This window comes from Pieris napi, chromosome 11 (genome assembly GCF_905475465.1).
Source record: "Pieris napi chromosome 11, ilPieNapi1.2, whole genome shotgun sequence".
Classification (NCBI taxonomy): domain Eukaryota; kingdom Metazoa; phylum Arthropoda; class Insecta; order Lepidoptera; family Pieridae; genus Pieris; species Pieris napi.
Window position 1 is genome coordinate 3825061 of NC_062244.1, and position 144179 is coordinate 3969239.

Sequence of the window (144179 nt, forward strand, 5' to 3'; positions counted from 1 at the left end):
TGCAGCATATCATTGATATGCAGAACATACAGGGTCGGGGATAGGACACAGCCTTGTGGCAAAATCTAGCGACTGGATCAATCTCAAAAGGCCTTTCTTCTACACTTTCTAGAAGGCTGTCTTCCTTATTATCTCCTTAATAAATTTAATTTCATATGAATGCAACAAGACTTTTAGCTTGTAGGCCTACAGGCAAGTAGTAAAGTAAAAAAAGGCCTAGACGATACCAAAATAGCAATAAGAACAGGTGGACAACAAGGCTGATAAAAAGCTTACGTAATCAGATCGTGGGATGTATGAATCAGTTACTACCTGAGAACTATATTCTAAGCTCCTTAATTATATGTAAATTTTGATATTTAGATCATTATCCCGCGATCGATTTAGAACGTCTTCCATTTAAATGGCTTTCCCATTTTGGTAGAGATGAATGTTTGGAATTTTCGATTTTTTTTAGTAAAAAAAAACCATTTTTGGTCGTCCCGCAAGCTCGTTATTATATTAAAATGAAATATCACCACAAACCTATGCTAGACCTACTATTGCATCTATTATTATTATAGCCTCAATTATTCACTAATTAAATAAAATATATTGCAAAGTATGCAAATAATGTAATGTAATTTAGTAGTTGTGTTTTTTTTTTTATATATTATCTACCTATATTTACATAATAACCTACGAATTAATAATATTTTTTTAAAGGCCAACAAATATACGTCTGGAACATAGAGAAATACGCCAATTTTTTTTCAACGATTAATAAAAAAATACAATTGAGTACGGTAAAACCTACTAAATATAGCATTTTTAGAAAATTACATCATAATTTAGTTTGATGCTCATTTGCTTCTTCTACCACCATATTTAAATTTTAAAGAACAAACTATCTAGCAACTAATCGTAAACTTCTATTAGAATAAATTTAAAATCAACAGTCGTAAGATCCGTGTCGAAAATTATTCATGGATATAGATCAAAATTCAAATGATTGCAATAAATTAAATATTATGTCAAATTTTGGCGGGAAGTGGTGATGCGATTTTTTTTGCGTGGGCGCTTTTAAGTATAAGGATAGGAGACATATTATGTTGAATCGCGTTGTGTTCTCCTTCATTGCAACACGGACAAACCGATGTAAGTGATCAGTGAGGTTTTATACGACAAAAAATTATTTAAATTTTGGTATCAGATAAGTGAAGTGACTTTTTACAATTATTTTCATGAAGTTTGAAAGTAATTAAATTTAGACAGTAGTTATTACGGTAGTACTTTTTAATTGCTACATAATATTTCTTTAATTTAAATAAAAGGCCAGATATTAAAATTGTATGAGTTCATTATATAGTTAAAATAATGGTTTGCCAATTTTATAAAATAAGTATTATTTCATAACTCGATGCAATCACTTGACCGATCATCTTACCGTTACCCTTGACCTAAAGATGAAATTTTACGAACCTATAAAATAAAATACACACTAGAGTAACAATATATCACAAGTTGATTAGGTTTGGAATTAATTAGTATATTTACACTAACTATTTATTTATTGTGATATTTAATATGCAAACATTATATCAATATAAATATAATGGATGACCCACGCAGTCTAATATTTTTAATTGTATGTGGATTTAGGAAAATTTAATGATATTTTTCCTCGTCTGTGTTTTTTTCAGATGATAAGAAAAGGTTTATTTATAGCACCTTTGGTGCTTTTAGCCTTCACCTGGGGAGTTGAAGGTAAGTAGATTTAATTATGTTTTTGACATACACGGGAGTCAGAATTCCGCTCTGAATCTTACGTTAGGATAAGAAACGAGACTTAGCGCTTAAGTCAAACCCTGGTATGTGAAAACTGTATTGCATTCTGACATACGAAGGTTCGGGTTACTGTCGTTTCTGAATCTCACCTTAAGGTAAGATCCTCGTCACAGTATCCATAAAGAGCGAAATAATTAAATAATATGATATAAACTTTAAGATAAAAGCGCCATAAAAGTATATTGTTAATATTTGCTTTTTCTGATGGCATTCGTACAATAATGTAAACGCCTAGAATTTGCAATTAATTATACATTCACGTAGGCCGATTCCGCGTGGTTATGCGATAAGTCAGTTTAACAAAAACATGTTTTTCATACAATTTCATAGCAATGCAGATGACGAAATTAATCTAATAAGTGTATGGTAGTTACAGAATAAGAATAATAATTTTTTATACGTTGTCTCTTCACTGAGACATCATTTGAACATTACGATCTAGCCTAACTTGGGACAAATGAGTAATTTAAGTATTACCTACCTAATTAACCAAAAAAATAAAATAATTTTAATTAAAAAATAGCATGTAGGTACAATACCTATCCGATATAAAAAAATATGATTTAGTCATTCCGTCTACACACTATGACACTGCGAATTATGATTTTGTAGAAACATTAGCTATTCTATTAGCATTTAAATTCTAAAAATATTATCATAAAATAAACAAAATAATTAAAACATGTTATTAATCCATTAATTAAACTTGAGCTTTTAACTTCAGAAGGACAGAAGGTCCTATGTGGGCGAGTCATATATGGTCTGCAAGGTCCAAGCCTGTTTTGTTAACCGATGATGTATTCTGATTATGTAAATACGAACTATAAGATTTTTTATATGATTCATTGTTTTCAAGGCGTTGAAAACAATGAATGTTTCTTTTTCTCTCTTATTAGGAAGAGAGAAAAAGAAATATTCTTAATTATTTTTTCTTCTAGTAAAATTCTTTCATATTAAAATCATCACTGCAACCAAAGAAATTACTGATTTATAAAAACGTTAAGGAATTAGGAAGGTTTTGTAAGATAAGGCAGATTTTCGAGTCCTATTACTCTCTATTATATTTTCTACATTAGAGGGATTGACTAATTCTATCCTATCCTCTTATGTAGAAAATGAATAATAAAATGCGGAAACTAGAAAACAGCAGTCTACATCAGTATAATACGTAAGTTTCTAAAAACTTTAAATAATCTATTAAGATCCGCGTTATATACCTTCCACGGGCCACATTGTCCGTGTTCATGGGCGGCGGAACATTAGATGAACCTCCTGCCCGTTTGCCTCCTATTACATTAAAAAAAAAAAAATTAAAGTATTAAAATTTTTCTTATTATATAATGCAAAAAAAATCATTTTTCCCCATACTGTGATGACCTGTAACACAGGTACCTTTAGCAGGCATAATTTAATATTCCCTAATAAATTTTCCCTAAATAGAAAAAAGACAATTATTTATTTATACTAATATATAACTGTCACTTGTTTATGTATGAAGTTTTTGTGAGAAAATGAATAAAGATTATTATTATTTAAAAAAACACCTAGCAATATCGCGAAAGATACTAATATGCATCACAACACGACAGACAAATTTAAATCCACCCTAAGTAGCGTCAGCTAAACTATGTTTCTAATTGTTTTATAGCCCAACGGTACTCCAACTACTACCCTCGGGGCTATACTGGCCGCAATCTATATGAACATGGCAGGTCCATATCAGACGACTTAGTACGTTGCGGACCAAACACATGCGGTGTGGGCGCACATTGCACGCACGGAAGTGTGCGGCCCGTGTGCGCTTGCCTCCCAGGCTACTCAGGAGACCCATTGTCACAGTGTGTCAAGATTGAGTGCGTTGGTAAGTTTATTTATGTAATCACAAAACATACATCCTTACTGTAAAGATAATGTCGAAAAAATTAAATACAAAATTAAAGAGCAGTGTTGGCCTAGTAGTTTTAGCGTGCGACTCTCATCCCTGAGGTCGTAGGTTCGATCCCCGGCTGTGCAATGGACTTTCTTTCTATGTGCGCATTTAACATTCGCTCGAACGGTGAAGGAAAATATCGTGAGGAAACCGACATGTCTTAGACCCAAAAAATCGACGGCGTGTGTCAGCGTGATCACCTACTTGCCTATTAGATTAAAAAATGATCATGAAGCAGGTTCAGAAATCTGAGGCCCAGACCTAAAGAGGTGGTAGCGCCACTGATTTATTTGTTTAACAAAATTAAACACATAAGATACACAATATCCCTATTGTTAACTCACTCTGCGAATATACAAAGATGTCGATAGCTGTCGACAGCAGTCAGTAGGCGCAACGTCTTTATTTGGGGATCTGTGCAACAGGCTAGTTCTGGCCCTTGGTCGGTAAGTAACTAATGAACTGATTAAACATATATCGAAAACGCATACAGGAATTCATAACATTTTACATAACTCGACAATTCGAGTACCTTACAGTAGTCGTGGTTTTGTGAATGAATGTAATGGAAAATCCTCGGCCAGTTGGATACTAACTGGCCACTACTTAGCTAACTAAGCTAGTGACTGATGTCGAGATATTGCATATATACTCTGCGATTTAGGGCCGATTTACATTATCTTAGTGTTTAGGAGAGTGCTTTAGTACAACTTGAAAGGCAAGTTCTTTAGCGTAGCGTTTACTAAAGCAAGTAGCGTTTACATGTTTCAACTAAAGTACTATCCTAAAGCACTCTCCTAAACACTAAGATAATGTAAATCGGCCTTTAAATAGATGCAATGTCGCTAGTTTTAATAAAATTAAACAACGCTGAAACTTGCTTTGATTTACAGACAATAGTGAATGTCGCGGTCACCAATCGTGTGTCAACCAACACTGTATTAATCCTTGCGATGGAGCGTGTGGTACTCATGCTAACTGTGAGGTAAGCTTTATACTTACTCCTTAAATACCTCATGTATTGAATGTATATTTAATGTGTATTCTTGTTCTAGAATAAGAATTTAATACTTTGTTTAATATTCATTAAAACTAAATCTGTTCAATTATACTGTTTTAAATAAAAGCTGTCAAAAAACTAGCTCTCTTTCCATCATAGAGTCACCACAGTTTGACAGAAAGAGACGAGAGAATTTAGCGATATAAGACCGAGTATGATTTTGATGCTTATTATAATAATATTAATTATCATTTATTCGAATTAGATAACACAGATCCATTTTAGTTAGTACAACTTAAAGACTAATTTTATTACCAACATCAACTGAAACAAAAAAGAATGAGACAAATGAAATAAAAAAATAAATAAACAGCTTACGAGTACACTTGTCTCCTAGGGCCAACAAACAACAACAACAATTTGTTGCTGCCTTGCGATTCTGTAACTCACATTTTTAACTCTCACAGCGGATAAGGAGGGAGCTTGTAGTTTATTGTTTATCAGAATGCCAAATCGTAAAATGATTGCTTTACGACTGATTTGAGCGCGACCGCGAGTTACAGAATCGCAAGGCTGCACTGCAAAAGCGTGGCATTAACAACGGCATTCTAAAGGCGTTATTATATTGAACGTGCAAGACACTTAGACGTCCCAAAACACGACAAATCCCTAAATAAATCGATCAAATTTGTTTATATGTATGATACTTTAGTTGTTGTTAACGTAAATGAAAAATAATGAATCCAATTTTTTAAGGTGTTTTCTTTTCGAAGGTTCGTCAACACGTGCCAGTATGCTCCTGTCCTGCTGCTTACACTGGAAACCCCTTCACAGCCTGCAGAATCGCTGATCCCGGTATTAATCTGTTATATAATAATCACATAGTGTAGGAGCGCGTGATTCTTAACCGTGGTTTTATGTTCGAATGTTTTATATAGAGGAGGAAAATATCGTGAAAAATGTCTTAAAAAAATCTACTTGTGCCTAGCACTTAAGGTTGATGAAATATTTCAATTAAGATCAGACAAAGGCCGGCAACGCACTTGCGAGCCTTCTGGAAATGTGAGAGTCTATGTATCACTTAACATCAGGTGAGCCTCCTGCCCATTTGCTCAGTTATATAAATAGTGTGTGCACAAAGTACACATGTCAGAATTGAAACTTCTTTGGCAAACTAATTTTTAACTCTTGTTCATATTTATACAAATCTAAAACTATAGATTTCCGAGACTTAGAGGGAGAGAAAAAGGAAGTTATGTTAGAAATTTAATTGTCATTTAAATATTAAAAGTGTCGAAAATTAATTCAATTAATAAATTTAATTTTTTTAAATTTATTTCTTTGATAATGAAAACACGTGGCATTTTAATTCACAATTCCTTACAATTTCAATAAATTATTTTGCATAAAATATAAAATACTAATATTTCGTAAATTCTCTCTACGAAATTATAATTTTATAAGGTAATTCACCGTTCTCACTCTCTCTCTTTTCTTCGACAAAAACACTGCACAACTTCGTGACGCTTTTTAAAAAAATTACCCTCATGCGTCTAAAGAAGTTTCACTTCAAAAATAAAACAGCGTAATATAGCTTTTGTAATTACAATGACCTGGACATGACCTTTATGACTCCCTGAATCCGCCCTTACCTTGTGCATCTGAGGTCAAAGGTAGCTCTACTGATTTTTTTATCGTAATTAACATTTTCAGAGGAGGCCTGCCACCCATCTCCGTGCGGTTCCAACACCAAATGCCACGTGGCCAATAACCAGGCCATATGTACCTGCCTTCCTGGATACCTCGTATGTAACTTCTTAAATTAAATTTAAAATTTAATATTTAGTTGACATAATATAGCCTCAAGGAGAGTGTTGGCCTAAAGGCTTCAGCGTGCGACTCTCATACCTGAGGTCGTAGGTTCGATCCCCGGCTGTGCACCAATGGACTTTCTTACTATGTGCGCTTTTAACATTTGCTCGAACGGTGAAGGAAAACATCGTGAGGAAACCGACATGACATTAGACCCAAAAAGTCGACGGCGTGTGTTAGGCACTGGAGGCTGATCACCTACTTGCCTATTACACTTAAAAATGATCATGAAACAGATTTAGAAATCTGAGGCCAAGACCTAAAGACGTTGTTGCGCCACTGACTTATTTTATTTTTATGAACGCCTCAACGCGTTCGAACTTGTTTAAAATGCAATTTAACAGCCCCACTCAGAGTCCATTTATCTCTAGTTGTAGATTCGTAATTATGTTATACTTAACATTAAACTTATTGTATTTATTTCCTACACAGATATGTATTATATATTTGTGTAGGAAATAAATACTATATTATATACTTATGTTATATAATAATCATTAAAAATTGATAAATGGAAAATTAAAACAAATTTAATAAGTTTGGTTTTGTGGCAGTGTACCTTGCTGGCAGAATTTCCTCGTTGTAATGCGTATAAAATACTTATTCGTTGAGCGAGGAAAGCATCTGCTCAGCGTCATCGGTACTATATACCAGGCGCGAACATATAACTTATTATTATTTATTATTATTATTTATTAGCCTTATATCAGAATACAAAATATATACATTATAACTGTTATTTCCTTAATCTATGATAACGATTCTGTGTGCCTACGGGCAAAGGCCTCCCCCATTGTCCTCCATTCTTTCTTATTGTAAACCAATCTTGTCCAGGTCTTAGATTTTCCTGCCATTTCCACGATTTCATCGGCCCACCTCTTAAATTGCCTACCTTTGTTTCTTTTATGGCCTCTTGGTTGCCATAGTGTAACGATTTTGCTCCATTTTTCCGCTCCTCTTATGGTATGTCCAGCCCATTTCCATTTTAGTAATTTTGTTTTATACACAACGTCAGCAAACCCTGTTTTATCTCTTAATTTTTTGTTACTAATTTTATCAATTCTTCTTTTCTTTATTATGCTTCTTTCCATGGCTCTCTGGGTTACACTTAATCTTTCGCATTGTGCTTTGGTAAGTGCCCATGTTTGACAGCCGTATGTAAGAATTGGTAGGATGCATATGTTGAAAAGTTTTCTCTTGATGTGCATGCTTGTTTGACTATTTTTCATAACTTCTTTTAGGGACCAATATCTCTTCCATGCATTTCCAATTCTTCTGTCTATTTCCTTTGTAGTTGAGTCATGGTTGGATATCAGTTGACCTAAATAAAGATATTCTGATACATAATCTATTGTGTTGTCATCTATTTTTATTACTCTGTCATTCCTGCCATTGGTCATTGCTTTAGTTTTTTGGACGTTCATTAAGAGTCCAACTTCTTTGCTAGCTGTATTCAGTTCTATGAGCATATTTTGTAATTCTTCTGCCGTATTTGCAAATACCACTATGTCGTCCGCGAATCTCAGATGGGTCAGTTTCTCGCCATTTATATTTAAGCCATATTCTGTCCAATCTAACTTTCGGAATATTTCCTCTAGAACAGCTGTAAACAGTTTGGGCGATAGTGGGTCGCCCTGTCTTACTCCTCTGAGGATATTTATGTCGCAGCCTTCCTTTTCCATTTTGATCTTTGCTGTGGTACCTGTGTAGATGTTCTTAATTATCCTTATGTATTTGTGCTCCACACCCTGCTTTCGCAAAGCTTCCCAAATTTTTGAGTGATCCAGTGAATCAAATGCCTTGCAGTAGTCTACAAAGCAACAGTAAAATTGGATGTTATATTCTTTGCACTTTTCAGCTATCTGTCTAGCAACGTGCATGTGATCCACTGTCGAGTAGTCGTTTCTGAAGCCTGCCTGCTCCCTGGGTTGATTTTCGTCCAAAGTTTTACTGATACGGCTTAAAATAATTTTTGAAAATACTTTATATAAGTTGGACATTAGGCTTATGGGCCTATAATTGCCAATGTCATCTCTGTTACCTTTTTTATGCAGTAGTTTAATAGACGATACAGTCCAGTGTTTTGGAATACTTTCCGTTTCCAGGATAGTATTGAAGAGTTTAGTCAGGAATGGTGTAATTATATGCTTTGTTTCAAGTAGCACTTCATTTGAAATATTATCAGGACCTTGTGCTTTGTCTCTCTTCAGTGCGCTGATTGCTTTTTCGACTTCGCGTATCATAATGGATGGTACTTTATCTGAGTCAAGTAGTTCAATGTGTTCAATTGTTGATCTTTTTGAGTACAGTTCTCTGTAATAATCTGTGGCAATACTTATAATATCTGGTCTTTTAGTTTTGTCTTTACCAGATAAATCTTTGAATTTGGGTATCCATTGCACCTTTTCTTGTAGTAGTTTTATGGCTTTTTTAGTTCCTCCAGTTTTTTCAATTAGGTTTTCCAAAGTTCGTAGTCTATATAATTTCCTGTCCTTTCGCATACTCATTCTTAGATCTTTGCTTAGTTGAGCAATGACTTTTCTAACTTCTACTGTTTTAGGGGAAGTTTGTATAATTTTTTCCCTTTTTTCCATTATTCGTTTTGTCTTTTCTGACAGTATATCTTTTCCTTTTCCATGTACTTCTTTTTTCGTACTAAATTTACCAAGAATATCTGAGAATTTGCTGTAGATTTTCAGTGTATTCAGCTCTGATAGATCTCCTTCTATGTTCTTCAATTCTACTTCCAGTTGTTTGGCTGTTAGTTGTGGTCCTTTATTTTTCGTTGTTTCTTTTTGGTGGTTAGTGAATTTTCTAGTACATTTTATTGTTGTAGATTTAAGCTGGGTTCGCACCATTCGATGGTTAGTGTTAAAATTTAAATTTGAAATGACTTGACAATCTTCGAATGATCTGGCACGATTGGTAAGTATATAGTCAATCTCATTTTTATAGCGCCCGTCAGGGGATGACCATGTCCATCTTCTGTTTTGTTTTTTCTTGTATAGTGAATTTAAAATGACTAAGTGTTGTTCGAAAGCTAAATCTATTAGTTTCTGTCCATTTCTTGATCTTTTTCCTTGGTAGTGAGGTCCCATTATGATTTCTTCGCCGTCTTTCCTAGTCCCTATTTGAGCATTAAAATCTCCCATCAGGATTAAATTTGTTGAACCTAATTCGGTTAAAGTGTTGTTTAGTTTTTTATAGAAGGATTCAATGGTGCTGTCAGAAGATTGCTCTGTAGGCGAGTATACTTGTACTATGGTCCATTCCTTTTTAAATAAAGGTAGCATGATTTTTAGGACTGCTATACGCTCTGAAACCCCTTGAAACTCAAGGATATTGTTTTCTAATTCTTTATGTATCATGAAACCGACGCCATATTGTCCTGGTGTCTCTCCCTTAGAACATAGGACAAAATCGCCATAGTCTTCTATTTTATCGCCCATGCGTCTAACTTCACTGATTCCTATTATACTCCACTTTATTCTCTCCAGTGCCATTGTCAATTCTAGCAGACTATCTTCTGTTCTCAGTGTGCGTACATTAAAGGTTGCTATATAAATCTGGTTCTTTTGTTGGTATTCTTTTGGGGGGGTGTGGTCTAATTCCCCACGGGGACCAGCCGGGTTGGGGAATGCTTCTTTTGTTTGATTTTGTTTATTTGATTGATTTTGTTTATTTGTTTGATTTTGTTTATTTGTTTGATTTTGTTTATTTGTTTGGTTTTGTTTATTTGTTTGATTTTGTTTATTTGTTTGATTTTGTCTATTTGTTTGATTTTGTTTATTTGTTATGTAAATATTGTTGTTATTTTTGTTTTGATTTTCTATTGTTGGGTTGGGTCTCCTGTTGTTGTCGGCGTCTGTTGAGCGTTTTTTGATGCTGAAGGTGAAGGTAGTGACAGTGATCTGCCACGTGCTACGTAATCTAGCATGCAAGTTTTATTAATCTTCTTTGGGCCCGCAGTACGTGTGTAAGTTGGAGATTTGCTTGGGGAGTTAGTGGAGTCTCTTTTTCTCTTATCTCTTTTGTCCTCTTTCGGTTCTTTCACGACTATTTTATCCTTGAAAAAGTAACAAATTTTTCCCATTGCTCGTTCCTCCTTTAGTTGAGGCAGAAGTTGTTTCCTCTTTTCCAAGGTTTCCTTGCTAAGGTCCTCCTTAATATAGATATCAGAATCTAATTTCTTTTTGTTCCTAAGTACTTCGTTTCTTCTCCAGTTTGTTGTAAACATTACAAGGATAGGACGCGGTTTGTTGCCTTTTTTTTCTCCTAGTCGATAAGCTTTATTTATTTCATTCGAGTTAAGATGAAGGTTCATGTTTTCTTCAAGTACTTTTTTTATGACTTCGATTGGAGACTCCATGCGCTGTTCCTCTTTTATACCAAAGAAGATTATGTTGTTTCCCTTCCTGTATTCTTCCATGGACTTAATTTTGTCATGTAAGATTTTTACTTCAGTCTTCAGGCTTTTGTTTTCTTCCACCAGAGCAGTCAATTTCTCGTTAACATTCTCTGACACGTTTCTAGTGACAGCTTCGGTTATTGCCTTTGTTTGCGCAGCCATCTCCTCCTTCAATCTGTGCCAAAAAATATCCATCTCCTTTTCCATTATTTAGTTGGAATACTTGTTAAGGGTTGGCAACACTAGATTCCGGTTTCGGTGTCAGCCAGTAAACATCTGTTATCGTTAACTCGTCCGAAAATAATTACAATTCGCTTCGAGCTCGGGAGCGGCGACGGCGATTTAATTCCTTACAGAATTATTTTTCCTTTTATATTATATCTGTTAGAAATAAATTAGATATCTTCGTAAAAAATTATAAAACAAAAATTAAAAATATTTGATCTTTCAATATCCCGAGTGTAGGTTTGAACTCAGGCCGATAGAAATGTTCGATTCAGGACACACAGCTTATCTGCGACGCCGAGGCACTGTATGACGAGGAGGACGAATTACTCGAACAGTTTCTTTCTTGAGTGACGTTTACAAACAGTGACTAATGCAATATTAGGTCGTCACGTTCACACGTTTATCATCACAAATACAAAGTCATAGTTTTTCTTCTTCTTGTAGTAATATCAACAATAACTGACTGATCTTTGTTATAAGTCACTTGCACTTGGTTTTTACACGCACTTTTGATTGTTTTAGTCAAAACGATAAGTCACCGAAATCGAAGCCACGATAACACAAATTAAAACGTGATATTTTTATATTTTTTACACTAATAATGAGGCAGATACGTTTGCCTGTGGTATATCTTCTCCTGGTTCAGTTCAATATTTGCTTTTTATTGTGTATTCTCACTTATTTCTATTTTTAATTGGTTATTTTGTGAGGACTCGATATTCAACTTGCGCCTACCCGCAACAAATTTCTATATATAACTTATTATTTACTAGTAAATATGTTTTAACCGACTTATAAAAAGCAGAGGAAGTCATTAATGCGACCTTTTTACTAATAAAAAATTATCACATACAGGGTAGCCCCTTAACAGGCTGCCGACACGAGTGCGACTCGGACAGCGACTGTAACGCGCAACAATCGTGTCGCGACTTCAAATGTGTCAGCCCATGCAGCGATTGTGGAGTCAACGCCGACTGTGAGACTGTTTCCGCCCATCGCGCTATCTGCAAGTGTCCAAGAGTGAGTTTATATGTTTCTTTTTAATGTATCAAAGACAAGGTAAACAACGAACAAGTACGAAGTTTCAGCAAGCCAAAGACAAATTTGAATAACGATAAAAAAAATTACGTTAACATTTAGGATTTTTATATCTTAACGTTTAATTTACTAGTATAATATATAAAACTTGTTTCCGTTTGCACGGCTGGGAATTTATAAATAAATATAGTTATCCTAAATTACTTAGGAATAATGTAGCATCTCATAAATTATTTTTAATTGAAATCGTTATAAACATACCTTTCCCCTTTATAATATAAAAATAAATTAATACTTATGTTAAAAAACAATTCCTTGTAATATGGTAATTACTAATTACATGTCATTTTATTTAATTATGCAGTTCTTGCACTTTCCCTTTAGTAATTCTTATTCCGTACTATGCCTGGAGGCTTTGTCTAATCATTTAAACTACCTGATTTTATATATTGTATGATGTGCTACGTAGTGTTTTTAAATAAATAATTCATCCAGGGCTACCATGGTGACCCGTATAGAATCTGCTCAGCGGAATGTACATCAGACAGCGAATGTCCCAGTTACAAACCCGCCTGTGTTTACAACGCATGCGTCAACCCGTGCACGAACGCTTGCGGTGTGAACGCAGATTGTAACTTACGCGGTTTGACGCCCGTATGTTCATGCCCTAAGACTATGACTGGAGATCCTTTCACATTCTGCAGGCCCTTCGAAGCACGTAAGTATATAACTATATTTTTCTGTAATTGTTTGGTAATGCATAATACATTATGAGATGTAATAAAAAGTCTAGTAAGATTAGATTAATAATCATTCAAATAGTAAAATCTACGGTAATTCTAGGCGATCTTTGCGAGCCCAACCCTTGCGGTGCAAACGCCAAATGTACACCAGGCCACGACCGTACGGGCGCTGAACGGCCCGTCTGTACTTGCCCTACTGGATACCGTGGAAACGCGCTTGTCTCTTGTGAAAAGGTAAATATTTCAAAAAACACACTACCAATACCTACTTGACAGTATGAAAATTGTGTTATTAAGAGTTATCTGTATAAAACATAGCTATAAAAAGCTTTAAGCAGTAAAATAACCTATAGATGATAATTAATTTATCAAAAAAGCCGTTAATAAAAATATTGGTTTTTATACGTTATTCACGTGACACAAAACGGCCGCAGATTAGACGAATCAATTGTAAATAACATCTGAATGACAATTAACGCAATAAAAACGTATAAATATTTAATTTGAATTTTGAAGCAATGCTTAACAGAATTAAAAATGTATAATTGTATAAGTTACAGTCACTAATGAAAAATCGGAAAGGGTTTTAAAATAATTTCAAATAGCTCTATGACAATTGCACTTGAATGCTAAATATAAATGTAATAAGAATGATCACGGCTTGCTTTACTCTATCAAATTATTTCTATATGACATAGGTATATATTTTGAGGCTCTTTTATATATACCGTTATTATATAAGCCAGAGCCTAAAAATATTACCTACAAGTTTCCATTAAAATTTGTTGTACAGTGAATTTCGTTTACTACATTTACCACCTTGGTTGTAGCGACCATTTAGCTAAGGCGACGTTAAATCTAAATCCCTCGAATTGACTTACGTAGAAAATTCATATATAGCGACTTTGTAGCGCCGAGTATAGCGATTGCTTTTATTGAATCATTTGAAAAAATTCTATTCCCATTGCGACCAGAGTCGGCCGTCAAAGACACATATCTTTTGCATTGACTTACATAGAGTCAGCAAATTAAAAGACTTTTGCCTTTTGTTTATAGATATTGGCTTATTAAGAAGCGCTTATGTCTCGGATTTTAATGTATGGTTCAGTTACAAAGTTAAATTCTGAGCAGGAACTGTGTACTCACTTCTATTACGTCATTTAGGTTTGCAGTGGCCGGTCGATGTAATTATTTTGTTTTCAGGGTGAATGCGAGTTAGACTCGCAATGTGCCGACCACTTGGCGTGTGTGGGCTACGAGTGTGTCGACCCGTGCCTTGGCAATACGCAGTGCGGCTCTGGTGCCGTTTGTATGGCCAGACGTCACATTGCTGTCTGCACTTGCCCGGGAGGTGAGATGGTTATAATGAACCAAAAACTAAAACTAAAACCGTCAACAAATAATTGCGGTGCGTCGCCGCACCACACCGTTACCGCATCGTGTGGTCGCGCTCTAACGTTATTTAATCTCCAATAATCTGTAGTTCAAAGGGGGAACGCTGCCAGTATCTTTGGAACCTTGCCTAAAGGGACTCCTTTTAATGATATATTTTAGTTTATGTTAAGTTTCGTTATTTATTTCAATGTATATTATTTTATTATTATTAGTTTATCTGTAATTTAAGTGACACAAAAATTATATCCAGAGTAGGTACTAATCCAATACGATCATGAACTATTATATTTATATTTCTTCATCAACAGATCATCACGGCGATGCCCTAGTGAACTGTTACCAAAGTCACTCCGAAGCTGTGTCAACCCGTTACTACAGATACAAGCGTAATGGAAACTTCACTGAAGAGTTGCCTCAAGTGCCAACGCTAGCTGCTGACTTAACTGAAGCGAAACTCGAAGCATCCCCAGAAAAACTGGAAACCGAGAAACAAAACTAATCTTGCCCATAACTGCCTTTTTATTCAATAATCCTTTTGATGGTGTATTATAGATCGACTTCTCTTTAATGCAGGATCAAATAAATGAATTTTATCAGAACTTGTTTTTATTATTTATTCATTGTGAATGTGTTTTTTTCTTCGTTAATTGAGAATGTTAGATTCAATAGTTATAACAATGCACGTCTAAACCTTGACTGACCTCTTCCTCGGCGATGACTTGCATATTAATATTATTACGTAAGGCACCTGCTAGGCACTCTATGGGTAATAAGAAAAGAACTTAGGTACAAAATATTACAAAAAAAAACTACGGGTTGCACTCCGGGGGCAGAAGTGAAAACTTGAATATTAACGTTGTGCATTTTTGATATTTTGGAATGGTTAAGGAATAATTTTGCACGAATTGCTTTAATTATCAGTATAAAAGTACTATCATTTATGTGGTAGAATACAATATTTATTTATTGCGCTATCGTACACAAACATGACAATTTATATTACATTAAATACGCCGCGCCAGCTCCAGCCGTCTTATGAATTTTCGATCAGGTCACCTGACGCGACCCATACCGAAAAAAGTGTACAACGCCGCTAAAGAAGTTTTCACTTCAAAAAGTTATATTTTCAAAACTACAAAAAAGGTTAAAAAAAATATTGGTTGTTTGTAAAGTAGGTTTACGATCGAGATGTTTATGTGATAACGTCATATTGGTGATATAAGTTTTTGGGAAGTAAGGAATTAATGAAGATAAAAAATTTTTCAAATTTTAAATTACATCTATCGCTTTATTCACACTTTTGATGATAAATTTCGGGTGTAAAATGACAAGTTTACTTATTCGACTATGATATACATTTTTCTTCATACATTCACGGAATGACTGGCAGCGCTCGAGATGAGACGGGAGATCGGTCCGTCTCTCTCTCGTTATACCTGCGATCGCGCTCGTGAGGTTTTGGTGTGACACAAGTTTCTGAACATGTCACCCGACTGAAACGATTTTAAAGACGTTATCACGTCAAAAAGTTATCAAATACGAATCAAAAGCGAACGATGAAAATTATGTCGGTAAATTCAGAAACGAAAGTTTACCAGAATTACGAAAATGTACTACATTTAGACATTCCTACTAAGTCAAGTTTCTGAAGCTCACGCTTACTGCTTACGTTTATTTATTTAACGAACAAAATGAGTCTATGCCAGATCCAGTGGCGTAACAATAGGGTAGTGCTGGCAAGATGCCACGGGGCCCCGACCCAAGAGGGCCCCTGCCCAAGTGATATTATGTTCTATGGATGAATGTGAACTGTGAAGTCTGCAATACGCTTGTGGGAACTACAGTCCATTCCTTCTCGCCTAAGAGAGGAGGCCTATGGCCATTAGTGGGACATAAATGTCCCACTAAAGGCTTATGGTTCATAACATTTGACATAAATGTCATATTATACCACATGTACGTTATTTATCGTACGATCGGAAACCGTGTATCCTAATGAATATTCTTTGTCTACATATGGCTGTATAATAGTGTATAACTGTAATAATGTCAGTGTATACCTAACTGTTCTTATCTCAGCATTGTACAATACCTGTGCCTACTTACTTACCTTTTCTCTCACTACGCTACAATTTACAGTAGGTAAGTAAGCGTGTCGAATTGTGATGTTATGAAAATGTTAATGCGACAAAGTAGAAATATAATTACTAATTTAGGTAGGTAACTATTGTAGTCAGTAAATATACCACTTCGCAAAGGCAACAAAAAATGAACTAGGAAGGTATTCTCTTCCACCCTTTCTACTTTAGTTAGTACTTTAGTTGAAACATGTAAACGCTACTGGCTTTAGTAAACGCTACGCTAAAGAACTTGCCTTTCAAGTTGTACTAAAGCACTCTCCTAAACACTAAGATAATGTAAATCAGCCTTCCGATAATCAAGGAAAGGCAAGTTCTTTAGTGCTTTAGTGCGTTGCGAGTGAACGTTTACATTTCTTCCAGTAGAGTAAGAGTATCATTACAGCGCCACAATGAACGCGCGACGACGTCGGCAAATACGCTCTATTCTACGCAAAATACTAACTGTAGTTATGGAACAAATAGAAGACGAGATTTTATTCGAAATAAATAAACTAAATATAAATAATAAACAAAATAGCTTCTTTTAAGGCACCGAATGCCTAGCCGGTTTGTTTTTGTATAAATTGTTTTTAACGTTCCACAAACATTCGTGAACAACATATTCAGACACAAATTTGATAGTTGTATCTTCCGACCATTTAGCCCTCTTTAAAAATCAAAAAACACGCACGCGTTTCACGGCACTTATGCACTCTCCTAAAGATTTGACTAAATTACGTGTTTACACACAACGAGGGAAGATCTCGGGGGGTGCGCGGGTGCGGGAGGGGTATCACTTGAAACAAAAATAAAAAGCGATTCTATTTTGATTCAACTTGAAAGTCAAGTAGAACCGTACTAAAGCAAGTAGCGTTTACATGTTTCAACTAAAGTACTATCCTAAAGCACTCTCCTAAACACTAAGATAATGTAAATCGGCCTTAACAGCCAACAGCTAAAAACATGATGCAAAGCAAGCAAAAAGCAATGTCGTTAAATGTCTTTTATAATTATAATTGTATTTTGAAATGACACTTCTTTTTATTGAGTAACATGTAAATGAAATTATTTAAAGAAATGAGGTTCAATTTCATGAGTATCTATTATACCTGTTGGTTGTCTATTATATTTTAAGAATTTCGGATCGGATCGAGTAGTATTCTTCGGAAAGACGAGAGAGAGTAATCTGAAATATTTTGGATGGTTAGTGGTTCAATATGTTAGTGTGAATTTATATTTGTTTGTCGGATTACTAATAATTTGTTTTTATTCGGATTTAAGTCGGATTACTAATATTACTCAGTCAATATTACTTATATCAAATATAAATTTATTTAGTCTGTGGCCACTTTTGATGTATAAATTTATCTAGCTAGTCTGTGGATTTATTATTCATATTATTTTATATATAGTATCTACGTCCTGTCGTTCGATATCAACGAATGATGAGAGAAATAGTCCTTTTTAGATAAAACTGATCGAAAAATCTAATATTTATGTGAAACCATGGCAGACATTAATATGGAGAATTTTGCAGTGCCCGATTTTGTGCCTGAACGTTATGTGAAAGAATTAGCTAGATCATGTGTAGGAGGGGAGGAGCTGCAACAGCAAAAGGTGAAAATTGAAGGTTTAGCTGAAGAAACAGCCAATGCACTTAAGAGAAATGTATACGAAAACTACATGCAGTTTATTGAAACTGCCACCGAGATATCCCACCTAGAAGCCGAAATGTATAAACTGTCACATTTATTAAGTGACCAAAGAACTGTTCTCACAAATCTCTCACAAGCGTCAATTTTAGGAAACGATAACACTCTATCTCCAGAATCGATAGATAATCATGATTTAGAGGCCGAGAGAGCAGAGGAGGAACGTAAAAATAAACTTAATCTAATTACAGAAAAAGTTGAAGGCTGTATGAATTTATTAGATATATCTGATAGAATCTTGCTTCATGAAGGTGATTTATTGGAAATTGACGCGGAGGAAAACACTGCCTTGCAAAGAATGCATGTCTACTTGTTTAACGATTGCCTAATGTTGACGTGTTGGATTTCCAACCGTCGTGGACCTATGAGGTACAAATTCCTCACAAGTTATCCCATTAGTACCATAGCGGTAGTCAATGTTCGAGATTTAGGCACTGTAAAACAAGCTTTTAAAGTCCTTGCCTTTCCTGATACTAGAGTATTTCAGTGTAATAGTTTAGCAATTAAAAAAGACTGGCTGGATAAGTTTGAATCAGCAAAAAAGATGCACATAGAAAAAGAAACATCAAATCAAAAGAAGAAAGAAAGCCAAGAGAAGGTAAAAGCAGAGATGTTGGAGTCCCCTAGTCTCTCAGTTGAGGAATTGCCATCACCTCAAATAGCGACATTACCAGATTGGCTGGCTGATGTAATAGAGGAGTTAGATGTTCTTATTGTTGAAAGACATTTTCAAAAAACCTATGATCTTATGACATCAGCACAGAAGACATTAACCACTGAAGACTTTATAAAGCATCCCCAAAGAACTGACATTTTAAAGAAAATTGATCAAAAACAAAAAGCTCTGACAGAAATTCTCTTAAAGGAATTAGATGTTACTCAAAATTGGAGTCCAAGAGGAGGGCTAAGGTCTTCTCGATATCCTATACAGATACTAAATAAGTTTAATATGACCAGTCAAGCCTGTGAATTATTCTTAGATATCTGTAGTCAGACAGTTAAAGCTCATGTAAAAGGAGTCCAACTTGAAGGCTCTATACTTAGTTATGTAAAGCAAGTGGGTGATGTTTTCTTTTGCTCTCTTAGTGATGCCTTAACAGAGTTTACAATGTTATTTCCTAAAAATAAAATTAGCAGTTTTGTTGTTTGGAGTAGTTTGCAGCTTCGGATTTTAATGAGTCAAATAGTCAAACAAATTTTTACACCACAATGTGCTTTGGAGACTTTATTAAACTGTGTTCAGAGTTTAAGAGATCAGTGTACCCTATTTTGTGAATTTGGCCTTGATTTTAGATTCCAATTAAATAGCTATTTACGAACTCCAATTAAAAGAGCTTTACAAGAGTATAAGGACAAAATTGTGGATTCAATGAAAACTAAGGTGGCAGAAGACAAGTGGACACCAGTGAATATGCATACTAAAGCAGGTACCAACAGATTTTTAATTCAAATGACAGACATGGGAATAAATTTAACTAAATATGTGATAAATGAGACTTGGATTGATCTGTCCAGCAGCACAATATGGTTCACGCAGTCAGTAATGACTGTTCAGAATATTGGCATTAAAATTGTAACAGAGGAGATGATGGATGTAGTTGATATATGTATATTTGCTATTTTTAATGCAAGACTGGAGTTATCAGCGGGAAGTGACTCAAGTTACTCACAGAAAAATTATACATTTTTATTAGAAGTATTAATACCGCTAATGCTTAGACTGTATAAGGAAGAAGTTGGATATGATAATGAAACATTGCTTGGTTTGGCTAAGGAATATGGTGTCAGTGTTGCACCACCAAAAAAATCTAACATCACAAAGTACACAAGTAATGAATATTTATGAGATTAGAATGAACATATTGTTATCAATGTAAAAATTATATGCTGAAGCTTTAATAATGTAATATATAGTTGTTAAGCGTGCAGAATTTTGTAAGGTTATTTAAACTGATCAAATTAAAATTTATATTCTATGAAAGTTGAATTATGTGAAATTTTAATAAACCACCATGGTTTATATGGTTTCCTTTAATTGACCCCAAAGATAATTTAATGTTTGAGTAAATAAATCCATTTTGATAATGAAATGTTTTAATTACATGGGGATACATTTAAATAGTAATTAGAGTAGATAAGTAGTTACATTTTAATATAAATATTTGGTCTTATTCTGATTCCATTAAGGATTCAATAAAAGTATTTCCATTAATTAGTTTCGTAGTTAAAATAACAAATTCGACATTGGAATCTTCTTGTTGACTTATTGACCTCAGAGCCGAGATCTCGTGGAAGGTGCAACCTCCGATAAAAAATACAAGGACAACTTTAGGGTTGTCAACTGATGAATTTTCGCTGGAAATGGAGTTTCGTCGTACCATACGAGGCTGTAGAGTTTGTAGTTGGTCTAAGGTCGGTCCAGGGAGGGCTCCGATCACGTCGACTATACCTATAAAATATGATTATTGTATTAATTTCGAATATAATTAATTCAAATATGAAAGGTTAAGTATGCAGAATTAATGCTCTATCCATTTCTATAAATAAATATAATAAATGCTACATAAAAACTCATTTTCGCATAAGGTTTTTAAAAGAAAACTGAATTGTAAGTTAATATTCGTTTGGCAGCAGAGGCTTACTAAATATGAGCAGTGTTATTGATGATTACAGGAAAAATTAAAAAAATTAGCAGCATTTATCACATACAATTACAAATCGGTAATTGAATAGCTGAAAAACAATATGAAATTATCTATAGCATGCTATAATTTGTATGGTTATCTTTATATAACAAGCAAACATGATTCATATTTTATTTAGGTACATTGATTGCACTGTTCGTACTTGATTAATTTATTTTGGTGGTGTTAAATATTTTTTACTAATCCAAATGTATTTCTTTGCTGTAGTTTTGACCAATCTGTTTTTAAACATCCGCAATTAAAACAATACTCAAATTAATTCTGATATAATATGTTCTAAAAATTGAAAGATGAAAAATCGAGTGGCGTCTATAATTGGAGTATACTTAAACTTTTGAACTTTTTTTTTTAAATTTATCCCAACTCTATGTATTTGATATTTAGCACATATATTTTATTTAATATAGCTATAATTTGATATAAGCACATATCATATTTTAGTCTTTTGAGGGTTGGAGCGCTAAGTTTCGAAGCAAGCATTATTCAAGTATCGCATCTGTGGCAAAGGGCAAGATCAGAGTCGAAATTAATTTTTCAAAATTTAATAGGATTTGACCTTACCCAAGTGTAACTCGGCGGGTGTAATTTGAAATAATAGTTATTTGGTTGGCTCACTCTAACTAAAAATTATTAAAAAACAGACGCAAAATAAGTATACCAAAAGCTTTATTGGGGGTTAAAACAACAGTCACCCTATAAAAGTTTACGTCTTCAGCGCGTAGTTCCAATCAATTTTGAGTATAGTCATTTTCTATTACGCATGTCATATTAAATTATGCAAAAGTAATAAAAATTATAAACCGGAGAAGCAAATAGTATGTTGTTTATTTGCAGTATAGATTGTTTTAATAAAATTAAACAAATCCGGAAGCAAGTAGTAAAATAAACCGAAATAGTTATTAAGATATTAAAAAAAACAAGCCGAAAAACATTCAACTATGTTATATATTTATGTTTATATATTTATATATGACACTAGTGGACCCCACAGACGTTGTCCTGCATGATATTTCAAGCGATTAGAATATTAAACAAAGTATGAAAGTACCGACTGCAGCGCCATCTGCCGGGCTGATTTGTGAATCTAAACCATTCCCAGATCGGATTTGATTTCCCCTTGAACACACACAAAAAATTTCATCAAAATCGGTCCAGTCGTTTGAGAGAAGTTCAGTGACATACACACTCACAGAAGAATTATATATATGATATATATTTTCTTACCGGCCCATCCTTTATTTTTGGCAATATGTTCACTCAATCTTACAGTTAATGGTACATATTTGCTTGATAGGAAACTTTTGTCTTTTGGGTCCAACTCCGATTCCTCAATTGTTAGGTGTAGGGCCTTTAAACATTTTAAAAACAGTTTAATTAGTTTAGTGAGGATATGAAAAATATAGGCAGTGTATAAATTATGACAGACACAAGAAATTCTTACATATGATAACAGAACAACCAGCATTAGGTTAAACAGTTTTTAATCCTTTTTTAAGGCTTTTGTGGGTATGGTAAAAACATCGTAATTTTACATCGAAAACCGTCATATTACAATCGAAAGTTGACGTATGTCGGGCTGTGTTAGGGCGAAGCCCCACTGCTGCGTTGAGTCGTCGCGCGCAACGCAGGGGGGAGGGTGATCACAATTTCTTAATGCTATCAGAGGAGATATCCAGAATCTTCTATGGTTTCTAACTTTAATTCAGCGGTGGCATAATAAAATCATCAAAAGAACACGTTTGTGTATGTCCATTGTGAAGGCTGAGACGCAGATGCGATTGCATGTATTCCCCTTTTGAGTCATGCGTCAGTCGTGCGTCAACGCAACGCAGATGAGGCATACAATACGTCGATTCAGCAGCGGGGCCTCGCCTTTGGTCTAACAATCTACTCGTACATGTGTAAAGAAAAATTATCAATCAAATAGATGTAAAGTTGCCTACCCCATTACTATACAAAAATTATATTACTATATTTAAATCATTTTGTAGCGATAATATTAAATACCTGTTAAAATAAATTAGGTTGTTTTCAACAACAAAAAAATACCTTTCTCAAAATCGAATACTGCCTGGATCCAGTCTGAGGTTTTAATAGCCCGCACTTATCAAGGTTGCACAATGTCAGCCATGTTTTTAGTCCATAAACTTGGACCAATTCTCTTTTGTAATACTCCAGTACTTTGAGTTTTAAGCCCGACCCGGTTACACATTGAAGACAGATAAGTCGTAAAACCTGTAAAAAGATACTTCTGTAGAATAAATGACAAAACATAACGCGGGAAGGTATTTTGACAATTGATACATTCCAGCCATAGACAATAAAAAAATGTGGTAAAAATATTAAGTATATTTGAAGGTTAAATTTCAATATCTAAGCGGTTTTACTTATACCTAACATCGAAATGCGCTTAAAAAAATATAATTGCACCAAGTAATCACTTTATCTATTCAACAATTATGGTGAATTTTACATTATTTTTATAAATTAGAACGTAAATGTGAGTGAAAGTGAAATTTCGACTCTTATTAATTTGTGTTAAGGTTTATTATACCATTTTAGAATTTGCAGTGTTTATCAACGTCACTGCTTATTCTATAAATAATTTAATTAGATTTCCGTGTCGTGTCTCTTAAATAATAATATATGTACTGTTTTTTATGTCTTACTTAAATTTTACCTTAGTCAAAGGCACCTTCTGAGCGATGAGATCTTCAATAAACGGACAAATGCGTTCATTATCCACGCACGTCAAGAAGTCCTCTTCACACTGTATCTTGTCATGGAAATCAAATGAATCTGTTGTCTGAAAGAAATTACGGATATATTAAAAAAAATAGCACATTGAGACGGTGCGTTTTATAAATTTTCGACCAAAGGCGGATAGCGTTAGTTAGTTAAACGGCACCGTTTAGTTAAAAGGCTAGGCTGTTAATTGAACGGTTAATTAAGCTAGTTAGCGACATATACATTACGTTAATTTGCATATAAAATATATTCAATATGTTTCTTTTTGTACCTGAATGGGGCCTTTTTCCCACCCCATTAAAATATATGAATTAACTGTTCTCAGTAATTTTTTAATTGATTTATTACACGTGTGGCTTAATTTACTCACCTCTTTGATATATTCAGCAATGGCCGTATGTGTTGCCAGCGACTGTTTATTTGCCAACATTTGTGGAAGTCGCGACACAAATTGCTTGATCTCCTGTACCGATTTGTCATTATGTCGCTCGTCCAGTTGGGTCTTTATAATTCTGGCTTTTCTTGATAAAACTGTTCCTACCTGTAATTGGAATTTAGTTCATAACAAAGTTTGTACTCTGAACGCAATAGCGCTGAATAAACATAGAAAATGTAAAATTTCGTAAGTAAATAACTATTTATATCACATACACTACCCATTGATAGCTAAATAAGTAGCTACTATATGCAAATAGGCGGTTACCGGTTAACTTGCTTAGAACTATTTCTTGTAAAACATAATTATATAATTTTTTTCCTTTTTTCCATCTATTTTAAACATTCATTAGGAATAATATAGGAAATTTTGCAAGTGCGAAATTAAGTAATTAAATATTAATTGTACCGTTGTAAAACTGCAGTCCCTCAACTCGGTGAATAATTCCTCTCCACTGTTAAGTATTATTCGTTTCCGCTCTCGGGCCGTCACTTCCGGATTTGTATCGTCAGCACTAACAAATTTGTGTCCGGGAAATGTGGCTGTCGTGCTTTTTATACCATAGAGTTCATCTGCAAGAAGTTTATCTGTTTAGTCTTTCGAAACAGTAATACTACAGTGTATTAGTAAAAAACCAGATTAGCTCATTATGGTATTAAATTGTTATTTATTACCAAATTATTGTATTTTAAGTAAATTAGAGATATATACGCAGACGCTCTTTCTTTCAATGGAGCTCTTTCAACAAATTACACATCATTAATTTACAACCAACATGGACGCAAGGTATCCAACTATAGGGTTCCACGAGCAAAAGTGACGTTTAAACTATATAAAGATATCCAAAAAAGCTACTCCAAAACAGTAAATACTCCCATTAACCCACATTGTCGTCATCCTAACACAGAAAGTGTTGGCAAAAAAATTGAAAACCTATCAAAGCCCACCAACAGGAATCTTCACAGCGTGAATGTCGAGGCTGCGCAGTTTTTTGATACTACGGGGCTAGTAGACGCAGAAACTATCAAGGTTTTGAGCTTGAAAGTGGAAAACTTAAGTGCCTTAATTTTTTAAATTACCAATTGTAATTGTGTTATTGCTCAAATAGTTATGTTATTGCACATAAGACTCTTTAAAAAACATTACGAGTGTAATGGGGAGCCGTACCACAACTAATGGCCCTCTTAAATAAAACTATAAAAAATTGGAAGAAGTGCAAGGGTACGAAACTTATTTTATAATATATATTATATTGGTTATTACCTATAAGCCCTTCATATGTCAATTGTGTAGTCATGACACTTGTGAAGTCTATACCTCTGTCGAGCAGCAGTAACTGATCTATACATGATGTGGTCGCACCCTTTGGTCCTAATCCTTGTTCCTCTTTATTAAGTCGACAAAGGAGGTCCCAAACCTATTACAAAATACAGATTTTGTTAAGATCAAATGAAAATTATACACATAATCAATGGAATATTTTATATTGAGTACTATAGTATAGTAGTGGAAAACAACAACTTTTAGAACTTCCTTTTACAGATATAAATGCAAATGGTAAATGTGTTTTTTATTGTGGTACATTAAAGGTGGATTATATAAATATAAGTAATTAACATCAACATAGTTTTTCCAATAATACAATCTATCACTCTTTGATACCCGGCTCTGCACAATTCTTTTTGTTTTCTCTATGAATTGCTCATATTTCAAAAGAAAACATTTAAAAAAAACTGGCATATCTTAGAGGCATCAATGAATGATGTCAAGCAAAGAAGGCTACAAAAATTGATTAATAAAACAGATACGAAAATTAATTTTTTTGACTTCATGACACAAACATGGCACTCAGCAGTTTATGTGAATATAATTTACAAGTTTTTTTCTCATAATACTTAAAAATAATACCTGTTTTGCAGCTTGTCCTTTTCCGTACACATGAGGCACTATACCATATACTTGTTGAATAGTTCTTAGTGCTTGAGCTGCATTGTACAGACAAGTTGGATCACCCTCTAAATAATTTTCTCTGAAATCCAAACAAAATTCTATTTAATACTGTATGTTTACAGTGTTCAAATTGTTTTACACACTAGGGAATAATAATAAAAACTTTATTAATGACAGAAGGGTTTGTGACAGAAATCATAAATCGCTAGTCCCACTAGGGAGGCCCTGTGTTGTGGGTAACTAAAATAGCAACAGATATTTCTTTTACCTGAAATCATTTTGCAGTTCCAGTGACATTAAATCACTATCAAATGGAAATATATCACAAATAAATTCTTGTATAGTGAGATTAGCATACACTCCCCTATTTTTTAAATGCTTTTCACATAGTTCACTTCTACGAGGCACAAAGAATAGGTGGAATTCAACAGGTGTGTTTTGTTTACTTCTGAAAAAAATTGTAAATGCATTATAAAGGAAGATAATTTATAAAATATTTTTTTTACTCTTTACTAAATATGCACATCCTATAATTCTTGCTTTAAGGATTAAGAATAACATATAATACAGATAAATCAAACATACCTTAGTGATAGAATATAATCAGCAACAAGATCCATCAGAAATATTTTTGGTCTTGCAATAAATATTATATGCTTCACCGAAATTGTAGGTAAGCTGCCGGGTCGAAGGGGAAACATGTCAGCTACTTCATGTTCTTTCAGCAAAGAGTATTGGGCTACCAGACCTATTGGGCCAGCTAACCATTCATCCCATATTGTTACCTAACACAAGAAATATTTATTTGTTGTATGTTAAAATATAAAAACGTTCAATATAAAACTACTAATTATACATTGTTTTGGCTTTAATATAGAAATATTATTTTTATTTCTATAAATGTATGTAGAATAATATATATTTTAGCAAAATTAAATGAGTAAAATAACGTGCGGTAAATTAAACCTTTTAAACGTTTGCATTTAAGGGGCGTACTTACTTTGGGTCCTTCGCATAGCTGTAAGAGATTTAATAACTCTTTTCTCATAGTTTCCTGAATAATCGCTACATTTAATCGTCCACCAGATAAATGTGTACACATTGTAGATTCTTTCATAACTTCTTGTAAAACTTCTTTAGGAGACGCTTTTCATTATGAAATTATAACTAAAACGAACACGTAGTGTACTCTTTGGTTTTATAATATAATTAGATTTTAATCTAAATATATTTTTTCTGTTTTTCACTTTTGTAACTAACAATTCTGCTTACTAAATTACATTTCATGTTATTGTCGATTTGACTAATAGAGGACAAGATCTCAAAAGTCAGACGTCATATTTAACAATTGTCAAAATCAGTAAATTGTCAAATGCTAGGAAATTATTAATGTCCTCTGTCAATTAGAATGAGAATTCATTCTTGATTATTGACTTATAAAATTGCACGTTTAGGAACGGCGCGGAAGTAAAAGCGGGAAATTTAAGTTTTTATTGTTTTAATTGAATGTAGTAACTTTTAGAATCGCTTTTAAATGCCGCAAAATATATTATAACTTTAAATACTTAAATTTATATCTTAAAATTCCGATGCAGTATTTCAGGAATAACGGTTGGTAAGGAAATTGTTGATTGCTATTAATCAAAATATTTACCTTTTCTATTAATTCGTTATTTCCTGAATATAAACAATAGTTAATACTAGAAAAGCTTGTTGGACCTAATATAGTTAAGTTTTCAGTTTGTCGAGATGAATTATACTTGATTGTTCTTACGAAGTACACTTCAATGATCTTCAATCCATTTTTTTTAGAATTTAATAATTTTGCTTATTTACATACTAAAACTAACTATTAAAATGGATAAGAAATAGACTGTAACAAATATATTTGTATAATACACTTATAGCAAAGATTTCTAGAATCAAGGGGAAACATAACAAGGGGACACGTAGGCGGTGATGTAATAAACAAAACAATCAGTCAATCAGCCATTTTACGTAGCCGGTACGTGCCAAAAATGTATTATGTATGTTATCTATACCTACTCCTATGTACACGATTTTCAGGGCTTATCACTAGCGGGTCGTTGCCTGAAGGCTGCCTGTAGAATGCGCGCGGCGCAGGATCGATTTTTCCACTAAACAAGCCATTTTCAACCGTCAGTGACATTGTAAACACGTTCTCCACGTTACTTTACGCTATCTGGCACAACAAAACATGTGAAATTGTTTCGCAAATGATGCGCCAACATTCCCGAACAGATGACGATGGCCGCACAAAATAAAGGTAGGTAAAACCAAGAGTCAATTTTAAATTTGGAATAGTTTTTATGTTAATGGACTTACAAAGAGGTCTCGCTGTTTTTATGGGACATTCTACTTGTTGGAGTGCACTTAACTTTGACATGAGATGATAACGAAAATTGCGTAGGCGAATAAGGCCATGTGATGTTTATATACGTTTTTTGCTTAAATAAATTAGGTTTGCATCTTGTTTGGTGTAATAGAAGAATAAACACAAAACTCAGTTTTTTTTAACGTGATTTTTTGCTTTTACGAGAATGTCTCGGTTTGATAAGTTGTGTACTTTTATAATAAAAAGCTTTTGTATTATATTGTAATACCAAAGCACAATAAAATAATAATTATTTAATATATATTAGAGACTAAAATCTCCACCCGTTATAATTATAAATATAAGGTATATTTAACTATTGTAAATCCACTCGATAAATAGTAAAAGAATATTACAAGTTTTATCGACCTTCTACCCGAGTTTTTCAGGGAGATGACGTGTCGGCTATTAATCTTATTTTTTTCGCACAACGGGTTACATACAAATTACTAGTTGGCGTGACTATTACATAGTAAATATTTTGGAAATAAATATTGCCTATCACACTCAAGGGTAATGTCGCATTATTACGGTGTAAGTTTCTAAATCGGTCCAGTACTTTTCAGTATACTTGTAGATTTTTTTTTATCTATAACATTAGTATCGATAAATATTAATTTACAATTTTCGTAGTTAAAGAGATAGTCTAGCAGAAGTGTTAGAATATAAAATTCTTCGATTTTTTCCACTATTTTTATGGAGAATTTAATATTGCGTCGCAGATATTGCGCATTTAAGATAATCTAATAGAGTATAATAATATAGTGGTAGAATAAATTTATACAAGTGAATTGTTTACTATACAATTAGGCACTGGTAATTTAACATCGCAATGTTATATATATCTTAATATATATAAATTACGCGTCACGTTGTTTTTTCGCTATGGACTCCTAAACTACTTAACCGATTTCAATCAAATTTGCACACCGTGTGCAGTTTGATCTAACTTAAAAGATAGGATAGCTTACATGTATATATAATTCTACTGTACTGTGTATGTCACTGATCTCCTCTTAAACGGCTGGACCGATTTGAATGATTTTTTTTGTATGCGTTTGGGTGGAGCCCTGGATGGTTTAGATTCACAAATCAGCCCGGCAGATGGCACTGCAGTCGGTACATTCATACTTTGTTTAGGTTTAAAGACTTTATTTCTCAAAAAGACAAAAAAATTCACTTACATGAGAATAATACTCTAGATTAACATAACATTGTAGTCGTTCTTAAAATAATCACAATAAAATATAGCCGTGCATGCAATAAATTTACAAATAAAAGTAAACAAAGAAATATGAATTAAAAGTAATTATAAGAAATGAATTTAAAAGTAATTTTGTTTAACATATTCACTTAGCTTCGATTTGAATGAATTGATAGAAGTAATATTTTTTATATCTGTGGGTAGTTTATTATGCAGCTTTGTTTTATATCCTAATCAACTGAAATATCATGCAGGACAACGTCTGTGGGGTCCGCTAGTTTATTTATATAATATTTAAAGCTATAGTTTAATACTACGAATCTTTTCCCATCGCAAGCATAATTTTTTTTAAAGGATGGTCTCGATGACTGCTTAAATGTCATCTGTATCAGCTTGGTATCTTCTTTGTTGATGAAATAAATTATTTCTTCTAAACGAAATAGATATTTTTCTGCTATTATATAGATCGGCATATATAATAGCAGAACAGCAGTAGCATAGTGCAGAATAATATAGAGGACTTTGAAATTTATAATATTATTAGTCTTATTTTCAAAATCTCGTTATTATATTAAATAAATAGATCTTCAGTTTTTATTTCATCATCATGGCCCATTTTTAAAGACCCAACAATACCAAAAACGTTGTACATACGATAACATGTTATTTTTTCGAAAATGATTTTCTTGTATTTTCTTTTAATTAACTTTTTAATTCCACGATGCTAAAGTTACTGACATCTTACAGTTATGAAGAAAAAAATCAAATTAAAAAAGTATAAAGTGGAAGTGTGAAGTTTAATGAAGTGGAAAACTTTTCTCTCTCGTTAAAAGAACAGCACTTTATAGAGTTCTTTTATAAGAGAATTATTGGAATGGAAATGTTTGCGTTTATCGTTATATAATTAATTGAATTCCCTAACTTTACATTCAAGATGACGTACAAATATTTTCTCCAAGTATATATGCTATACGAATAAATTAATAAATATAAATAAAAAAATAATCGGGAACATAATAAAATTCTTCTGTCTCTTTTGATCTCAGCGTAAACACAATTTGACAGAAAGAGACAAAATAATACTTTAAATGAAATAATTCAGTTGGACTAATTGTTTGTGTAAATAAGGGGATAAGGATAACTGAGATGGTAGAATAGAGATTTGGAGTAGTGTATCATATAGAATAAAAATATATTAGACATAGTAATATTTAGGTAAGTCTCGATTCTGAACGCTTTAAAGCTAAATATCCTATTTGCCTAGTATTAAAACCGGCTTTTTAATTTTAATCTAATATTATGTTAAATGTTCTTTTATTTGTTTTTAAATTATGTCTTATGCTCATAACGGCTTTATTAATTGTGAGATATACAAAATGTATTGTCTTTTATTACATAACTTTAACACATTTAAAGAAAACACTTTTTTACTGGATTGAAGTTATGTATTATTATAAATTTACGATTATTTTACATAATTTTAAATTTTTCCGACGCGTTTCGCGTGCTTACAGCGTGCGTTGTCACGGTGACTGAAGACAAAAGGTGTTGAAGTTCAAAAAGTATCACAACTGTATTATGTGTATTTATTTTAGTCCAGTCAAATTATGGCTAAAAACGGGTTAAATAAACATGAGCGAATACAGTTTGGGGATTTTGAGGATCGATAGGGGGGTGTATTATGAGCATAAATTCCAATTTGAGGGGTTGTACTGAGGTCAGCTCAAGGTCATTTCGATGGAAACGCGTTTAATTCGATATCTCGAGAATGGTTAGTGTTAGGCGAAAAATTGTAGAGACCATTTCTTTTCCTAACTAAATTTACTAACTTTTTTATTTGAAACTTTTTTTTATAACATTAATATTTTTCAACTTATTACTCCCGCAAGGCAAAAATTTTACTTTTTTTTCCATTTTTCGTCGTTTTCTCCCCAACCATTCAATTTTATTAAATTTTACCGATCATCGAAGTGTAGATCTTTTAATTATCAACAATTTTGTTCTTAAACTTTTTTCCGTAATGCCAATACCTTCGGAGTTATAGATTACTTTACCGAGCGAAATCCGCGCCACTCAGAATACACCCCCCTATCGATCCTCAAAATCCTTTGAAAAATTTTATGTTAAAGCAAACAAATGTACCTCATGTTCGTGTTATATAGAGGATTTCGTTATAACGAATGACGTTATAAAGAATTTACATTGTATTTACATCAATATAGGCATAAACACTTCCTGTTTTTGAAAAATTCATTCTGTTGTTTTCAATAGTAATAAAAATCTCTGGGTATTTTAGTAGAAATCTATAAATATTAAAAATTTACGCAAAGTTATATTTGTAGTGGTTTTATATTTTGCAATATTCCGAAAATAAATATAAAATATGACTGATTTACACTGCGTTAAAAGAAATACAGTACAATTAAAATTATTAAATAAACAGAAGGGCAACTGGCGGCTATCGCTTTCGTGTGTTCCCTTCCAGGTAACCTCTCTTTATTTGTCAAAATAAAATTTCCTACGTAATTCATACCATTCGATGTTTTTAAGACTATTTTACACTAATTTAACGCAGACATTGATCAATATACTTTACTTTATACTTTATATATATAATTTAACCAAATTAAATACCTAATTTTTAAATAGTTTAATCGATTGACCTTTTTATATTGCGACAGTGGCGCGGATTTCACTCGGTAAAGTAATCTATAACTCCGAAGGTATTGGCATTACGGAAAAAAGTTTAAGAACAAAATTGTTGATAATTAAAAGATCTACACTTCGATGATCGGTAAAATTTAATAAAATTGAATGGTTGGGGAGAAAACGACGAAAAATTGAAAAAAAAGTAAAATTTCTGCCTTGCGGGAGTAATAAGTTGAAAAATATTAATGTTATAAAAAAAAGTTTCAAATAAAAAGTTAGTAAATTTAGTTAGGAAAAGAAATGGTCTCTACAATTTTTCGCCTAACACTAACCATTCTCGAGATATCGAATTAAACACGTTTCCATCGAAATGACCTTGAGCTGACCTCAGTACAACCCCTCAAATTGGAATTTATGCTCAGAATACACCCCCCTATCGATCCTCAAAATCCCCAAACTGTGTTCGCTCATGTTTATTTATTTCGTAATTTGACTGGAGTATTTCCCCGGAGTTGGTATCGACTAAAGATGGAGGGTTCTGGCAGCAATGGCTCCCGGTGTCCTCTATGCAAAATAATTGGAAATTTATAATAATACATAACTTCTTTTCTTTAAATATACAAATTGACAAGGTTATTTTTCATTATTATGTTCACCGTTATAGCTGCACATTCTTAGTATTTTTGCCATTTAATTTGTATACTACGTGTAATGTAGCTTTCGTATAATTAATAAAAATTACATCTTCCTAAAATTACTTTAAAACATGTATTTAATCTATATCTGTGTTTATACACATCAAATTCAGTTTAACTCTAATCGATAAGGATATTATCAAGATCAAACTCTCGTCTGTCTCCTTATGGCCGATCAAATTCTATTCAATATTGTCGTTCGTCAGAACCGAGCGAAGAATGTCAATATGTTTTATTGAATTATTGAATAATAATATTCGCATGACAAATGACAATCGAAACAGCCTGAATGCAGCAAACAATATGTCTATTGCTTATTCTCTTATAAGTCCACTAAATTAAAACAGTTCTATACATGCTTGATTCTTTGGCGTTGCGTAGAGTTGTGTTGTCACTCTGAATCTTCTACCGCATGTACCACGGCGAGTGTTCAGATTAATACCTGCAGCTGAGTTTCACCAACGGACGTCCTCGCCACACGACGTCCAACGTTCCAAAACTGAGCGTTATTTAAGGCCGCGCACGACCACTATGTGGAAACCAGCTATCCACTGAAGTATTTTCGAATCGAATTCAACTTAAGGTCCTTCAAGAAAAGCGCGGTAACACATTCGCGTGCCCTCTGGCATTGGGTCTTCATAGGCGGTAGCACTTAACATCAGGTGAGCCTTCAGCCCGTTTGCCCCCAACTTTGCAATATTTTTACTTTATCTTTATCTGGGTGAAATATTAGTATGAAAAAATCATATATTCATATATTTATTATACCTACAGGAAAAACGTTAATAAACGTAATTTCACGTCTGTTTGAGTTACTCATAGTATAATATTGTCGCCCAATAGGTCCGGCCGTAAAATTATCCTTAAACAAAAGAGCGTACTAAATCTTAAAAGGATACACTCTTGAGCCTTCTGGCAAAGTGAGTGTACATAGGTATCACTTAAAAATAGGTAAGCCGCCTTCCATTTTTCCGCTGTTCTATAAAAAACACGTAGATTCAAAAAAGGTTTTAATATTGTATGGATTATTATTTCTTTTTTTAATATGTTACGAAGCATTCGGTTATTAAACAATCGACGATCGCAAATTAAACATTCGAAGAGTAAACTGGCGCAACTCATTTACCAAGCAAATCAATCTTTTCGCTATTTATTGACAATGCTCATATCTACTTCGCTAGGGATTTTGTCGTAAAACTGTATACATTGGAGCCAATTACTCGTTTTATGCCTTGTTGTTGATTCACTAATATTGTCTTTAATCGTGATTAAAATTTTAAATTTATATGAGAAACGTCTACCTATTATTTTCAATATTAAATTACAACGGCGTCGAAATTCAATTAGTTCGAAAATCGTTTTCATGAGAATCGTTTAACGTGTATTGTAAATGTTTAATATTTGTGACTTAATTACATTTACTTACACATTCGAAATTCGAACCCCATTTAGGTTTTATCTATATCACATTCTCGTGTCCCTTACACAACATATTATTGTTAAACGGCCGTGTTAGCAATTCATCACAGCGTCGAAATACTAACTAGTTTGAAAACTATTTCAATAAGAATTTACCGTGTGTTGTTAATGATTAATAATTGTGTCTTAATTAAATTAACATATACTCGTACATTCGAAATTCGAACCTCTTATAGGTTTTACCAATATTTACCAATATATTTTTGAACGTATAGCAATTCATCCATATTGTGTAAAAGATTATTCGTTCTTTCAATACTGTTATTCACTCTATATCAAACGAAATAAAATACTCATCAATATTTGAGCACCATTTACATTTTAATGACTTCTTTCTACGTGAGTAAATTGTGAGATTACGTTTTTATTTCCTGGAACGTTTTATTTTTAATGTTTTTCATTAACTTTTTACGCGGTCTTTGCTCTATGAATTATCTGCGATTTCAGTTCTCTTTCTTTAATAAATAAGACAAACATTACTTTTATCTCTAGTGCTTTCTGTATTAATAGCAATAGTAAATTAATTAAAACATTTCTAGTTGCTCCATTAATGAATTAGAGTTTAGGTTGTTTTCTTATATTCAACAGTTTAGTAACACTACCTATGCATGGCAGAAGGCTCGCGAGTACGTTACTGGCCTTTAGAAATCAATATTTTTTTATTTTCTTTAAGGGTTAAAGTTGAGTGTAAAATATAAATATTTAACTACAGCTTTTGGCTCTAATATTATTAAGGATATATAATAAAACAGAAATAAGATGGTTCATATACCTATGCGGGTTACAGTTATCCAGGTAAGAAAAGTGGACGGAAAAATCCTGGTTATACGTAGGTTGGAAGTGGAAATAAACTGATTCAGTCCGACCTTTAATAGCTATCAAGTTGATTCGTTTATCAAACGGAAACCGCTAGATTACAGAATTTTGTTGAAGTTTAGTTTTAGTTGTATGCGGGTGTGTTTATTCGTTGATAGATATTTTTTCGTACATTTTACAATAATAAATATATAATATCTGGATAAACATTGTAAATAATAACTGAAACACATGAATCTTGGCTAAAATATCATATAATATCTTTTGATGGGGCCCTATCAGTAAAACTCGTCACGTTGTACTCAGTTTAATTTTAATAAAATTCGAGATTTTCAGCGTACTCAATTACACGTTGTATAGGTACTAATGGCCAGAGGCCTCGACTCTTATGCGAGAGGGAATGGTCTGTAGTCTCCACGCTAGCCCAATGCGTATTGGAGACTTCACATTCATCCATAGAACGTTATATCTCTTGGGCAGGGGCCCTCTTCGGTCGGGGCCCGTGGCATTTTGCCAGCTCTGCCACACTATTGTTACGCTACTGTTTGTAACGTACGATTTAGTTTTTTTTAGAATTGAAGCCTATGAGGCTATGAGGCTTATTCCTTAAAAGTAAATAAATCTAATTCGACTTTTTTGTTACTGTCAAAATGTACTTAAGCTGTGATGAAATGAGACATATGATTACTTTTGCTAAAGCGGTGGAATCAGACTGATTTAATAAACAAGGAATGGTTTATCGTAAACATATGTGTTTTTATATTATTGATTAAACAGCATAAATAACATTATTTTTTTCATGTATCCTTTTTTAGTTTAGTTTGTTTTTTGTTCCTGTTTAGTTTCTTGTTTTTTGTTCTTATTAACTATATGTAGTAGGTATATGTATTTTTGCACTTCTTGCCTACCTTATGTAATTTAAAACATTTTTTTTCTTTTCTCACATTGGTTGATTGGAAGAGATCGCTCGAAAGCGATAAGGCCGCCAGTTGCCTTTCCTTTACATGTAATTATGTTAAATGTTTATATTATAACTAGCTGGCCTGGCGAACATCGTACCACCTCACAGTCGATTCTTTATTTGTTTAAAATACTTATTCTGCTATTCGGGACACCGGTCTAACTAGTAAAATAAAAAAAAGAAAATTGATAAGACAACAAACATTATGTCAAAAAATAAAAATTTACCTTCCCGGAACCCCTCCACTAACACTTGAACTTAATGCTATGGTATAAAAGTTCAAGTGTTAGTTTGACTTTTAAGTATTATTACGAATATTTTGTATGGGAATATAGAAAAGTGTTGTTTTTAGACTTTTTCACTCAATTTTTTTAAATTTTTCTCCGTAAGAACCATCCTCGTACTTCAAGGTATATTATATAAAAAAATCAGACAAATCGGTCAAGCCGTTTTCATGTGATGTCGTGACAACGGAAAACGGGTTTCATTTTTATATATATAGATAGATTATACAAATTAAAAATAAAAAGAAATAAATAGGTAACATTGCTTTTCAATAACTTTATTTCCTATGCGTAGTTGACTATTAATAGGTATAAATTATTAAGTACTTTGCAAAGTTTTAGACAAAAGCAAAAATTAATCTTGCCATTTACTACATTTGAAAGTATTTATTGGATATGTGTGAGTACGAGTGAGTCTTGGGACTTTCTTTGCAATTTATATTTACGTATAAATTAGCTTGTCCCCAAGGGTTTTGTCCAATAAAAAAACTTTTTAGTAATTCCGATTAGTATAACGTCACGTTAGTATGTTTCAAGTGTCTATAAAACCGTAGGGGAAGGATAACTTGACAGGTAAATTTATTATAAACTAGCGACCCGCCCCGGCTTCGCACGGATGCAATGCTGATACTAAATTCAAAGTGCTATAAAGCATAGGGAGAACCGCGGCCTCCGAGGCGCTGCGTCCCGCAATTTTTAAATTTGTAATATCTTCGAAATATTCATTTAAATCATATGCTGTAAAGGGCCATATAGATCTATATTAAATGAACAATGTATTCAAGGTATTTAATTGGTTAAGGATTAATGCTGTATTGGTTAAAATCGCTTCGAAAATTAGCCATTATTTGTCGTAAAAAGTAAATGACAAAAACGTTATTGTGGGTTATCCATAAGAGATAGACATATACCATCAAGGACTTTTCTGTAGACCTTTTCAATGTGTACAATACTTAGTACATTATTTTGATAAAACTCGTAGGATTCAGCCTGCGTTTGCAATGTAAGCGGAAAAAATGTAATTATTTACGATATCACATTAGAAACCTCAAAAATAACAGTACTTCTCCACTATTGAATGGATGTTATTATATGTACATATAAACGTTCCTCTTGAATCACTCTATCTTTTAAAAAAAAACCGCATCAAAATCCGTTGTGTAGTTTCAAAGATTTAAGCATACAAAGGGACATAGGGACAGAGAAAGCGACTTTGTTTTATACTATGTAGTGATGAGCATGACTTCACCGTCTGTGGACCTATCATAAGTTTCATAATACGGTAGTTGTTAGGAAAAGTAACCTGGTGTGAGGCTCATCTGACGTTAAGTAATACCGCCACTCAATGTAAGAGGGCTCGCGAGTGCGTTGCCTGCCTTTTAAGAATTGGTACACTCTTTCTTGAAGGAGTCCCCGAAGTCGAATTGGATCAGAAATAACTGGGTACTGCTTAAAAAACTAAACTAAAAATACTGCCTTAAAATCGCTCAGTTGTGGAACGACGGACGTCGAGGTGATACGGGTGGAATTTCGTATTCTGCCTCGACGTCCGACGATAAAACTTAGCTGCAGGTATTCATCCGAACAAAGTAATTTCCTCGCTGTATTACGATACTTATACGTTGTTAGGATATCAATGAAAACCTTTGATGTAAAGGCCTCCTGCTGATAGAGGACAATTCTTTGTTTTTAATTTATGTTATTATTATTTATTACTTAAGATGTCATGTTGAACATGGTGTAATGGTTGCAGCTCCTTACAAACGTTGTTTAAAAAAAAACTGGCGATTAAAAAGAGTGGCGGAGAGTTTATTGCCAGTTCTTCTTTTCCGTTCTACGCCCTTGATTTGAGAACTGGCACTAAATGTAAAGTTAGAAGCATTTCCTATACGTTTCATTTTTTGACGTTTATAAGTGTACATTGTGTTGCCTATATGATTAAATGATTTTTTACTTTACTTTAAAGTGGAAAAAATTTAAGAGCTTTTGCAATTTTTTAATGAGTAATTTGTGTCGTCATGTGGACTTATTGGAATAATTAAGTGTTAGGAGTTCTAATGTAATGAAGAATGAAAATTTTTGTACCGCAATATATATTAAATCGTGTATGTAGTCTCACCCCCTAAAATATTTATAAAAAAAAACAGTAAAACTACAATGTTTTAACCAATTTTTTATTCGTCTCCTTCTGTTTTATTGTTTCTATGAGGAAAAACGTTGAATAGATAATGTTACTGATCGAGTTGTTTTTTTTAATTATTGAACTCCATATTGAATTGAGTTTAAGAATTGATACTGAAAATAATTTCTTAAATATATTATTAAAAGCTTTACGTGAACAATTGAAATTCACGTACAGCTTTTTGACTATTGATACTTGTCGAATTTAAGTTTAAAAAAATGTTGTAGTGGAAAGTAGTTCAGGCGATATGCCGTCGACAACAGACCCAGCAGCAGAACAGAAAGACCGCCTCATCGCTGCTGTTAAGAAAGAAGTCAAGCAGTTGATGGAAGAGGTAAGGGTTTTTAATCTAACGCATAGTTTTCAAAATATCTTTAATAATAATAAATTGCTCTATAAAAACTATGCAATTCGCTTCAGGAGGATCCGGCTGCATTTAAAATGATTTTAAGATTACTATAGGTGCTATCAGCTATGTCTTTCAACATCAAAACCTGGGCTTAACAAGGCTAGCTCGGCTCTTAATTTCTTAAATGTATATTATACATACTAGCCGTTTCCCGCCCGCTTTGCCTGGCGAATTAAAATAAAATAAAATTTTATGTTTAATTATTATTATTTTTTTTCATATTTTTATTATTCTTCTTTTTAACTTCCCGCTAAGAAAATTGAAAATTTTCGAAAATCGAGTTTTTAACAGATGTTGACGTTTTGAGGTTCTAGGAAGCCTCCCCGAATGTTTCCGCGGTGAAGTCCGTATGTATAAATTTTCATAAAAAAATAAATAGCCATAAACTATAGATATAGGAAAAATTTAGCATCGAAAGGCAGTAGTTCTATGTCAATACGATCAGTGGTTTAGGCGTGAAGGAGCCTCAAACGAAGACCATTTTTCTTATATATATATATATATATATATATATATATATATATATATATATATATATATAGATATATAATTCTAATACTATGGAATCATTTACATCCCATAGCAAGTCGGATTGTAGGATATTTAATGTTTGTTCTATCATACTAATAAAGAATTATCTCTCTACATTAGGCGGTTACACGGAAATTTGTTCATGAAGAAAGCGGTGGAGTGACAGCACTATGTGGTGCTGTGGAAGCCTGCCTTGGCCAAGGATTGCGCAGACGTGCCCTTGGACTTTTCAAGACCAGCTCTACGACTGCACTTCTACATAAGATTGCTAAGGTAAGATGAGAATATCCCAAATTGTTGACCGTTACTTTGATAACGAAATAAACTATCACCTTGCGGATAAACGAAATAAATTACATCAAATTATAAAAAATAAAATACATTTTTTTTACAAATTTTGTAATACAAAGACTCGTACATACCAGCCTCCTAGGCACGCGATCAGGCAGATCTCAGATTTCCCCTTATCCAATAAAGTCCCTTTTTAGGGAATTTATTTGCTCAAGCTTAGGTCTGGTGGGCGACGGGAGACGCCAAGCCCGGGCGAAAACTACTCCGTAAATATCCTCATGATATTTATGGGCGAGACGGAACCCGCTGGCCGGTGCGCGTTACCTCTTCATCTTATTCTATACCAGTATTTTTCCAGCTGCGATCTGTGCTCAAACAAAATGTAGTATAGCCCTAATCTTGATACCCACCTGCCAATCTCGAGCTCCAGATCACTCCTGGCTCTTTCAAAAGTTGTCGACAGTCAATAAGTAAATGAACCACCATTTGGTTGGTACTTTCGTCACACTCGCACGCGGGGCTTGTCTTCAGTTTGAATCTGTGTAAATTGTGTCCTAAAGCCCCGTGGCCATTCAGGATCTTTGCTAAACAGCTTCAGTCAACAACAGTTGGGGAAACCCCCAAAGGACATATTTAACAGTATTTATTTATTTCATTGATACAACTAGTTCAGCGTATAAACAAATTTTTATTTTAATAGCCTCGGACATTGTTCTTAATTATACAGAAACAAGATGGTGGATGTTTTTTAGTCTAGAATAAACTGCGCTTAGGAATACGACTGCCCTTTTATATCTATTGTCTATTACCTGTAAAAATAATAGCAATTTTTTTTAATTAAATTATATTTTGTTCAATTAAAAGAACACTTCTGTTGAGAAGTATTATTGCACAACTTCTTTAATGTTCTTTTGCAGCGCTCGCGATAAACCACTTTTATAGGTAAAAGTTTACAAATGAAATAATCAAGGCCCTACAACTGTCATTTTCCGACATATTTATGGTTGTATATAATCAGTGGCGTAGCTATACCATCTAGGGCCCGTGGCAAATTCTTTTGATGGGGCCCTATTAGTAGAAATCGACACGTTGTACTACTTTAATTTTAATACTTCGAGATTTTCAGTGTACTCAATTACACTTTATATATGTCTCACTAATGGCCATAGGCCTCCTCTCATAGGCGAAAGGGAATGGTATGTAGTCCCCACGCTAGCCCAATGCGTATTGGAGACTTCACATTCATCCATAGAACATAGGGTTAGGGTTGCCTGGAAGAGATCGCTTATTAGCGATAAGGCCGCCCGTTGCACCCCTTATAATTTTTATGTATTGTGTTATTTGTGTTTCTTTTATTTTTATTGCAACGAAGTGTAAATAATAATATCACTTGGGCCCTCTTGAGTCGGGGGCCCGTGACATTTTGACACCCCTGCCACCCTATTGTTACGCCACTGTATATAATCTAAAACATCTTCACAGCCTCGCAAAAATTCGATATAAAAATAAATTTTTGGAACGACAAAAAAAGCTCTCCAATTATAATATCATTCTTAGCAAATAGTGCTAATGATGTGCACATTTTGTCTCCATCTTTATGAAATATAGTTTAAAAACGCACATTGTTCTAAGGAAATATGTACGTTCGAAATTCAAACTAAAAAAAGTATCTACCATTCAATTTTTTTTTAATCGAAATGTTACCAGACCTAAAATAACGTAAAAACTGCTTAAATAAACAGCGACTCATTTATATAGAATCTCTTTGTTTAAAGAAAGTTTAATACGTAACAAATGTAATACGAGTACGTCTACATGAAGTTACTTTGTGACACTGTGTAATTAAATGGTACGCTACGTGTATAGTGTGAGTTGTCTGAAGTTAGCTAATTAGCTGCGACGAGAGTTTCTCGCAATGGAGAGAAGTTTCAAATAAACACAAGTTGTATGAATGCAATAGACGGAGTGAATATCATGTTATATAAGAGGAATACAACATTAATTTTAAACCAAGATGAGAAGTTGAGAGCTAATATCTAATATATAAAATTCTCGTGTCACAACGTTCGTTCCCATCTCCTCCGAAACGGCTCGACCGATTCATATGAAAATTTTTATGCATATTCAGTAAGTCTGAGAATCGGCTACTATCTAAATTTCAAACCCCTAAGTGATAAGGGGTGTAAATCCCAAAAAAAATTTTTTTTATGATACAACAAAAATTCATACAACCCCTCTACGATGAATCCCAATTTTTTATAATTATAGATCATTATTTTTATTGAACTAAAAAAAAGTTTCCTCGAAATAATATACATGGCAAAGCAACGTTTGCCGGGTCCGCTAGTAATAAATATAAATGAATCCCAAACTGGACCACCACCACCACTGGAGTAATTTTGATCTATTGATTGAACTGGGTAAGGTATATGGAGAGAACAATTGGAAAAATTCCACGGAATATATAAACCAGTTTTGTTCTTCTGTAATTGTGAACGCAACCTCAAGTCAACGAATGTCCCATATATGGGTATGTAGTAACTAAAAAGGCAAAACCAAGCTGGGGCAACTAGTATTAGTATAAAAAGTACATTCACTACTATTACAAAAACTAAGTTGAACATTAGTAGACCATTGCAAACCCACTCATACGTCACCCGATGATGTAATAGTTTAACTCAATAATACGGAAAAAAAGGGATAACTTTGTATACTTTAGTAGCCTAGTAATAAAGGAACTTGTTTATAGATAAGACACGTCCTCATAGAGAAATTGCCGCATACAAAATAACAACAAACATTTTATAAAATCAGTCAATCCATCCATAATCAGTCAATAATTTTTTTTTGTGTGTATACTATAGCGGCACAAAAGTAATTCAAACCGTTTTTGCCCTAACTATTTCGTAGATTTAACTGGTAATTCAGTCAGGATTTTAATATTAGGTTTTTATTTTAATCACTGTGACTTTGATATTACTACACAGGCACACGTACCTAACCATTGTATAATTGGCAGTAAAATTTCGCCTTTGATGTCACAGTTACCGCACAATGTAAGTTTTGGGGCTTCGTTTGAGGTAGCTCATTAGGGAAACCTTCGAGTTCGTAGAGATTACATCAAACCATCAAAGGATACGTTTGTCTTTTCTAATCTAGTATTAGGGGTGGGATTCTCACTTGTTTCTTTAAATCCGATACATTTTTGACACACGGGATTCATACTTAGCGCTCTTGACTCTAGAAGTGTGACGACTGGTTTAAAATATCTTAATTTAAGTAGCTTCTTTTAATTATAGTGCTTTTTATATAGAACGGGGGGCAAACGGGCAGGAGGCTCACCTGATGTTAAGTGATACCGCTTTCGTTTATTGATAGGCAAGTAGTTCTGAGCCCGACACACCCCGTCGACTTTATGTGTCTAAGGCATGCCGGTTTCCTCACGATCACCACCGCACGAGCGAACATAGATAGTAAGTCCATTGTTGCACAGCCGGGGCTCAAACTTACAACCTCAGGGATGAATGTCATCGTCTAGAAAGAAGTCCTGAACTATGCAAACATTGCTCAAATATAAAGAGTTAGATCATATTATATCCTCTTCTATTTACATAATGAGATTACAAAATATATGATTTAGCTGGCTGCATACAGAGGCTTTTAGTCTGATGTCACGGCGTAGTTACAGAAAATCAATACAGGCACTGCTCACAAAATCTTGTACCTACATCATTACCCTTCGCGGCCATTCCAGTATGAACCAAAGCAAAACCTTTTAATAATATGTAGGATGTGATTAAGATTATTATATAAGATGATGTAGCCATGTAAATGTATTTCTTTTATACCAAATCTTGGAATACCAAAGTCGGTTAAAACGGAATTATAGTAAAAAAAATCTCACAGTAAAAACAATTTTGTCATAAACATATCCCACAGTTAAAGTAACGTTTATTATTCATTTCTTCTCTTCTCTTTATATCTTTCTAAAGGTTAATTAAGTAAGCATTATTAAAAAAACGGACAGTGTCGTTTGGTAAGAAAAATTATCGGTTCTTATTATTGCCTGGGGGGAGTAAGGGGAGAACGGAACTAACATCTTGCCCGGCCCAATTGTCAACCTCACCTGCACGCGCGACACTGCGGCGATACCTTGTATCGTGGTGCTCCCTGCTAGATAACGGACGAGGCTCTGGCGACCGAACAGTGGCGGTATAACCACACACCTGATCCGACAACGGATTAGTAGAGGCTACAGCGACCTTGGGAGGAAATAATCCCTTAAAAGTCTGGGGCAGAAGGCAACGGGAAACCACTGCTCAATATTTTTCCCTAGTAGTCAGTAATCATGAAAAAGTCTAATAAAACCACGGCCCCGAGTTCCTGGCGTCCCTTTGATGGGACAGGGGTGCGAAGAATCTCCAGGTGTAATAGAAAAACTCTAAGCATAGGAACATGGAATGTAAGAAGTCTGAAACAAGACGGTAAACTAACAAATTTAATAAAAGAAGTAAACCGATTACGAATCGACCTGATGGGAATCAGTGACACAAAATGGCCTGGTAAGAACAAATATACAACTTCTGACGACATGGTTCTCTATTATTCGGGAAACGAAGAACTTACGGAACCATATGGCGTTGGAATTCTTGTAACAAAGGAAGTTTCGAGGACGGTGACAGATTTTATACCATTATCTAATCGAGCTATGATGATAAAGATGAACGCCTGGCCTTTCAACATTAATGTTATTCAAATTTATGCACCAACCGAGCAAAAATCAGAGAGCGAGATAGAAGATCTATATGCAGACATAGAAACGCTTATTAACCACACAAATAAACATGATATAAACATCGTTATGGGAGATATGAATGCCAAAGTCGGCTCAAAGTTAGTTCCTGAGGTAACTGGTGCCTATGGCTTAGGGAACCGAAATGGTAGGGGCGACACCTTGATACAATTCTGTCAAGAAAAAGACATGATAATTGCCAATACATTTTTTCATTTGCCACCACGCCGTCTGTATACTTGGACTTCTCCAATGCATACATCTCAACATATTGTGCGAAATCAAATTGATTATGTATTGGTAAACAAAAGATTTAGAAATTGTATCAAGAGCGCGAAAACCTATCCGGGGGCAGATATTGGGTCTGACCACAATCCAGTGGTTATTCGCATTCATTGCAAACCCAAAAAAGTTAAATCAAAGAGCCAGCAAGTGAAATTAAATCTAAAATAAAAATAGGTAAAAAAACTTTTTAAGTTAAACGGTTTTATGTTAAACATACATTGCAATGTTTAAGATAAATGTACTAAAAACCAAAAAATAATAAAATAGATACAGTCGTGGGAATTATAAACATATGCATAGACTAGACTAAAATAAAACCGTGGGGCACGTCAATTGTCTACAAATTATCGACTTAATGTGCGATAGAAGAATCGTTTAATTCGTCGTTAAAATAGGCAGTTGGCCCGCAGACGTCCTGAAATTACTTACTATTTTCTTGCTCATGGAAATTCCAATAGTTATACACTCCATGTAAATAAAAGAGATGTTTCAACTAGTTTATCGTTGGACATTCACACTGCTGGCTGGCGAGGAATCGTTTCACTGCTCGTAGTTTGTCTTTAATCGACAAAACATATGATAAAAGTACTACTCGCTCACCACTATGAAACCCTAAAACTCGCTTATAATCGAGCTTGCTAGCTTGTTTCCACATTCTAGCCCTACTTATCACACGTCCATCGTTGTCGGTTGAACAACTGCCTAATTATAGTGTAACATTACAAAACAAACATTTTAATCAACGATTGTAGACAATTGACGTGCCCTACGGTTTTATTTTAGTCTAGTCTATGCATATGTTTATAATTCCCACGACTGTATCTATTTTATTATTTTTTGGTTTTTAGTACATTTATCTTAAACATTGCAATGTATGTTTAACATAAAACCGTTTAACTTAAAAAGTTTTTTTACCTATTTTTATTTTCTAGTTTTTAGTTTTTATTTCGCATTCTGTTTAATTCATTTAGTGCTTCATTATTGCAAGGTTCCTTGCCAGTTAGTTTATATAAATAAATCAATTCTATAATATAAATATAATATATATTTAATTAATAAAATAGATACGGTTTTTAATATAATGTTATATATATATTATATAATAAAAAAATAAATATTATATAATATTTATTTTTTTATTTTATTTATTCAGTTTATTGTATTGTCACCAAAATCCAAAGTGTATACAAAATTTCAGATTAATCGGTTGACAGGAAGAGGGTGAAATTTGAATTACTAAATTTGACCCAAGAATAAAACAAACGGGGTGAGCTAAATAAAACCGTTTAAAAAGCTTACGGATCCGAACACCAAACTCGAAGTCTCGAACGATCTGAATGATCAATTGAGTAAATTATCTCCTTCAATAACAAGTCCTGAAATATGGACCTGCCTCAAGCAAGCTATACATAATACCTGTACTAAGGTTCCTTCGACCATCGACAACAACGAAGAAGCAGGAATGGATGAGTGATTTCATTATACAGCTAATGGAAGATCGGAGATTGTGCAAGAATATTGATCCTCTGCGCTATAAGGAGCTCGATAATATTATCAGAAAAGAAATTAAGAAGGCTCGTGAGACGCATTTCAAAAATAAGTGTGAGTTCATGGAAGACCTGCACAACAAACACGATAGCTTCAATGTGCACAAAAATATTAAAGAAATGTTGGGACTTAAGTGCAGCAATTTAACTAGCTTAGCCGATTCAAACGGGCAGCTACTTTTTAGTATTGAGGCCAAGAAAGATAGATGGTTGGAATACATATCAAAAATGTTTGAAGACCCAACAAGACACCTCGCAATGTCCTTAACTGGTAATGATACTGGCCCACCCATAATAAAAGCAGAAATTTTATATGCGTTAAAATTGGCTAAATTGGGCAGAACCCCAGGTCCAGATGGCATCCCAGTAGAGGTCGTTAAACTCTTGGAAGGGGAGAACATCAACTTGCTCAAACGATTATTCAATCACATTTATGACACAGGTGACCTCCCAACCGAGTGGCTAAGATCTACGTTTATTACCCTCCCGAAAAAGAAAAACGCTAGAAAATGCGAGGAATATCGTACAATTAGTCTTATGAGCCACGTGCTAAAGTTATTTTTGACCGTCATACATAACAGGATAAGAAGCAAGTGTGACGAACAATTGGGAGATAACCAGTTTGGCTTTCGCTCTGGTGTAGGCACACGTGAGGCTCTTTTTGCTCTGAATGTCCTTGTACAGAAGTGTCAAGATATGCAGAATGACGTCTTCCTATGCTTTATAGACTATGAAAAAGCTTTTGACAAGGTAAAGCATGACGTTCTCATAAATCGTTTAATTGACACCGGTCTCGATGAAAAGGATCTAAGAGTAATCAGAAACCTGTACAAAGACCAAAAAGCAACCGTGAAAGTGCATCACGAGGAAACGGATGAGATTGGTATTTACCGTGGTGTTCGTCAAGGTTGTATATTATCTCCGTTGCTATTCAATGTATATTCCGAAGCAACTATATCAGAGGCCATTGAGGGGTTAGAGGTTGGTGTGAAAGTTAACGGAAAGATAATCAACAACATTCGCTATGCAGACGACACTGTTTTAATAGCCTCGTCAATGGATGATTTACAAATGCTTGTTAATAAAGTTCATGAAACTAGCGAAAGAGACGGTCTGACTATTAATGCAGTAAAGACGAAGGTGATGGTCATTTCCCGAAACGATACATTAGTTCCTAATTTATCCGTAGCTGGTAGAACGTTGGAACGGGTGCGGCAATACAAGTATTTGGGAACTTGGGTTACAAACGAGTGGAATCCTGATCAGGAAATTAGGTCTCGAATCGAAATTGCCCGAGGATCTTTCAACAAAATGAAGAAAGTTTTGTGCTGCCGTCACATGACCATTAAACTCCGAGTCCGACTTCTCCTTTGTTACATATGGCCAATTGTTCTGTACGGCTGTGAAGCTTGGACAATTAAAGAGATGTGGTGCTATCGTCGCATGCTTCGAATAAGCTGGATCCAGAAGGTCTCTAACGAGAAGGTTCTGAAACGAGTTGGAATGTCGAAAAAACTTTTGCAGAACATTAAACAACGGAAAGTTGCGTACCTGGGCCACGTGTTGCGTCATGACCGCTACCACCTCCTTCAATTAATTATAATGGGTAAAATCCAGGGTAAACGGCGTGTTGGTAGAAGGAAGAAATCATGGCTCCGCAACGTTAGAGAATGGACAGGTATTGCAACTGCAGAAGAGTTGCTGCATCTGGCACAGGACAAGACACGCTTCAAGATACTGACGGCCAACCTCCAGTAATGGAGAGGCACTAAAAGAAGAAGAAGATTATTGCCTGGGTTCTCAATATTTTTCTATAGAATGTAGATTTTAACTTATATCTTCATGGACGAATGGTTTTTAGATAAATAAGCCATACTTAATATTTTATTATTAAAAACCGTTTTTTTACAACCGTTTGTAGACGACTTAGTTTTCTGTATCTAACCCAATGTTTACGCATCGTTAAATTTAAGTTAATGTGGTCGAGGGCCTTCGTATTTCCAAAAACATTCTGTTGGTAGTAAAATATTGATGGGTGTAATAAACATTCGGTCTATTTTGCCAAAGACTCCCAGACTTACCCGCTACAAGTCACATACACCCTTAGCTCTAACAACACTTTAAATCAATCAATTAGTCTAATAAACAAATTTTTGTTTGGGAAACTTCAGCGGAGCTCGGTAGCCGTACTGGGGACAGGAGAAGTACTTATTTCCATTGTATTGGGTGACGAAAGCAATAGGAAGAATCAAAATCAAAGCAATTGCTGTAAAAATAAATTGTTTCTAGGTTTTTCTTGAAATAAATGGTTGCGACTATTAGATCTCGTACCAACCAAAAATGACGCCCACTTCTTATGAAGAATCTCGTATAAAATTCAAACAACAAACATACCACTCGAGAAAATGTTTAATTTAATACCTTGAAATTGCTGCTTCACCTTGTTTGTTAACGGATTATTATCGGACTGAGCTAGGCTTTATAATGGAGCCCTTCATGTTTTCACTGATCTATTCTAACGAGAAAATATTGTTGTAGGTTTATATTAGATACAAAATAAAAAGGACGGTCGTCATTCCTTCTCTAAATTCTGTGGACATGAAAATGATTCTAGATTGAGTCTAGGTCTTTTTTCTTTTTTATATAAAATTGGGCAGATGGCTTTTAAGAAAAATGCTCTGTTTTGAAGGACCCTAAGTCGAACTGGTTTGGAAATACTTCTGTAGGTAGCTGCTTCAACATAGTGATGGAGTGCAGCTAAAATTGCCTTTAAAAATAGGTCACTTATAATGTGGAATTCAGAGATATAATCTAGAAAGACAGATAATTATTATACTGCTAAGAAGCATCTAAGTAATTATTAGTTATGAACAAAGTTAACCTATGTCCGAAGTTTGGGAAAGTAATAAATTGATAGATATGTTTCGACTCGTCGAGGATTATTATTTGCATTACCTAAAGCCAGGTTTATTTCATTGAATTATGAACAGACCGCTATAGTAAAGAGACCGGATATTTCTTTTTTAATTAAAAAATAAAAGGTATTCTTTTACATTTATTTAAATTAATACTTTTAATCGAAGTGTTTTTACTACCTTAGGAAAGGATTAAGTATCGCTAATACACTTATAATAAATAAAATTTACTTTTGACTTTACGATTTAAAATGCCCAGTAGATAATTCTTCAATATCTTCAATATTGGCAGGCATCGGTTTCAATTTTACAGACGTCTGGTAGGTAGTACAGAAGACCCCAGAGCTGGTGCTTTCCTCGCTCAACGAATAAGTATCGTAATACAGCGAGGAAATTCCTTCCAGCATGAAAGGTACACTACCACAGGGACCAAACATTTTAAATTTATTTTAGTTTTCTATTTATCCATTTTTAATTAATAATATTATTACTATGTAGGTTAAGAATATTGTTAATACATAGAGTTTTAAATTTATTTACTGAATACACGCACAAATGACGCGTTCGTGGCGAGCTAGAAAATAAAACCTCTTTGTTTTTATTAATATGAAAAGTTCTAATATAGATTGGTCACATTCTATTGTTCCAATGTTTGCTTAGTGTTCCATTAGAAATAGTCCTTTAATAAATAGGTCAAGTAAATACGAGAAAGACTCGTCCTTTTTTAGCATTCCTACGCGTGGGCCATTAAAATTGATAGTTAAAGTTATTTAGACTTTCGAAAAATAGGAGGAATAAACATTCCGTTTAGAACGAATATTGAAATGTATTTTGCTGTTATCATAGGAAAAATATTTAATATCAACTGAAATATTTTTAAAACATAAATACAGCTATTTCAATATTGTGTAGTACCTAGTAAATTTGACTTTACTTTAAATACGGCCAATGACTGCATTTGTTTGAAGTATTTATTTTATTACGGTATACGATGGCGATTCAGGTATATTTTGAAATTTAGTCAAGTAACGTGTCGTGGCCTATCTATAATTTACTCATTAGTTAGTCTTTTGTCTCTGATTACGTTAAAGCTTTACTTTATCGGATCTCTTTATGTGCCATCATTTAGATATTAACTTAATCGTATAACGGCCGCTTAATTTAGATTGATCAAAATTCGATCTGTCGAGTTCAAAGATAATTATAGAAAGCATCGATCTGTCATTTTCATACAAATATCAAACCAAAAATACCGATCGGTCCTCCAAAAGATGGTTTACAAAAACAGATTGATCATCGACCCATTGATCGGTTATTGAAAAGTGGATTGAAATATCAAGATCTAGTAGTAAAAATTGGATTGGGGTCGAGTATAGAAAGCGGCCGTTAGTTCATCATAAACTGTGTAGCAAACTGATTAAATTTTGTCTTAATTTTTTAAGAACTGGCGAATATTATGTATAATAGAAGGTATTAAAGCTCATGAAATGGATAAAAGCATGCCCTATGTAGTAAAAACAAATTAACAAATCAATATTTTTTATTTCTTAATTTACATATGACAAAACAAATAAAAATGTTATACCTAACCACCCTTTATATTCTTGAATACAACCCTAAAGCTATCTATTGTCTTTGGTTTATGCACGTACTACTAACTACACATTTAATTAAAACTTCCTTGATCAATATAAATGTGACTATATGTATGTATGACACATCTAGCTGTTTGCACTTTATGGTTGCATTATAGGAGATACGATTCGTTTGCGATGTGTGTCTACCTAATATCTCGTGTTTCTTACGTACTGTTGTACATTTTCTAACTGTAATACATATAACCAACTTAATACTTTTATTAATTATAATTGACTTAATTATTTAGCATTTTTCTCATGTAATTGCTATTCTTGATGAGAAATAAATATCTTAAGCATTACAATAATTATATAAATCGACTTTTCGCGTGGTAACCAACAATTGTGGTCTGCAAAAGAGTCCAACAGGGGGCAGGGGCAGGAGGCTCACCTGATGTTAAGTGATACTATCGCCAATGGACCCTCACGTTGCCAGAAGGCTCGCAAGTACGATGCCGGCCTTTAAGAATCGGTACGCTCTTTTCTTGAAGGTATCTAAGTCGAATTGGTAAGAAATACTTCAGTGGTTCCAAATAGTGGTTGTGCTCCTATCAATTTGCATTTATGTCCGTTAAAGATTATTTTGAACCTAATGCTGGAGAACAGCTGCAAGGAAGGTGCAAACATAATAATACCGTTTTGTGTCATCTTAACATTTCCAAACACACAGTAGCCCCATTATCAACATAAACAATTCAGGAAAAATATTTCTCTACTTGTCCGTGGCTCAACGATAAAGCACTTGGGAATTCGAGGATTTCCAATAAATAAAACAGTTTCAATTGCGGACTGCTGAGCCTTAACGGTAGTATATTATGTTGTACTTATAAAATTGTAGCCATGCCGATAGATGATATTGAAAAATATCTAAGATTATTTTTCCGACCCAAATATCGGCCAATAGAATTGCACCATTCGACGTCACGTGGTACAACCTACATGGTATTATACTGGAAAATTTTTGTGAAAATTTTCTCTGGTCGTTGCTTCAAGAAAAGTATTAAGTAGTTGTTTTATTCATTATGAAATTCTTATTTGTTAACTGTACATTTCGTCTCATGGTGCAATTCTATTGGCCGACATTTGGGTCGGAAAAATAATCCCCCGAATACCACACGAGCTTCAAAATTATCGGGCATTTCCCTCAAGGTTCCCTGCAAACAAATATAGTCGTCATGACGACTATATTAATTGTTTGCAACGAACCTATCGGGAAATACCCGATAATTTTGAAGCTCTTGTGGTATTATAAGTGAGCATTTTTAGTCGAGATGTCAAAAATTATTTTTTAAATGTGTTAAAGTAAGTTGTTATTTAGACCTATCTGATTAACTTTACATGTCAAATGTTAATTTTATTTTTACACGATAGAAGTGATTAAGATACACAGATAATATCTATACACCAGGGTGGTAGATTGTGAAAATTGCGATGTGAAATCGCTTATAATTAGTAGTAATAATTTTGCAACTGCGACCAATTTTTAATATACATAACAATAATTATTTCGCTGGGAATTAAAGTTTCCCTCCTAACACTCTCTGAACTCTAACCACGGCGGTATGTCTTCATTTTACGCCATGACCCAAAACTAAAACTCATTCATAATAATTATTTTCAAAGTGGAAGAAATATGAAGTATCATTAATCTTACGTCAGCTGGAGTCGCGTAGCACAGGTAATGTCTACGAGAAAAAGCTCTACTGGATTATATGCATGACGTAGGCAAAACTTTATTTCACCTTTACAGAGGACAATGTTACTAATAATATTGTCGTTCAATGAAAAACATACCTTAAGCAATACATATAAAGATGATATTTCAAGTAATATTCAACCTGGCCCAAATGACAGTCGTACCACGCCTTGCCTCGTTCTCTCACTATTTTTATTTTGTATAACATATAAACATAATATACGGAATTATTGTTCATAAATAACTCTTACTATGTTATAGTTTTATGAATGGTTATGTTTACTACTTACAAAATGCGGAAACTAAAAAAACTAAGACGTTTTAAAAATAAAGTGACTATATTTTTGACGAGCAGTGTTGGCCTAGTGGCTTCAGCGTGCGACTCTCATACCTGAGGTCGTAGGTTCGATCCCCGGCTGTGCACCAATGGACTTTCTTTGTATGTGCGCATTTATCATTTGCTCGAACGGTGAAGGAAAACATCATGAGGAAACTGACTTGTCTTAGACCCAAAAAGTCAACGGCGTGTGTCAGGCACTGGAGGCTGATCACCTACTTGCCTATTAGATTTTTAAAAAAATGATCATGAAACAGATTCAGAAATCTGAGGCCTAGACCTAAAGAAGTTGTAGCGCCACTGATGTTTTTATATTTTTTAAATCAGCTTAAGAAATTTCCTAAAAGGAAACGCCACTAGATGCTAAAATAAAAGCTCAAACGTGCTTTTATTATAACTGTAATTATATAAGTCGTTTCTCATATGTACCCATTTACGTATTTATGTGTTTGATAATATCATACCGTAGAACAAATTAATTTCTTTGAACTGGAACTAATTTAATTACGTATAATTAAAATTATTTCTGTTTGCTGTATCGCTACGGCGCCCTCGTTTCGTTATATATAATGAAAATGGGGAATCTTTGTAGGTGGGTAATTTATGTATGTGTGTATAGGAAGGTTGTGTACATAATGGAGGCTGCGTCTGTTTTAGTTGTTTGTTGTAGTGATCTGGTTCTGTGGCTTAGAACCCGGAGCAATTATGGTTTCAACCGGTCCAAACTCGGGGGATATACACGTCAGACGTTACCAATGAAAAATAATAATTATTGTTCCTAATTGTATGTCGTTATTTATAAAAAATTAAGATTTCATAATTTTTCTTGGTACTCCTAATTATTATACAATACACTACCAAGCCTTTCCTTAATATTAAATGTATAAAAGGCAAAAATAGTTGGTAAATACGTATACTACAACTAATTTAGGCTTTTAGTACCTATATCTATTGGATTACACATTTGTGCTATATACTTAAATGCAATAAAATCTTAAAAAACGTACTATATAAAAGGGCGTTCATTTCATGAATAATTCAAATGGAAGCTTAGAAGAATGCTCAAGTTCAAATATCACTTGTGTTTAAATGGACCACAGTGAATAGCAAATGCCACATTACTCCAGGGCAAAGGAATTCCTTTGTGTTTTAAAACTCGTGAACTCTGACCGAAGTGAGTTCCTCGGTTGCCAGTTCATTTGAAATTCAGTACATTATATCATATGTAAAATATAAAATAGGTTAACAATGTAACTACTGTTACATAGTGGTCGTTACTAGATCATTTGTTGAGCGGGTATTGCAATTAAGAGCCTTTTGTTAACCAAATATATTTAATGCAGGTATAATATAATTAACAAACCTAATATCTAATGCCACTACATAACATTCCTACGCTTAAAGGATGCTGAGATTAAATTTCAAAGCTGGGGACGTGCATATGTTCCAACCTGCAGCTGAGTTTCATCATCGGTCGTCGAGGCAGAATAGGAAATTCCACCCGTATCACCTCGACGTTCGTCGTTCCACAACCGAGCGCTTTATAAGGCACTTTTTGCCGCCACTATGTGGAACCTGCCCACTAAAGCATTTCCGAACCAATTCGACTTAGGGTCCTTCAAGATAAGAGCGTACCAATTCTGGTAGTATGAGTGTCTATAGGTGGCGGTATCACTCAACATCCGATAACCATTTGCACCCTGTAGGAGTAATAAAACATTGAAGCCCCCTGACTGCGCCGTGTGCGGCGGTTAGCACTTTATTTCATTCCACTTTGCTCGTAGCACCACTTTCGGCAGAACTCAAAGTCGTACAATAAAATTACCTGTTACTTAAGAACTATTGTAAAATTCACCATAAGTACCTGCGTATAGCACTCGTGTTACAAAAAGACAAACGTGATAAAACACCCTTTAACTAATTGGAGCTCAACGAATAAGTATCGTAATAGAGGAAATGCTAACAGTGTAAAGGTACACTGCCACAGGGACCAAACTTTTTAAATTTGTTTTGGTTTCTTTTTTATAATTTTTAACATTACTTTGTTAAGAATACTGTATATACGTGATTGCAATCAATAAAATATTGGAACTACGTTTATAAATATAGTAACTAATTTGAATATGTCTATTAGCGTTTCTCCCGTTGACATTAAACTTTCAAACGTATGGGTATATCGTAAAGATGAGATTACACTGTTCTTGTAATAAAAGCTGGAAGTAAAACATTGTAGGCACTTGAGTGCCTGTTTTATTACGCCACTTTAATACGTCTCTCATTTAATTTCACTGATTACATCTAACAAAGTTGTATGAAAATGGAGTGGGGAAGCTTACCCTCAGATTCAGAGTTGAGACTTAGTACGACTTAGCTAGACATACAGAAGTCACATTTAGCGCTGAGTTTCGTCTTTAAATATCACTCTAAGTGTACGCATCAAAAATGAGAAATGAAACTTTATAGATATTAAATGGATCGCTAAGAGATGATAGTTTACGAAAACCTATCTTATTAGAGAAATTTGAGAGAGTTATTTTAACAAATAATTGTCATTCGACCCAATGGTTATAATGTGACCTACTTAATACAAAGATCCAATATTTTTATATATTGTATAATGTATGTTGTATATTTCTTTTCATACTTGTTTACAACATAATAGGTATTGTATGAATATTAGTGAATAAACTCACTAATAATATTAAATCACTAAATATTTAAATTAAAATAAATAAAAAAGTATTATAATTACACCTTAATCGGCCAATGTGTACTTAAAAGTTTTTATACTTTTATATTACCTTTGTGCCCGGTTATTATTTAGTTGTTTATTAGCCAATTGGGTTCTAAAAATAATTTAAATAATAAAAGTTAACAATTTTAATTCCATTTTAAGTTTTATAATTTTTCGAGCAGCCCAGTGATGATTTTCTTTCTTCAGCACTGCCCAGAAGCGGCTCTAGTATCAGCGAGGGTGCTGTCTGCGGAGGGTGCTCCAGCGACCCGTTCTGCCTCCGGCGTCGAACGACGACCATCAGCCCCGCGTCCACCATTACACAAGCGAGGATCGGGCTCTTTACTTGGCTCACAGCCACCACCCACGTATAGGTATGAGTAATTTCTAGAAATTAAAACTTTACAAAAAGAAAGAAAATATACTCAACGCCTCATTGTTCTACTGTTTAGTACCCCTGACTGCGAATCCATGGGTCCCGGGTTCGATCCCCGGCTGAGACGAACATCGATGTGATGAGCATTTGTTGTTGTGCTTAGGTCTTGGGTGTTTAAATATGTATTTATATGTCTATCTACCTATAATATGTATGTATATCCGTTGCCTAGTACCCATAACACAAGCTTCACCAGCTTAGCATTGGACTCGGTCAAAAAAAAAAAAACTCAAATATTTACTTACATACAAATATTTTATTCACAATTGATTAGCCAGTATTACAGTTGGCGTAGAACATAAAACCCAACAAATGCTTAGTAATAGAGAAAATTCATCCTTCCGTAAAATTGATTGGTTAAATTAAATTAGCATTGAGCCTGCGAAGAAAATTCCATTGCCTCCACGCCACGCCGAGGATGACAAATTATGCGATTAATGAAAATAAATTTAATATTGCTCTCCAGTAAATCTTGGATATGACGTAATTGTTCTACTATATTTTAATGTAAAGCTCAGGTAAACCCCCTTATTTATACACGTAGTAGCTTTAAAAAAGCTTGTGTAACTTTTTAAAAAGTGGAGGCAGAACATTGTTTCACTAATATAAGCTTCCATAGTACCAGCTAGCTACCTACTCAACTCTTGTAAGTATATTTATGAAGAGAGGGATTATTGTAGATCACAGTTTCACTTAGCTGACTAATGTTTAGGATTATTATAATCCATCGTCGATATTCTATATTATTTATTTTTGAAAATACACACTCTAGAACCAACTAGAACCAATTTGTGGCCTGGATAATAGGTGCGGACGGCGTGCACAAACAATGCTTATGACATAATTAAGAAAGATGAAAGGGAGCAAAACTAACAAAATATGATATCGAAAAAAGACGTTCTATATTCTAGATTATTTATTAATTTAAAAAAAGACATACTAGTCAAGTGCCAAGATGCCCTTCCTATAATCAAACAAAGTTTATTTATATGTTATTGCTATTTCTTGACAAATTTAGTAAAACTTTATGCTAAATTTATTTAGCTACTTTCCGTATCACCTTGATAATTTTTTAACGAACTTCTGAAATAACTTCATAGATTCTAAAGCTTAGTTGTTTACGAATTAATTAATGTTTATGCGGTAATCCCACTTTCCCAGAAAGCAGAGATAAGTAGGTACTTTATACGCCATTAACTTTAACTTTTTATATCAACACGAATCGGTATGGCGTAGTAAAGAAAATCTTGGATAAACATTAAACGTGTTCAGTAATAGTGTTCCTTTGTATAACTTTTATCTATTCAACCTTTGATAATGGCCTACGCGGACAATACACCACAACGTTTAATAACAAAGGTTTTATATATAAGAAAGCAGTGCTGTTATTGGCAAGTCTTAATAACTTTATAAAATAATTTTCACGTGCATTTAATTAAGGTGCTAAAATGTTTATTTTATTTATTTTGGCAAACCTTATATTATACAAAAAAAACAAGAAGAATATACAACAAATGTATATGGATACATTATTTTGATTTGACGATTCGGGTGTTTTTAGCATGGTCAGCGTGGGATTGAGATATCAACTTGATAAATGTTTTATTTAATTGTCGTGAAACAAAGTTGGAAGTCACACTACGTAGCTTAGTATCGTACTAAATGACTGACAGCATTCCGTGTCTTAAAAATGTAATGAATTTTGACTTATCAGAGCTATAGTAAGCGTAAATTTATACTTTGAACCTTAGACTGAAACCATTACAACACATGTTGAAAGTGTAAGGCAACTTTTAACTTGTTGTAAAGCTCGTTAGGGGACTGAAAGCTTTTCAATGTTGTGTAAAAGTTGCAGCTTGCATTTGATGTAAAATCGATAAAAACCAATACAAGTTTCCTGACCGTCACTACACTACTCTGAAAACAAGTTAATGTACTGAGTTTTCAGGGCTTACATTATAATTAATCTTCATGATAATATATTTTGTATTGAGCAAACGGACAAGAAACTCGCCTCATAAGTGATACCATAAGCCCAGAATGCTCGCGAATGCGGTACGACATTTACTCTTTTTAAAAATTTTCAAAGACCTTAAGGTATTTGATATAGTTAGCGCGACAAAAAATTCCGTAACAATGGCTCAGTTGTAGAACGATGGATATCGATGTGATATGGGTACAATATTCTATTCTACCTAGATGCTCGCTAAGTTGTCAATAAAAACAATCTTATAATAAATGGCTTCATTTAAGCCTCAAAGGGAATCCCATTGTTCTATTTTGCAATGATTTTGACAATACCAGAATTGAATTTCCACCTGTAGCACTTCGACGTCCGTCGGTCTACAACTGAGCGTTTTTAAGGCAGTTTTTGCCGCGCACCATCACTATGTTTGACCAGCTGCCCTTTGAAGTAAATCCGAAACAATTCGACTGAGGGTCATTCAAGAAAAGATCATACCAATTCTTAAAAGGCCGGCAACGCACTCGCGAGGTCTCTGGCATTAAGAGTGTCCATGGGCGGCAGTATCACTTAACATCAAGTGAGCCTCCTGCCCGTTTGACCCCTTTTATATATATAGGATGGCCAAAACTCGTGGATCATACGCAACTAGGGGTTAGATGGGGTCATCAGCTGCAAAAAATTGTTCTACGCGAGGTCCTTCAGCTGAACCCCTGCAGAGTTATAATATATTTTGCGTTTTTATAAGAAAGTTGAGTTTTTTTCCTAGTTCTTATTAAAATTCGAAAACATCTACTTCCTGTATCTTTTTCATAATATCCACTAGATTGGTACTGACGAGTCCTTGCGTTAGACATGCTATTTATGGTTGTTTAGTGGGTGTATTGAAGATAATATTGAGTTATACGATATAAAATTTTCCCAAATCATAATTTTTTGTTTACTTCGGACCGCGCTGTGAAAAAAAATACTCTACCGAAAAGTGACCCTGTATTACAAGTTTTGGCGCATTTAATAGGGATTTTGAAAAGATATTACAAATGGCCATGAGTGGCTCTAGTATAAAAGAAATAGCTAAGATCCTCCGATGACAATTCGATTAATTACCACATCCCACAGAAAGGTATTGAATTACTTAGAAGCCCTCTGAGTCTAAATTAACATTTCCTTTTACTTCTAATCCTAATTTATAGAAGGTGTCAGGATGTTATTAAGATAAAAGGCGTTTCGAGTATCAGACAGCTTCGCTTTTCTTTTACATTTACGTTTTTTTAAATTAAAGTCGGGTGTATTAGTGTGATGATACTTTACACCCAAAGTAAACGTGTTGATAGTTTTATAAATATACCGAAATCAAAATTATTTATTCATATAGGTAACACAATGTACACTTATGAACGTCAAAAAATAAATAAACATTAAATGCTTCTAATTTTACATTTACTGCCAGTTCTCAAATCAAGGGCGTAGAACGCAAGAGAAAAACTGGCAATAAACTCTCCGCCACTCTTTGTAGAACTCGATACAAATACCGTTTGAGTTTTCAGTTTTGTCTCTGGAAAATTTCTATGAGAAAAATTAGCATACTATATATTTCCTGCCAAAAAATTTGGCTGAAGCAATTGAGCAAAAACTAGCCTATTTAAAGACAGTTAAATAAATACATAAACTTGGTTAAGCAAATATGTTACCGTGCCAATGTTAGGTTTTATGTTTCTATGTAAGATTTACTCAAATAATATTTACTACTTTATCGATTATTAGTATTGTCTTTTATTAACATAACTTTTACACATTTAAAGAAAACACCTTTTTACAGGATTGAAGTTATGTATTATTATAAACTTATAATTATTGTCCGTGACCACGCACGCGAAACGTCAAAAAAATTTTAATTATGTAAAATAATTATAAGTTTATAATAATACATAACTTCAATCGGGTAAAAAAGTGTTTTCTTTAAATATCGATTATTATTTAAGAATTTACGAAACTTATAACTGAAGTAAATACTGTTAATTAGAACTACTAATACTCTGTTAAAATAACTAACTAGCAACATTCTGCAAATACTGCAAAAAATATTTAATCGATATTTATAAATATTTTAGAATGAAATCACACTTTTTTCTTGTTCATAGCCACTCGTAAGTCGAAAATGAACAATAGGAATTACATTTTATTGGATTTTTATTCGAGTGAGAGAATGTCACTGAATCCGAAGGCTTTCAGGCTTTTATTGATCCTTATTGTGCCTTTACAACATTAACTTGACGACCAGGACAATAGAAATAGAGTTGAGATAAATAACATTTTATTAAATAACAATATTATAAATTTTTGTATAGCATCTAACATCAGCTTGATTAGTAAAAAAAGTCATTTACGTAGCTCTGAACAATTGTTCCGCTTTTGTTTGGTTAAATCTAACCATAATACTTTTTACATAGTGTATGTACAGTGATTTATTATATATTTTAATATAATTAAAATATGCGTTAAGTCGTATAATTGTAGGAAGAATGGACCTGTCTGGACATTTATGTTTAATATTTAAACCTTTTAATATACGTAAATATTTTTTTTCACCACAATAAGGACTTTTCCTATATATGGAAGGAAAGAGTGGTCCCTCGTAATTCGCGGTCACGGAGCGTAAGTTGCCGCGAAGGTAGGCTATTAGGATTAGAATGTATTAATTTCCCTGATATTATAATCTTTGAATCAGGTTCCATAAGCCTTATATTTCTGAGATTATTTTTTTTCCGCAGATATCTTTGGATTCGTATCGCCCTATTTGAGCGTCAATTGGCGAAGATTATAGAGCATCTTGTGAATAATGCTACAAGATATTATGAAAGGGACGCTTTAGTTGCCGATCCTGACTATGGGAGTATCTTAAGCTCACTCCTCGTTGGACCATGCGCTTTAGAATATTCTAAGGCTAAAGCGCCAGTTTGCTTCTGGACAGACCCACCCGCTGATGAATTGGTTTGTATAACGTCTAACAAGCATTACATTATATTATTCATAATAAACGTTTGTGGGGGTTTTAAGAAAAGTTCGTTTAGAGCTTGGTGGAACTCAAAATAATACATTAATATATATCCATGGACAGGTTTAGCTTAGCCATTCCGTCTTTGGCAATATAAACTAGGCTAGGCATCATATGTAGATTTTTTTTGTTTATGCAAAAGACAAATTATTTTCATTTGATATTTCTATCAAAATAAATAGGTAATAATAAAATATGATTATTATGGAATATAAAATACAATTCCACGTCATTAAATTTGTATAGGTAGACATCCTACTCATCGGCAAAGAGGGTGATGCCGAGAGAAAAAGCCGGTGTAAAACACTCTCGGTACTCTTTTAAAGTATCAAATCATCATACAATACAAATACATAATACAATATCTCGAAAACCTATAACATATCAATTTAACGCAATAGGTTACATTATCAGTGAAGATTAGTTGATATAGGAATGTATTATAAGCCGAAAATGAGAAACTTGTTTTGGGTTAATCCCCGGAGATTTTAACATTATGAATGCAAAGATTTCCAAGGCTTTTGCGCTGTATTATGAATACATAAACCGGGGAAAAACATGTACGAAGATTAATATTGTGTGTGGATTATACCTTATGCTAGCGAGGATTACTAGAATGTTTTGATACTAGCTAACGGAATATATTTAATTATCCTAATATTTGTTAAGCCTTCCATGCGAGTCTTGTGTGTTTTATTGATAAATATTCCTCATCGATTAGTAGGTTAAACTGTCGTCTTTCGATGATAGGCTTATAGTTTTTAGTAGGGCTGTCAATTAAGCCTTGAGGGTGATAGATCACTCGAGACAATCTTTTTAATTATTGTAAAACAAAAACCCTCACCGTTGTTTTTATAATATGTATGTAAAAAGTCTTTTAAAAGTTATCATATTTATAGAAGTAGATAAGAGAACACACTTACATTAAGTAATTGAAAAGCTCAATAAAGTATCCAAGTGTACGTTATTGAAAGTAATTTGTTCATAAATGGGCTATAAAACTTCAAATCCCTGAAGCTTAGAATATTGTTTGAAACATCAATAATTATTTAACTGTCTTGGGAATGAAAGCTTTTTAACGAATTATAAATTGTTTATACTTTACGTTGTTTATTTATTAACACTTCGTTGCATTTACATAATACAAATTGAACATAATTAAATGAAAATGGCAACTGGCGGCCTTATCGCTTTCGAGCGATCTCTTCCAGGCATCCACTGTGAAAAAAATATGTATGAAATTAGCAATTTTACTTACTTATTTTTTTTATTTAATGCATTTGTCATGGGTTTTTATCACCGAGTTGTGAAGGCTTATGTTGGAATGTAGTGCTTAATAAATTAATACGCAATACCTATTAGACCTGACGAGATAACTAATTATAGTCACTTTTTCAGTTTTGTTTGTTTTTATAAATCTTAATCATTAAATTTAGGTTTTAGGTTTCAGAAAAACTTTATTTCTCATAAGAATTGCATACATAATTCACTTACTGATAAACAATATGTAAAGATTGAAAATTAAAGCGCACAGATGTAGGTACGTATATAAAATAACAAAACAAAACAGAAACAAAAATGTGGATAGACATAATAAACTTGATCAGTCAACCAAGCAAAACATAGATGTTCGAATTTGTTTTTTTTTACTAGATGTGGCATTGATGGCATAGTCTGATATAGCAAGTTTATATGAATTATGAACTTGCAATATCAGCTTGTTTATAGTTAAACTATTCAACTGTTTGCATATTTTAACTCTCGCCAGGTACAAAGACACCGTATGTCTGCTGGGACAACGACCCCTCCTTCTGTGAGAAGACCTATTCTTAACTTTAGGAGGAGTCTCAACGCTTCGTCCGATGACAATGCGTCAGTAAATGGCGGTCAGTATGAGGTTTATTTTTAATCTTTGCTTTTCATTATTTTATTATCACTTATTACTAAGGATGTCATGTGGAACATGGTGTAATGGTTGCAGCTCCTTACAAACGTTGTGTAAAACAAAAAACTTGACAATTAAAAAGAGTGGCGGAGAGTTTATTGCCAGTTCTTCTCTTCCGTTCTACGCCCCTGATTTGAGAACTGGCAGTAAATGTAAAATTAGAATCATTTAATGTATATTATTTCTTTTATGACGTTCATAAGTGTACCTTGTGTTACCTACATGAATAAATGATTTTTGACTTTTGTTTTTTTCGGTCTCTGGACACATAGGTACAATTTTTGTCTTTAAATTATTTTCTTAATATCTTACGTTGTTTCAAACATCGTTATCGAAGGCTTTTCAAATCTGTAAGATAATTGAATATAGGTTCTTAGATATTTCAATTGAAGTAAGTGTTTCTAAATACTATAGAAGTATTTTCTTTTAGGATCAGGAAATTCCACCGCATCTAGTGCCAAAGATTATGTAGAAAGTTTACATCAGAATTCGCGTGCAACATTATTGTATGGAAAAAATAATGTTCGGGTGCAACCGGTGAGTAATGTTTCTTATTGTAAAAGATAAGTATAATACGCGTTTATAGAAGTACGCTTTTTGTAAAAAAAAGCAGTTCTTAACTGAATCTTGGTAAATTTTATTGCAAAACTTAATAAAAATTAAGATTAGAACGAAACAAATGACATAAATAAATCAATCAATAATTTGAAAAGAAATATATAGAAACATTCAGATTGATTATTCATAATAAAACCGTACTATCCATATTATAATAGGCATGAAAATGTCATTAATATTCATAATAATACAGAACAGTTAAGATATACTCTTAGTTAATTGTCGTCAAACCTTATGTATCTATAAACTCTTATGATAAAGGCACCTTTAAAATCTAATTACATTCCCCTTGAAAGCATTACACGGCAGTGATCTGTAACTTCTGGGAAGGTGATTAAATAGTTTGATAGCCATGGCGTAACATTTTGTAATACATCGTAGTACTGGCACCCACAGACGTGTTGAATACTTTGGTAGATACAAGCATACATTAGACATAGGCTAATAAACATTCTTTGTTTAAACTTAAATTGAAAGCCTTAGAATGTCTACACTAAGAAAAGCTTTTAAGAAAACCCATTCATGTTAAAAGTTTTAAAACATACAGCAAGTGTTTGGCAGTATTCCAGTTTCAAATGTGCTATTTGATGTCGGTGTTTTAGAAAGACGTAGAGGAGGCTATGCCGGGATATTTAAGCCTGCATCAATCAGCTGCTGGTTTAATGATTAAATGGACGCCCAATCAACTCATGAATGGTTATGCTGAAAGCGAAGGGATTGATAAAAGGTATTCGGTTCAGTAAATAATATTTTATAGTGTAGTAGTTAGTTTTTAACATCTAATATGCAAAGATATTTTGTCTAAACTGTATTCATTCACACCTTATGCTGCCTCGTATATCAAGCGATATTGATACATAAAAATATTTTATAATTTAATTTACTTAAATGTACGCCTTTATTTATGTTCTATGTAGTACACAGTTCGTATTCTTTTTATATACCCGGCTCGAAGGACCATTTTTCTGTAGCTTGTAGTTGTGTGTGTAGCATTCGTTGTCACCTAGTGCATGTGTCGGCGTGTCAAAACAAGTGTATTCTGTGCAGTGCTGCCCCCTGTACTGTTTACAGGCGTCTATGTTCTGGACCGCTTTGCTTTGATTGGTATGATTTTATTTTTTAATTTTTGCTTACTATCTCCCCATAACTAAGAACTTTTTTAGTAAAATAGAATATATATATATTAGTGTTATAACTAGCTGTTATAATTTTTAATAAATCGTTGTTGGTCTAGTGTTTTCATCATAAGACTCTCATCCCTGAAGTCGTAGGTTTCATCCTCGGCTGTTCACTATCTCTGGTGAACTCTGTCTTTGTGAGCATGCATGCATGCAAGCACTCGATCGTATGGTGAAAGAAAACCTCGTGAGGAATCATGTTTCAAATTCAAATATCGACGATATGTGTCAGACAGAAGGCTGAACTTGGTGATCAGGTGTATTGTAAATATGATCAAAGAAACGCAATTTGAGACTCATTTAGGGTTGGCACTGGATAATTATTATTATTTGCTTATTAATGTACACCACATCATATATTTGCTATAATAATATAAGTTACAATACATGTGTTCTAAAATATATGGCAATCATGCTGAACATAAAATTACAAAAAAGTTTTAATAATATTATACTTCCAAAATAGAAAAGAAAATGATATATTACATATACTTATCCGCCTTATGCGGATTAGTATATGTAATATATCATTTCTATGTAATATATCTTTCTTATAAATCTTCCAACCTCACTAATACATAGTAAAAAGCATAAATTTATCTTTCAGTATTTACTGGGCAATGTCATTACAAGTGTGTGTGTGGGAAGTTGTATACGTACACGTACATCGTTCACAAGCAAGTGACGCTCTAATTCTAGTTGGGCAAGACGGTGTCCAACGTCCCCCAATACACTTCCCAAAAGGTGAGTAATAGTAATTAACTTTTATGTTTTAATTTTACTTGGAGTGCTTTGTTTCTACGTCAAACCACTTCACCACAGACATACTAATATATAGACTAGACTATAGGGTATCCCGGGATGGGCTATCCGACATGTTGCTTGATCGAAAAGCAGCTGGAAAAATTCTGCTGCAAGATTATCAAATATGTCACCAACATAAATAGCACGAGAGGTAATGCAGGTAGCGCCGGGCAACAAGCCCGACTCGCCCATAAATATTACAAAGGTTTTTTTTAATTTTTTTTTTAATTTTAGGTACAGAAACAGAAAACAGATTGTTTAAATACATACAGCTATTACACACTAAACATCAATTGTAAACCTGAAGTCCAATTAGATCTGTACATAGCATTTTAGTGGAATCTTCAGTGCTGGTTTACTTAATATTAACAATTACATACAGTATATAATATTTTATACCGTGAATAATCTTTTTAAATTCATAAATACTATTGTGAAAAATATCAACATGAGAACACACAGAATTATAATACATACTTGCACATTCTAGCGATCGGATCATTCTGGGATACATTGTTGTTACTTGTGGGTATCATAAATAGTTGTGGTTACGCACAGAACGCGTCAGTACCTTGATGTCAAGTTTATCCAAAAGATAGCTGTCAAGTGAGCCATTTCCTATTTTATGTAAAGTGCACAGGTCGCTCATCCATCTTCTCCTTTCAAGACTTACCATCTGAAAGTAGCCAAGACGCTTTATTTTGCGCCTAAGACCATACTTTAAGCATAAAGCTCTAACAAACTGCCTTTGTTTGGATATTTCCGGAGTAGCTGTCGCCCGGCCCGACGGGAGTCACCAACCCTTTAAGTTAATAAGTCCCATTTTAGGAAAGGGGAGATTTCGACACTCCCCTACTGCTTCGCTTCTCGGTCACACATCTGCCTGATTGCGATCGACTGTCCCCTATGATGTAGAGGTCCCTGTTAATAAAAAAAGAGATGGGATTAAAAAAAAGGGCGTGAGTGCCTTTTTTTCCTGAGGATCTCAAGTCGGGGCACACACGATCCATCGTGCAGGTCAACCTTTAAGGATTAAAACCGTAGGGGGCCGATGAAGCTGAAAATAATGTCATCATGAAATCTTAAAGATTGAAGCGGAGATACGATTCTGGGTTTATTTCATAAATGAAGTTTCGTTGTAGGTGTTCGATTTGCAAAATCTCTCGGCCATATGTTTCCGGCATCACCACGTTATGTGACATCTATTATTTTTATTAAATATATGTAGGTCCCATTTTATGACAAACTTAGTATGAAACGTATGTTTTGTTCCTGGATGTGTTCTACTTTAAAAAAATTATTATAGATTGTGATATTATTTCAGGTGGTCATCTGCTTTCCTTTTTAAGCAATTTGGAGACGGGTTTACTTCCACATGGCCAATTGGATCCACCGCTTTGGTCTCAACGTGGGACAGGCAAGGTAAAATTCAGATTTTTCATAATAAAGTTGTATTATTTATAATTCTCTGTTGTTTAAGCCTGATCCAACTTTTTCTTTATAATTTCGATCGATTTTCGATCCTATATGAGACCTCCTCCGTCCTTTGAACTTTAGTTTAAGTCACGACATACGCATAATTTCTAAATGGTAAGCCAAAAGCATAATAAGAATATTTCACGAGCTACATTGAGTTATAATTCAATCATTAATCGTCAAGTCTGGAGATGGTAACCATTTGGTAACCATCAGGCACTGAGGTCTAGGCACTGGAACACTTTCGATTTTTTTTCCTATCCACGTAACAACTCGGCGCATTCTAAGTTCGTTGAAGCCCACATAACCTATTATAAAAGTGGTATAACACACATTATTTTTTGTTCACACAATTTTCTGGGTTCGTCCCGACTGCGGTTTAACGTGGATAAGGGAGACCCTGTATACATTGGCCTATTGCGATAGAAATATAAAAGTACATATTCATTACCAAAACGTCAGTACTGAAATGTTTTTCATGTTACTTTAAGGTGTTTGGTAGAAACAAAGGCAGAAGACGTCCAATGCCGAGTCTATGTGAAAGTGGGGAAAATGAGGAATCGGAGGTTGATGAAGTTGCTGGCGATTATGTCTTTCGTATCGTCAACAACGCTATAGCAGATCGGGAAGGTATAGAAACTAAATTTTATAATAGAAAATAATTTTTCCTTAGGTGTGTGTGTGTTAGTGAACCAACGTAGTCTCTTCGGAAACCTTGCAGTGTCGAAATTTGTATGAACTAGATTTTAAAATGTTTTGTTATTGTTAAGGGCAATTAACAATTGAACAATTTTCTAGCAATGCGCCACTCTCTACTAGAGCGTGTAATTCAATCACCTCCACGCACCCCTCGTCGGACCCTGGCCTCTACATCCACTACATCATCAGATTCCAGCACCATGTCAGTTGACTGCCCACCTATTATTGGCAATTTAACTCAAACAACCATCACACAAGTGTCTCTTGAACAGGTGAATTATTTAAAGAAATCTATAAGCTTTATCGACAATATTCAATAATTCAACATTCAAATTGAACGTTAATTAATATAATTATCATTCTTAAATTGCACTAATACACGTGTATTATGGTCAAAACCAGGATATATGACAAAAATAAATCTACAGTATTAGAATAAGACAAGCGAAAACAAATTCTATCTTATCTGTGACCGTTTGTGTCACCATAAAATCAATATTTTTAATTATTTACAAGTTAGTCCATGAAGCTTTTTTAATCCTTGTTTTACACAGATTACTCTCATTATTACTTTATTTATCACACTAATAGCATTTTAAATTAAAATTAAAAAAAAATACTTTATTTGACTCAAAAACACATTGTAAGTACGTTAAAAGATTGTAAAAATACACTAGGCTACGAATCGTTGAGATACAATATTGATTGTAAGGTTTTTGTTAAAAAAGCACTGATCTGTCGAGGTTTCAATATGCGTAAATTAAGTAAGTAATTTATTAATTGTATTAATCTAATTAAATAATATAACGAAATCTTTGGCGAGGAAAGCGTTGTTGCGCGAAAGCATACAAATAATTATTGAAAATGCCATAAAGTCTCTTCTCTCTGCGATTCTTAGGCTGCTTCCATAGAGCTTGTATGCACCACAATGCGACGACAAATAATCTCTCGAGCGTTTTACGGGTGGCTGGCGTATTGCCGGCACCTTTCCACTGTCCGGACCCATCTTAGTGGCCTTGTGCATCCAAATATTGTTCCCGGAGGTAAATATTTGATTCACTAGAGTATTTACCATTACTATTGTTGTTATTATGAGAATAACGAAAAGTTTATCTAGAATATAAAAAAGGATATCCTTTACTAAAATTAATATAAGTCAAGGTCCTTGAAAACCTGAAGATAAAAATATACCTACCAGTATAATTAATAATACTTATTAAGAAAGATCAAGAAAGGTAATCAATGATAGAAATGCAGAAAGGTGTATGCGCTATGTTCGATCACGGTTTACCAGGATTAAAGCACAACAAAGATTATAATAAAATATAGTACATATAATTTTTTTTTACAGAAAATACCAATGAAGGTCTAACAGATGCAATATGGCGATCTATGATGGATGAACGAGGAGCCATCGTTGATAAGGACGAAGTGTATAGATTGGTGTACTACGGAGGAGTACAGCACGACATAAGGAAAGAAGTCTGGCCGTTTTTACTTGGATATTATGAGTAAGTAATAAAAAAATATTATAATCGTAATAAATACAAACGTATTCTCCGATACTACATTCTAGAAATTTTAGTTATTTATGTTTTCAATAATGCATTTCAAAATACTCCTATACAAGTCAAGGACTTTATACTTTCAGAACCAGATCTCTTTTTTTTAAATCGATGTCGGAAATATTACATTGATTGTTCTATGTCCGAGTTGGAGGCTTTATGTTTCTAATATGAAACATCTTTGTTTCCACCACGACCGCCACGTAGTAAGCCAAACTACAGAAGAGTTACTTTGGCATTTAAAAGCAAAGAGAGAAATAGAATTTAGTACAAGCAATATATTTTCTAAAATCTTTCTAGATTTAACACAACATTTCAAGAGCGACAAGAGCAGGACTGTACGTACCGTCGTCAGTATGAGACTACGATGTCTGAATGGCTCTGCGTTGAAGCTATTGTAAAGCAAAGGGATCGGGAGGCGACGGCGGCTTCTATTGCACGGCTGTCATCTGGAAAACCTAAACCTGAAGTTGAGCCTTGCGAAGTTAGTACTAATCAGCTGATAATGTTTCTAATATCTTTAATATTAAATGGAGATTCATCGTTTATATTGTGTATGTATAAATAACGCATTACATCGCAATTAAATCTTTTTCGTCTGAAACGTTTGTTTGTACGAAAAAATTAACTGGTATTTTTAAATTGGAATCTAATATAACTTATTTCATTATAATTAGTTTTGAGTAAGCGATACTCAGATAATTAAATTTATAAGTAATATAAACAAAAGGTGGTAAGCGCCTAAGTTTATGTAAATGTATTTTTATATCCAAATAACCTCAATATCGTTCTACTTATTTATGTTTTCTACCTGAACACAGGTCTTTGAAGACGACTGCAGTGTAATATCAGATAATCCACCAGTTGTATCACCAGAACCAAGCGAAAACGAACAGAAAAGACTAGAGGTCAAACCTGTGCTTTCTCGAGCTCCAAGCATAGACGAAGTAGATAATATAGAGTTAGATGAAGAAAAGAATGAGAACGGAGCCAAGATTAACGGAGAGACTGATACTTGTGAAGATATAACTTTCGATGATGATGACGATGATGAAGTTTGTATCAAAAGTGTTGTGGAAAATCCGGATATGAGAAGAGAGAGTATTGCAGAAATTAAAAGATTGGCAGAAGGAATCGTGCAGAAGGGAGATGGAAGAGGTTTATTATGTAGTGTTGACAGTGGAAATGCTAATTTTAATGGAAATGATAATAAGTCAATCGAAGAACCGGCACCGAATCATGCGCATAGTGTTATTGTTACAAATCCATCTGTTGATTTGGCTGTTACCGGTGGATCTCCTGCTTCAGGAGGAACTACAGGTAGGAATTTTTGGTTGTGGTTTCTAAGTACTGATAACTAATATTATTATGTATCCATATTCAACGTATTTTATAATGTGACTACTAATTTTAAAAAAATACCAGTAAGTAATATTTTCTAACTAAATCTGAAATAAAAATTGTGCTAAAACTCAAAAACTAGAACTACAGATAATTAATTGGTACATTTCTTATATATCCTACCTTTTAAGAAGAATTATTCATTTTGTTATTTAGTTCAAACAATTTGATCTTGTGTTAGCGCCAGCAAGCCCAGCCCGTAGTCCTTTGGGCGTTCTTCGTGAGGAGTCTCATTCAGCTGGTGCCTCCTTTGACACTCTAGATCCGGAATCTCGACCTGACAATCGCTCCAACTGTGTATCACCTGCCAGTTCTAATGGAGGCGTTTATTCGGTAAGTCAGAGTTTTACTATTATTTGTTATATGATACGAACGAACTGTAGATCGGCTATAAAAAGCAGCTACCACAGCCCATGATAGTGGTTGCGTTGCTGGCCTTTTAGGGAGGTGTATATCTATGAGGACTCAGAGAAGACCTCCTCTGGAAGTCGATTCCACAGAAATTAGAATTAGCTAGCACGAAAGACTGTCGAAGAAATATATCGTCGTTGCAAAACAAAAAATAGGTTTAAGGTTATGCAATATAGGCCGGGAGATAGTGACATAAAATAGTGGGTCATTTGTATATAAAGTACATATGTATGGCGGTTCTTCAGGGGTGTTAATACGAAATGAAAAAAAGAAAAATGTTGAAGAAATAAGACCCCCGAAGAACCGCCATACTGGTAAAAATGACCTACTATTTTGTGTTACTATCTTCCGGCCTAATAGTTTTGTGGTACAGGTACAATAATAGGGAGGATGCATAATACAACGCATTTCTTCCGACTCGAGCGTTTACAGAAAAGATCTGGCGTTTTTTGTCCCTCGTTTCAGAAGAACGCATTTTAGCCAACATTCATCGACTCCAAAATGAGCATTCTGAATGTTCCACTCTCACTTTGACATAATTTTTTTTCATTTAGATTTATTATTTTTAAATCGATGTTTTTCCCTACGTGATTGTTATAATCACAATGACAAATATACGGTGCAGCGACTTTCGACATATAGTAACAAAATCTTAAGAATGATATACAATTTTGAAGTTGTCTAATTAAAGCCTCATTAATATGACAGATCGGTTTATTTGGTCTCCTTTGTTCTAGAATGAACTAATAGAGAGTTTTGCATTAAATCTCCATCGGATAGAAAAGGACGTACAGAGATGCGACCGGAACTATCCCTTCTTTACGGATGAAAACTTGGATAAATTGAGGAATATTATGTGCACGTAAGTTGTTGAAATAAATCCAGTGTCACTACACTTTTTTAATATGTTTCATTGATCTGATTTATGTATAGGCAATTGGTGCTAAGACCCTTACAAAAAGCTCCTTTACCTTACACTGTTAATCACTAAATTAATTTAATAATATTATTTTGCCAAACATGTAATGGAACACCTGAGATTTAAATTTATATTATCTAAGAATAGTGTTGTAGAAAACTAAGTTTGCTGCCTAATAATAAGTATAGGACGGTAACTACTCAAAAATGTTCGTAGATATAGTAAGAAAAAATCTCTAATACTATTTTCAAAAAACAATCCCATCGAGTACACTTCTTTTTGTACGTATTTCCGTTTGACTAATCTCAATCAAACATTTTCACCCCAAGGATCATTTCCATAATGAGTTGCCAATTTTTTTAATTTTATTTTTGATTAAATGTATTTATAAAAAAACAGAATCCTATTATTCCTATTTAATAATTTAAGATACGTCTGGGAACATCTCGACATGGGCTATATGCAGGGGATGTGTGACTTAGCAGCCCCGTTGTTAGTGATAATGCGTGACGAGGCAGTTGCGCACGCGCTCTTCGCCCGACTCATGTGCAAAGCCAAAGACAACTTCCCTTCTGGACAGGCCATGGATGCCTATTTCGCTGATATGAGGTATATTTTTTTGCCCCTAAAATATTTATAGGTTTAAAGCATAATAAGGCTTCAGGATTTTGAAGTCGGTTAAACAATAAGTATTAAAAAGTAACTACATATTCTACAACTTAGTGTATACTCGTAATGTAATCTAAGTAATACACAAAAAGTTTTCTTTAAAATGTTTTTTGAAGTCGCTTAAGAAGCTTAAGCTTATCTTCAACATCTACACGTGTTATGAAACATTTAGGTTTATAATATCTATATAATATAAGGGTTTATATCAAATCATATAGTATATATATACCTATACATAATTAATACATACGAAATTGTTTAATACTGCAATCGACTATATGTAAGGATTTAAAAACCATTTCATATTGTTTATTAGTATTTATGAAACCTAAAATAATATATTAAATTATGTGTAGTAGTAGTAGGTTTTTTAAAATTCAAATCAAACATTCATAATTTCAAGAATCCGCCAAAACGACTCTAGGCAAGATGGCGTCGCACCATTCGCCTGTAAATACATAAACAAACGTTATAGAAACGTATACGTTAATTGTCATCCTTAAACACAACACAACAATATACATTAATTAAATTCCGATCAAAAGCAGTCTTAATCGAAATTAATCTCCAAGATTTTGTCACGTGACTGACGTATAGAAATCAATATAGATTTTTTGATAAAATAATGATTATTTCCAAGTCATTTTGCTCCATATATCTGTATAGCCTATTATTCAAGCTGCTCCTTCCAGGTCTCTGATCCAAATACTGGATTGTGAGTTGTATGAGTTGATGCACGCACATGGAGACTACACACACTTCTACTTCTGCTACCGCTGGTTTTTACTTGACTTCAAGCGGGAACTTCTGTATCAGGATGTAAGTTAATTTGAATAATCTTAGTAAAATATATTTAACTTTTCTATTTACTTTTATACGTTTTTGAAGTTATACTTATTTAGGCGCGTTATGAAAAATTGATGAGAGTTAAATTTTACGCTGCGCGCGCACCGTGACACAAAATTTACAGAATGAAGTTGCCCACAGACGATGCTACGGCTTTGGACATAATTTAAAAACAATATTCGAATAATAATAGAACTTATGTTACATTTAATGTAAGAGAATAAGAATAAATATTTATTTATTTAATTTTTAATTAAAATAATAAATTTAACGACTGGTTGTGTCACCTATCTCCTAATAAACGACTCTCAAAATTAATTAAATTGCTATATTCCTCGTTCTGTTAAAAGGCTACTATATTTTATTTTATTATCGGGTTTCATTTTAAGCTTTCGATTTTCAGGTATTCTCAGCGTGGGAGTTAATATGGGTAGCGCGTTATGTAGCGTCAGAGCACATGGTTCTTTTCATAGCTCTGGCATTATTAGAAACCTATCGAGATGTAATACTCGCTAACTCTATGGATTTTACAGATATCATCAAGTTTTTCAACGGTAAGTCATAGACCTTGTGTAATTCATGGTAAAAACAAGCCCTCTTATATCTTCTATTAGCTGAATATGTAGGTTGTTCGACTGAAAGTCTGAATGGTTTTATTTTTAATAGTTATCATAGTAAATTCATCCTTTAAGGCATGAAAACGATAAAAAGTTGTTGCATTTAAAAGATTAATTGGGTTGAAATAAATTCATTAAGAAATTTATTATCAGATTTACGAGAATATATCAGCTTTTAATTAAATGACATTTCTAAATCATCTATTGACATTTTAACTACTTCTATCTAACTTAATTTCCGGTCTTTGTTATGACTAAAAAAGGTCATAGAAATTATAGTTACTCTCCTCTGTCTTCCCTTTGGACCCAAAGAAAAGTATAATCACCAACAAACAAGAGTTAATACGAATTTATTTTCAGAAATGGCCGAACGCCACGACGCGTCAGCAGTTTTATCGTTAGCTAGGGACTTAGTCCTTCAAGTTCAAACGCTTATAGAGAATAAATAAAATATAAATAATGTCAAAATGTCTTTATAGCAGATATATTACTTGTATTGTAAACAATTATACTGCTATAATGATGTGTATAAGTCAAGTGACTAAAGCCTACAACAGTGATTATTTAAATTTTATTTAAAGCCTTTTTATGTGACCATTTTCTCAATAGTTTGAAATGTAACACAAACCATAATATTTAGTCTACTGAGACCTGGGAGACGGAGGCCTGATCTAACTCTCTCCGATTCCTATCCCGTGCAACTCTAGTCCACACAGCCCCGCCGTGATTTGCAGATGATCCCTCCATCGCCTGATCTATCTACCTCTTTTTCCTCATCTCGGGGCTGCCATTCAGTAGTGGACTTGCTCTTGTCACGTGCCCCAACCTTCGCCATTTTAGCCGTTTTATTTTCTGTAACATCGTCAACATTTGTAATCGTTCTGACTTTTTCTGCCCTTATGCGATCTTCTAGAATGACCCAACACGACCACGTTCTTTACTTTTATCTTTGGCATTATGTGTGTACCTTTGAAAGTGTTTGAATAATTATAAATCTTTATTAATTTAGCTTCATTTCTAACACCGTAATTTAGAGAAAGTTTAGTTTTAATCTTTAAATATATTTATAATGAATGAAAAATAACAACGATAAAAAATATACGATTCCATACACATCGCAAGTAGTTCACCATAGATACCAAACAATATTATATTCATAAAGTAGGTAACTCTTTCATTAATGTAAGATTGATAAAATATTTGACTTATAATATCTATTTCCCAAAATAAATCAGTGTAATTAGAAAAGCCATTGGACATAATCGATTTGGGCAGCACAAATGTGAGAAACCTCACGAAGTGTGATACTGATAGATATTGGTCTCTTTATTTATTATATTAGCTAATAGACCCAAAAAGAACTGACAAGAATCATGGCATTTTAAACAGTTATAAATATGTATTCTAAAGCATGTACCACAGAAATAATATAAAGATTTGTGCAAACAAAACACAACACAGAAAAAAATACAAGCAAAACCATTTAAAATATATGCCAAGAATCAATCATTTAAAAAGGGGAATCGAAGTAAAATAAATAGCAGAAAGATTATTTTCATAGATTGCATATAGGTCAGGAAAAAAGGTCTACTTCAGGCCTACATAAAAATTATTATATATTGTTAATTCAAGTATGACTATTTTCGCGTAAAAATACACGGCTCGCCACAGGCAGGTCTAAGCCACTTGACTTAAAAAATGGGTCAATAAGCAGTAAAACTTTTAGAAACACATTCTGTAGTAACAATATGGATGTTTTAATAGAAATTAATTTACAAATGGGTTTTTTAAAGTATTATTGCTCGACCCTTATGTACTTTAGTTATAGAGAAATGTATTGAATTTTAATATCAATTTGTATTAGAGCGTATATTGGTGTTTTCTATATGGTAATATACCACAGATGTTTATAAATGGATTCATAGTTAAATTAACTTATCGTTCTAAGAACAAAATATCAAATCTTATTTTATGTTTACGAAATAAAAGTTGCTTAGTCGCATTTCGAAATATCAATCATTAATCTTTTAAATAAATAACAAATGCATAAAATGCATTTAAATTAATAAGAAACCCAGTCGACGATGACGAATGATAAATAAGCAAAATATTTCAAAGGTAAAAATAAAAAAAATAGATAAAAACGTATTAAATATATAAATACGTTATTTTAAATATATTTTTTTGTAAATTATTTACATTTATGCCTTATTTTGCATTGCGCGATCTTGAAGAATTAACAAAAACGTGTGTTATGTTACATTAAAATAATATCAACTGTCATGAAAAGTAAATTTGTATGAAATATAATCGCACTAGAATTTAGTAAGTTAACTCAATTCACTATACTTGTAGAAATACTGAATTTGAATACAATTATTAAATTTAATGATGTTCTACCTCTTTCTGAAGATGACACCTCATTAGAACTGTTTCGATGTTATTTAAGTGTCGCCAGGTGCGGACGACGCGCCACATTCACAAATGCGAATTTGGCTTGTTCATTGTCACACTAAGGTTCTGGGTTCTAGTCTAGTATTTGTGGCTCCATCAGCTAATCGAAGAACTGTTATCTCAAATTATTAAAAAAAAGTAATATTCATAAATTACATTTAAAACCCCGAACAGTGGCAACACTATATTTTATTTTGCGACGCAATTTGTTGTTGCGCGTGGTCCATGTGTGGTACTTCGTCCGGATATTTAATACATATAATTATCTAATTATTTTTATGATGCAAAATAGGATAAGTGTAACTTTGTTAATTCGCTTCTAAATTTTTTTACACTAGTATTATGCATAAAACTCTACAATGTTTTGATTAACATATTTTATTGACTGCGTATTAATTTTCGTAAAACAGATGCTTTAGGGACAAAATACTCGTATTTACGTATCATGAATTGAAAACTCATTCTACGATCGTGTAATATAACAAACGAGAAATAGGATTCTTTGGATAATCAGGAATCTTCATTAATTTAAGTCGTTATTATTGGCAAAATTTAAGATGCTTTAATCCGATACCCGTTGTGTATTATGCTTATTATTAAATAATACTATGTACCTATATTATTAGCTTTAATTATATTGTGATTACGCAGATCCGCACATTCCGAACTTCAACGTAATTGAAGAAATGCTTACGAATTTTTTATCTATTTGAATGTACCTTAAAACGAAAATCTAAAACTTCTGTGTAAAGTGAGCGTATAAATTGTCTCATCATTTAATGATACTGATCGACTGTTTAATTTATATTCTGAATACTATAGTATAGTTTCTAGCTCATAGCACACTGTTGACTGGCGTCGACATATTTTCGTATCACATCATTTTTTTCAGGATTTTTCAGCAATCTTGGTCAGTCTAGAGGCGTTTATATCCGTTTAGAAAGTTTTTACTTTACAATTGGAGTGCTCGCGGAAATCGAAGACAATGTCAACCTACTCGGTTAACATTTAAGCTGGCCATAGACAGAGTAAATAGCTATAAAAAAAGAATTTGGAATTCCTAACCAAAGAGGATATTTTTGAGGTCAAAGTGGCCAGTACGAAATAACGCCAATTTCATATGATTTCAATCATATTTAAGGACCTAATATTTTTTTCTAATTCCCTGGCTATTTATTAACGTAAGTGAAAAGTTGTATGCGTTGCGTTTTTAAACGTCATAAGTCGTCCGTGTGCTATGACCCTTCTCTGTGAGCTGTCTTCTCGGTGTATATTTTGTGTGAGCTTCCATGTTACAAAATTAAGACCTTTAATTAATGTTAAACTTTAGAACAAATTAATAGGATATATAAATATTTATTAATATATATGTACCTACTTCAATGTGAATATATTTTTATTTGTCGCAAATCCTATCAACTTGAAATAAGCAGAAATTTCTTATCTATTTATACAGTTATTAGATGTTTGTAAGAAAGAATATTTTTGTGAAAATCATCTTGTCATTAAAGTATGTTTACAAGTACATGGCGTTTTATTCTTTTCTATATAGATTTAGTGTAAAAACAAATGCTTGCAATGTGGATTTCAACGCTTCCTTAACAAAACCATTTATGAAAGCTTAAGATATTTAGTACGTTTCTTAATGCGTGATGGTTCTTGAAATCCATCAAAGGCAATAAAGCATCCTAACTATTAGGGTAGATTTCTGCCACGATCAAGTAAGTGTTACAACATCCACAGTGTGTAAATTAATGATTTCTGATAGTTAAGTTGTCTGGTATGGTCATAGGTAAGGAATAAAAAAAAGAAAACAATTTTTATTTCTATTATTTATTTTCAGTTTGATTTTTTCATTAATAAGATTATATTACAATATAGTAATTATTGATAATAATTATTAAACCTACAAGTCGATTGTGTTATTTAAATATATAACAAAAAAAACAACGGTGCTAGAGGTCGAGCGCACACGTCCGTCACAATGGCCCGCACCTTGTCGCACCTAGTACTTAATATTGCTACCTACCTGTCCGTGGTCTATACAATGGTAAAATATAAAAAAATTAGTTACAATGTACATAATACGTGAACGCTAACTACAAGTTTGGTACTTCTATAATTAATTTGTCGCTCAGACAGTGATGTAGATCTAAATCTAAGACAGCAGTGGTGGGGAAGGGAATGGAGGTACGCATTTGCCTACGTGCGTTTTAAAATTACTTCGTGCACGTCTAAATGCACTCGCACGCGAAGCCGATAGCGAAAGCCTAACTACAAATACCGACCAACTATCGCGCAAGCCGACACCTCGCAAATCAATTCCGTCGTGCTTCTAACACCTCGGAGAGTACAATGATGGCCGTGAAATTCTCAAAACTACCAAAAATCACTGGACTCGATTTCGCTAATAATCATTCAAGTGGTGTTGACGTAAGGGACCACCACTGCACTCTGTAGGACTTTCCATAAGAGACAAGATGACCACAAAGTTAGGCTGATTATTGTCATTTATTGGTCAGTGGGGTTTGGGGCTACACAACATATGCACTGCGATAAACGCTTAAATACAACATGTACACAATATACCTCTCGTATAGAAATTAATACTAACAGACTCAAATAAGACATTATCACATCGTGTGATGCTTACAAATGTGATAAACATATTAACTAAATTTGGGTATTTATGACTAAAATCGGCGTTAAATTAAATAGTCGTCTATACATGACTGGTAAGCTTAGGTGTCTCTACACCTCTAGGAAATAGCACATCGTACTTTCATTGTACACAAACATACGCGCACCTTACTCTATCTAAAGTTAATTATTATATATTATTGTTCTTTATGTACAGACGCCGCCCGCGACCCGTAAGGCGAATTTCTAGTTATTTACAAAACATGTCCGAAAAGACAAAAATATGCTCGGATACTCTTTTGTAGGATAAATGGCAGTAACACAGCACCTGTGCTCGATAAAAAATTGTCTAAAAACTGAATAGGCCAAAGAAATCAGTCCGAGAATTGTACCTAAAGTAAACTAATGATATGAATTTAAAATTTTGACTATCTAGATAACGCGGGACGCGGGCGCCTAACTTATAATGCCTTTTGTCAAACTTAAGCGTACAACATTCCAAAAAGATCGTGAGACCACTGGATGTATATTGTCAGTTTTGTATGTGGCAAGTTTTTAACGATTTTCCGACTCTCTGTTTGACTATTTGTTCATTGTCATCACCCAATGTTAAATTATGCCATAATAGCCCTTTGCGAATACCATCACGTGAAAAGGCTAAAACTATGGGGCTAAACACACGATTGAGAGAACTATTACAACAATGTCAAGAGCAGAAATTGTTGAGAGACATTTGTATTAAAAATTCAGTATTTGACATTTTGATGTTAGAATATATCATAGAGTAAAGAAAATTCAATTTGTTGCTCAACGGCCGAGCAATTCCGGCTTCGTTGTTCTAGTGATTTATAGTTGGACGGTGCAATTTTGATCCGCGTGCAATATCGATGGTTCGCCATAATCCAAAATTATCATCAATTGACTATGTTATATTAAGCCTAGATCGACGAAGCCGATTTAAAATTACTAAAAGCGTCATTTTCACGTCATCCATCACACTAATATACAAAGACGTAACAGTAAACAATCCTAATTAAACTCGAAAAAAAATACAAAACATCGTCAAAAGCGACCGATCCACAAAAAAAATTCTGTTAACTTAAGAAGCCCCCGAAATTTAAATACTGACGATTTTTGGAAGACAAATAAAATTTACAAAATTATGAAGGTAGTTTCAAAATCTCAAAAAAAGAAGGGTAGGTACAATTATCTGAACTTTGGCACGCTATGGCAATGAGCAACTTGTGCTTCTAAAATTAAACATGCACTACATTTTAACGGTTATAAATCTGTGACAAGTTTTATAATAAAGAAAGTTTAGTTACACAAACTCTAGACTTTTAGATTTCTACGCGTGTAACAATTATAGATCATCTTTCTTTTAAAATTAGAGCATAGATGAGAATTATAACATATTATGACATACTACCGAGTTATTAAAATCGTTCAAAATAGTATTTAAACCACAAATAATGTTTTACTACCCTTCAATATTTGAGAAACGGGAGGGCTTATAACAAAAGCTTCCTATCCAATCAACTGAACTTACCTGCCGTAAGTTGTTAATTGGAACCGAAAATTTACCGTTGCACTTATAGTTATAGTTAATAATACCGTTATAACCCTGTATGGTTGTGTAGCAACGGAACGAAATGCGAAAGGAATTTGAGACAATTGACTCCCTTTGAATATTTAAAAACTTGAGCTGCGACTTCTACGATTGTCTTTCAAGATTCCGAATAAAGTCTAGTTTAAGCTTAAAGTTTAACTTTCGCATTTATAGGTTATCCGGTGAGTTCCCACTGTTAGGATTTGGGAATTCTGAAGCTAGAGGCAAGTATTATCTATCTAAAGGGTGTAACAGTCTCAGTTTACAGCGATCCGGCCGGGAAGCTGGCTGAAGAGTTGCTGTGCGCGAGGGAGAGCATCGAACCCGAAAGAGACTGCTCTTCTTCACCGTAACCCTCTCGGCTGCCTTCTGCTATTGCCATTGCACTGAGGAAGGGGAACATATGTTATTTTTAGTGTACTTAGGGTAAGATTAAATATCGAGACTTAGCCCTAAGTATGACTTCCGCACGTCAAAAACGTATTGAATTTTTTACATACAAACAGTCATGGTTCGCGCTAAGTCTCGATTCTTATATACGTAAAAACCAGTCTCATTTATTTTTTAAACTAAACTAAATTATAGCTACAACTGAGAAGGAACGCCAAAAAATTAGAAATGTTAACTTTTATATAACCATTACTAACTGTTATTAGAGTTTCGGTAATTTGAAAGAAACACATATTTGTTTTTAATGTAGTATTTATATCAATTAATGATGAATTTACCTGAAGCCAAGACGAGCGCTCTCGCTGTCAAACTGTTCAAGTTCCCTCTCGTGACGCTCGTGCAACATGCGCGTGCGCTCACCGCGCTCTGCTAGGAACTGCGCACACTCAGACTCCATCTAGAATAGATTTTAGATCATCAAATATTTAAAATACCGAATTAGTTAAGTGACAAGTATTGACAGAGCCATTTTGTGTTATGGTTAAAAAATATTGTCGATATTTTTTTATTAATCTGTAATGGCTTTTACAAATGAAACTAGTTTAAGAATACCACAGTTAGATTTGACCTAAAGCTGAATTAACAAAAAGTAAGTAATCATTTAGACTCAAACAGTAAGATATTCATAACAGAGGGGCCATGTTAAACCTTTTGCTCCAACAAGGCGTGTCTCACGGCGACTCTCTCTTCGAGTTCCCGTCTCTCCCTGTTGCGCTGTGCTTCTGCCTGCATCTTGCTCTTACTCTGGTAAGCACTCAACATGTCTAACTCATGCTCAAGCTGCATCTTGAGCTGCTGACACTCCATCTGACAATATAAAAATAAAGGTTTTGAATTTAAACGGAACACCCTCCACACATTCATAGCAACAAGGCCCTCTAAACAAATTTTCTTAAGGAGTTTTTTAAACTGCTTAATTTTTTTAAATAAATATCGATATATATGCGCGATTTACCATGCCTGAGCGCCTACGTTTGGCTTTATTTTCGGGGCGTTACACCGGCGATTTACGTAATCGCTTCACTTATAAAACTAAGATTACTTGCATGAGAAAAATGTACAGTATCGGCTCGTACAGAGATTATTAGATTAAATAATGGAGGCTGGAGGCTGAGCAAATTACAAAGCCGTCTTATATTAAATTTAAACTTGGCTATAGTTTCCTACAAACTTGTTCAAGTCAACCACTTGCCAAGTTACACCCAAGAAATTTATGAACATAATGTTCATATGTCTTAAAGAAAGATATTTCATAGTATTGTCTTTTATTGATAAAATTTGTTTGATCTTTTATTGATGAAAGATATTTAGGTTGAAAATCGTGAAAAGTAATTAATATAAATAAATAAAATGCTAACCATTTGGCTCTCATCGAGTCGCACAGTCTGCTTTTGCAGCATCTCACTAATACTCTGGTCGTATTGCTCTCCCAACAACACCAGCTTGCGTCGTTTCTCGTCTTTCAGGGATTTGATCACCTCTTTCTGTTGTTCCTGGAATGATAAGTTACATTTAGAGTATGCCGGGTCAATTTTACGGGACAAAAAAGATTAAACTACTATTATTTATTATTAAACAGCAAACACATTGCACTTAATTTGTTAGTTTGTGTTTGTCTGACCATTATGGAACTAGAATTAATTATTATTTCTCTGATTTGCAACAATTTTATTTCACAGTTAAAAAATCAATACAATTTAAACATTGTAAATAGACAAGTTATATACTATATAGATATAATATATACTTTTCATTGGGATTCATATTTTAGTACATACCTTGGCAAAATTTAAAAAGAACTAATAATGAAATATTCTGTCAAATGTGGATGAGTTATTTAAAATGTAATAAATATATACCTTTGGCGTCGTCTGTAATATCTGCGCCTTGAGAGCTTTGTACTGACGCGTCTGTATTTTGCATGTCTCTCGGAATTGCTTTCGGATCTGCATTTCTTTTTGCTGAAAATATAATTATTAATGTTAATATAAATTTTTTAATACTACGATACTCTAATTTTTAATTCCGTAGAATTCTGACAGCCATAATTTTTTGACATTTCAGAGTTGACAAACCTGTTTGGTCTATTTTTCAATTTCAATACGAGTCAACATCTGACAGCTCAACATGAGCACAGCACTTATAAAATAAAGTAATTAAAGTTAATTCGATATATTATTCGTGATATTGAAATATTTGTTATTTTTGTATTAGGTCACTTGAGTAAGTAAATATTAAGATTTACCAGCAACTTTTATAAAACGTCAGACATCTACGGAATTTAAAATCAGAGTATAGTTCAATTTTCTTTCAAGTTCTTCAGATTTCCTAGACGAGATCGCATTTTGGCGACAGGGCCTTCTAATAATTTAACTTTACTGATTGTTTTGTACTTCCAACAAAATGCATATAGTTTTTTTATAAATAAACAATAAAAAAATCCTACCTTAAGACTCTTGGGTTGTTGTTTGAGCTGCAGCGCATGCTTCTTGCGTAGTTCGTATTCCGCTCGCTGCATGTAATCACGCTGGTTCGCAAGTTCCGTTGCGTGTTGGTTTGATAACTGTTCCTCTCTGTAATATCACCAAATAGGGCACTAAGTTAAAGTAAATAACAAAACAACTTTTTCGGAAATTAATTAAACTATTAAAAATACACGAGAGCGTACAAAAATAAGTTTTTCAGAAAAGTAATTTAATTAAAAAACCTTATATTTCTATTGCAAATAGAACAATATTTTGATGCAAACAAAAATCTGTTCTGTATTTGTTCAAAAAAATATAAACCCATACAACACAAAATGTTGTAATTAAATTTGTTATGATATCCTCACCTCAAAGCATGAACACCCTTTTGTTGCCTATATTCCAACTCTTGCGTCTTCTCATGGTGACGTAGAAGCATTGCGTGCGCTTGCTCTAGCTGATGTTGGCGCTTATTTAGTTCCTACAAAATATAATAAATATTATTTGAATTTCTGTACATGACTGACACGTATATTTCTTTAAAAATCTAATTTGATAAATGTAGAACTAACCTCTCTGAGCAGTTCCTGCTCCTTGTGGTGCAGAGCCAGCATGCGCCGACGCTTGTACCGACGAAGCTCCAGCTCGAGGTACTCCCGCTGAGAGCGCACCATTCGGGCCTCGTCGGCAGCTTCTGCTTGCTTCATGTTATCCTTCTGCGATCTGTAATAATAAAAGTAATTGAAGAAAAAAACGTGTGTGTACTTATGTACATGCGTTAGAAGTTATACTTTTTTGGCCTAATCATTTTCTTCGAGCACTTTAGAGGGACGTTTCCCTCTTTGAATTGCATTTTTCTTGTCCATTTTAATGGTGATATAATGATATTTTACAATAAACATTATGTTTTTATCACATTCGGACGGGTTTTCTCGTATAGAAATAATTATTTTGGTTTTAATTAACACGACTCTGAAAAACTCTACGCCATGACAGACAATGCAACTTGTCGATAAAACAGAACAAGCGCCAACTAGCGGCCCAGACTGTTCTATCAACGTTTGAACAGATATTCAAGGTGTCGGTTTTTTGTGACGGTGTGCGCGCGCATCGTAAAAATTTACTCTCATAATTTTTCCCTTACGTGCGAAAAGAAGTTCAACTTCAATAATGAAATCAATTCTCAAAAATATTAAAATTGGTTCCGATGAAATTTTAAGTCTAATGCGCTTGATTGAAAAGATATAATAATATTATTACGGGTTATCTCGATATGACTTTAAGTTTTTGAGATATTTGTATTTGAAGTGATAGTTAATTTAAAATCAGGCAATATATATATATATATTTTTGAATTACCGAGAAAACTGATAAATTTTACTTGAAAGAATAGGTATTTAGAATTTAAGAATAATAATTTGCAATGAACGTATGTGTAGTAGTGCAATATTCCTTACCCTACTGTTACAGATATTACATCACACATTTATTATGAAAAACTGAATTGCCAATTCACTCATTTCCGTAGTATGAATATTTCTAGTGCCATATAATACTCACTGTAAGGTCGCATCTCGCTGTCTCTTAGGCGTCGCGTCATCCATACTGAGTTCCTTTTTCCACCTCTCCTTGTTGGCCTTGTACTCCTTCTTGCGTTGCGCTTCGAAGGCCTTCTTGTCTTGCTCCTGGCGCGCCGTGATGTCTTTTACCAATTTCTTCTCGGCAGCTGCATTCTGTTTTTGCTTACGCTCCAGTTCTTGCACGTGTTTAGTCTAAAAAGAGAGAGGTTTATAAATTTATAGAAAAAAGGTTGGCTCTAGATGGAATCGCTATGGTGGATGTGACGCACAATATTTTGTTGTGTCGTTTTGTTTATACACTATTAATATGTTTATTAGCCATGAACTTGTAACAAATATTTACATCAAATATTTGTATGATAATTTTTAGTATTAGCCCAACCAGGGAGGAGATGTAAGATTTTTAATACTTTTTTTTCTATAACACGGGGGGCAAACGGGCAGGAGGCTCACCTGATGTTAAGTGATACCGCCACCCATGGACACTCAATGCCAGAGGGCTCGCGAGTGCGTTGCCGGCCTTTTAATAATTGGTACGCTCTTTAAAGCGTTTAATACTTTTAACACTATGTCAGAGCATGGAGCTTCAGCTCTTTTAAAAAAATAACTGCATACTCGTTTACCCGACAATCGTAATTATAATCGTACATAAATACGTTAACTGTTTCTCCCATACCTGCAATCGTTCTAGATCTCTAGAGAGCTGTTGCAACAAGGCATCGTATTCCCGATCCAATTGCGCCTTGTGAGCATCTACGTCTGCCTTGCATCGCTCTTCGAGCTTCAAGAGAGCAGCTTGATGCTCACGACGCATGCGCTTGTAGCCTGACATTTGTTCATGCATCTCCTGTAATAAACATACAATATTTAATTAATTTGGGAACATAACTAAAATACGTAATGGGCTAAAAATCATTTTTGTTGAATGACATGCTTAGGATTCTTTTGATATGAATAAAATAGTAACTTATAATCTATGAAAGAGAAACGGCGAAACTCTTTGCTACCCGGCATTTTATTTTTCATATTAAGTATCAAAATTACTGTCTAATTACTATGACGTAACAGTGTTCTTAAAATAACAAAATATCATAACATTTCTCAAATCTATAATTAAAATTATAAATTATACAAAATCGTTCCTAAAGCCTTGGTAAGCTATTGTATTAATTTTTAGTGTATCCATTGTAAAGAAATAAGAGTGACAAAACATTTATTAACTATTAAAGGTATGCATGATCACGTGTAAGAGTCTAAACCAGAATATAAAACATAAATAAAGTTCAAAATGTATGATACCATTATTAGTATTCGGTAATAATTCGTATTGGGTTATTCACAACATATATACCCAAACCAGTTATTAAAAAAAATTGCTCTATTTCGAACCTCGGCCTAGGTTTTGACTATTGTTTTCTATAAAATTTGTTCAGCGTGAATTACGTTAATAACGTTTCTAAATATAACACACTTAACTCTTCCATTATGAATAAAATTACCTGATTATGTTCCTTCTGTTGTTTGGTAACAATACTGGTAGTCCGTATCGTTGCGAAGTTATTTGCGCCGTGTTCCGATATCAACGATATTGCCGCAGACACGTTATTACTAACTCCTGAATAGAAAATAATTGTCTTATTCTCCAAGGATCAAGTAAAATATAAGTTCACATAAACACAAATTTCTTTACAGTCAATATTTTTGGTACAAATATTTAGAATGGTAGGCGGTTTTGAAAGATACGATTTTAGTTCCTGATTTTAAGCAATTCTTAATATGAAACAACGTATTTCATTGAATAAATTGATATTATTGGCATTAGGTAGATTTTATGCGTGTTATTATCGTATGTAATTTTTACATAATAGCCACATCCCGTATTTCAAATCCTGTCGGAACAGTTTAGCTACTTTAGGCCTTCAACTACGTATAACATCCTTTCAATTTAAATGTCAAGTGAAAGTTGTTAGCTTATTCGATCATTATAAATATTGTATAAAACGAAATATTTAATTTTAAATCAAATCTTGCGTCTATTCGAAGATTCCTTTGGAGTTTGTTTTAATAACAAGTGTGTCCTCTCATCGTCCCCATTTCTGGAGATATAAATGGCAACCAAAGAGACACGCTAAATGCTAAAGCTAGGTGTCTTACCTATATACGTATGTATGAAGAACGAAAACACTATTTAAATCAGAATATCTAAAACCTTTGTATTTGTACATAGGCTATGTTAGTATCCGAACCAAGAGAACTTCCACTCTCATCATGAGATATCGACTCTTACCTATGCAAAATGATATATTCACCACAAGAAAAACTCACCCCTATGCGTCTGCCGCCGCTGCGTGTTGCGGTTATCATCTCCCGTGTCGTGCCACGTGGACGGCGCATTCACGTACTCCCGATACTCGTTCGCCTGCCTCTCCCTCTCCCTCTCGCGTTGGGCTTCCCTAATAGCCTCTCTATTCGCGTAGTCATCGCTATAACCCTCATCGCCGAGGGAATCGCGATTAGCGTAGTCCCGAAGCACTTCGCGATTGACGTAGTCGTCGGCCGAATCGTCTCTGCGTACACACCAACATGAATTATACCATTTACGTGCGCGTTTGCGTGCGATTGTACGTGCTCTGTAAGGAAATACGTTACTAGTGCGAGAGGTGCGGTCGCAAGCGTCTGTAGACTGGTTGACATTTAAATGTACGACAAATAATAGTAAAAAATAATGTAAGCTATCAATGCTCCGAACTTAAGACCCTAATTTCCTACGATAATTTCGTTAATTTATCTATTTTAAAATTTAATAAATACAATTTTTTAAATGCGGTAAATTATATTACATATTTTGTACAAACATTAAGAATATAATTGAAAAACTGTGTGTGATCTTGTGTTGCATTCGATCTAGTAAATTTGGTATGTTTGTCTTTAAACCATTTACGCGTAAGGTATAAAATAAAAATGTCAACTAGCCTATTAGAAGAAAAAGCTAGAGATATACATCTAGAACTACCGTATAGAGAAATAAGAAAGCAAAAAGCTGTAATACAGAATGTAAAAAGAACTTTCCAGATAATAAATGTAATTTAAAAATTCTAAATCCTCACAAAACTTTCATAAATTCTAACATTTTTAATACGTTATTAACTTCATGAGAAAATATATTTAACTGGTTTTTGTTACATACTGTATAATGGCATGCTCTTCCAAGAATAAAAAGGTACCTCGATTGATGACATGGTTGGTGATTATATTGCTGATACACAGGCTGTTGTTGATTCTGATGATTCGCGTTCATCTAAAAAATATTAATATGTAAAAATAATATTAATTTTATTTACAAAGCAAATTCTAAATAAAGAAAGAGTGTTCGGTTAGACATTTTGTCTGTCATCGTTTTGATATAGATAAAACAGGCTTGTGCAAATAAATATTTAAGACTTCCACTCTATTAGGTGTTATTTGAAGTACTTACAGCATGAGGTCTTCTCCTAAGACTACCGGAGGATGAGCTCTGGCTGGAGGCACCTGCCGCACTATGCTCCGATGTAGCAGAGTTTGACTTGGAACTATCACCACCCGATGGCTCCTCAGGCGTTTCTTCACTGTCTCCTGATAATTTTAAATATTAATTTACAAAATGGTAAAAAGCTTTGTTAAGTTAAATATACAAGGTAAAATAAATTTAAGTTTTGCTAGACATACAATAAGTCTCTTAACCAAGATTCATCCTAAATGAATTTTAAAAAAAATCAGTGGCGCTACAACCTCTTTAGGTCTTCGCCTCAGATTTCTGAATCTGTTTTATGATATTTTTTTTAATCTAATAGGTGATCAGCCTCCAGTGCCTGACACACGCCGTCGACTTTTTGGGTCTAAGACATGTCGGTTCCTTCACCGTTCGAGCGAATGTTAAATGCGCACATAGAAAGAAAGTCCATTGGTGCACAGCCGGGGATCGAACCTACGACCTCAGGGATAAGAGCCGCACGCTGAAGCCAACACTGTTCTCATGATTCCTAACTGAATTACCTTTTTATATACATTGTTTATAGACAGAAAGTATGTCTTAAAATTAAATTTATATTACACTTCCCAAACACACATAAGTTAAAATCTGTATTTGGAAATTAACAAGTGTGTGGGATGAAGACATACAATCGACGTTTTCACCAAAATGTTCATAATAAAGATTATATTTTTCTTCCACTAACTGGAGAATGTTTTAGAGTCGATAGGAAGGACTTCATCAAACTCACCTATTGCACTCTCATTATCTCCATCAACCATGAGAATCTTCTTCATCTTGCGGTAGTTCAGGTTATCTAAATCCCTTACAGCGGCTTTTGTCCTTTGAATCAAGTCAACCAGGACAGTTGGTGAACGTGGCCTCGTAATATAAGGATGCGAAAGAAGCCTGGTGGAAGATGGCCTGTCTTGAGCATTCTTTTGAAGACACGCCTCGACGAAGTAGCGGAATGTGTCCGTCCATTCCGGTGCCTGGAAAAGGGAAAAGTTTACTTAAAAAATATAGTATTTATTCGCTCACAACAAGACACCGGTACAATCATAGTATCAATGTGTTTGTAATACCTACGGAATGGCACTTTGTAATTATAAGCACAAGTAGCGACATATTTTGTATTTTGCATATATTGGATGAATTGTTTCCAGCACAAGTTTTCTTTTTAATTTCAAAAAATACTATCTTACATTTTATCTACAGAAAATTAACTTAAAAGTAAATATGTATATTTTAAAAGTACTCACATTCAGTATGATATTTTTTATTCTAACCAAAACTTTTCACTACTTTTATTTCTTTGAATATTCCTCCAATATTCATAACACTAGTCTAGTCTAAATTTTATATAAATTAATTAAAGTTCAATGACTTCAAATTAAATGAAAACAAAAATGATCTGGCGTGTCAGGTCGACATAGTTTTTAATTGTAAATTCAATTTAAATAATAATTATAATAAATAATGTTAACACTGATACCACTTTAGAAGATATGATCGTATATGAGGTCAGAAAGATTAAATATTGTCTACTCACCGACAGAGCTGGGGAGTCATTCTGCGCAATGTGATAAAGTGCTGACATCGCGTTCATATTAAAATATGGCGGTTTTCTCTCCGCCAACTCGATACATGTTATACCAAGTGACCATACATCCACCTGGAAAAATGCAAAACATTTTATCCTTCCTCAAAACTGTACCTCATCCATGAATTGGAAAGTGTATAAAATAACTAAACATTAATTGTATTGTACTACAAGCCGTAACGGATCTTAACTTGAGATCTCCGATTCCCTGATAATTTTTCCTTAAGGCGCGAAACACACAGAAAAGGCGTAAGGTGAAGGCGCGGCGCAGGCATCTTGCCGCTTCAAAACGCGTCAATACAAAATGTACGTAAGCGGCACGTTGTTACTTATACTCAAGCGGCGTGGCACAGGCACGTCGTTTCGTCGCCTGTTCCGCGTCGCTAGCAGTCGCGACTAGAGTGGAATTTTGCATCTTCGTCATCTGCAGAGGAAGACATGCTATCATGATAAAGTCAGCCTGCGTAATGACTCTTTGTGCCGTCTCTTCGCCTCTTTGATATAATTGAGGTCGCATCCGTGCCTTATCTGTTCCACGCCGGCTCTGCGCCTGCGCCGCGCCTTCACCTTACACCTTTTCGCTCAGCCAATTATATTTGTGTGTATGGGTTATATTGAGAGTGGAGATTGAGCGCTAAATATTAATATTATATAAATGGCATCTATTAAATAGAAAAAAAAAGATTGATAATGAAGATACACCTTAAAACAATAATTCAAACTCACTTTTCCATCATACTGCCCCTCATCCATGGCTAAAATAACTTCTGGGGCCATCCAGTAGGGCGTGCCTACAAAACTATTGGCCGGGCATTTAATACTGGCGCTTCCAAAGTCAGCGAGCTTAACAGTTCCATTCTCCGTAAGAAGAATATTTCCCGCTTTGATGTCACGATGTATTCGACCGAGGCTGTGTAGGTAAGATAAACCACATACTACCCCCTCACATATTGCAGCTATTTCTTCTTCGCGTAGTGGTCGCTTGTGTACCTGTAACAAAAAACTTTTGTAAAGCGTCTAGTAGACAGATTATATATTTGTAAGGTAGGTTTTGCAATTACAACTAATATTGTACATTAGGAAAATAAATTTTAAGTTGAATGTTTTGTTTGAGCATTAGGACTGATATTAGAAAAAAATTTGAGCATTGTTTGTGACTGACTAGTTTAAAATAAGTTACTAAAAATAACAAGAATAATAATAAATAATCCGTTCGGTATCCTGCGAATACTCGGATCAAAAAATAATAAAATTATATTAATTTAACATACAAACAAAATTTTACGTTGAAATCAAGTATCTTCTAACCATAAATCTCACAGTCAAAGCTGTCGCAAGCTAATGCATTATATAAGCCGAAAATTATTGTTATAGATTTATGTTTGAACAATTTAACACAAAAAACAATTAAGAGAACATTATCTTCATTAATCATAATTTTATAAGCACTGGACAATCAAAATTATTAAAAATAGTAGTGATCGCTTATTCGGGACAAGCCGGTCCGCTGTTATTCTGTTTGAATTCTGTATTATATTATACTAGCAGACCGGCCAAGCGTTGCTGTGGCTAAGGTTTTTGAGTAGCAAACTATTCAAGGGAAACGGTAGGAGAACACCAGTCATGGGGACCACCATGCTTTATAGGTGGTTATGCCATTAACTTGTAGCTTATGTGAAACGTTGGTAATTTCAACACAGCGCCATCTGTTAGAATTGTGACTATCAAATAATAAACAAATATTTTGCAATAAAATAATATTGCGGGTACAAATTGAGATGTAAGCAAACTGCACACGGTGTGCAAATTTGATTGATATCGGTTCGGTAGTTTAGGAGTCCATAGCGGACAAACAAAGTGACACGTAATTTATATATATTAATGTGAAAATTGAAATGGCTTTTACTTTACGTCTGTCAAAGGCTTTCTATAACAAATTAGCTTGTGTTAGTAGCTGTGTGGTCTGTATATATTAAGGAATTTCATTTACTTTTTTCTATAATCAAAACTTTTTCAACAGGTTTGTGACAATTCCGCAGACAATATATAGTTGATATGACAGATATAAGTCCTAAGGTTTAAGTTAGACGTTGGTAAGATCTATTTCTGTCTATATCACTGAAAACTTAAATAACAATCAAAAGATTAAATCAGAGAAAAAAGGTGATAAAACAAATATCTCAATAATGTTGCCTTGAGACATTATTACAACTAATTAAAGTAGATCGTAAACACTTGTGGCCAATTCTGTATAGGGGAACACATTTTTTCCTTTAAGTAAGCCAAACCTAATATAATTTCAATTAAAAACACAAAATTAAAAGTGTTTTGATATAAAAACAGTTTTTATTCTATTGGACCTTGTTATTCACAATGAAATCAATGTAATCTTGTGATAACTACACTACATTTAAAGTTAAGTGTGTGAAACTCTTTTATAGAGTTAATAAATACTTACATGCTTACAGTATCTCAAAAAATTAAGAGTAAAAATATTAAACTTAAATGTACCACATTATAGCTAGAGATTTGCTTATAATAGGAATTTTACTTGGGACCAATTAAACAACATTTTCTTGCTCACTTAAGGTCGTACCTTGCTGCGTTTTTAAGCTACAGGGGTTTAAATTTATATAAAAAATTTATACTAAATCATTGTGTCGTGTCTGCCTCTGAGGTAAATTGTTAATACCATTTAGATAACGCAAAAAATCTATAAGGGAGACAAATTATTAAAAATCCTATCTCTGTATTATCACAATTTAAACGTGTAAAAAAAGCTCTATTAAATCATTTAAAATCATCTCGTAGCTGAAATTCATTCAAATAAATTCATTCTCCATTCTATTAACTAGACCCCAAGATACCAAAAAAATCGGCGGACATTTTACTTACTGACTTTAACCAATTACAGTACGTTGTAGTCCGCGATTCTGAGGAAAAGCGGGTATGCGTGTGTGTATACATTATTTATTTCAATTAATATTTCGTAAACCTTATTAATTTAATATTCAGTCCAAGCTTCGATTTAAAAAAAAAATTCAGTCCTAGATGTCTGCCTTTTTGATTATATTTTTATTTTTTGATTATATTTATGATATTGACAAGGTTTCTAAACATCAGCCTTAAAGGCAGACACGAGCAAATGTTATAAGGTGCTGTCCAACGCACTGCTTCTATGGTGGAGGACGTGGTCCTTAATATTCCTTATCGTATTATTATCGCTATTAAAAAAGTCTGCCACATGAGCAAATCATATAGATATTTTCCTCATCAGCTCCCTAGCTATTATAAAACTCGTCACTGAGCTGTATCACATAATCATAGTTCATTAGTAGAAGCAATAACCAAACTGTAAATCTATATAATACGTATAGTCAAGGACCGAAAGTGATTTTGACACTAAAGAGTGTTTGCAAAGTAAGCAAATCTCCGTTTATATTTAAAAAAAGGCAGTTTACTTACTAAGACAGTTTAATATAAGGCTATACGTATTTACGAAGAAAAGTCATTATTAGTGATTATAATGGGTCAAAAAAGGTCATAGAAATATCGAAGAATTTCCCGATGACGTTAGAAAAGAAAATTGTCTCAGAATGGCACACAATAACGAAAGCACGCGGACATGTAAACTTTTTCATACTAATCAATAAAAGCTACAAAAACTTTAACAATAGTTACATTTTCTCATACATATTCTCTATGCATATCTTGTTTTGCATAAGTGATGGCGACATTTATGGTATGTTTACACAATTTTCTTCAGCTAATAACAGTGTTAAATACATGTAACATTTACTCAATATAACATTAAACTCCGCAAAACTCTCAGTTAAAGAAATTAGTCGACATTGGTTGGTTAGCTTTGTTATCCATACAATAAAATGTTTCCTTCCATATAAAGACAACTCTCTATTAAGTAAATTCGCAGTCCCGTCAGTGTAACTTATATAGAGTTTACACTCTATTGTCTTTATTTACGCAAGTATCTCAATGAGTATATCATTGATGATTGCTGTAAAGCAAACTCAAGATCAAGACTTCATGTATTAAATAAAAAAAAAAATTGTGTTAATTAAACTTAGTAGTATATTTGTCGAAGTTATTCTCGAAACATTACTTTGACGTTAATATTTTGCCGAATTTCCGTTAGAAGCCTAGCAAAGCAGTATAAAAGCCTAAAATAAGCACATTTGAAGAATACTAAGGTATACATGAATAAATGAAAATAATATACAGTTAAAATCAATAAAACCTACCTCAATAATGTCAGAAGCTGAGCCAACACAGTACTCCATCACGAGCCATGCTGTATGCTCCCTCTTGTAACAGCCCTTGTATTCAATTGTATTAGGATGCTCCAATTGCTTAAGAAATCTAAAAAATATTATTTTATTGTCAACTGGTACAAGATTTAAAACAATTACTAGTAAAATATTAAAGATATTATATTATTCATATTATGTAAGGCAAAAAACTGGAATAATCAGAATCAAAGTAAAACTCAATAGTACTGAGATAATAATGTAACATTCATATTTGAAAGTTCCTAGAACAAGCCATATTTTATTCTCAGTATTAAGTAAATGTTTATACAAAAAAATTTGTTAATACTATTATTAAAACATACTTAATCTCTTTAAGAATATCTTGCCATTTTTCTTCACTTTGTTTTCCCAAATATGACATCTTTTTAATGGCAACAATCTCTTTAGTGAGATTGCAGCGAGCATAGTACACTGCACCAAAGGATCCATGGCCAATTTCTCGTAAATCTTCAAAGATCTTCTCAGGATCATGTCTACTGAATAATTCTGCTATATCAGGGTCTTTGAGACTGCCTGGTCGAGGCATTTTTATCTGCAAGACAGATGTTTAAGATATACAGTATAAAAAAGTAGAGAAGTGTCACTCTTAAATGGAGTAAGAAACATATCAGTGTCAGTCACTGTCAAGTTTAACTGAGGTAATAATAATAATAATCCAGTTGTGCTACAACCCTAGTATTAGCATGCATTAGATTACATCCATTTCTTTGAACATTATTGTTTGTGTAGATGATGAGCCTTCTGTCTGACATATCATTAGTTTTCTATTTAGAGACATACCCCTTTCCTCAAATTGTTTTGCTTCACCATATGAGCAAGTGTTAGATGTGCACATAGAATGTCCATTTGTACATAGCTAGATATTGAACGCACAACTTCTGAGATGAGAGTGGCAGGCTGAAGCCATTAGGCCAACACTGCTTTTGCTTTTCTTTTCAACCAGAAGTACTAAACCCAATTTTTTTAAATATATATTTTTTGTCTTCCTAACAACAATGCCAAAGTTTTCTTCAGATAGGTTTTTCTATTAATATAATTTAATTCAAAATACAGATCCAATCAGTTATCAATATCACAGACAAATATAAACCTTACACCAGTGGGAATCGCGAAAACACTATTATCTCTTATCTCAGACTTGATAACATAATTTTCATAATTTTCTCATTATTACGGAAGGAAAAGAATTTCAGTTGTAACTTACAGATTGCGGCAGCTGTGAGCCGGCAGTGTCCGTCAGTTAATTAGAACGCTTTTGCCGCCTAGGGCCATCCTCGGCAACCGCTATCTGCAAGTCGGAAATGATCCCGATAACACATCGCCATGTTTTCCTTCCACTAAATCGACATTCAAAACTTGTGGGCCATTCTAATTTACATATGTCACATAGAACAATTCCCTAATTAACCGTTTAAACTAAAACTAATCCAATTAATAAAACTTCGATGATAATTTTAACATACCTCAGGACATGTAGGTTCGGTACGACTTGTCACCAAGAAGTTGTTCTGAGTCGCCGCCCACCTATTTTCTTCGTTCATTAATCAATTTTTATTTCACAAAACACTCCTTTTGCTGCCGAAATTTAAAAGATTGCGAAATACCTGGCACTTACAATACAAAAATTCGCCTCAAAATGGCGTTGGGTACTATAGAACGCGACGATTGCTTTTTGTTTCACAAGGCACACACTGTATATTCAATCATCACTTTTTTACACAATCGATAGTCACATCATCTTGTCTATAACTATAAGATTTAAAAGTTAGCTTTCTTTGATTTTTTATTATAAATCTATTTACAACTTCCAGTAAGGACACACTGAAAATTAAAAAATAATTATTGCAGTGACTTTTGCTGATTGCTTTTTGGCTTTTTTTTAATACGGGCTACGGCCTCACTTTCAGTGTTGCCCACAGACCAAGTAAAAACTTCAGTCAATTTAAAAAGTAACGTAGTGTTGCCAGTTGCCAATACCTCAGTTTATTGTTTTTCGCTTCAATGAGCGGATAAGAAGAAAGCGTGTTACTGACTATTGTCTATTCTAACTCCATACACTTTTCCCCAGACCAACGGTGCATCTATGTGTCCTACACAAGGTGCTAACGTAGTAGATTTTAAATATTTATCAATTTCAATTTGGATTACAAAAGAACGGACCACATGTTGCCCTAGTACCTGCATATTATGAGTAATCTTAACTTTTGGGCACGCAAAAGCTGGAAGTTACTTGACGCCTGTTAATAGTGATAAAAATAACCAGTGACTAATAAACTCTTTATAGTTCTTACAAAAATATCTCTTCCTATATGACCGGAGTCATTTTAGACATAAAAATAGTGATCAAATAAAGAAAATTCCGACAGAGCCAAATCTTCGTAGAGACCTTAGGTTTACCACAAGGAATAAAGTGTCAAAAGTCCCCATCAGTCCCATGTGAGCTTAGGGACTTTTTCGGGGCCCAAGGTCAAAATTTTAGGTTTTTTGGATTTTTCTCGAAAACGGTAAGTTTTTAATCGAAAAAGTACCTCGGAGCAAAGTTGTAGATCTTAAAATTCTCTATAAAAATGGTCACTATGATTTTTTCTCTAAGACCCACTATTTCCCAGATATTTCGCTTGTAAGAATCATGTTCTACATAATATGCACTCATTTCCACACCACCTGTGAGGTAGTGTACTCGGCGGGTTTTTTTTAACGTGGTATCCCCGGTAGGCCTATTCCACGAACCTTTATGACATTATTTTCAGGAACAATAATTATTTAATAGTATGAAGATTATTGATATGGGTTACTGAGTTTAACTGTCGTTCTAACTTTTTTTTATTACTTCAATCTGACTCATACTCTTCATATTCAACTTCAACAATCATGTTTTCTTCAATTTCTTCTTGTTCTTCTTCTTCTCTTTCCTGTTGATGAACGCTAAGAAATTGTTCAAATGAAGATGAATCAGTTGTCTCTTCATCAAAATCACATGAATCTTCCTCTCTTGTATTTAATTGAACATTTGAGCAAGAGACAACTTGGCAATTGGTACACGCTGGAGAACACTGCAACCCTACTACACTGCAATTGCAAAAAATAGTGTTAAGAAGTTTTTTTGGAGCAGGGGGCAGTAAAGTTCGAATCGGTTCCAAAGTATTATTTATCAATTTCCAACCCGTGTTCAGAGTTCAGTTCATTGCCTTGCCATGTCTGAACTTGATAGTATACTCGAAACAAATGTTGACTAGCAGATGCCGATATATGCCTGTATATTAATCTGCCACGCTGGAGTAAATCCCGAAATATCATGGGCTCCCCACCTATTATAAACATGGTTTGATTTAACAATAGCAACTAACGCAACTAACTCTAAATAGTATCATAACAGTCCAAGTGTCAGAAAATCCAAATTTTGATAGGTGCAAGCTGCGAGCACATTTGTGGTATAGTAATAATTGTTACATATTAAAAAGAAATATTTTTGTAAGAACTATAAAGAGTTTATTAGTCACTGGTTATTTTTATCACTATTAACAGGCGTCAAGTACCCGGTTAGACCTTGTACCCCGTTAAGTATCTCTACCAAATATGAGCTCCATATATATGGCCGCCCGTCAAGGATAAAGGATCAGATTAGTAAAAAAAAGTTAATGATCAGATTTTCTCGAGCGCATCAGGTTAAGGTAGGCTAAATTAGTTGCTAAGAAGTGTATATTTCACTAATCTGACAATTTGCAAGTAACGTAAAGGAAGGGGAGGGCTGCAAATATGTAAAAAAACGTCATCTCAACATTCTCGAGCGTGGCTAAATTTTTTTTATTTTGAAAGAAATAATTTAAGGATCACGAAAAATATATAATCTGGCGATCCACAATTTCCGAAGTCAGAAAAATTCGTCGATAAAGTTGAATACGTGCGGCTGTGTGATGCCTATATTAGTTTATAAATATTAACTATGACTAATACTCGTATTAACATAAAGTGTGTATTTTGTGGTGAAAAAAAATAGTTTAGAATAGGTATCGTCGAAGTTAACCGGTTCTTCCGGTTATTTTTTATTCTTTTTAAGGATTTTTTTAAAAATTACTATGTAATAAATACAAGTTGTACTTGAACAACATACAATTTTGTTGTTTTCAGAGCTTATCAATCAATTAAGTTCAATTAGTTAAATTAATATTTTTTTTTAGTTATCAGATCAGGCGAATCCCTCTATGTAATCATCAGATTATGAGACATCACATCTAGGACATTAAGATGAACCCTATATATCTTAATCTGATGCGCTTGAGTATGTCAAAATGGCGATTTTTTTTGCACATCTCGCAATCGTCAAATTATTATATAAGAGCTTTTTTTATTTTCACTTAACACCCCCTAAGAAAATCTGATGCGCTCGATATTTTTTTTTCATTTTTAACCCTTACGTACGACCACCCCCACCACGCAAACAATCAGAATAACAAACGTACATTATCAAAAGTACGTAGGACGGATGCTATCAATATCTGACGTGCTCGAGTATGTCCATGGCACAGTTTTTTTTACATTTTTGAAAGTCGCTCTATCGTCGAATAGCCGCTCCCCCCACCGATGAAAAGGTAACATTATATAACATATTTTTTTTTATAGTTAGCTTCGCCACCTCTATGACCTCAATAGGTCTCTATGACGCTTGAGTAAATCCCCATTTAGCATCGTGGGCTCCTCTACTATAACAGTTACAGCAGTTGTGCATCTCAATTATGATCCTATACTGTACTGGCCAGGACAAAATTAATACTTGACTTATCACGACCTTCACTCAATAGCTATGAAGTTTATGAGTATCGTGGGATCATCTGTTCCTTGTGAGCGCCTTTTTTCGATTGTCGTCAACATTGCAAGTGATGAACGGAACCGCTAGGATCCGAACAGACTGGATAAACTGTTGTTTAAAAAAAACTGAAATTTTTTAGACAACCCATATACAATATATTTATAGACATATTAAATTAAATATAAAATACTCATTTACTACTAATTATCAAGATTGTTCGGGCCCTGCAGCCGATTGCACTCCCAAATAAGTGCGCTTAGTTGAGATATAAAATGTATCCTCTTTCATGCAACATCTCAACCATCTAGGAACAGAAATGCTCACTTAAAATATGATATGAGATGAGTCTAGCATATTTTTGCACAGTATATAATAAAAACATAGCATCCATGATCCAGCAGATCGCTACGACAATGAAGTGGCTTGAAGCTGTGTACGATGCCTTTTTTTTTAAGTTTATCTTTCAAAGTCAAGTGACAAATAAAGCGCTTTTGCATGTCCTCCACCCTTTTTCTGTGGACTTAATAGTGGGGGTTCCACGCGACACTACAGTATTCCAGAGTACTTCGCACAAGAGTATTCTATACAGCAATCATAGTTCTGTATTTTATTAGTTGCGTAATAAGGTAATCTTGTCGATATGTAGTATAGTTTAGTTTACCGTCTAAGGTAACCCCCAGGTCACGAATGTGATTAACGTCGCTTAGAGCGTTGCCGTCGATGTAGTATGTCCTTGGATGTGTGTGCTTTTTCCTAGCGAAGTGTATATAACGCAGCACTTGTCTTTATTTGGAGTGAAAAAAGGCAAAAAAATATTTAAGTAAAATATAAATCTGGGCTAATTTACTCAATACTCTCCCTTCACTGGCATGTTGGCTTGTAAGCTTGTTAACTAGCCAGCTGCGTTTTGGCAGTGAGCAAAAACGGGACGTCAACTGTACAGTAGTAGTTCGGGCGGGAGCGTTATTTTAGCTTATGCTACCAAATAATTACAACAAAAACTAAATAAAAAATTGAAGTAGAAAGATAATTAATTATTAGATTATGGACTGACTAGCATACTAAACTTGTATTGATTTAAGTGATTATATACTCTGTGGTAATATGTGATCTGTGGAGTGCGGTGTAAATTGAAGCCTGAAAAGTAAAAACAGAAGCGGAACTTCGATATATGTTAATTATTGTAAGCCGGCTTGAAGAAGTGTAAATAGTTTGATATTTAAAAAGCAACCGTGAAGTGTTCGTAAATATTTTATCTCTATTACTTATAACATTAGTATACACCTTGTTTACAATATTTCGAATCTAACTGCTTTAAAACAACTACAATTGGTTGCTAAATTGTGTTTCCTTAGTCCTTACTATAACCAAAATGGCGGGGAAAGCTAACACGAGGTGTTTTTGTTGCCAAAGTATTTACAAACAATAAACGAAATAATTAATTATAGTTATTTGCCTATTACAACCTCATAAAATGTGAGGGTTTGAAGTTAAAGATATCACATAGGTTGTAGTGATTTACATAGACCTAGACGAAAAAAATAACAATCAACTTTTGGTCTGTCTCATAATATTACTTTTAGATGGCTGATAAGAAAGATGGTGTTGAGCCAGAAGAAGAGTTTTCTGTAGAAAAAGTCTTGGACAGACGTATAAGGAATGGCAAGGTAAAGCTGAAAAGTTCATGATAGTTAGTTCCTTTGATTTCATTTGATGTTCCTGGCGCCTTAGTCAAACAGTTCGTGTCGACAAATTTTCATTCAAATTTAGTTTTCGACTTTCTACATACACTAATGTTAAGACATCTTGACTAAGCCCCCTGAATTCGCGTGAATTTTTGTTTTAATGTTGTAACCAAATAAAAGTATAAGTTAGATTTTTATATTATATTTAGTAGTATTTGTGTGCCAAGTAAAATTATCAAGGAAACATAAATTGTAACTATTGTTACAAGAAATTCTTTTTAGACATTAACTCTAAAAGTTTTTGATTGTAAATTTTTTCAGGTTGAATACTTTTTAAAATGGAAGGGTTACAGTGATGCTGATAACACATGGGAGCCTGAAGAAAATTTGGACTGCCCAGATTTAATTCAGACTTTTGAAGAAGCAAGAAAGAAAAAAGAAGCAGGTAAACACATTATATCATTTTGGTTTAGAAATGATTCCATTGTACATTTCCAATTTCAATTTGTAAATTCATAATTTAATTTTTTTTGCAGAAGGAAAAGGTGCAATGAAAATTGACAAAGATACAAAGAAGAGGAAATCTGCTGCTACACCCGACTTAAAAGGAGCTAAAAAGAGTAAGACCGATGACAAAAAACCATCTGGTTTTGATCGAGGTCTAGAACCTGAAAAGATTATTGGTAAGATGTTTACAAAGTTTGTTTTTTTTACAATCAAATGAAAAAACAAAAGTAGACAAAAATTTCAGATTACTTACATTAAAAAATATGCTTTATGTGTATTATGTACTTATTACATGCAATTTTTATTTAATACGTATATGATTTACTCTATTAAAATACTGAAGTACATACATATTGGTAAAAAAGGTTTTTTTCATAAAACGCTTTGTATGATGTCTGCTTATTATGACGTGTTGTTGTCAATTTCTTTCAATGTCATTATAAATGGATTCAACTGTTATTATTATTCATAATTAATTGGTTGCATATATCCATTAAATAAACATTTAAATTTAAGATCCTGAACTTATTTATTTTTATGCAAAGAATTTTGTTTGTTAAGTTATAAAAATATGATGGTATAATTTGTAACAATAAAATAAAAATACAAACAAATTAAATCTATGTATTAGCACCTTTTTGCTTGTGTAAACTTTTCTTCTATTAAATGGACTACTTGTTGATTAATTTCAGGAGCTACTGACAGTAGTGGGGAGTTGATGTTTCTTATGAAATGGCAAGGCACCGATGAAGCAGACCTTGTACCAGCTAAGCAAGCTAATGTTCGATGCCCACAAGTTGTGATTCAGTTCTATGAAGAAAGGCTAACATGGCACACTCCAGCACCAGATGAAGGCAATAATGATGAATAGGTAAAAAAGAATCTTATATGAATGCTATTGCGTATAGTCTCTTAATTTAATGTAGGTGAGCAACTAAGAATATGCTAACGTATGGATAACCTAATATAATAACTAAAATTAATGGCCCTAAAACCTTTTTTAGGTCTGGTTATGATCATTCGTTAAACTAATAGGCCAGCAGCTTATCAGCCTCTTGACGAGTAAGGTTTCCTCACGATGTTTTCCTTCACCGTTCGAGCGAATGTTAATATCTAATAACTCCAACTTATTAATCATAGTCAACAACAGTCTACCAGCAATCCCAATTTGTAAACAAAAAACGAATTTCTTAGAAAGTCCGTATGCATGATGCCGACAGTCCAGTTTATTGCGGGCAATGATAATAAAGCGACAAAAGAACGTAGCTGCGCAGTTTTTACTAATTTTAGCAACTTAAAAAGTACTTTATTACTCATTTGTCGTTATTGAGATAGGATGTAATGCTATGTAGAGTGTGCCATTGTATGGAAGCATTTTCATCGAATATAATAAGATTTTTTGTGATGGAACTATACTATACAGAGTAAACTCGCACACAAATCCTCGACAAAAATCTAAAACTTTGAATTAACTTGACTTAGGATAGTTTGCTATGCTTACAATGTAACATTTCTTTCCATATGACATAATGTATAATTCCAGAAAAATGTGCATTCTCTTAAGCATCTGTATATTTTGTTTCAGATTTTGACATAAATGAGGATGTTTAAATTTGAAAAAAGAATTTATTTTAAGTTGAACTAGGTTTAAGTTCTCTGTGGCAAAAATATTTTTATATCACTGATTTTTGTATTGTTTACTTAACAACTAGTTTAATATCAAGTGGTGTTCTGCATCAATTAAGAGTATTTTACTAGTGTAGAATACAAGGTAGGCGAAGTGTGTTATCACAGTAGTTGATAAACAAATTATCTCTACCTTGTGATAATAAAAGTTGCCTATCCTCATTTACACATTTATTCCTTGAATTAGATATGAATCATTATTAAATTAGTCAAAATGAACAGACCTGCCTGTTATTTTTCGTGACTCCGTATCCATGTTAGATTTAGGTGTATAGTAAAAATGAAATTGTGGAAGTTTTAAATATTTTACCCTAAATCTGTCATACAATATCAATTTAATGTTAATTGATGGTTAAGCATATTGTTTAAGAAATAGTTTTTAGCATAACTGTCATATTTCAGAATGGTTCTCAACTTACAATGGAGTTTAGAAGTCTGATAAAGAACTAGCTTCATAGACAATACAATGTATAAGTTGTGACCTAATCGTATTATTGATAATTTCTTTAAATGTTTGGCCATATCAAGATATGAATATCTTGAATGAGAAATTTGAAATGAGTTTGATAATGTAACTTTGCCAATATTCTATTATTTGAGTTGCATATGTCAATTAAAATAAAAACACCTTCGCCTTCTAATCTGGCATACGTTTCTGATTATTTACGATTGGGCCATGACATAGACAGATCTTGCTACTAGATTAAATTTTATTTACATTTTGGAATGTAGATCATAGATTTAAGCTAGACTTTAAAATAAAAGATGCAAAACATACAACAGTAATTATTTTATTTATTACAAACATTAATTAATATTACCAAACATTTTAAATATCTCAAAAAAGGTATAAATTAAGATTAGTGCAACATTTTTGTTTTAAGAATCAACTTGCATATTCTTATCATATTTCTGCTTTATTCTATCACATATCATAGACTCTGTAATGCTTTTAAGTTGAATGTTGCGGCAATGGTAATAATGCATTTGTACTTCAGGTGAAGAATGACTAGAAATAGTTTCAAGCAAATCTTTAATAGTCTTTATATCTTCATCTGAATGGTAACATATCAACTTAATAACCACCAGATACAAAGGAATAAAGTTGTCACAATTTATTAAATGTTTAAGAAATTCTAAAATCATGCTTTTTTTTAGGTATTGTGTAAGAATAGTATGTAGCACTCTTTCAAATAAAACATACACATGTGTGAAATACTTGTTACAGTGGTCTTTAAGATGATCACTGATTGCTTGGGCCAATCCTGGCAACATTCTAGAACAAGTTTTATCCCAATCATCTCCATCTTTTTTGCAAGATTCAAAAATAATTAAAAAAGTATAGTTAAGTTGTAACATTGTCAATGTTAAGTAATAATAGTAAGTAGTATCTAGTAGTATACATTTTTGAAACTCATTTTTTATAATTTCAAATGCTTCTGTAGGAACAATTGTATTTTTTTCAGATATAAATTTTCTAGTATCCTTTGAAAATGTGTTCATAAACTCATGAAAGCAAAGCCTTACAAAATACATTGATTCATCTATCTCCTTATTTTCTACATCTTTGTTAATGTCATTCCAATGCTTATAACATTTCTGTAGAAATGGTATTAAAACTGATTGGCATTTCTCACTTATTGATTCTTTTGTATCTGAACAGAGTATGAAAGCAGAAAGTAATTCTATTTTAGAACTGTTTTCAAAATTATTAACTTTGTTTGGAAGCTCATCTATATATTCTAACAATATACTTTTTAAAAATTCTGGAGGTAATTGATCGCAATTTTCACGGGCGTAGATAATTAAATTCTTGAAGGAATACTTCATATCTGCATAATAGTCCTTCTTAGATGTCATGTGACTCTTAAGAAACATATAAGCTTTACAAAAGAATTGTGATTGTACAGAGCGAGGCAGATTTTCGACTTGAAACAATAAATCATAAATTGCCTTATTTTCTTCATGTGTTAAATCATTCAAAAAATTATCCATAATAGGCCATAAATGCTGAATTCTCGCTGGGTTGTTTTGTTTACACAACATTTTAAATGTCAATGTAAAAGCTACATGCCTAATTGTGAAATTTTTATTCTCTTTAAGAACTTCTGTTAGTATTTTTTTGACTTCCATTGGTAAAAGCTTCATGAATGCTAAACGGATTCCATGCTTTTGTAGAGAGACTTTTCTATTTAAAAGCATAGGAATAAACTTTTGAGATTGTGACCAATTCAAGTTATAAAAGATAGAATAAAGGGCAGGTAAAGTATGTGGAACATAATCACCTTTTGCATAATCCAAAACTATTTCTGGCCCAGGTTGGGGACGAGCTACATGCATATTCGTAGCCAAATTCTGTTGTATGTTTAAGTTCCCTTCATCAATAGTGGCCCAATTTATGACATCTTGTTGTGGTATGTATTGAATGAGAAGTTGTATTAGACTGTCTCTTGGCATGCATATACATAAAGCACGAATCACGGCCTTATTAGCGGTACCACTTTTGAGTTGCTGTTCATAAGTATGTACTAATTCTTTTGATATCGATTCTGGCCAAAATATTTTCAGTTTTTTGTGGTATTGGTCTAAGGGGGCACCCTTTCTGTATACTTTATTTTCAATCTGTGTATAGCCTTCTAGTAAAGTTGGATCATGCTTCAATATATTCAATAGTACTGATTGGCTTGGGTGCATTTTTAAAGAAACAGCAAATAAATCTTTACGCCAAGACTTGTTTTTATTGTATATTTTGGAAAAGTCTATATCCCATGAGTTTTCTTCATTGACCTTAACAAAATCTGTAATCAAGTTAAGTATGACAGGATAATCACAAAGTTCTTTATTCCAGTCATTCAGCAAATCTAAAGCACTATCAAGTAATTCAACTTTGTTTAAATATTCTTTTTTATTTAGTTCCACATGGCTATTTATCTTTTTGGTAATCAAATTTAAAAGAACTTCAAATATTTTTTCTTTACTTTCTTCAGGTATTTTGTTCTGATATTTCTTTAAGGAATTAAATTTAAATCTCTCTTGAATAATTTCTGATATTTTTCCAGAGAAAATTAATTCATGTATTATTATTAACTCCATACACAACTGAACAAAATTTTCATCATAGATTGGGTCACCAGTTTCATCAAAAATGTCACCCATAAAAGTATATTTGATTTTCTCCCATGTGTTTTTATTTAAATTTACAGAGTTTTTAAATATATTAACAATTATAGATTTTTTTATGCGTGCATCACCATTTTTATAGTGCTTGCAAAAATATTCAACCAATTCAGTAAGGTCTTTTTCAGAATTGGCAGCGACAATGATTAATGTTTCTACAATTGAGTTTATCTCTTCAACTGATGTATCATTTGAAATTATTTTTATAATTTGTGGATAAGCAAAATCAAATGAAGTGAAACGGTACCAATAATGGTCATAAATAAAATGCCATTTACATTTACACATAAAAGTATATAAATTGTTCATAGAAATTCTAAGTGGTTTTGGTAAAGGACATTTATCTTCTATTAAATGTATTTTGTCCAAAAATACTTGCTTTACAGTTTCCAAACGGTCAGCTTCCGGCATGGCTGTGAGAAAGTTTACTAACATTTCAAACTTGAGAAATCCTCTCTCTTTAGATTTTTTACTCTCAAAAAGCTTATACAGAAAATGTTTAACATCTTCTTTCTTTAAATGATTCAAAAATGTTTTTATATCTATAACTGAATAATAAAATTCAATGTTATTCATAATTCTTGATGCGTCTTGCTTCAATATATATTTTGTGCGATTGCTATTAAATTTAAAGTTATACTTTGAATGCTTCTCAACAAGGTTGAGATATTTTTTTAAGTCAATTTTTAGAAGAAAAGTGGTTGCTTGCAATGCTTCTATTTTTGTTTTATATTTTACAATATTACTGTCTAAATAAATTTCTAGAGGTGCTATTGTTTTCTCACATAGACGCTTTAGCAGAGGGATATCCACATGATCTATATGTTTCGTAAAATTTGTTACTATAAAATCCGGAGAGCAGTGTGGCAACCACTCAAGTGCTTCTTTTTCATTTTCTTCATTTGCATAAAACTGTTCTACTCTTTGACAATCCTTAAGGATGAGTTTTATATATTTCTTTAACTTTGTAACTGCCTTGCTAGTCATTTTAGGGTATAAGACTTTATGAAGATATTCAGGATTAATGATGTTTTCATAACCACTGTCACTTATCAACCAGGGACATTGCTTGAGAGCTCTCGAAACATAGAACATATCTTCACATTGTAATACAATTAATATATAGTTTATATTTCTATTTTTACTGGCCAAATCAATTTTGACTATATTTATAATGTCACCGGCAGAAATGTCTACGTCTTCAAAAGAGACATATTCTTGTTCAATGGATTTTGACAGTAAGTTTAAATACTTATGTCTAGCTCCAAGATGATGTCCTTGTAGTTCTGATGTCATCTTTTAATCTTAAATAAAGTATAATAATATGTTAAAATGCATTATATTTCATTAAAGAGAATTTAAATTTCAAGTTATACCAAGATAACACAAACTATGGTGTGAGTAATAATGCACTAAAATTTAATTAATAATAAATGTTATCCTTGCAGTTATGAAAAAAGTTTTTAAATTGCACATTACCCAAAGAAGAAGTTTTCTATTAGGACTAATATTTTCTCTATTCTATATTGTAATTATAATGGTATACTCAATACTTGAGTCACCAATCAGTATGTAGATACTGATTAGCTAGCAGTAGCTAGTGTACATTCGATTAGGCAATAAGCAGTACCAGTTAAAGATTTCAATAAGTACCTTTTGTAATCGCAATATGTATTAATTGAATCACAGCCTACAGTTTGTATATATATATATATGTATACTATAGGTATCTACGGTAGGTACATCACAATAATTGCACAAAGCACTAAGAAGAAGAAACGTAGATCTAATATACTAGTCAGTAGTCTTCGAATAAGAATAATGATATAATCGTTGAACGAATACGTAAAATCTATTTTTATTTTGGTAGCAGTAAAGTCGAAACAGGTTAAAAATACTTACTGTAAATTGTAATAAGTAATTCTCTAGTATTTATAGAGTGTAGGGTATTAAATGCATAGTAGGTACTATATAGTACACAGACTACACATTACAGTACACACCTGACACAACAGTGTCAGCAGTCAAAACTTAATATGACATCTATTAGTGATTTAACGATTCCACGGATCTTGAGGGAGCCACATGGATCCTTGGATTTACTTCAAAATTGATTCATGAAGAGCATCTTCAAATATCGGATTCGGATCGAACCAAACAAACGTTATATTAATAGATATAAGATATTTTTACATTCAGTATCTAAATTAAGTACGTCTACCTGTTTCGGTTGTTTCCTACAATTTGTTCTGTGTTATACCTTTCGTAGCCATACATTGGATTTTTTTATAGAACGGGGCAAACGGGCAGGAAGTTCATCTGATGTTAAGTGATACCGCCGCCCATGGACACTTTTAATGCCAGAGGGCTCGCAAGTGCGTTGCCGGCCTTTTGAGAATTGGCACGCTCCTTTCTTGAAGGACCCTAAGTCGAATTGGTTCGGAAATACTTCAGTGGGCAGTTGGTTCCACGAAGTGGTGGTGCGCGGCAAAAACTGCCTTGAAAACGCTCAATTGTGGAACGGCAGATGTCGAGGTGATATAGAGGATAGTCACAGTAGTCAGTCAGGACATGTACTATCGTTTCTTCAGCTGCTGTTTTCGTTTTGTTGTAAGGACAAGCTGCAATTTGTAATCTGTGAAGATACGTTGAACATTCCCCGTGACCTGTCAACATCTATGTTATCGCTTATCGGTCCCATAGGTTTAATTTCTTTTACTATTGAATAGGCCGCATATCTACACTTGGAAGGAATAAGTTATACTTAAAGCTATTTATATTAATTTCATATACATATTATATACAGATACTAGCTGCCCCCGCGAACTTCGTTTCTCCTTAATGTGATTTTACTTAGCCTACCTTTTTAGTACATAACAACATGGAACATTTTGCTATAAGGTTTTTTTGTGAATTTTCTCTATATAAACCTCAGAGTTCAAGTTATAAGATTTTAATTAACAAATAAAAAATAGGGGTTGATCGTAGAGGGGTGACAATTAAGGGTTGTATGTATTTTTGTATCATAAAAAAATAAAAATAAAAAGTTGGTCTAAAAAATTTTTAGGGGTGAGACCGCCCTTAACATTAGGGGGATGAAAAATAGATAGTAGCCGATTCCTAAACTCACTGAATATACATAAAAAATTTCATCAAAATCGGCCAGCCGTTTCGGAGGAGTATGGCAACGAAAACTGTGACACGAGAATTTTATATATTAGATATACATCGTTTTTTACATTTCTCATTATATTTTATTAATTAATAATAATTTTTAATAAGCAACAAAATCAAAGGGAAAACAAAAATATCTATATTGCGTTATAGCATAAATTGAAACATTTCACGCTACAATAGGTTAATGGTTTTCTAAAATTACATAGGAGTAATAGAAATCTAACTATAATGTATACCTACCTACATATAAATTTTACTGATATGTGTAGAGTTGTAGCAATTTTAAGTTAGTTAAATAACAAAATAATAAACATAACAACATTGATGTAAAGTATATTTACATACCGTAGGTGCCGACGACTTTTATTAGGTACCTTTACTTCGCGACGGTATTATAGGTAATAAAATATATATAAGAACCTAGCAAAAATGTGGGTGGCTGTGTGTGGCTAAAACAGTAATATATAACAAATATTAGTAATCGTAACATGTTTTTATTAATGCAGGTATCTACCACTATATTTTTAAATATGTAATCAAAATTTGCTATAGGTACGAAAATCAATTGCCACTGTGATTTTAAAATGAATATATTTTTACAATAGTTTCAGCGGTGGTGCACCCTATTTAATTTTTCCTCAAAAGATTGGATCAGGAATCGTAAGCTATTTGGTTATAGGCCCCCAATCAATACGACTAATATAACTGACTTACTAAATACCTACTTAGAGATCTTGTGAGAACCAAGGATTAGACCTGGTAGGTGCGGTTATAAAGGTCAGAATATCGGTCAATCACAAAAGGTCGGAAGAGATCGTATCTATAACTCCTCGAGGAGGAAGTCAATGGTATTATCATTCTTTATTCAAAAACGTTTGAATCTATTATAATGAAGTTTTGGATTGATTTAATAATTAGAACATTTAATTAATGCGTCGAAATCACTCGGCTTTGGTTGGTTTAGCTTGTCTTCCATACAATTATACACTCTACATAGTATTACAACCACCATCAATAACGACAACAATTAAATATTAAAAAGTACTTTTTAAGTTGCCGAATTTTTTTATTGTCCTAGCCAGAAATAAACTCGACTGTCGGTACTCGTCATACGTACTGAACTTTCCAAGAAATCCGTTCTTTGTGAAGTTATACTTCTTTAGGCGCGTTATGAAAAATTGATGAGTCTGAAATTTTACGATGCGCGCACCGTGACACAGAATGAAGTTGCCCACGGAAGATGCTACGGCATTGGACATAATTTAAAAACAACATTCGAATAATAATAGAATTTATGTTACACTTAATGTAAGAGAATAATAATAAATATTTATCTTTTTAATTTTTCAAATATAAATTGAACTTTATTGACTATAATGACTCCTTTTCCAGTCTTTGATTTTTTAATTGTAATTAATTATTTGCATGCAATCAAAAACTTTTTTTAATAATGCTAAAGAAGTATAACTTCTTACGCGCGTACATAAGTACACGCACCCTTTTTTTTACAAATTGCGCATGCTTGCATGTACTTAATCATGACGATCCATCAATTTCGCAAGGCGCAAGATATGTAAGTAAAAAAAATACAACCTAACTACTGGTACAGTACAAAAATAACAGACAACGCAATAGCGTTCAAATACGAACTGTTTTATTTAATTACTAACACTAGTCTGAAATAAACTTTATTTTTCTAACACAGATTTCTCTTAACATTTAACGGCTCTTTGTAACGTCAAAATAGGCACAATCCCTTGATACGGGTTGCAGACCAAGTGCTAAGCTAAGTTAGTTTAGCTTAGCTCGCATAGCTGACGCAGTTTCCCATACTTGTCTGCAGACCGCAAACTATGTGAACTAAGCTATGTGAGCTAACTAAAATATGCGAAGTTAAGTTAGTTGTGTATGCCGATGCGCAGCTGCACGAGCTAAGCTAAGCCCCTCCCGCTGCCCCGCACACCCTTTGCACATCCTTCGCCACACTGACTGAGCTTTGGCTTAGCTGTTGGTATGCACGCTATTAATTTCTAGCTTAGCTTAGCCTAGCTTGCTTGGCATAGCTTAGTTTAGCCTTGGCATAGCTTAGTTTTCGGTCTGCAACCGGCTTGAGGGTCGTTATAATATCTCTACACTGTATTTCGTTCAGAATTGCGTTTTTGACGACCTCGTTTAATGAAAATAATCGGGGAGAAAAGAGATACTACGAAGTCCGAGCACAATATGAACGTCGTAACTCATAAATACACCAGTAAAATTTGATAAATTTAGATATTAATCACACCATGATCACCGTTTGCGTGGTTCATTTGTTTCACCCAAATTTAGTGAACCACTTAATTATTTGGGTGCATTAAATAGAGGTTCGATTGGTTGATTCGAGAACGATCTATATTCATCGAAATATGCTTGCAGAGGATTTTAGTTGTCATACCAAATAAACATACCTATAAACGCGAATATAAGTTTTATTTATATAATATGTATACTAGCGAATACATTACTACTAGCTAATTTTCGTGGTTTGGTCTACAGAATGAAGATAATGTAAAATTAAAAAAAATATAATTGACCTCTGAGCTCCATCAAAGTACCTGTTGCCAACATAAATGGGTGTTCTGAATGTTAGGTCAAACGTATGTTTAAAAATTAAAATCCGTTTAGGAGTAACTATACCAGAGACACACAGATACAGATACGTCAAATCACTCTTATAGTCGGGGATTAAAAATAGACAAATAGGTCACTATTTTTGACAGTATACACAGTTCATAATATTCAGGTAAGTAGTCTGTGCAAACAATTTATGAAATTACCACGGAAATATTTGTTGTATTATAAATTTCATTTGTATGATTGATGTGAATTTATATAAACTGTTCATAAACGCGCTCGGAACAAATTGTTTCTATATTGCATTATCAAGTTAATTTTGTTGACACAAATATTGTTAGCCATCCAACTGATATTTTTTTTGACTTAAAGTAAGCTTACACACTTTTAAAACAAAGGAACCCGTAAGGAAATAATATTATTTTTGTTATACATATAGATAGCGAGTATTTCCTAAAATAATCTAAATTAAATTCGCCTTATGTTAAAAAATGAACAACATGTTATAGTTACTGATATATTATATCAGTTATGATATAAGTATATGATAATTAATATGACTTTTGCATGCCTATTTTTATATTTTACTATTATTTTCGGAAGTTAATAATTAAATAATTAATAATTAATTTTCGAAAATTAATGTCTAAAACAAACAAATATAACAGTATCTACCTGAACTTTGTAGACATTTTACAAAAAATAAATTTCTGAACGCACACATGATGTCTTCAGAAAAAAAATAAAGTTGTGGCTTAAAGGTCTCAGCAACCAGGCCATAAATTCAAAAAAATAATTGTTGTTGGACAACAAATGTTTGACATGTAATAAACAAATCAGCATCTATTGAAATGATTAAGTATTTATTACACATATCGAGTTTTCATTGTTTTTATTTTTTCATTATTTGTATGTATTCTGCTATTCGGGACGGAAACAAATCCAACAAATCAAAAACCATGGCAATCGGTCCAGCCGTTCTCGAGTTATAAGTGTTGTAACAAACACGACTTTCTTTTATATATATAGATTAAGATTTATTTATTACATACATGATCTTAAATAGAAAATAAGTTGGTGTGGTGGAAACACAAACTGGACAAAGTTTTTCTGTCCACTAGAACGTCCAGAATATTTAAATAACTAACTTATACTAAGGCCAGTAACATATATTCGTATACTATAAGATTATGTGCGGTTTGTTTTTTTATTATGAATCAATCTGAATGTACCTTTGCATATGTACGATTTATTATTATTATTACTTATTATATTATAACAAATACATTTTATATCCCAATTAAATACAGGGTTTCTGAATTATTTATAATTATTTTAAGCCTATCCCAGTATGGTCCAATCCTACTATTCCTGGTTACCGAATCAAAATTCTAGGATACCTAAGAAAATGTATAAATATTCACTAATGCAAAATTTCCTTTCGATTTAGTCCGTCTAAATATACATAGAATATAAAAACCTGCACATCATGCTATGGATCCGTAGAATTAATATTACAGTAATAACGTCTCAAATGTTTGAGAAGGCGAACCACACCCATTCACCGCGTTCTTGCACTAATATCTCCGATATTGTGGCCGAAACGAGGTTACAAGGGGCTATTTTGTAATTTATTGTGGGGTAACACGCACTTATTGTTTGCAACAAGTGGGCATGGTGCACATTTTGTATTGCCGAACTAAGGAATATGTAGTGCAGCAAAAACCATACAAGGTTTTTATCAGATATATTTTTTAATGTTAGGTGGCAAACTGTATCAAGTAGTAGGTAGTTTACTTAGAATTAAGTGCTTACCGCCTTACCATGGAACTTGGAAGTCCGTTGCCGGACTTCGATCTACTAATGTATTTTGTTTGTGGAAGTATCACACATAAAATAAGTGCAGCCTTGCGGTTCTGTAACTCACTTTTCGAACTCACACAGCGGTTTTCACAGCGGCGGTCGCGCTCACATCAGTCGTAAGGCAGTCATTTTACATTCTGATTTCTGACTCTGATTTGGCATTCTGATATGACAATAAACTACAAGCTCCCTCCTTATCAAGGAGTTGTAAGGCAGCTGTATTGATTGTTATGTGAACATTAATAAGACACAAATCATTTTCTGAAACACGAAATAGATAGACATAAGAAAAAAAAAAAACTTTATTGCAATAAAAGCGATGTAGAAAATGCACTAGCCCACACGCTAGGAATCCCTTTGTCAAGGACACCTAATCTCTTCCATTTGACATACTTAATATGAGTTACGTAGAAATTTAGGAATTGAAAGACTTTTATCTAAAATCTTTTTTCTATATTGAAAAGTTAGCTTATTATTCGGGTAACGTGCCAATGTTCATTCCGTTGTTTTAAAAGTGGTCAGATATAGTGTAGATTTGATTAGATAATATTAATTTATTATACGAAAACAGGTTGAGCTTTGAAAGTTTCACTAAGTACAAGCCATTGCATAATTTTTCTTATCGGTGTTGGTCCCAATAATAATAACGCTTTGTTTTCGATAGCGAAAGGAATGACGAGTAGAAAAGAGTATTTCAATCGAGATAAATAAGATATGTTCATTGCAAGAACTATAATATTCTGTTAGAAGTGCTTAAATATTTAAATGTTTATCTATTGTTTTTTTAATTTTAACGGAGAAATGAGATTATGAGTAATAATCAATTTCATCAGCTTGAAATTACTGTGCAATATATATATTTCCAAGCAAGAAATAACTCTCAGATCAGGGTAGTATAAAAAACTAACATATACTGACGAAAAACTGACATAAATTCTCGATTTTGAAAATCGTTATGAAACAATAAGTCTCAAGAAAAAAAGGACAAAATGTATGCGATTGTACTAAGAGAATGTGGCGAGCAAGTGGGCGCGGTAGGGCAAAATTGTTTTCGACTTACACTATTTATTATAAATCTACTCAATTCCAGTGTTTCGAACTTTAATGACACTATTACTATTACGATCAATACGGCCTACTTCTATATTGTGTCAGTTTATTAAATGACGCAAATATTAATACGGACGAAGGATAGGTATGTATCCTACCCGTACTAATATTATTTGTAGTGTGGTCGTGAAACTATGCTTTGAGAATGTGCGGCTGCAAGATTAGTGCGCTCATTAAATAAAAGGTTTTTATTTAAAGTCCTATAAGGCATAGGGCCTACACAACTAAATCAATTATTGTTTCGTCTACAAGTAAAGAAGACCGGGTTATTCAACAAATGTATTAGCCAGTCACGGAGACGGTTTAGGATCCTAAACATTAGCAAAGGTCATTATGTATATTAAAATGGTATGTTTTGTGGTCAAATGAGTGGGATTTAGTTTAGATAGATTTTAGTTTTAAAACAATTCTGTTGCATCTGGTTGATACTTGAGCCTAGGTTAAGCCTAGATAGTTGCGGCTTACTTGGGTCTTGAAACCTGGTACTTAAGGTTGAATTAGTTACTCAAATCAAAAATGTTGTCGAGTCAATGTTAATGTCGGAAATGTTAGATTTTTATGTTTTTCCATGGGATTAGATAAAGAAGTACAAAGCAACTTTTATAAAACCCTTAAATCTAGTTTTTATTTTTTCTACTATTAATGCTCACATGTACCATGCCATTATATTTTATTAATCACAAGTACTTCGTAACTCACAGTCGCTCTTTAATTCATTATTTACATCTTTAGAACATGGACAAAATATAAATGAAGATTAGATAGTTTAGAGAAGTTTTTTACAAGTATATTATTTCCTATTCCAAGAGATAGAGATGCGCAAGTACAAAAACAATAGAGTCAGATTATGAGAAGGGAAAAGTATCCTTATTATCATGTTTATTTTAAAGTCAGTGCCCCGTCTTCCCATGTTTATAATAATTGTAGTATATGTATTGGTCGTGTCCCTGTGGTGTAGTAGTTTGATGTAGGAATACTGTATCTCCAAGGACTTTATTTATACTTATAGATACTATTACTGTTGCGCTTATTACTATACTCGTTTGGGTATTCCATAAACGAGTGAGTTCTATTTTAAGTACATGATATTTGCTAAATGTTATTATTGTGAAGATCATTTTAACATAGATATTCTATTTCAAGGTACAGCTTAGTTAATTAGAAGTTAAATTAAATAATAGGTTTATACTTGGTTACGAAAGTTTAGTAAAACTTTTTCTTATTCCTAACTTAGCTGTCTTCCCATTGTAGATTAAATTTTGTCTTTGGCATCACTCTCCATTTTGTCTTTGGGCCCTCGCTTACATCTTTCGTGAACCAAATGCTGTGTAATGACGTATAAAAAATCCGATTTGAGCCAATTAACTACGTGCAATAGATTTAATGGTTAATCTAATTAGCGCAAGTGTAACCGCATGTTGAACACGGGCAGTGAAGCGACACCCACGCGACAAATTATGTTGACCTATGCGCTATGAAAATTACTTGTATAGCCTAAAATTTGTAGTAATTCGGGAATAGGCTATTCGGCAAGGTTTTAAAACGATTTCAGATTAGTTATTAGTGACTGGTATGATGTCAAACCAATGGCGCTACAATCTTTTAGGTCTGGGCATCAGATTTCTGTTTCTGCTCCGTGATCATTTCTAATAGCCAAGTAGGTGATCGACCTTCTGTGCCTAACACAGTCGACTTTTTGGGTGTAAGGATTTTCCGGCATGCATTCTATTGAATTTAGTCTGTCGTAATTCTTCGTGAGAATATCAAAGGTTTACAAATAGTTGGCTGCACTAATAGGAACATAAATAGTTTAAAAATACTATTAGGTCAGTGTGTTGATATAATAATAATAAAGCCTTTTATTTCAGATATTGAAATACATTTTTATTTCTATCATCTCATTCATTCTTTTGTGTGTGCCTTTTTTGGCAAAGGCCTCCTGCAAATTCCGCCGTTTCTGTCTGCACTGTGACACTCTCTGCTATGTACCACCAGTTTCCTTCATGTGGTCTATCCACCTTCTAAATTGTCTTCCTCTTTTGCGTTCAACCTCTAAAACAAATACCTATATCTAAAAACTGTACCAAAAAAGGTTAATTACTGGACTATAAATAACTTGGCGCTGTACAAGAAACATATGATCGATGTGAACATTCCTCTCATTCCACAATAAATTTATTTGATCTTGTGATTAAAAAAGTATTAATTATTATGGAACAGAAATATGAGCTTTGATTTTAACTGAAATTTATGCGTAGAACAGGATCTATTAAAAATAACTTGAATTTATTTTTATAGAAAATAAATTAAGTTTTTATAGTATTTATTATTTTACTTTAGATATTATAAATTGCTATTAATGATATCGTTCTTGTAAAATTATAATCAAGAACGTTTGAACGAAAGTTAACAATGCTTGAACGGTACGGTGCTGCCTGAAAAAATTGAGAACCTGAAAATCTATGCAATGCAACGCTTCTTTATTAGTGTTTCCCAGTTTTTTTAAGTGAATACGCTTACTTGAACATCAAGTAAGATAATACAGCATTTATAAAAATATTAAAACTACATTTTATTTAGTATCTACCTGAAATATTATTTATTTTATTAATATGTCTTAGCTAAGGACAAATATGAAATGTAATAAAAAATAAAATCAATTACTAGCAATTAAATTAATAATAGTGTTGGACAAATAGGGTATCATTTTTAACGAAAAAGGTATCGTGATTAAAATGGTCTCTAGTATGGTGTTATTATTATATTAACAAAACCTTTATAAGGGAAAACGAGAAAGGAATAAAGCGACCCCATTCGCAGAGGGTCACATCCTCGACACCTTCGTAATCTCTAATATTAAATATGTTAAACACTAGAGCTTAGGTGCATCCATACCAAATGAACCAAATGAACCTGTGTCCACAAACTAGTAGTGGTAAATCGTAATTGACCTGACATATGACATTTGATACTGCGATGTCAATGTCAGGCCTAACCTAGATCGAGGCACAGTGTGAAAATCTAAACGGCCATAACATTTATATAGAATACAAATATCTAGACTAAATTTTAGATTGTTATATATATTTTGTGACCCTTCATTGGGTCATGAGACAAACATTTCTCTGTTTATTTTTTTATATAATGTAATAATACATTTATAATTAAAAACAGCTATACAAGACAAGGCTGTAGGTATTGTGCTCCCAGAGCCCTTTGTAACTTCCAATAGGAAAGCGATCCCAATAATGAGTTTTTGTTCCGCGCGAATACATGTTTGCGAGATCAGCTCTACGGACATTGAGAGAACTACACATCGAACTTGTATACATCGGATTGAAATCGCTGTCGCTATTTGAATTTATAGAGTAAGGGCGCAGGTCCCGATTCATAGCTATCTAGCTATATATAACATTGAAATAATCTCTGGTCCTAAATAGTTTAGTTAAACAGATATTACGTATTTACCTTTATACCTTTTTGTAAAAAGTGGAGTACAATTGACCTTTAGACATCTATACAAGTTCCGTAATTATGTTTATTTACAACAAAACTAGATAGCATTTTGCGCAAGCATAAAATTAAAAAATCATTTATATTTACATATTTCAAGTGTTAAAACATGTCGACATTCCGGTAATTGCCTTCATTTACTTCTAATCAAATTTAATTGTGTTGCCTTAGGCAAACGTTAGATAATATGAACCAATTATTTCATATAATGCAAATAGATAATTGTTTCGGCGGCCAAAAGGAAATAATTAACTATGTATAAGGTATTAATGTCTTGCAAGTTACATATTAGACGAAATTTTTCTTGCAACAAAAATAGAAATCGAAAAATAGCAGGGTTTTTTTCGGGCCTCGGTAGAATGTAAGTGCGACCACCCGAGTGGATATTGGTCACCCTCTATCTGAATAGCAGATATTCTGATGTGGTACGAGTCCCATATACCCCTTTTACTTTTGCGGTCAGGGCAAATGCATATCCATATGGAATTGAAATATAAAAATAGGTAGGTATAAATAAGTATCGTGCGTACATATATCTATATATACTAATTATTTCTACGGTTTTGTATGTAATGGTAGTTATTCTAATTTGTTTAAAAATTGCTAGATTTTATTTATTTTTAATTTTTTGTAACATTTATGTTTACCAAAATTGTCATATATTTTAGATAAACGAGATTGTAAAATATACCGTAGATATAGTATTATGTGGTAAAATTGCATTAATAAATAAAATAAATGAGCTTTTAAATTAAATAAGAATGCAACTTGTAAGTTACTATTTTCAGTCGAATTAATTTAATTAAAATGTCATGTATATTATGTATTCAATCAAATTTAGTATAATAATTCATTACTATTAATGTTGTAAGCACTTATTAAAAGATTTGTTTAGCTTAAAAGTCCGTCCAGCTAATTATTACAAAGTAATAAATAATTATCGTTAACCATTTTTTGTAACTACATAGTTGCGCTACGCTACGCGTGATCAATATATTTTTCTTAAGTAGGTGATCAGCCTTCTTTGCCTGACGCCGTCGACTTTTTTGGGTCTAAAGCATGTCGGTTTCCTCACGATATTTTACTTCATAGTGTTGAATGCGCACATATAAAGTCCATTGGTGCAAAGCCGGAGTTCTTACCTACGACCTTAGGAATGAGAGTCACACGCTAAAACTACTACCCCAACACGGCTCATTTGCAATATGAAATAAATAATTATCAAGGCGGATACAAGTCTAAATCATTTATAAGTAGACGAGTTTAAATGCAAATCTAACATTAAGCACATTGGGCGTATAATTGTATGGGTGAATTGTCCTAAATTCTCTAAACATTTCATTTTTAAACATAGTAATTATTTGGTGTCTTGACAATTAAATGACTATGATGTTTCAACATTGAATTAAGATTTTAACTGGGTTTGTGACAGCTCCATTTTAGTTTAAAGGCTGTTTTACCTAGAAATGTTATTCGCTGGAATACAGATACACAGCAATATCAAAGACAATACTTTCAAATTTTTGAAGTTATTCTTCTTTAGGCGCGTTATGAAAAATTGAAGAGAGTGAAATTTTGCGATGCGCGCGCACCGTGACACTAAATTAACAGAATGAAGTTGCCCACTAGTGTTGCCCAAAATCGGTCTTGGTCTTGCAGTCTTGGTCTTGTTCTTGCGTTTTTGCAAGACCAAGACCAATACCAAGACCGCCTTATTATAGCAAGACCAATACCAAGACTGAACCCTGCAAGACTTGAGCAAGACAATACTTAAGCCTGCAAGACTCTTGCGTCTTGCAGTTAAGACAAACTGAGATTTGGGCGTTATTAAGTAGGTATTTGGTTTCAATCCCGATTTTGAGAAACGTTCCCCAGTATCAAAACCGTAGGTATCACAAATCATAACACTAAACTAAGGGCTGCAGTTGTATTTGTAATTGGCAACGTGCCGCTCGTCTGAAAGCACCCTGAAACGTATTGTATTGATTAGGTAGGTAAGTACTTATTATATTTCAACAATTTATTAAGTAGGTAGCGTGTTAATACTCACAAATCTGTTCCCTAATAACTTTCTAGCAAAGTTCGTACCTTGTAGGTATCTACCTATAATAATATGTTATGCTTGTTTATGTCTAATGTGCAGATCTAACGTTAGTACTCGTAGGTTGGTATGTGCTTAAAATTATATAAACATCATGTAGTTGTGAAACTTATGTTTCAAAGTTTATATTATTCTTCTATTTAGCAAAATTTAAAACTAACAGCGAGTCGAGTAGGTCTAGTAACTGTTTCTACGGCAGCCAATACTATGGTACAGACGCCAGCACATCAAGCTACTACAATCTATCAAATTTCTTCAACAGATTTTCAAGTTTATCTCTAAAGAATTAAGGTTCAAAGTTGATTGGGGAAATGTGACGTTCTGCGAATAAACTGTTGGTCGGTCGGTGTATTAAATACCTACTTATTTGATAATTTACCGACAAAGACGCCGCGGTTTGCAACAAGTGTAACACAGCATTTGACACTGAGCGCCGCATTCGCCGACAAAGAGTACGGACAGAGGCACACAAATTTTTACCTATTTTGGTAGGGTTGGTATAGGAGTATAAAATTAAATGACCTTGAAGATGTCCCAGCAGTAGGTAGGTATAAATTGAATGCTTTGAGTTTTTTTTATTTAAATACATTCTCACACTGGCTTGAATTCGAACACTACAGCGTTAAAAGCTGTCGGGCGAGATGATAATTAATAACTAAGTAGGTATTGCATCTATTGAATTGCGAATATTTTGATTTCGAAATAATCATTGTTAATATCGGTAAATGATAGATAGTGAGTGATACCTAGGTACTAAAATGTGAGCAGCAAGATTGAAAAGTGTATATGCCATGTCAGTGCTTTCAATAAGTTTATTTTAAAAAAGCTCTCTAGTAAGATTTAGAGTTTACCATTCAATTACACACAACATATTATTGAAAAACAAAAATTATGAAAAAGATATTTAGACTGAGTACTTAGGGTCGATTCGACCAAACAAGAGTAAATTTTAATCTTAGAATAAATCGTCAGTTAATCGAGAGTAAATAAATTTTACGTTTTACCAACTACAAATTCTAAGAATAGTGGGCTTATTCGGGAATTGCAACTATACCGCCGTTTCGCACGGAATAACAGCTATTCCTAGAATAATTTAATGGCGTCAGTCAGTCCAATCAGCTGATTTCTGTCATTTCACAAATATGTATTCTGTGTTTTAATTTCAAGTCAACGCAACGCACTAAATTAATAGTCTGGCATTGTATAATGAAACGTTTAAACAATTTAGTATTTATTTATTAATTATTTTTAGATTTTTTTATTTTCTATAATATTAGAATGAAATTCAACTAGGCTCAACAGAAGTTCCTTTTTAGACGAAAGCCTCAAACAAACAAGAAATAAAAACTTTTTGTCGTCGTTTGACACCTGTTAAAAGCTACTTTTTCACACTATAATACGGCAAAATCGAGTTGACATGATGTATGCTCTTACACTGTCCCGTTGTAGAACAACATTTATTTGCCGAGTTTTATTTTCGTTCACCATTTTCTTGCTATTCGCGTATTGTTATTCCTAGCGCAATTATACTATTGATTACGTGGACAAACGACTATGGATTTACTCGAGATTTAAATCATGGAATAGATTATTCTTGGTATAGTTACTCGTGTATAAATTGAAGTTAGGTCGAATCGACCCTTAGGAAATTAGTAGAAAAAATATTCTATCGTGGATACCTAGTTATTAAAAAGTGGATAAACGTTGTGTTTACTTAATTTTATTTTTCTGTGCTAATGCCAACATTGACAACCCCACCAAAATAGGTAAAAATTTAGTCCGCTTCTAGACTTTGTGTTGCCGCCGTCGCTTTCATGTCAAAGGTCGCCGCCACTGCCCATGTTCTAAAGAATAAAATAAGTTTCCGGGTGCTCAGAACGGACGCAAATAGATTATGTTGTCCTCGCAAGGAAGAATGTAGTCGTAAGGATAGGTAGATTTTATAAAAATTGTTGTAAGTAATAAAAATATACCTAGTTTATATTATTACTAGCTGGCCTGGCGAACATCGTACCGCCTAACAGTCGATTCTTTATTTGTTTAAAATACTTATTCTGCTATTCGGGACACCGGTCTAGCTAGTAAGATAAAAAAAGAAAATTGATAAGACAACAAATACATTATGTCAAAAAATTAAAAATTTACCTTCCCGGAACCCCTCCACTAACACTTGAACTTTATGCTATGGTATTAAAGTTCAAATTCACTTTTAAGTATTATTACGAATATTTTGTATGGGAATATAGAAAAGTGTTGTTTTTAGACTGATTCACTCAATTTTATTTTAATTTTTCTCCGTAAGAACCATCTTCGTACTTCAAGGTATATTATTTAAAAAAATCAGACAAATCGGTCAAACCGTTTTCATGTTATGTCGTGACAACGGAAAACGGGTTTCATTTTTATATATATAGATTACCTATTATACCTTTTTAAAGGACATTGCACTGCAAAATTGGAAGTGGGTGATTTTAACAAACTTGAAACGTGGAAAAGCTCCAAATATGAGTGACGTCATATTGAGAATTGCAGTGTCGGTTTATCAACTTCTATCGTACCTACTCTAGTAGCGACTATTGTCTTCAGCGATGATTTACTAAATAAATAAAAATAATCGTCGTGTAGGTACGACGATTATTTTTCTAAGGAATACAATTTTGTTGTAGTAGGTACCTACATCGTTTCTTACTTACACATACTTTAACGACAGTACCTACGTAGCAAAGCGCGCCAGTCACGAGTACGACAAGTTGCCTAAAAAATGTACCTACGCACACTGTAATGAAATCTGCTAATCTCAACACAATGCCTGTAGCCTGCCTGCTATTATTGGTTGATGAACATTGTACATTGGTGAATGCTCCAGGATAGCCCGCAAGCCCCCAGAAATAGCAATAGGCTAATAGGTATTTGCAAGTCTTGCAGCAAGATCAAGACCAAGACCAAGACCGAGAGCGCAATACCAATACCAAGACCGAGACCAGGTGTATTGACGCAAGACAATACCAAGACTGGCCTAAGTCTCGTCTTGGTCTTGCATTTGGGCAACACTATTGCCCACTGGCATTGGACATAATTTAAAAACAACAATATAATAATAAAATTAATGTTAAAGGCGATCAAGAGCAAGATTATTAGGTATAAGCCTGCAATGACTCAGAATAATTTCTTCCTGTTGTAGTCTCTGCAAAAGCCCCGCGATCATGAATCCGTTCATATATATATGAATATTAAAATGTAGAAGGAAATTAGAACAAATTAGATTATTTCATGAAATATCTTAGTGTTTCATCTAAAAATTTCCTTACTGTTTCACCAGAAATTACTTTGACAGGGCTAGGAATGCTCGATGACCAGTTTAGTAGGATCATTATTTTGATACTATGTTTGAGAATGAAATATATTACGATCACAAAATGCCGTTAAACGATGTAGGTATGAAAGCGTAACAAACTAAGAAAAACTTTCGCATTTACGCTCCCTTACGCTACTTTGTGCTATGTTATTCTATATCTTAAATTATCGTCATAAGATTTTTTTTATAAAGTATCAAAATTTAACATTGAAAATATTGTGACAGTTTGTCCTGTACAGTCGTGACCAATTCAAAACAATTAAGAAGTTGTACTTCAAAAAGCATTAACTGACATACGGCACATTATGATTTTTATCTGTGACTAATTGAATTAGTTTCTTTGACAGCTGTCAAACGCTGTACGTATCTGTGGAATGAAGTTTCTAGAGGAGCAGGTGAAAGGGCGGCAAGGCTATATCCGAATTGTTGCGTGCGTATAAATGACGCATATCTCAATTATTGCGTTGAACGAATTCCAGACATTGAATGAGACATTTCATATTATATCCTACGCTGCGATGTGTTACACTAAAGTTAATTAACTGTAAAAAAGTAGAAGTTGAATCAATTTTATAAAAAAAAACGTATCAAGCAAGTTTACCTATTTCTAATTTCCTGCATTAAACTAATAAATACGGACAGCTAAATAAAGGTCTCTTGGGCTCAGTTTTAATCATTAAGAGCCTTTAGTCTTTATGGATTTACCTTTCATATGAGTGATATGAGGTTCATTTAAAAGGTTGACGAGACTAAAACCTCTAGCTTTTCAACTTAGCTTCGTAAGACATCCAGTAGGCAATATCTATTCATCTATCTACCCCTACACAGCTGATACTTGGACTGGAGTTGGGACTCTACGGACACGAACAGGAAACGTTGGAATAATTTCTCTATCTGTATTCTACTATCAAGTCACTTCCGACAATATAAAAAGTATATATTAAAATGAAATAAGTTTCCTCTATAGTTGCGTGTCAGTCGGTGACATTAATTAGTTCAACTCCAACCTTAAATGAAGCTGTTACAATTTCTGAATTATTTGCGACAATTTAACACAACTATAGTCTGAGCTTTATTAGTCATAAAATATCTTGTAATCGTAAATATCGGTCGTGCCAATAAAATTCCAATAATAGTTCAATGCCTAAAAGCAAGTAGAAACAACTAGATCTTACCCGTAATTTGTGATTAATACGAAAATTCAAAAATTGATCTTGTCCAAAGAAAATTTAGGTAATTAAAAACGTTTCAAAACTATATCTATAGGGTTGGGGAAAACTATGATATGACTGTAGATTAATGCGGCAATTTCATGAACCACAATGACTATCTGAAGGAATCTTAAAATGATAAAACCTCAACAGTAATAATCTAAGTATATTTCGTAAATTCTAAGGACTGGCTATACCGTGGAATTAAATATTATATACTTAAATTTAAATTTTGTATTTAAGTATTCTATTAATAACGGTTCGAGCAAGTGCCGATAAAATTAAGCACTTGCATGCTGTTACAATTAAGTTTAATTGGCGATCTTGGACAAACCTTGGCGAAATAAGATTTATGGTCAATTGGTATAGTTTTATCAGACTTTGCAATGAAGTTTTTAAAACCCGTTCTTTTACATTTTTGGACGCGCTGTTGGCTAATTATTTCTTTTTTGATTGCTCGGTGGTAATATTGATGTTATTGGTTCCGTTATTATTATAAGTTTTTACTTGGGTTTGGTTTTAAAAGTACGTTATATTTCTGCTGTTTAGCCTTATGTTCAATTTTTGTGCATATTGTTTTAGAAATTAATATGTAATAATATACCGAAATTGCATAGTTAAATTTTTTAAACACATAAACCATTACTGTCTAGCCATTCCGTGAAAATCTTTATTCAAACTACGAATTACAAAGATATCTTCTCTCGATATATTGAACTAAATATTTTAATAATAAAAATGTAAATATTTCCAAAGCAAAATTTATCTTTATGATTATTTTCATTATTGTATGATATCGTCTTTAATAGGACGACTTTTACATTTAATATTCTTAATTTTACTCGGAGATATACCAAAATTACAGCTCTAATTAAGGCTAACTGTACTAAAAGGTTAAATTCGTATTGCGTATGTTACCGCAGTTAAGCAATTGTATGCTATATTTATAACTACGCGTTTGTATCAGTAGCACGTCAGCTTATTTTAGTAGCGTTAACAAAAACGGCTGAACATTTGGTGCATCTTAAACTCTTAAACGTTTTAAGGCCAAAAATCACACAAATTTCTTAAACAATCTCCGTAATATTATTGGATATTAGGTTCATTCTATGATTATATATGTTTGTTGAATTTATTAGTATTTTTAGATAAAGTGCCATGTAAACTTTATAGGATTTATATATCCCATATTAAAAAGGTATAATGTAAGATAAGAAAAGATGGGTGGTGTTAAAAATTGCCTTTATTTGCTAATCGTACTTAGAGCATTTAAAGTGTCAATTCATGTGTCTATTGTTATTAAGCTATTATTCAAGTGAAAATCTATTTACAATTACAACCTGTCACAACATTTGAAAGGACACGTTCTATACGTATATACACGATCTGTTGCAGGAAATTAATAGAAAAGAATTGACTTTTGTCTTTTAATTCCACGTGAATAATAATGATTTAGTGGCGCTATAACCCCGTTTTTGTTTTACCCTCAGATTTTTGCATGTTGATTATGCACATAAAAACAAAAAATCACCACACAACCAGTTTAAAAGCCATAATTCATAAATATCAATGTAAAATTCGAATAATGTATATTCATTTACATGCAGGCTTGAGACCTACGAATATTAATATGCAAATTTTTCTTAGTGGGTTGTAGTTAGTCAAACTCATGGTATTTGAATGCAGACAAACTCCGCACGGACCTCGTTAGCCGGCCCGTGTTTATGATAGAACTTTTTATGCAAAGCAGACAACCCAGTTAGATGGATAGTAAGAGAACAAAAGTGTCCTTTCATCCGAAAATCATATCTTTTTTATGTTAGCTTATATAATTATGAACGATATATGAAAGCGGTTGAACAGAACAAATTGTAATTAGATATTAAGTAACACCTATGTACATAATAATACTGTTGTACAAAGGCGCGATCTCTACCAAAGATACGCGTTAACAAAGACAAGCCAGAAGCTATGGTTTCTTATCTTTACTGCCGTTTAGTAATATACTTATTATGAAAAGTGGCTATTAATCTCGATTTAACTTAGTTTCGTGTAATAAATTACATGTGAAATTTAATATATTTTGTAAGTACACTTTAAATGCAAAGAATGTAAATGATTTCGTGATTTAATTTTTATTCTACTTTCATAAATGATATAATACTGATTAAATATGTATCTGAAGAGATTAAATTATATGTAATGCATAAACTACCTTAGGTAAAGATGTATGTAGATTTCTACATTCTACATTTACAAGATAGTTTTATTCTCTCTCTTTTTTTCGTTCTCGTAGTTCTCTAAAATAAGGGAGTCCATTATTAACAGTCAGCTCCTTCTGTATCTATAATAGCGTCAGCTGATCAGTGAACGGTTTTCGCCATTGTCGTTCAGCAGGTGATCTTTTAGTATACCTAACTGATGCGATAGAGTCCAAAAGGACCTCCCCTTTGGCTAGCGGTCAGCTTTGACATAGGGAAAATCTTCGATCGGGTATGGCACAAGGTATTTGCAAAACTTATGGACTACACGTGAAATTTTGCGAGTAGATTTCCAGCTTTTGGGCCCATTGGAAAATAAAGGTAACTGTGGTCGGTGAATGATCCTAGGTAAAATCCATAAATGCTGGAGCATAGCTTAGTACCAACGCCGTTCCTCCTGCATATCAATGGTATGTTGCAGTTCAGCAGCGTTCGTTGCTATGCGGATGACAACACTGGGGATGTCAATTCATTCATTCTCCGTGTGTTCATATCGAGCGAAGTCACTTGGAATAGATTCCTTAATTGGCCTCTAAGAAGCTTGGTATGGCATCCAGGGCGCGATAGTACTTCAATACGGGCCACGCTTACAATTTTATAAAGCGCATAACCGCATAGCGCATTCCTGCATGGAGTATTGTTCCCACCTCTGGGCAGGAGCTCCCCAACACAAGCTTCTTTATTTTGACCGCATCTAACGCAAAGCAGCTCGAATCGTCGACGACCTTGTTCTTTCTGATCAGCTGGATCCTATGGTGCTGCCTAGAGATATAGGCGCTCTCTGCATCTTCTATAGGATATACCATGTGGAGTATTCCGAAGAACTCTTTCTCCGGATTATCTTCCGCAAAATTGCATCATCGGACGGCATGACCGAATGGAAAATTCTACTCGTTCCTAGCGACAGGTCAATGTTCAGTTGTTTAGAGGTTTAGTTTAAGAAATGTTTATCATTATTGATGGTAAAAATTTTAATTCGCTGAAAACACAATAAAAAATCGGAGAAAACATTTAAAATTTGCATGCAATAAGACCGAAATTATTGTCTATGTTTTTTATTGCACCTATATTAGTCATAAGAGCCCGGGGCGAGTCAGCTGGTACAAGAACTTATTTAAGTTAAAAAAAAAACTCTCAGCTGCAAAATCAATATGTAACTTTTTGCCATATAATTATTACAATTATATACTAGATAAATCTATTAAGTCTTTGATTGACGTGCACTATATAATAAAGTGTAACAAAGCCTGTATAATCGGCAATGCAAGGTTGTTTTTTACTTACGACTATATATTTATTATTATATTATTTATACTATATTATTATGTATTAATATTATTTATAGTCTAGGTTTTAGTTCTCATGTTTTTATTCTCTTAATATCTTTCATTAAGAATTTATTAAAACTAGCTTAGCCTTCAATTAGTAAAAAATGTTGTTTACACGCCGTTGTAATTTTTTAAACATGAATTCAAGACGTATAATAAGGCTATGTTCACATGTAACGCGCGTTAACGCGCGTCAACGCACGATCAAATTTGAAGAGCGTTCAGATGATGAGCGCTATCGCGCGTTGCGATAGTACTCGTCAGTCTAGTTCGGTAGAACGTAGAAAATGGACGTGGAAGAGGCAATTATTTTGTGGTTATATTATAAAGAAAAATATAGAAAAAGAAAACGTACACATTGGGTTCATCCAATTTTGAAAAAAAATACAAATTAAATTATATTTTTTATACAAATTTGCTATATTCCAACTTACTGGCCTTTTTTCTACTTAATAGATTAGTAAGTCGATGTCAAAATCTTCAATTTCACTCATTTTAAATGCGATTAAAATGAAAATTACATGCGATCGCGTTGAAAGCGCGCGCTCATCTGAACAGCAAACGGAGATTACATTAATATCAAAGCGCGCGTCAACGCGCGATCACCTGCGTCTAGAGACTTTCTCTGAGCGCCGCGTTGACGCGCGTTAACGCGCGCTCATGTAAACAGTTGTATGAAAATACCACAATGTCTAGTCGCGCGATTTGAAAACGCGCGTCAAGTTTTTGCCATCTGAACATAGCCTAAGATTACAAGAAGAAGAAAAATCGATCATGACCACATTCTCAATCTGCCGCAACAATAATTAATATTTATGTGGCCGCGAATCAACCAAAATATTATTCAGGTTTTTAGTAAAACTATCTTTTTAACAAATTATTTTCAAACACCCGAATTAGGTGTATTAGTTAAATGTTTATAATCTAATTTTATTCATTTCATTTTATAAGTTTCGTAAATGACTAAACTTTTTTGTACAAAAAATTGTTATTATTCCATATTTTTCTGCATTTTTAGAATAATTGCTTTTATACATATATAACTTAAGCTGTGGGAGTATAAAATAAATAATGTCCAACTAACACTAGTGCGATTTTAGGGCCACTATAATGCGAGCAGACAGTGACACAATTATTTATAATTTGTTGTAAAAAGTTTTTATAAACTGAAAATTAGGTTATCTGTAAGACGGTAGAAGGTAGTTTATTACTATAAATACTATTTATTAATATTAATACTATTTATTACTATTTTGGTAACTACTCTATTAAATGCATTGCAAATGTAGTAGATTATTACAACACTTAGGTGTGGATGTCTAGTTATTTTAATGTTCGGCAAACACCCACTATGAATTAACTTATGCCAAGAATTCTTTGGTGTCTATTCTGTTGGTAATGATAGTTAATTCGTTACACTGGATTATTTCAATCCAATTAGATATAAACTTCGTTACTCATTACACGCGAAAGTGAGGTTTGTTATGATTAAAGTGCTGAACCAGTTTCGTAACTTTTGATATAGAGAACTTGGCTTAAAAGCAGTTGTTTGACGATCATAAGTGTACATTGTGTTACCTATATGATTTTTTTTGACTTGACTTGACTTGACTACTATAATTTTAAACAGATGTATAACATAACGATAGTCAAATATATAATATATATCGAATGATAATTGATGTTACCGATATATTATAAAACAATGGATATGAATGAACTGTTTCTGTCATAATTATTATTTTTAAATATTATATATTGCTTAGTTTCATCATTGTCGAGGTAAAATTCGAAATTCTACCCACATTTTTCCCGTTAATGACCTTATAAACGGTACGATTGATGTTTACGAAATACTATTGTCACCTTTAAAACTTCCTTATAACTTAAAAAAGTAAAACAAGAAATATATTTTCAAAGTAATATTAAAGTGTTATTCATAAGTTGTTTAAGGCACACTAGGTAGCTATCATATTTTAAAATTCGAAAACATTAAGCCCATGAGCCGCCCATTTTATTTCGCGCTAGCGATACATTTACCATTTTTTTGTAATAACTTTTATTTACATCAATGTTTCCTCATTTAAATCTTTCACATAGCAGCGCAACAGACGTTGACGAACTTCAAAATTCCGGAACCACTAATTTACCAGCGAAAAAAATGTTGTGTAGCTGATTAATTGGTAAGGAAATAGAGCGAGTAATATAGATTCTTTACACGCATATGGCGACAGCCTTATTGTAAAAAGATAAGGTTGAATTTACATTAAATTTAAACTGTTGCAAGGACGGTCGCAATGCCATAGTGCAATGAATGATTTGCAATATTTAGAGAATGCATACTTGGAATGGATGTTGATAATTATTTAAGTCGGTACGCGCGATTCCGTTTGCAAAAGCTTAATTAAGATGTATGTTTTGATAAAGTGTTCATAGGAGAAGGTAATTCCTGTATTAATCTTAGCGTTTCTCTTTGCTAGATATATGTACGACTAAACAATATTGTTGTATAAAAATCGCATTTGTTTGATTTCAGCGATATTGAAAAAGTGGACTTTACTTTGTTATACAACGATTTTATTTTATTCTTTATTATATTATTGTGATCTAATTGGAACATTAAAATTTTTAATTCTACTTATTTTTTTTTAATTGAACAATGACAATACACTGTAAACTCTTTATAACGAATTTCAAAGGAACGAGAATTTTTATTCGTTATATAGAGGTTTCGTTATAGGGATGTTTCAAAGAACGACATTAAGCGATATGCCTAAATGACATTTTATATTTAATAATAAACCAATTATTTCTAGAATATTTGTATTTCATTCCTTTGATTCATGTTTTATTGACATTGGCGAGCTTCTGTTTTTGTATCGACAAAAAACAGTGATCAAGAAACTCAAGATATTTTTGCTTATTTCCTGTTCAGCCCACTTGTAATATTAAAGTGCAGTGGCATTAATATAATATATATAATAATATAGCATTTTAAGGGCTTTTATCACAACTTAAAATCTTTTACGCGTTTGTAGAGAGAATCGTAAAAAAATATTTATCTGTATAACTAGAAAGTGGCATTTTTTGAGGATTACTAACACCTGTTTGTTGTACCTGAAACACGTTTATATGCCTATTTAATTTAGTGATGGGCATACGTGTTAGTGGGAATATTGTAGTAAGTATACTACAATATTAAGCTACAGCTACAGCTAGTAAGCTGCCCCCGCGAACTTCATTTTTCCTTAATGTTATTTTACTTTGCCTACCTTTTTAGGACGTACCAACATGAAACATTTTGCTATGCTACCCCAGAGACTGTTCGGTTTTCTGGAATGAAAACTTTTTAGGTTTTTCTGTGAATTTTTCTCTATATAAACCTCAGAGTTCAAGTCGTAAGATTTTAAATTAACAAATAAAAAGCTGGAGTTGGTGATATAAGACTGAAAATTTAGGGTTGAATGTATTATGTATAATGTTAAAAATGTATTAATGCCACATAATAAAAAAATGAAAATTATCCAAAAAATTAAAAAAATATTTTTGGGGTGTGTAACCCTTTTATTAATTAGGGGTTTGAAAATATATAGATAGTAGCCGATTCTCAGACTTACTGAATATGAATAAAAAAATTAAAAAGAGGAGTAGTAGGTATGGGAACGAACATTGTGACACGAGAATTTTATATATATAGAGATTTATTTGCAATTAAACTCAAGTAAAACGTAGGCAATTAACAAAATTTCGCGATGTTTAATTCAACACCTTACAAAAAATAATTATATGATTTGTCTCGTAAAATTTTGTTTCGCATTTAAATGGAGAAAAACAGTATTTTGCAATTTCAACAAGAATATCCGGCTAGGTTATAGATTATGCTATAGAAAATTACATATAAAAATAAAAATTACAATCACCATATTCTAGAGCTAGAAGACCGGCAGTAGCTCTAGACGATGAGTAGATGCTTCCAATGGGAAGTCACTCCACAAGACAGCACCACAGAAAAAATTCGCTCATAGCCTTAGGGAAAAAGAAAAAAAAAACTATCAATCAGGATGGACCATGATAGAGCAGCCTAGCATAATTTAAAAGCCGATACTGAATGCTTAAAATAGTTTATAACGTGTTAAACAATTAACTAACAAATCATTTTATAAATATTCTACGCAATAATATCACCTAATTTTAATAATAAGCTAGACCCTATAATTGATTGAATTATTGATTATAACGGTCGTTTGGCCCTATTAATAAATATAAGTCATGTAGATTTATGAGACACGAATTAACTAAAGCATTTTCTACCACCCACCACAACTAGAATCTAATAAAATGTGATTTTGATATCGAATTTGTTTGGATTTAAAAAATAATGCAACAGATTTAATTTTGAGATAAAAGCTACAATGAAGAGTATTTTCTGATTATTTAAAAATGGTTACATAAAATAAATCCGAATTGAAGAGTTGGCTTCATTCATTCATGTGTTTCGACGATTCGAAGGAAGAAGTCTGGTCATCTATCTATTAGAATGGTACATAAAACTGATACACACCTCTCACACAAACACAAAATCACTCACTTAATACAGTGGTATTAAGGTATTCTTTTTTAATATATATAATATTTGTTTAGTTTTAAATTAAGACTTTTGTTTATATAAATATCATATATTTGATACATACCTACATTACTTATTAACAATTTTGTATTGTTCCATGAATTGAACCACGGAAGAGTATCTGGTCACCGACACAGGGATTTCCCTAGCGTCGGTATAATTACCATTGCTACCATATAATTTGTCTTCTGTAAATAAATAAAATCATTTTTTTTTTTTTTATGTAATAGGAGGCAAACGGGCAGGATAACGAGGCATATAAACCTACTCACATATAAAAAGCAAGTAGAGAAACTGTCCGTCCTCAATTGGGTAGTTGCTTACTTCGGTCTTTATACTTGAGATAAAACTATTTAAATTTAGCAAGCCTTTGTAAAGGTGTTACTAATAATTATCAGATCTGCATTTGTTATAACCATGAAACGTTCGCACGTTTAAAGATCAATTGTATCTTATGACTCATTGTGTTAGTTCGAATTTATTGTTGATATAGATTTATTCAAGGCGCATGATTTATTTACTAAATACCATCCGATTCTTGAAACTAATAAGCATAGCCTGGTATTTTGGTTCAATTACTATTCTTGACAAAACCGTTTAAAGGTTAATTCATTACAAAAACTATGTCAAAAAAAAAATAAAGAGGAAAAATGTGATGTGATGTGTATAATGGCACATAAGGGCCATTTAAAACTAGGGTATGTTAGTCAAGCACACAAATGCAATATTACATTATAAAGTCCAATCAAACAGACACGTTATGTGCAAAATCATCTTTTCAGTAAAGAAACCGATAAAATTGTTATATTAACTGTTTCTAATATATGAAATCTATGAAATTTTAAATAATTATTATTTTTAGTCCTTATTGGGTCAATTGGCATATTGTCATCAAAAACATAAATTGTACAAGAACCAAGTCTCGCAACCCAGTTCTTCTGACGTAAAAAGTCAGTTAATTAATTAACTACAGTAATTATCTAACTTAACAACGTCTTATAGTGACCATATCAATATTACAAATCTTTTAAGTGTTAAATAAATATATTGACTTGGCCATAAACACTGATATCTAAATTTGAAGCTTCTATGTCTGCTAGAAGTGCCTTACAGTATTGATGATCAGTCAGTGAGTGACAAAATTAAGAAATTTGACTAGTTTTAATTCTTAAACTACTACTAGTACAAATTTGATGAAATTTGAAATATATGGTGTTTATACAATCCCTACTTGGTAACTGAATTCTGGCTTCTAATTTTATCCAAAACAAAGTTTATGGGGGTTGAAAGTGGCCTAAACTGCATCGAGAATGGAAATGGGCCGCTTTTTTTTCAACTTGGATGAGATAGACGTGAACTTACTTTGTATTAAATATTTGGTACAACATAGCCCTTTTCTTTATCGAATCTACATTGTTAGCGTTGTCATGGCAACCACGTGTCAATATATAAAGCGTCTATATTGGCCCTATATATAACCACTGGCATAAATCGATGTAATCGCTCAAACAGTGTTATGTCAAAATGTTTGATCTTAAATCGTGACGTCTTAGTTACCGCGCGATTATCTCTGATGATAAGCTATAAGCGGGTAAGCCTGGCCACGCAGTGTTACCAAACATTATTGTGATAAGGCGTAAACTAGGAACGGGAAGGAGGTTGGATAAATTGTAACAAATAGAACTTAAACATAGGTTGTATTTTTTTTTAGTGTAGACGAAAAATTTGATTATTATATTGGCTGGTACTATTAAAAAAAGTGTATAATAAATACATTTTATGGGAATTCTTCGATAAATTGTTTGTATTGGATTTTAATACATTGTACGCGAGTGTGGCACATTTAAGAATTATAGTAAAATTACCGGAATGATAATTATGACGTTTTTAATTATATAAACAATCGCGACCTACAAGTCTGTAATTGTTCAAATTAATGAGTATTTTTACACCAGACAAAAAGAAATAAAATATATTTTAATACATAATCTAAGAATTTATCAGTCTCAATACATGTCTTTTGTCCGTAGTTTCCTGCTCAATGCCCAGCATTAATCAGCAAATATCTGTAGGCATGATAATTTATCTTCGATAAGTTTTGATATATTTATGGCATAAACAGCCGTCGGTCATGTCACCGATGCCAGAACTACTTTAGTATTGCCAGTTCGTTAGAATAAATTAGTGTCAACAGATTTGTATGAATATATTACAATATTCAACTATCACATCATAAATATTAAAAATCCATTGCCATAGTGTCATTTCAAAAATTGCCTTAAATATATAATTGAATTAGCTAATACCGGAGATAAAACTCGACCAGCCTTGCGATTCTGTAACTCACTTTTTGAACTCTCACAGCGGCGTTTATTATTTATCAGAATGCCAAATCGTAAATTGACTGCTTTACGATTGATTTGAGCGCGACCGCCGCTGTGAAAACCGCTGTGAGAGTTCGAAAAGTGAGTTACAGAATCGCAAGGCAGAACTTCCGATGCGAACTTTGAGTTAGCCGAGACCGGAACCACGGAGTCACAATGGAAAAAAATGCTTTTCATATGAAAAGAAAAATTACTATATATACCAATAAAATAAAACTAAACATATAATACTAAATAAAACTATACATGAAATTTAGTCCTTGTGGCAGAGATCACCAACTCTTTCCGGTTCTGTCGACATTTTAATGATTAAAAAGATTTACACGACATTCTAGAGTATTCTAGAATACGTCGGCCTTTACGTTCAATTAAGACTAGTAATCATACCATTTTTATTACTATGGTTTATAGTTTAATAACCGGTATTACGTATTGGTAATGTGTCATAATCATTGATCTACTAAAACTTATATCGCCAGTAATGATACAAAAGAACACAATGATACACAGACCAACTTTCCAATAAATATACTGCTGATATTAACTACGCGATGTATATTGATGCAATTTGAACGAAAGAAAAACTTTCAAGGAGCTAATATGAATTAAAGAATTTCTACATAGTATAAAATATTAATAATTTACAGTCTGTTCTCTTTAAATTGAATTACGCTGTTCTTTTATGTAATTACGGATAGACTATGCAGCAGATGGTAAAATACGTAATGATAGTAGTAGGTCATTTTGATTTCACAAACATTAACCAAAACTTCGCGTAAGGGTGTGACTTGATTAACAAATTAACATGTATATATTTTGTAATTACAATCATATCGTTTACGAAAATGGAAATCAGTAAAGCAGTTAAAGAGAAAACGTCTATTCTGATGAATGTATGTATGTTCTACAATAAGTTTTCTCTAGTTCAACAAACTGTGATAGCGTACAAAACGTCTCGTTTATTATAGAACAGGCAAACGGGCAGCTGATGTTAGTCATACCGCCGCCCATGGTCACTCTTAATGCCAAAGGGCACGAGTGCGTTGCCAGCCGGTCTTTTAATTAAGCATGTTGTTTGTAAGGTTTCATATACAAATAGTTGACAAAGAAGTATTAGTCTAATACTTTTCACAAAGTTATAGTAAGGCAGATCCCCGAAGCTGATCGCTTCATTAAACCAATCAATTGCGAAATGATTTCAATATAGCGATTTAAAAAGAATATTGCACTATCTAAAATTGTTGATTTACATAAATCTAAACACGGTATCTGATAACAAAAACTACAAGTTAGTTAGGGAGCGTTCAAGTATTACGTATCGAATTTTGGGGGAGGGGGGTCCTTTAATAAAACGTTACGATGCGGAGCGGGGATTGAATTTCGCGTTATTGTTAATATTATTTTCGACTTTCCAGTACTTTACACCACATAATGGTAACTTTTAGGTATAAAAAGTCACTAGGTGGTCACGAAACGTTTTACTATACTTGGGTACAGAAAAACGTTACGGCGCGTTACAAGGGGGGGGGGGGGGGGCCTAATAACCAAAAATTGCGTGACGTAATACTTGAACACTCCCTATATATGATTGCTAAAGGAAAATCTATTATTTCCTACCAAATAAATTAAATAGTGGTATTAAATATATTTAAATCAGGATGTTAATTCAAAATATTACTCCCTTTTAAAGTTCACGTAGACTTAAAATATCTCGTAGGTTTGGAAACAAAACACTAGAGAATTGTTGAAACTCAGATAATGATAGACATGATTGATGAACGTAGTTTGTGTTTGATGCAATGAAAACTATGTTCTTAATGTTTCTAGTTTGAAAAGGTTTTTATCAGATGCCATAAATAATTTCTATGTTTCCTGTTGCATACGCACGGCTGATTTGAAGTTCTTGATTTAAAAATATTTATTACACTCTCATGTATGTATGTTCGAAGATTAACTATAAAGTACTGTAAGGCTCTTGATGTAAATGCCAATCTGCCCTTCCCTGAATATGTATGGTTCACTTATAAATATAAATACATTTTTACTGTAGTGCAGTTTGTTGCCTTTGATACTGAGTAGTGGAAGTGAAATGACCTTTAAAAAATGTCATTTGTTTCCTTGGACACGCTATGTAATTATTAAGGACCTTTATTATGGCAAAATTCAGCAACTTAACATAACATTCTCATAAAGCATCGAGCCTAACTGTAAGATCATTGAAAATATTTATCTACTAACAAAAGCAAAGCATTGTTTTTTAGAACAGATGGCAAACGGGCAGGAGGCTCAACTTAAGTCATACCGCCGCCCATGGACACTCTAAATGCCAGATGCCTCGCGAGTGCGTTGCCGGCCTTTTAAGAATTGGTACGCTCTTTTCTTGAAGGATCCTAAGTCGAATTAGTTTTAAAAAGCTTGCACTAGTCAGGTGCGTTTCTTTAATTTTATTCTTGAGCATCGGTAATTCGTAAGTTTGTAAATCTAATAGTAGCTAATCATTTTTTCATTTATAAGTACAATTGTTATGTGGAGTGGATTGAAAGGGATCAGGCAAACAACAGATTTCAGTCGGAACATTAAAGAAATATTTACTAAAACATTACTCAAGTTATTATGAATAGTATAGAATTGGTGTCTAGCCAAAACGTATCAAGTTATGCAACTTAAGATCATAACAATAGACCCCCCAATAGATAATGAGTACCGCGTTCCACAGCACTATTACGCCTATATTACAACCGCTTAAACATTCGCTTCAGGCGTCTATCATGTACGACAAGTAGATTGAGAAGTCTGGCCGGGTTGCACAGAAATCGTAATTAAAAATAACCAACATTTAATGATCCCTTATTTGCTTTAGATTTATTTTTATTTAAATATTAACATTCGTTTATTTTGTCTTTGAATTAGTTTTGAAATAAGATTTTAACATTTTTGATATAATATTATCTTAATTTAATTTTGTTATTACTTAACCTAATTAAACGAACTGAAGTTTGAAAGAGAAAGTTACTGATATATTTATTTTCAATATTTTTTTTTTTTTTAGAGCAGTGTTGACCTTCAGCGTGCGACTCTAATACCTGTAGTCGTAGGTTCGATCCCCGGCTGTGCACCAATGGACTTTCTTTCTATGTGTGCATTTAACATTCGCCCGAACGGTGATGGAAAACATCGTGAGAAAACCACCTTGCCTTATTCTTATAAAGCCGACAGCGTGTGTCAAGCACAGGAGGCTGATCACCTACTTGCCTATTAGATTGACAAATGATCATGAAACATATACAGAAATCTGAGGGCGCCACTGATTTTTTTTATTATCTTATTATTATTTTTTATGATGAAAAACTTATTATCTTTAAATATACACAATTCTCAGATCAGATAAGGATTAACAATGTCTAGAATTAAGATTGTAATTATAACGCCAGTGCAATCCACCTGCAGTACACTATACCTTCAACTTGCTAACACAATGTTATTCAAATGGCGGTAACGATTAAGTTATTCAATATTTTTTAAACTGCATAGCGAATACTTTATACATATGGTTATAGAGATGCTTATTCACTTAAATTTATTTCCTATCCCACCTAAGAACTTGCTTCTAGAAAATAACATAGCGTAAATGTGAAGTTGACATTTCAGCTTTTATTCACTAATCAGTTTTACCTGCCATCTATTGTACTTAGTTTTTGTCTACTTTTAAAAATTCTTAATGAAAAATAGATAAAAAAAAACAAAAAAAAAATGGTCCCTGTGGCAGTGTACCTTTAATGGTGACAGTATTTCCTCGCTGTATTTCGATACTTATTAGTTGAGCGAGAAAAGCATCAACTCTAATATAACTTAATCCTTAATCTAATTTTCATGTGATTAGTCACTTGACGTCAATGGAGTATGGAAGCTGGAAGGAGTTAGAAAAAATGATAAAAGGAGCTCTATTGGATGAAGATTGGATGATATTTCTACAAATCACGAAACAGATATCTTTCAAAAATGTTTTTTTCTTCGGTTGAACTAAATAATATGATTAATTCGTATTTGCTTAGTACGTAAAAATAATAGAATTAAAAGACAATGGAAACTTAAAGTAATTTATAACTTACGGTAATTGAAATTCGTACAGAACATGATTTAGTTGCTCTATCAATCAATTTTATGTCTATATCCGAAATAATTTGTTATTATGTCTATTGGGTACCGTAACCTTTAAATACCATAATGAACATAAAAAATCATAGTTTTCGGACTTATTGAAAAACTCCTCATCAAGGAAGAAGGAATATGCATTTTTTCATGCTAAAGGGTTAACATGCTTACCTTACCAAAACAAAGTGCAGTAAATCACTTAACTTTCGTCTTTCTATATCTTAAAATGTCTGTATCAAACCTAGGAGCTAGCTTCTGTTTACGGAAATAATATTAGTTTTAATTAATACTTATCGCTTATATTACATTAAGTGTAGATTTAATTTTGTTGTCTTATAAAAAGTTCTCATGACGTTGTTTACTGCGAACAAATCAGCACGACATTCAGTACTTTCATATATTCCTAACCAATTAATATATAAGTTTTAGACCACAAATAGTTTCAATGAAGTTTAATGTGGTTTGAGTTCCGTTAAAGGGCGCGCTGGCAAATATAATACGAAGTCTCAGCTAGCATGTCTAAATAGATAATAATTTATTTTTATCTGTGAAACTAAAAACAGACGATAGAACCCGAAACCGAGAAATCATTACCAACTGTAGCGTTCATAGCGATCCGGCGATAATTTCTGGTACACGTTTAAAAAATGTAACATTAATTTATTAATGTCATTCCACACATGAACTTATTATATGTCAGTCACAAGAAAAATGAAAGATATAATTGATAAGTTCTGAGGTCAGTTTTTCCTCGATTCTTGATTGAGTTGTTAATTATATTTACAGATTTACAATAATGTGTCAAGTATACGATTTAAGTACTTGATAAAATGTTAGATAAGGTTTTAATGTTTAAATAAAACTTTTATAAGCGACTGCATGTATAACTTTGCAATTATAATTAGATTTATATTTATGTATGTGATATTTTCTCTTTGTAAAATGCTTACTCATAATATTTAATGTTTGCTCTAGTTTTATGTATTTTAAGGAATTGTCAATGAGATTACATCCGTCTTCGTGGCTTCGTTGATACAAATAAATTACTATTCTTTACGTCTTGGGCTCTTTTTTTAAAGATAAGGAATTTATTGAAACGGACTTAGAATAATAATTATGGGTTACCACCATGATTTAGAAATTGTTATACTGATAATATAACAATTTCAAATATATAATTTTCCGTAGATAGCTTCTTCTTAGCATAAAATGTTTCTAAAGTAGAATTATTATTTTTTAAACAATCCTTATTTGCATTAGAATTTAGATAGATTGCGGATCCTATAGACTGAGATTAGATACAGTTTAATAACACATTTGCATGTATGTTTGTTCACTAAATTTCTTGGAAACTAAAATCCATATCGATACGATTATGATTTTAAGTACTTTTTAACTTAGAAAAAGGTACTAGGTTAGATCAAAATCGGTTCAGTAGTTTTTGAGATATGGGTATGTACGTGACATGAATAATAAAACCCAGGCAAAAAATATTTTTATTTTTGCTCTTATATTTACTAAACAAAAATTAATTAACCGAACTAGTTTCATAAAATTAATATTGAATTGAATAATTTCCTTACATCACTCTAGTACATTCTAGTATAAACAGGACGTGTGGTCAGACACCAAGGTCTTGAGAACTTTTTTACTATTTTTAAGTCTGCGCTACCTTACCTTTTGTATCAAATAACCAAAAGTAGATAAAAACATTATACAGTGCTAAAAGTACTAAGCCCTTGTTTGAATTGGGATAAAATATTTGTTTATCAATTGAATTGAAGAGAAAATTCTTTAATTCTCATAATATACGTACAATCAGCACTTATTATATTTTTGATATAATCTTTGAATTTTTAAAATATGTTTTTATTTAGGTTTTGTTGAGCGAGAGTTTTTTTTTACTTTCTATATAATTTGAAATTGTACGATACCGACTTTGGCTAACTTGCTATTAGACACACTTTTCAAAGGAAATCTAAAGTATTATTTTATTTTTTTACGCCATTGTATTGAGAATAATCCTAAAATAAAACACGTACTATGTTTGATAAAACTAATTCTATCGCTGGTCTGGATTTTATATGTATAGATATTATTATGAGATTATATAAGTAATATTTATAAAACTGATATTGGTTAAAATAAATCAGCCTCAATGAATTCATCAAATAAATATGCTAAAAACATTAGAGAAAATTTAATAATGATTATATATAGCTGTGTCAATTAATTTTAGTATACAGGAACTAATAATGAGCAATTTTTGTATCAAAGTCGGAATTTCACGGAACTCGCTCCTTACCGGAATCTGTCATACAAAAGACATCAACGTTCACTAAATTTTACGTTCCCTGTGTCACGCTAACCACATTGCTAACATTCACATTTTTTTATTTAATCAAATGTTATAAAAAACAGTAAAGGATCAAACCAATACTAATTAGAAAGTTAATACTATATATGTATTATGATCCTTTCTTTTTGTGTTTTTTTTCCTCGGTTAATTAAATTCTGTCCCAATATTATTACGTAAATGAAAATTTTTTTTAAAATGTCGCACGACACTACAATTTTTTGTATTTATAGGCATAATAATATATATATAGTCCTATATATTTATGCCTATATATGTCTATGTATATATAGGCATAAATATTTTGTATAATATATTGATTTATAAATAAATAAATCACTGTGTAAAATGTCAAAAAACGCTCAATATATTATTCTATTATGATTTAGTATTCCATATCATTTTTATATTACTTCACTCTTTTACTATACTAATAGTAAAAAAATAAGAAATATTATCACGCGGTACAATCCCAATCTAATCATATTTCATTGCATAGTCTTAATAAATCGTAAATTTGCATAAGTATAAAAACGCCTTTACTTGAGAGCGGCAACGTCCTTCACGTGACCTTGAGTCCGCATCATCCCTTATCATAGTCCGGCATCCCACAACTGCTACGGCATTGCACTTACAATTAATTGTTTCTAGTTTCGCTATCGGACTTCATATAAAAAGGGGCTGCCAGCCACTATCCACATTCAGTGTTTTGTGGTGGTTGAGAACACACGTCACTTAGGCGAAATTTTCTAGGCGAGTACTGGTTAACCAGCAGCGCTAAGTCAGTTCGTTTGAGATCTCCAATTTAGTATAACCTAATCATGCAGTCTATGGTGAGTATTTCTTATTATTCTACACCTGTTAAACTTTTACAATATAGATTTATATTACTTGAATTATTTGCCGCACCGCGATAATCATTTGATAAAAATATCACTTATCGTAACGTTAATTAAATAACCCAGTTCTATATAAAATGCAAATCGCCTTCCTTATATCGAATATTATACCTTAAATATGTAGGTTTCCTGCTTCGTAACTTGTTTACTATGATTACGTTTATAAAATTAATCGGT

General features: G+C 33.1%; 8 protein-coding genes across 14 annotated transcripts in view; 5 read left to right on the top strand and 3 right to left on the bottom strand.

Moving 5' to 3' along the window:
* The first annotated feature begins 1051 nt into the window (after nt 1–1051).
* On the top strand, nt 1052–15040 carry LOC125054137 (neurogenic locus notch homolog protein 1). The gene is made up of 11 exons (XM_047655861.1): nt 1052–1137; nt 1683–1746; nt 3476–3688; nt 4651–4742; nt 5531–5612; nt 6471–6562; nt 12121–12285; nt 12799–13021; nt 13147–13280; nt 14250–14397; nt 14750–15040. Exons 2-11 carry the CDS (start codon nt 1683–1685, stop codon nt 14938–14940), a joined length of 1404 nt encoding a protein of 467 aa, XP_047511817.1. The 5' UTR covers nt 1052–1137; the 3' UTR covers nt 14941–15040.
* Nucleotides 15041–17956: 2916 nt separating this feature from the next.
* LOC125053753 (exocyst complex component 8) lies at nt 17957–20358 on the top strand. The gene has a single exon (XM_047655288.1). It carries the CDS (start codon nt 18068–18070, stop codon nt 20117–20119), a length of 2052 nt encoding a protein of 683 aa, XP_047511244.1. The 5' UTR covers nt 17957–18067; the 3' UTR covers nt 20120–20358.
* On the bottom strand, nt 20350–27401 carry LOC125053754 (vacuolar protein sorting-associated protein 33A). Of its 2 annotated transcripts, none has more exons than XM_047655290.1 (11): nt 27113–27401; nt 26698–26897; nt 26381–26557; nt 26071–26191; nt 25426–25579; nt 24571–24734; nt 24097–24267; nt 23659–23784; nt 23028–23213; nt 22203–22326; nt 20350–20722 (listed from the first exon to the last, which is right to left on the bottom strand). In XM_047655290.1, the coding sequence occupies exons 1-11, from the start codon at nt 27227–27229 to the stop codon at nt 20442–20444; spliced, it is 1821 nt and encodes a 606-aa protein (XP_047511246.1). In that variant the 5' UTR covers nt 27230–27401; the 3' UTR covers nt 20350–20441. The 2 variants fall into 2 exon arrangements, with proteins under 2 accessions (XP_047511246.1, XP_047511245.1); XM_047655289.1 differs by having other exon boundaries at nt 26381–26560; nt 27113–27400.
* A 799-nt stretch (nt 27402–28200) lies between these two features.
* On the top strand, nt 28201–76327 carry LOC125053931 (small G protein signaling modulator 2-like). 2 transcript variants are annotated; one of them, XM_047655558.1, is made up of 23 exons: nt 28201–28399; nt 39005–39111; nt 39838–39990; nt 56159–56325; nt 61122–61341; nt 63174–63291; nt 63781–63887; nt 64571–64695; nt 64959–65072; nt 65754–65890; nt 67275–67372; nt 67918–68056; nt 68225–68397; nt 69024–69168; nt 69477–69636; nt 69991–70174; nt 70512–71010; nt 71273–71424; nt 72240–72364; nt 72851–73030; nt 73783–73909; nt 74340–74490; nt 74914–76327. In XM_047655558.1, the coding sequence occupies exons 1-23, from the start codon at nt 28375–28377 to the stop codon at nt 75000–75002; spliced, it is 3495 nt and encodes a 1164-aa protein (XP_047511514.1). In that variant the 5' UTR covers nt 28201–28374; the 3' UTR covers nt 75003–76327. The 2 variants fall into 2 exon arrangements, with proteins under 2 accessions (XP_047511514.1, XP_047511515.1); XM_047655559.1 differs by lacking the exon at nt 64959–65072 and having other exon boundaries at nt 28202–28399.
* A 4252-nt stretch (nt 76328–80579) lies between these two features.
* LOC125053670 (serine/threonine-protein kinase Tao) lies at nt 80580–97082 on the bottom strand. Of its 3 annotated transcripts, XM_047655154.1 has the most exons (21): nt 96654–97082; nt 96395–96478; nt 95493–95722; nt 95122–95239; nt 91589–91852; nt 90812–90934; nt 90011–90251; nt 89227–89363; nt 88976–89049; nt 88077–88381; nt 87251–87366; nt 86428–86598; nt 85732–85943; nt 84744–84894; nt 84540–84652; nt 84153–84279; nt 83566–83667; nt 83065–83199; nt 82355–82513; nt 81985–82103; nt 80580–81642 (listed from the first exon to the last, which is right to left on the bottom strand). In XM_047655154.1, exons 3-21 carry the CDS (start codon nt 95714–95716, stop codon nt 81519–81521), a joined length of 3015 nt encoding a protein of 1004 aa, XP_047511110.1. In that variant the 5' UTR covers nt 95717–95722; nt 96395–96478; nt 96654–97082; the 3' UTR covers nt 80580–81518. The 3 variants fall into 3 exon arrangements, with proteins under 3 accessions (XP_047511110.1, XP_047511109.1, XP_047511108.1); XM_047655153.1 differs by lacking the exon at nt 96395–96478 and having other exon boundaries at nt 88077–88318; XM_047655152.1 differs by lacking the exon at nt 96395–96478.
* A 4002-nt stretch (nt 97083–101084) lies between these two features.
* Nucleotides 101085–104652, top strand: LOC125053555 (chromobox protein homolog 1-like). Of its 2 annotated transcripts, none has more exons than XM_047654949.1 (6): nt 101085–101236; nt 101581–101664; nt 102004–102127; nt 102219–102365; nt 102882–103060; nt 103775–104652. In XM_047654949.1, the coding sequence occupies exons 2-5, from the start codon at nt 101581–101583 to the stop codon at nt 103058–103060; spliced, it is 534 nt and encodes a 177-aa protein (XP_047510905.1). In that variant the 5' UTR covers nt 101085–101236; the 3' UTR covers nt 103775–104652. The 2 variants fall into 2 exon arrangements, with proteins under 2 accessions (XP_047510905.1, XP_047510906.1); XM_047654950.1 differs by having other exon boundaries at nt 101144–101273.
* Nucleotides 104651–109026, bottom strand: LOC125053554. 2 transcript variants are annotated; one of them, XM_047654947.1, is made up of 2 exons: nt 108955–109026; nt 104651–108356 (listed from the first exon to the last, which is right to left on the bottom strand). In XM_047654947.1, exon 2 carries the CDS (start codon nt 108346–108348, stop codon nt 104755–104757), a length of 3594 nt encoding a protein of 1197 aa, XP_047510903.1. In that variant the 5' UTR covers nt 108349–108356; nt 108955–109026; the 3' UTR covers nt 104651–104754. The 2 variants fall into 2 exon arrangements, with proteins under 2 accessions (XP_047510903.1, XP_047510904.1); XM_047654948.1 differs by lacking the exon at nt 108955–109026 and adding an exon at nt 108706–108919.
* A 34762-nt stretch (nt 109027–143788) lies between these two features.
* The window catches only part of LOC125053848 (pupal cuticle protein-like), a 6036-nt gene continuing 5645 nt past the window's right edge, over nt 143789–144179 (top strand). Inside the window, exon 1 of the mRNA XM_047655440.1 lies at nt 143789–143936. Coding sequence (XP_047511396.1) covers nt 143925–143936 — 12 coding nt within the window. The 5' untranslated portion in view covers nt 143789–143924. The remainder of the gene's footprint in view (nt 143937–144179) is intronic.

Bases quoted from the DNA above. Each gene is read 5' to 3' on its own strand.
- LOC125053753 (XM_047655288.1), top strand. From the start codon at position 18,068: ATGGCAGACATTAATATGGAGAATTTTGCAGTGCCCGATTTTGTGCCT.
- LOC125053754 (XM_047655289.1), bottom strand. From the start codon at position 27,229: ATGAAAGAATCTACAATGTGTACACATTTATCTGGTGGACGATTAAAT. The intron at 23,214-23,658 runs GTAAAATTTAAG...ATCTTTTTACAG, and splicing joins AGAAGGTGCCTTTGACTAAG to GTTTTACGACTTATCTGTCT. The intron at 20,723-22,202 runs GTAAGAAAATAT...CATATTTTATAG, and splicing joins CAAAAATAAAGGATGGGCCG to GTATAGTCGACGTGATCGGA.
- LOC125053555 (XM_047654949.1), top strand. From the start codon at position 101,581: ATGGCTGATAAGAAAGATGGTGTTGAGCCAGAAGAAGAGTTTTCTGTA. The intron at 102,128-102,218 runs GTAAACACATTA...TTTTTTTTGCAG, and splicing joins AAGAAAGAAAAAAGAAGCAG to AAGGAAAAGGTGCAATGAAA. The intron at 102,366-102,881 runs GTAAGATGTTTA...GATTAATTTCAG, and splicing joins AGAACCTGAAAAGATTATTG to GAGCTACTGACAGTAGTGGG.
- LOC125054137 (XM_047655861.1), top strand. From the start codon at position 1,683: ATGATAAGAAAAGGTTTATTTATAGCACCTTTGGTGCTTTTAGCCTTC. The intron at 5,613-6,470 runs GTATTAATCTGT...TAACATTTTCAG, and splicing joins CTGCAGAATCGCTGATCCCG to AGGAGGCCTGCCACCCATCT. The intron at 6,563-12,120 runs GTATGTAACTTC...TATCACATACAG, and splicing joins CCTGCCTTCCTGGATACCTC to GGTAGCCCCTTAACAGGCTG.
- LOC125053931 (XM_047655558.1), top strand. From the start codon at position 28,375: ATGACGATGGCCGCACAAAATAAAG. The intron at 56,326-61,121 runs GTATGAGTAATT...TTTTTTCCGCAG, and splicing joins CAGCCACCACCCACGTATAG to ATATCTTTGGATTCGTATCG. The intron at 68,398-69,023 runs GTGAATTATTTA...TGCGATTCTTAG, and splicing joins CACAAGTGTCTCTTGAACAG to GCTGCTTCCATAGAGCTTGT.
- LOC125053554 (XM_047654947.1), bottom strand. From the start codon at position 108,348: ATGACATCAGAACTACAAGGACATCATCTTGGAGCTAGACATAAGTAT.
- LOC125053670 (XM_047655152.1), bottom strand. From the start codon at position 96,731: ATGAACGAAGAAAATAGGTGGGCGGCGACTCAGAACAACTTCTTGGTG. The intron at 90,935-91,588 runs GTGAGTTTGAAT...GCATTTTTCCAG, and splicing joins AGGGGCAGTATGATGGAAAA to GTGGATGTATGGTCACTTGG. The intron at 87,367-88,076 runs GTGAGTTTTTCT...TTTTCTATTCAG, and splicing joins GCGGCGGCAGACGCATAGGG to GAGTTAGTAATAACGTGTCT.